At 39.4% G+C, this 144,179-nt stretch overlaps 1 protein-coding gene across 12 annotated transcripts; it reads right to left on the reverse strand.

Moving 5' to 3' along the window:
- Positions 1-9,987: 9,987 nt before the first annotated feature.
- RESF1 (retroelement silencing factor 1) lies at positions 9,988-98,097 on the reverse strand. 12 transcript variants are annotated; one of them, XM_072765617.1, is made up of 8 exons: positions 97,970-98,058; positions 96,587-96,683; positions 95,726-96,036; positions 84,172-84,237; positions 80,544-80,689; positions 74,021-79,043; positions 72,718-72,801; positions 69,514-70,220 (listed from the first exon to the last, which is right to left on the reverse strand). In XM_072765617.1, the coding sequence occupies exons 6-8, from the start codon at positions 78,984-78,986 to the stop codon at positions 70,054-70,056; spliced, it is 5,217 nt and encodes a 1,738-aa protein (XP_072621718.1). In that variant the 5' UTR covers positions 78,987-79,043; positions 80,544-80,689; positions 84,172-84,237; positions 95,726-96,036; positions 96,587-96,683; positions 97,970-98,058; the 3' UTR covers positions 69,514-70,053. The 12 variants fall into 12 exon arrangements, 10 of the variants coding, with proteins under 10 accessions (XP_072621727.1, XP_072621724.1, XP_072621718.1 ...); XM_072765615.1 differs by lacking the exon at positions 95,726-96,036 and having other exon boundaries at positions 97,970-98,097; XM_072765618.1 differs by lacking the exon at positions 80,544-80,689 and having other exon boundaries at positions 97,970-98,090.
- Positions 98,098-144,179: the final 46,082 nt, after the last annotated feature.

Genomic DNA, 144,179 nt, shown 5'->3' on the forward strand with positions numbered 1-144,179 from the left:
ACTTCCCCCAACCCAAAGGTATGCAATCAGTTGCTCTTCACAATTCCCGGGCCCAGGGAGCAGCAGGAGGCTGGAGTTCTATCCCTGTGCTTTAATAAAACCACCTTTTTGCACCAAAGGTGTCTCAAGAATTCTTTCTTGGCCATCGCTTCCAGATCCTAAACCTCACCAACATTCAAAAAAACTACATCAGGACCAGATTGAGGGATAGGTCATCCTCAAGTATTCAGTTCTTTTTGGCAAAACATTCTCTAAAAGTTAGAGGTGGGTAAGTGTTAGCCACTCACCTGCACCCTCCCTACCAGGTTATAGTGAAAGCAGGTCTGCAGCACACTGACATTCATTTACAAATAGATACAAAACAACTCAGAAACCTTGCTCTGTAGGTTCAGCAAAGATCTGCTATCTGTCATGTTAGGCTCTTGGAACACACCTAGTCTAACTTGTTCACTTAGTTAATCATGATGAGAGTCAGCCTTAGAGACTCCAAATCCTTTAAACCCAAGACAGGACACAAGTTGTTAGGGATCAAGATCTGGATGCCATTCTTAGGGCCAGCTATAGGCTTCCAGAACTCTGAATTCATTGACCCTGTTCATGCAAGAATTGAACCATTTCTAAAATCTTTCAGCCAATCCACACTTTTTGAATATCACTAATTTCATCCATACACAGCCATTTCTTTTTTTTAATATTTTATTTATTTATTCATAAGAAACACTGAGAGAGAGGCAGAGCCATAGACAGAGGGAGAAGTAGGCTCCTAGCGGGGAGCCTGATAAGGGACTCAATCCCTGGATCAGGATCACGCCCTGAGCTGAAGGCAGACACTCAACCACTGAGCCACCCAGGCATCCTCATAAACACTCATTTCTAATATTCATTTTGATAATTTGTAAAGCTTCCGGAGTTTCAGAAGTGAAGATAACACAAGCTGGTATGCCTGGATGCTGCAGTGGGTTGAGCATCAGACTCTTGGTTTCGGCTTGGGTCCTGATCTCAGGGTTGTGGGATTGAGCCCACATCAGGCTCCATTCTCAGTGCAGAGTCTGCTTAAAGATTCTCTCTCCTTCTGTCTACTCATTCTCTCTAAACTAAATAAATATTTTAAAAAATAACTCAAGCTTTGTGGTGGCTACTTCTAGACTACAGTCTTTGTAATTAATTAACTCCCTTGGTTCACCCCTGGACTATCTTGCAGGACACCTGCTTGATATCACACTGTTTACACTAATATTTTAAAATGACAATTAATTTGTAAAAGTCACAAGATACAGTAAAATTTCAAAAGTGAAAAGTGATTTTTAATAAAATTGAGGAAAGACATAACATTCACAGATTTACTAGAAAGTGAAGTATACTTTGATTTAGCCTGGAATGCTATTGTGGCTTAAGAATGACCTGGAGAATAGGATCTCTAGAAATTCTTTCAGTTTATACTGCAATAGTTCCAGCTCCTTCTCTTCTTCCCTCTGTCCTCATCCTCTCCCTTGTAAGACATCTTCTTTTAATAACTTGTGATGTATTTGTTTGTGCTATTTTTGGTATTTATCCTGAGCCAGATTGAGCCAGATAGAGTGGAGAGCCAGTTAGGCAAAGTCCCAGAGCACAAATTTGTGAGTAGGGAGGATTATCATGTAATTATCTTCCACATAGTAATATTTTGGATCAAAAGGAAGTACCAAAAGTAATCATAATTCTAGAACTTTTGATATATTTATTGACCAATAAATTAGTTTATTATTTTGGTGAATCTATAAAATAATTTAATTGCAAAACCATTTTAAAAATAATATTCTAAGAAAATAAAAATAAGATATATGTGCATATATTAAAGCAAAATTTAAAACCTTTATATCTATTGTACAAATATTTTAAAATAATATAGAAGAATAATTAATTTAGGTACATATTTACATACTTTAACTAATTTCTTTTTTTCAGCTTTATTGAAGTATAATTGACAAATTAAATTTATATTTAAAGTGTACAATGTGGGACACCTGGGTGGCTCAGTGATTAAGTATTGACCTTTGGCTCAGGATGCGACCCCAGAATCCCGGAATCGAGTCCCACATCAGGTTCCCTCCATGGAATCTGCTTCTCCTGCTGCCTATGTCTCTGCCTCTCTCTCTCATGAATAAATTAATAAAATCTTAAAAAAAAAAGTGTACAATGTGTTGATTTGATGTACATATGCTTTGTGAAACGATTACCACAATCAGGTTATTTAACACTTCCATTACCTCACATGGTTACAATACAATGTCAAATACATAAATTGTGGTGAGTAGGGGGAGAGAATAAAAATGTAGTGTTTTTAGAATATGTTCAAACTTAAGCAACCATCAACTTAACATAGACTGCTATAGGCATAAGGCTCATGTATATGAACCTCATGGTAATCACAAACCAAAAAACTATAATGGATACACAAAAAATAAAGAGAGAGGAATGTAAGTATAACACTAAAGAAAGTCATCAAATCACAAGGGAAGAGAGTGAGAGAAGAAAACAAGAGAGACCTACAAAAACAACCAAAAATAACAAAATAGCAATAAGCACATACTTATTGAAATTCCTTTAAATGTAAATGGACTCAAAAAAAAATTTAAAATAAATAAATAAATAAATAAATAAATGTAAATGGACTCAAGGCTTTACTCAAAAGACATGGGGTAACTGAATGGATAATAAAATAAGACATATCTACATGCTGCCTACAAGAGACTCACTTCACACCTAAATACACATATAGACTGCAAGTGAAAGATTAAAAAAAGATATTCCGTATGAATGGAAACAAAAAGAAAGCTGGGATAACAATACTTTCATTAGATAAAATACTTTTTTAAGATCTTATTTATTTATTCATGAGAGACACAGAGAGAGAGAGAGGTAGAGACATAGGGAAAAACAGACTCCCTGTTGGGAGCCTGATGTGGGACTTGATCCCACGACCCCAGGACCACAACTTGAGCCAAAGGCAGATGCTCAACCACTGAGCCACCCAGGTGCTCCTAGATAAAATACTTTAAAACAAAGACTATGTTAGGAAACAAAAAGGGATATTACACAGTAATAAAAGAATCAATCCAATTTGAGGATGTAGCAGTTGTAAATATTTATACACCCAACAAAGGAGCACCTAAATATATAAAGCAAATGCTAATAGACATGGAGAAATTGACAATAATACAATAAAAATGGAGAACTTTAACACCACGCTTACATTAATAGATAGATAATACAGACAGAAAATCAGTAGGAACACTGGCTTTGAATGACATGTTAGACCAGATGGACTTAACTGATTCATGCAGAATAATCCATCTAAAAATAGTGGAATATACTACTTTTTTCAAATGCACATGGAACATTCTTCAGGATAGATCAGGCAACAAAACACATCTCAATAAATTTCAGAAGAATGAAGTAGTGTCAAGCATCTTTTCTGATTACAACAATATGAAACTAGAAATTAATAACAAGGAAAAAACAAAAACACATAGAGGCTAAACAACATGCTACTAAACAGCCAATGGGTCAATGAATAAATCAAAGATGAATTCGGAAAATATCTTGAGACAAATGAAAATGGAAACACAATGTCCCCAAATCTTTGGGACACAGCAAAAGTAGTTATAAAAAGGAAATTTGTAGTATTATAAGCCTACCTCAAAACAAAAACAAAAACAAGAAAAATCTCAAATTAAAAAAAAAATCTAACCTTATATGTAAAGGAATTAGAAAAAGAACAAGTAAAGCTCAAAATTAGTAGAAGGAAGGAAATAATAAAGATCACAGTGGAATAAGTGAAATAGAGAGTGAAAAAGCAATTGAAAAAAATCAATACAACTAGGAGCTTGTTCTCTGAAAAGATTAGCAAAACTGATAAACCTTTACCTAGGCTTATTAAGAAAGAAAAAGAGGACTCAAATAAAATCAGAAATGAAAAAGGAGAAGTTATAACCAACACCACAAAAATACAAAGGATTATGAAATTATCATGAAAAATGTTATACAACTTAGAAGAAATTAGACAACCTAGAAAAAATTAATAAATTCCTAGAAACATACAACCTTCCAAGACCAATGCAGGAAGAAATAGAAAAGCTGGACAGATTACTGGCAATGATATTTAATCAGTAATCAAAAAACTCCCAATAAACAGAAGTCCAGGAACAGATGGCTTCCCAGGTGAATCCTACAAAACGTTTAAAGAAGGGTTAATACCTATCCTTCTCAAACTATTCCAAAGTTGATGAGGAAAGAAGGCTTCTAAATTTATTCTATGAGGTAGTTCATTACCTTGATACCAAAACCAGATAGAGGTGCTACAAAAAGAAAATTACAGGCCAATATCTCTGAGAAATATAGATGCAAAAATCCTGAACAAAATATTAGCAGGCTGAATTCTATAATATTTTTAAAGGGTCATTTACTATGATCAAGTAAGATATGTTCCAGAAAAGCAAGGATGGTTCAATATCTGCAACTCAATCAGTCCTATACCTCATTAACCAAATAAAAGATAAAAATCATATGATCACCTTAAGAGATAGAGAAAAAATATTAGACGAATTCAACATCCATTCATGATAAAAACTCTCAACAAAGTGGGTATGGAGGGAATATACATCAATATATAAAGGCCACATATGGCAAACCCACCCTTAGCATTATACTCAACCAAAAAGCTGAAAAACTTTCTCTAAGATCAGAAACAAAACAAGGATGCTCACTTTTATTCAATATAATACGAGATTATGGGCTACAGCAATCAGAAAAGAAAAAGAAATAAAAGACATCCAATTTTTGTAAGAAAGAAGTAAGACTGTCACTTTGCAGATGACATGATACTATACATAGAAAACCCTAAAGACTCCACCAAAAAACTATTAGAATAAATAAATTCAGTAATTGCAGAATACAAAATTAGAAATTTTATAAATTATAGAAATCTACTGTGCATCTAAACACTAATAATTAACCAGCAGAAAGAGAAATTAAAAAAAATTTCATTTACAATTGCATCAAAAGGAATAGCATATCTAGAAATAAACTTAACCAAGGAGGTGAAAGACCTGTATTTTGAAAACAGTAGGACAATAATGAAAGAAATTAAAGACACAAATAAATGGAAAGATATTATATGCTCATGGATTAGAAGAATTAATGTTAAAATGTCCGTACTACCCAAAGCAATCTACAGATTTAATGCAATCCCTATCAAAATACCATGATCATTTTTCATAAAACTAAAACAAATAATACTAGAAACAGTAGGAAACCACAAAAGACCCCAAATAGTCAAAGCAATGTTGAGAAAGAAGAATAAAGCCAGAGGTATTACACTCCCAGATTTCAAACCATATTACAAAGCTACAGTAATTAAAACAGTATGGGACTAGTACAAAAATGGATGTATAGGTCAATGGAACAGAATAAAGAAATAAACCCATGTGTATACGGTCACTTAGTCTATCAAAAAGGAAGTAAAAACATACTATGGGGAAAAGACAATAATAAATGGGACAGGAAAACCTGGAAAGCTACCTGCAAAAGAATAAAACTCAACTACTTTCTCATATCACATATCAAAATAAACTCAAAATGGATTAAAGACTTAAATGTAAGACCTGAAACCATAAAACTCTTAAAAAAAACATAGGTAATAATCTCTTAGGCATTGCTCTTCTTAGCAATATGCTTTTGGATCTGTATCCTCAGGCAAAGGCAACAAAACCAAAAATACACAATTGGGAATATACCAAAATACAAAGCTTTTACATAGTGAAGGAAACCACCAACAAAACAAATGGGTAATCTACTGAATGAAGATATTTATAAATGACATGCCTGATAAAGGGTTAATATCCAGTATATATAAAGAGCTCATACAACTCAACACCAAAAAAACCCCAATCAGATTAAAAAACAAGCAGAGAGAGTAACCTGAGTACTTGGTTAAGCATCTGCCTTCCATTCAGGTCATGATCCCAGAGTCCTAGAATTGAGCCCCATGTTGGGCTCTCTGCTCTGCGGGGAGTCTGCTTCTTCCTCTCCCTCTGCCACTCCCCCCTACTCATGCTGTCTCTCTCTCACTCTTTCATAAATAATTAGTTAATTAATTAATTAATTTTAAATGAGCAGAGGACCTGAGTAGACATGTTTCTAATTTTTTTTTTTTTTTTTGAGAGAGAGGGAGCACACATGCATGAGTATGGTGAGGGGAGGGGCAGAAGGAGAAGAAAAGAATCTTTTTTTTTTTAATTTTTTTTTTATTTATGATAGTCACACAGAGAGAGAGAGAGAGGCAGAGACACAGGCAGAGGGAGAAGCAGGCTCCATGCACCGGGAGCCTGACGTGGGACTCGATCCCAGGTCTCCAGGATTGTGCCCTGCCAAAGGCAGGCGCCAAACCGCTGCGCCACCCAGGGATCCCAGAAGAAAAGAATCTTAAGCAGACTCCAGGCTGAGTGCAGAGCTTGACATAGGACTCCATCCCATAGCCCTGAAATCATGACCCGAGCCAAAATCAAGAGACAGATGCCCAAAATAGACATTTTTCTAAAGAAGACATACAGGTGGCCAACAGGCACATGAAAAGATGCTCAACGTCACTTATCATTAGGGAAATGCATATCCAAACCACAATGAGATATCATCTTATACCTGGGAATGCTTAGTATCAAAAAGACAACAAATAACAAATGTTGGTGAGGATGTGGAGAAAAAGAAACACTTGTGAACTGCTGGTAGGAATGTAAATTGGTGCCGTGACTATGGAAAACAGTTTGGAAGTTCCTCAAAAAACTAAAAATAGAATTACCATACAATCCAGCAATTCTACTTCTAGGTATTTACCTGAAGAAAATGAAAACACTAATTCAAAGAGATATATGCACCCCTTATGTTCACTGTAGCATTATTTTTTATAATACCCAAGATAATGGAAGCAAACTAAGTGTCCATCAATGAATGAATATGTAAAGAAGATGTGATATATATATATATATATATATATATATATATATATATATATATGAATATTTCTCAGCCACAAAAAAAGAATGAGATCTTGTTATTTGTGACAATATGGAAGGACTAGAGGGTTTCACACTAAATGAAATAAGACAAAGAAAAAAATCATATGATTTCACTTTTATGTGGAATCTGAAAAACAAAACAAAACAGAAACAGACTCATAAAAACAAAATGGTGGTTGGCAGAGGAGAGGAGAATAAAGATGGGAGAAGTAGGTAAAGGAGATTAAGAGGTAAAAACTTCCATTATAAAATCAATAAGTCATAACAATGTAAACTATGGCATAGGAAATATAGTCAATAATATTGTAAGAAATTTGTACAGTGGAAAAAAGTATTTTCAGAAGTCAAGTTATTTTACCTCAAAATCATTTAATTTTGAAATTTTATGTTTCATCTCTTACTGTTAAAATTGTTCAGCTTTTCCTTTGCTTTTGTAGGAATAAATTTCGGTATCTTCCTATTTGCAAATTTTGTATTCAATAATTACAAGTTGCTAAAACCTTTGGTAGCTGAATCTTTGGGGGAACTCCATTTCTTAAATTCTTTGATTAAAGGTTTCTATTTCATTTTATACACAATACACACAAACAGGACTCCCTTACCAAACGGTTCAATGCAATTATAGGACACAGGTTTACTTAGAATAGTTCTTCTCAGGCTCAGATATTTTATAAAGATTATTTATTTTAGAGACAGAGTGCAAGTGGGATGAGAGACAGAGGAGGAAGGAGAGAGAGGAGGAGAGAAGCAGACTTCCTGCTGAGCATGAGGCTCAACACAGGTCTGTATCTCACAACCACAATATCATGACCTGAGCCAAAATCAGAGTCAGACACTTAACTGACTGAGCCACCCAGGTGCCCCAAGGCTCAGATATTTTCAAAATTTAATTAACAATAGTTCTTATTTAAATTCAAATTAGCTTTACCAAATTTTGGTACTGTAATTTGTGGATTTAAAAAATTATGAATTTTTTTGGTGCCTAGGTGGCTCAGTCAGTTGAGCGTCTGCCTTCAGCTCAAGTCATGATCTCAGAGTCCTGGGATGGAGCCCCCAACCTGGGCTCTCTGCTCAGTGGGGAGCCTGCTTGTCCCTCTCCCTCTGCCTGCCACACCCCCTGCTTGTGCTCTCACTCTGTCAAACTAACAATAATCATGCCTTAGATAAACCTCATTGGCTACAGATACTGCCACTGTGCAAAGCTCACTCTGTCAAATAAATAAATAAAATCTTTTTAAAAATTGTAAATTTTTATAATTACAGTTTTTATTTACATTGGTAGATTATTGCACTTTTTTTTTAAGATTTTATTTATTTATTCATGAGAGACACAGAAAGAGAGAGGCAGAGACACAGGCAGGGGCAGAAGTAGGCTTCATGCAGGAGCCTGATGCAGGACTGGATCCTGGTACTCCAGGATCACGCACTGAACCGAAGACAGATGCACTCAACTGCTGAGGCACCCAGGTATCCCAATTATTGCACTTTTAACAACTATGAATTATGCATGCATCTCAATCAGTTCCAAGAATATTTCTGGATCCATGGATTTTTTTTTTTAAGATTTATTTATTTATTTATGAGAGAGAGAGAGAGGCAGAGACACAGGAGGAGGGAGAAGCAGGCTCCATATCGGGAACCCGACATGGGACTCGATCCTGAGATTCCAGGATCAAGCCCTGGGCCAAAGGCAGGCGCTAAACTGCTGAGCCACCCAGGGATCCCTGGATCCATGGATTTCTTAATTTAATAAAAACATTGTTTTTCCATAAAGCTGTAATTCTTCAAAATTTACACGTACTGTTTTTAAAAACTTTACTGATTTATTTAAGTAATCCTTATACCCAACATGGGGCTCGAACCCAAACCTCAAGATCAAGAGCTGCATACTCTTCTGAGCCAGCCAGGTGCCCCAAAATTTATATTTATTATCAGTAAAAACCAAATCATTTTTATGTCAATGTTGAACTTTTTAACTGAAACTACAGCAGTATTCACAATGAAATTGATTCTTTGACATAATAATGAGCTTCTAAAAATTTAACTTGAATGAAAAAATCAAACTATTATTGTTACCAACTTATTTGATGATACCAATATAAAACAAACATTATCGAGCTGGTTGCAAAGCAAGCCAATACATTAACAGATATCATTTTGCTTTTCACACATGCACAAGAAAACTTAGACCTGAAAGTATATTAAAGTACTCAATCTAGAAAAGCCATCATTTGCTCTAAGTGATAAGTCATGTGTCACAGCCTCTGCATCTGCATGCATTTCATAGCTATCTTCAGGCAGAGTCTTTTAAAAAAATCCTAACTAATATTTGAAGTAGATGCTGATATTTTCTTCAGCAAATTTGGATTTCCTACTTTTCATTTAGTCAGTGATATTACTGACTAGCCTCCATTGATCATGGTAAATGTATGCAATTTATACATTCATCATGAACTTTACTGAGAAACCAAAATTTGGACTTAATTTTTCATTCTTTCTTTTTTTAAATATTTTATTTATTCATGAGAGACACACAGAGAGAGAGGCAGAGACATAGGCAGAGAGACAAGCAAGCTCCCTATGGGGGACTTGATCCCAGAACCCTGTGATCACAACCTGAGCCAAAGGGAGACGCTTAACCACTGAGCCACCCAGGCACCCCTTAATTTTTCATTCTATAAAAATTTTTAAAGGCTTATTCTAGCTGAAAGAGATAATGGGGGGAAATTAACCTATAATATAATAAATAGTTACTGATTCACACTATATATGTACATATAGTACAAATATCTTTACACATAGCTATTTATATAACATATAATAAAACCACTAAAGCAAGAGTAACCAGAGTATTCTCTGCCCACAGTGTGGCAGGACTGCTTGGTCTATTTTTTCCAACTATCTCATATACAACTTACCTATACTTAGGTGGCTGGAGGCTCTGTGCACTTCTTCCATGGAAGCATGAGCCCTGGCACAACTGGCAGATAGAGTAAGTGGTCAGTAGCAAGCTGCATCCAATCCTTTTTCCACCATCACTGGACCTGAGTTAATTGCCCCTGCCACCTGTGTAGGGAGCATACTTAACAGTAAGCACTCTGCCTCTGCTTGTGATCCTTGAAGAGAGGGGTATTGGTTGGAGAATGTCTGGTGAGCCCTGAAAAAAGCAAGAGAGACTGTCCCTTCCATTGAAAATGAGAGCCCTGCTTGTAGCACATGTGCCTCACACACTGCTAAATGAGATCGCAGCAGAAGCTAAAAGTGCAAAGCGCAAGTCAAACTCATCCCCAGCTTATTTTAATAAACCTATTAATAACAACATTTTGTTTAAATATATATATATATTTTTAATGGGACAAGAGTGAGCTGTGGCTGTCCCATGCAAACTTCCAGGGACTCACGGACAATTTATCAGATCTCTTAAGGATATCCTATGTGGTTAGAAATCATCTTCTCTGAACTGCTTGAGGTGGCAGGGTAATAAGGTCCCCCAAGGATCATACTCAAATGACCCTAACTAGCCTCTCAGGAGCAAAAATTTGCTATGGCTTAAATGAGCCATCTGTGTAGCTGAGTGAATTTGGGGTCCCAAGTAATACATCTCCTTCAAACAAATGTTGAACACACATTTAAACAATTTTGGTTTGATGATGGCCCAAATAACCAGAATGTTGTGTTTCTACCTCCATTCCTGGTATTAACACTAAGTGATTCTCAAAATATTCACCTCTCCCATTGGCAAATCTAATAATTTCTTCCTATAATACCTCAGTCATGAAAAGGAAGATAGCTGATTTTTAGTATTCTTTGTGTGTATTGGGGAAGGGGACTTTATGTCTATTTTATTGGGTTGCCTCAATAATGGTTTTAATTATATTTTACTCTTTTTAAAAAGATTTTATTTTTTTGACATAGAGAGAGAGTATATGCAGCAGGTAGTGGTAGGCAGAGAGAGAGGAAGAAGCAGGCTCCCCATAGGCCAGGATCTTGATGCAGGTCTTGATCCCAGGACCCTGGGATCATCAGCTGAGCTGAAGGCAGATGCTTACCTGACTGAGCCACCCAGGTGCCCTATATTTTATTCTTTGCTTCTTCCCCCACCCTAGCTTTATTGAGATATGACTGACAAATTGTATATATTTAAGCTGTACACCATAAATTTTTTTCAAGACTTTATTTATTTATTTGAGGGAGAGAGAGAGAGAGCATGAACAGGGGAGAGGCAGAGGGAGAAGCAGACAGACCCTCCACACACACACCATATATATATATATCACCACACCATGATCTCCTTGCTCTATAAAAGCTGTGAATTAAGGTCCAGACTTGGCAGAGAACAGCTGTATAGTACCTGGATTGTTGCCTCCCCAGTCCCCAATACTCCCCCTACCCCAACTGGTAAGATACCCTGAATACAACTGTAAATAGTATGGAGTGTCTTACTTCGTTTTTTTGGTCTAAAAGTGCATTCTCAGTCTGGAGGATACTTAACTATCCCTCCTCCACCTTCTAACAAGGAGACATATAATATGAGCAAAGGCAGGTAGCTCCTACAAGCCAAAGGCTGGTGTGTTTATCTGGGGAAAGTGAGAAGTTCACTATGGCTGGCACAAAGAAAATATAAGATGGGAACATAGGGTAAAAGTAAAAATAATTTAGTTTGTGGAAATAAACAGAGATGAATCAAAAGACCAACCATATGCCCCGCTGTCCAGGCTTTGGTGAGTAACTGCCAGCTTCCCCAATGTTTGCCCTCGCTTCCAACTAGGGGCCAACCAGAGAGAGCAAAATATGCTCCCCTAACCAATACCTAGCATATTCCATTTCCAGTTAGCCAACCAGCTTGCCCATGCTAACAACCTCCACTGAGCATACCTGAAGACTTCCATTTTTTCATCAAGCTTTCCCACTCTTCAGCCAGCCTGAAGCCTCTATCACAATATAAGTTATCGGGCTGACTCCCTTGCTAGAGCAAGCTCTGAATAGCCTTTGCTTGTTTTCATTCAGGTGGTCTTTGTTTAATTCCATACAATCAAGTCTAAGCTGCCATCTGGATCACCTTACGTCTTTCTCTTCCTCTCGTACCTTCTCCAATAAGACGAATCAACACCAACTACCAAAATCTTCCAAAACACACAAAATAATAAAGTGTTTATGATGGAAAGCTATGCACTGGGTTTGTAGCTGACAGTTCCAGTGCCCAACCGTGTTCCTGACTCCGTGGTAGGCTTGGCTGACTTCCAACTCTGAGGACATTCTCCAGTGGTCTGAATTGAAACACCCTCCCCCCCCCCCTTACCTCCTCCCCACCCCTGCAGTCCATAACGGATGAGACTGAAGGCAGCTGGTATATATATACACATACCCCACTTCCTTCACCTCTCTGGCCCAGCGATGGGAGGCATGTTTTCTACACTGACCCTCACAGTTCCCCAGCACGATCAAGCTACAGGTGCTAACAGTGGTGGAGTTAGGGAAACCAACCCTTGCCACAGTCAAAAATCTGCATATAACATTTTTCCTTTTTTTCTTCTTTTCAAATATGTATTTATTTATTTATTTTTGTGTATATTTTTATTGGAGTTAGATTTGTCAACATATAGTGTAACACCCAGTGCTCATCCTGTCAAGTGCCCCCCTCAGTGCCCATCACCCAGTCACCCCAACCCCCCACCCACCTCCCCTTCCACTACCCCTTGTTTGATCCCCAGAGTTAAGAGTCTCTTATGTTCTGTCGCCTCCATTGATATTTCCCACTCATTTTCTCTCCTTTCCCCTTTAATTCCTTTCACTATTTTTTAGATTGCCCAAATGAATGAAACCATATAATATTTGTCCTTCTTCAACTGACTTACTTCACTCAGCATAATTCCCTCCAGTTCTATCCATGTTGAAGCAAATGGTGGGTATTTGTCGTTTCTAATGGCTGAGTAATATTCCATTGTATACACAGACCACATCTTTATCCATTCATCTTTCGGTGGACACTGAAGTTCCTTCCACAGTTTGGCTATTGTGGACATTGCTGCTAGAAACATCGGGTGCAGGTGTCCCAGCGTTTCACTGCATCTGTATCTTTGGGGTAAATCCCCAGCAGTGCAGTTCCTGGGTCATAGGGTAGTTCTATTTTTAACTCTTTGAGGAACCTCCACGCGGTTTTCCAGAGTAGCTGTACCAGTTCACATTCCCACCAACAGTGCAGGAGGGTTCCCTTTTCTCCACATCCTCTCCAACATTTGTGGTTTCCTGTCTTGTTAATTTTCCCCATTCTCACTGGTGTGAAGTGGTATCTCATTGTGGTTTTGATTTGTATTTCCCTGATGGCAAGTGATGCAGAGCATTTTCTCATGTGCGTCTTAGCCATGTCTATGTCTTCCTCTGTGAGATTTCTGTTCATGTCTTTTGCCCATTTCATGATTGGATTGTTTGTTTCTTGAGTGTTGAGTTTAATAAGTCCTTTATAGATCTTGGAAACTAGCCCTTTATCTGATATGTCATTTGCAAATATCTTCTCCCATTCTGTAGGTTGTCTTTTAGTTTTGTTAACTGTATCCTTTGCTGTGCAAAAGCTTCTTATCTTGATGAAGTCCCAATAGTTCATTTTTGCTTTTGTTTCTTTTGCCTTCGTGGATGTATCTTGCAAGAAGTTACTGTGGCCGAGTTCAAAAAGGGTGTTGCCTGTGTTCTCCTCTAGAATTTTGATGGAATCTTGTCTCACATTTAGATCTCTCATCCATTTTGAGTTTATCTTTGTGTATGGTGAAAGAGAGTGGTCTAGTTTCATTCTTCTGCATGTGGCTGTCCAATTTTCCCAGCTCCATTTATTGAAGAGTCTGTCTGTCCTTTTTCCAGTGGATAGTCTTTCCTGCTTTGTTGAATATTAGTTGACCATAGAGTTGAGGGCCCATTTCTGGGTTCTCTATTCTGTTCCATTAATCTATGTGTCTGTTTCTGCGCCAGTACCACACTGTCTTGATGATCACAGCTTTGTAGTACAACTTGAAATCCAACATTGTGATGCCCCTGGCTCTGGTTTTCTTTTTCAATATTCCCCTGACTATTCGGGGTCTTTTCTGATTCCACACAAATCTTAAGATGATTTGTTCCAACTCTCTGAAGAAAGTCCATAGTATTTTGATGGGGATTGCATTAAATGTGTAAATTGCCCTGGGTAGCATTGACATTTTCACAATATTAATTCTTCCAAACCATGAGCATGGAATATTTTTCAATCTCTTTGTGTCTTCCTCAATTTCTTTCAGAAGTATTCTGTAGTTTTTAGGGTATAGATCCTTTACCTCTTTGGTTAACTCTATTCCTAGGTATCTTATGCTTTTGGGTGCAATTCTAAATGGGATTGACTCCTTAATTTCTCTTTCTTAGTCTCATTTTTAGTGTATAGAAATGCCACTGATTTCTGGGCATTGATTTTGTATCCTGCCACACTGCAGAATTGCTGTATGAGTTCTAGCAATCTTGGGGTGGAGGCTTTTGGGTTTTCTATGTACAGTATCATGTCATCTGCGAAGAGGGAGAGTTTGACTTCTTCTTTGCCAATCTGAATGCCTTTTATTTCTTTTTGTTGCCTGATTGCTGAGGCTAGGACTTCTAGTACTATGTTGAATAGCAGTGGTGAGAGTGGACATCCCTGTCGTGTTCCTGATCTTAGGGGAAAGGCTCCCAGTGTTTCCCCATTGAAAATGATATTTGCTGTGGGCTTTTCATAGATGACTTTTAAGATGCTGAGGAATGTTCCCTCTATCCCTACACTCTGAAGAGTTTTGATCAGGAATGGATGCTGTATTTTGTCAAATGCTTTCTCGGCATCTATTGAGAGGATCATATGGTTCTTGTTTTTTCTCTTGTTGATATGATCTATCATGTTGATTGCTTTACAAGTGTTGAACTAGCCTTGCATCCCAGGGGTAAATCCCACTTGGTCAAAGGTAATAATCTTCTTAATGTACTGTTGGATCCTATTGGCTAGTATCTTGTTGAGAATTTTTGCATCTGTGTTCATCAGGGAAATTGGTCTATAATTCTCCTTTTTGGTTGGGTCTTTGTCTGGTTTTGGAATTAAGGTAATGCTGGCCTCATAAAACAAATTTGGAAGTATTCCATCCCTTTCTGTCTTTTGGAACAGCTTTAGTAGAATAGATATTATTTCTTCTTTAAACATTTGATAGAATTCCCCTGGGAAGCCATCTGGCCCTGGGCTTTTGTGTCTTGGGAGGTTTTAATGACTGCTTCAATTTCCTCCCTGGTTATTGGCCTGTTCAGGTTTTCTATTTATTCCTGTTCCAGTTTTGGTATTTGTGGTTTTCCAGAAATGTGTCCATTCCTTCTAGATTGCCTAATTTATTGGTGTATAGCTGCTCATAATATGTTTTTAAAATATTTTGTATTTCCTTGGTATTGGTTGTGATCTCTCCTTTTTAATTTGTGATTTTATTGAGTCTTTTCTCTTTTGTTTTTAATAAGGTTGGCTAATGGTTTTTCTCTCTTATTAATTCTTTCAAAGACCAACTCCTGGTTTTGTTGATCTGTTCTACAGTTCTTCTGGTCTCTATTTCATTGAGGTCTGCTCAAATCTTTATTAATTCTCTTCTTCTGCTAGGTATAGGTTTTATTTGCTGTTCTTTCTCCAGTTCCTTTTGGTGCAAGGTTGGCTTGTGTATTTGAGTTTTTTCCAATTTTTTGAGGGATGCTTGTATTGCGATGTATTTCCCTATTGAGACTGCTTTTGCTGTATCACAAAGATTTTGAACGGTTGTATCTTCATTCTCATTAGTTTCCATGAATCTTTTTAATTCTTCTCTAATTTCCTGGTTGACCCTTTCATCCTTTAGCAGGATGCTCTTTAACCTCCATCTGTCTGAGTTTCTTCCAAATTTCTTCTTGTGATTGAGTTCAAGTTTCAAAGCACTATGGTCTGAAAATATGCAGAAAGAAGAACTCACCACAAATGAAAGAATCAGAAACAGTACTCTGTCCCACAGAGTTACAGAATTTGGATTACACTTTGATGTCAGAAAGCCAATTCAGAAGCACAATTATAAAGCTACTGGTGGCTCTGAAAAAAAGCATAAAGGATTCAAGAGACTTCATGACTGCAGAATTTAGGTGTAATCAGGCTGAAATTAAAAATCAATTAAATGGGATGCAATCCAAACTGGAGGTCCTAAAAACGAGGGGTAATGAGTAGAAGAGTGAGTGACATAGAAGACAAGTAACAATCTTCTTTCTAGTCATTTTGCTCAGTGAAGAGTGGCTAAAAATGAATTGTACTGGAAAAAGGAAGAACACAATCTTGTGATTGAGTTCAAGTTTCAAAGCATTATGGTCTGAAAATATGCAGGGGACAATCCCAATTTTTTGGTATCATTAGAGACCTGATTTGTACCCAGCATGTGGTCTATTCTGGAGAAAGTTCCATGTGCACTTGAGAAGAATGTGTATTCAGTTGCTTTTGGATGTAAAGTTCTGTAAATGTCTGTGAAATCCATCTGGTCCAATGTATCATTTAAAGCTTTTGTTTCTTTGGAGATGTTGTGCTTAGGAAATCTGTCATTTGCTGAAAGTGCCATGTTGAAGTCTCCCAGTATTAGTGTATTATTATCTAAGTATGTCTTTACTTTGGTTATTAATTGATTTATATACTAGGCAGCTCCCACATTAGGGACATAAATATTCATGATTGTTAGGTCCACTTGTGGATAGATCCTTTATTTTTTTTATTATTTATTTATTTATTATTATTATTATTTTTGATAGATCCTTTAAATGTGATATAGTATCCCTCTTCATCTCTTACTACAGTATTTGGGATAAACTTTAATTTAGCTGATATGAGGATGGCTATCCCTGCTTTCTTTTGAGGACCATTTGAATGGTAAATGGTTCTCCAACCTTTCATTTTCAGGCTGTAGGTGTCCTTAGGTCTAAAATGAGTCCCTTGTAGACAGCAAATAGATGGGTCTTGCTTTTTTATCCAGTCTGAAACCCTGCATCTTTTGATGGGATCCTTAAGCCCATTCACATTCAGAGTTACTATTGAAAGATATGAATTTAGTGTCATCATAATACTTATTCAGTCCTTGATATTGTGGATTGTTTCTTTGCACATCCTCTTTCTTTTACAGAGTCCCCCTTAATATTTCTTGCAGAGCTGATTTGGTGGTCACATATTCTTTCAGTTTCTGCTTATCTTGGAAGCTCTTTATCTCTCCTTCTATTCTGAATTAGAGCCTGGCTGGATAAAGTATTCTTGGCTGTGGGTTCTTCTAATTTGGGACCCCGAATATATCCTGCCAGCCCTTTCTGGCCTGCCAGGTCTCTGTGGAGAGGTCTGCTGTTAATCTGATATTTCTCCCCATATGATTAGGGATCTCTTGTCTCTTGCTGCTTTAAGGATTTTCTCTTTGTCTTTGGAATTTACAAGTGTCACTATTAAATGTTGAGGTGTTGAACAGTTTTTATTGATTTTAGGGGGTCCTCTCTATCTCCTGGATCTGAATGCGTTTCCCTCCCCAAATTAGGGAAGTTCTCAGCTACGATTTGTTCAAATATGCTTTCTGGTCCTCTGTCCCTTGCGGCACTCTCTGGAACCCCAATTACATGTAGATTTTTCCTTCTCAGGCTGTCATTTATTTCCCTTAACCTTTCCTCATGGTCTTTTAATTGTTTTTCTCTTTGTTCCTCAGCTTCCTTCCTTGCCATCAACTTGTCTTCTATGTCACTCACTCATTCTTCTACCTCATTAACCCTCGTCGTTAAGAACTCCAGTTTGGATTGCATCTCATTTAATTGATTTTTAATTTTGGCCTGATTAGATCTAAATTCTGTAGTCATGAAGTCTCTTGAATCCTTTATGCTTTTCTCCAGAGCCACCAGTAGCTTTATAATTGTGCTTCTGAATTGGCTTTCCGACATCAAATTGTAATCCAAATTCTGTAACTCTGTGGCAGAGACTACTGTTTCTGATCCTTTCTTTTGTGGTGAGTTCTTCTTTCTAGTCATTTTGCTCAGTGCAGAATGGCTAAAAACAAGTTGTACTGGAAAAAGGAAGAAAAAAAATAAAATAAATAGGATGGGTACCCTCTGGTTCTATATACTGTAATTCCCTTGACTTTCCCTGGAACTTTCCAGAACTGTTCGGCCACGAACTTGCTCTTCTCCTGTCCTTCCAGCTGGTCTCTGGGGGGAGGGGCCTGCTGTGCTGACTCTCAGGTTTGCACTTGGGGGAGCTGCTCCGCCCCTCCTTCCAGGTGCATGGCTCAGTGGAAGCTGTTTACCCCATGAGGCCCCTGTTCCCTGGCGGCCCCAATCCATCCCAGGCACAGGGTGACACGAGGAGAGACAACACCATTGGCAACGGCCAGCTCTCCAGCCCTGGAGTCAGCTCGCGCAGTAACTACCGCAGCTCCCAGTCCTCACTGGCCTGGATGCTCCCGGGGCAGAGGGCGCTGATCTGCCAGCTGAGGGGCGCCCAGCAGCAGAAGCATCCTCGCTGTCCTGGGCCCTCCTAGCCTCCATCTGTCCCGGGGGGAGCGCAGGATCCTGGGCTGTGTCCCCCAGCGCCCTGGGCTCCAGCCGGCGCCCCCGGAATCATGCTCCCGGGTCTGGGGCTCCGGGCTGCACAGCCCCCTCCGTGCAGAGGTGCCACCTGAGCCACTCTGGAGGCCCCACTGGGATCGCTCCAGCCCTTTACAGAGCTCGGTCCTGATGTGTGGCACGCTCACCCCCAGGCACTCCTCCTCTGCTAGTGACCTCGGGAGACTAGGGGCCCCACTGCCCCTCCTGCGGTTCTGCCCGGGTTCCCTGCAAATGCATTTCCATCCAGGAAGAATCCAGGGCGAATTTTTAAAGTTCCCGCTTCTCTGGGGCTGCGCTCTCCTGTCCTGGGGCTCTCGCTGCCCCCCCCCCTTAGCCCAGCTCCTCATGGGGCCCCTTCCCCACTGGATTCTTTTTTATTTATCTATTTTTTCTGCCTTCCTACCTTGTTAGAAGTGCAAACTCTTCTCTCTGTAGTGTTCCAGCTGTTCTCTCTTTAAATCTCAGGTCGAATTCGTAGGTTTTCAGGATAATTTGAAGGTTATCTAGGTAGGTTGGTGGGGACAGGTGACTTGGGGACCCTAGTCCTCCGCCATCTTGCCCCACCCCAAAATTTTTATTTAAATTCTAGTTAACAAATAGTGTAATATTGGTTTCAGGAGTAAAATTTATTGATTCATCATTTACATATAACACCCAGTGCTCAGCATAACAAGTGCCCCCCAATACCCATCACCCACCTAGCCCATCCCCCACCACTTCTCTCCATCAACCCTCAGTTTGTTCTCTATCATACAGCATCTCTTATGGTTTGTTTCCCTCTCTTCCACTCTCTTTTTTCCCCTTCCCATATGTTCATCAGTTTTGTTTCTTGAATTCCACATATGAATGAAATCATATGGTATTCGTCTTTCTCTCACTGACTTATCTTGCTTAGCATAATACACTCTAGCTCAATTGTTGCAAATGGTGTGCATATAACTTTTGACTCCCCCAAAACTTAACTACTAAAAGCCTACTGTTGACATTTACAGTTGATTAACATATATTTTGTATGTTATACATATTATACATACTGTATACTTAAAGTAAGCTAGGGAAGAGAAAATATTAAGAAAATCATTACGGGGGGGGGGGGGGCAAGATGGCAGAGGAGTAGGGTCCCCAAGTCACCTGTCCCCACCAAATTACCTAGATAAGCTTCAAATCATCCTGAAAATCTACGAATTCAGCCTGAGATTTAAAGAGAGACCAGCTGGAATGCTGCAGTGAGAAGAGTTCGTGCTTCTATCAAGGCAGGAAGACAGGGAAAAAGAAATAAAGAAACAAAAGGCCTCCAAGGGGGAGGGGCCCCGCGAGGAGCCGGGCTGAGGCCGGGGCGAGTGTCCCCAGGACAGGAGAGCCCCGTCCCGGAGAAGCAGGAGCTGCACCAACCTTCCCCGGGTGGAAAGGCGCCTGCAGGGAGTTGGAGCAGGACCCAGGAGGGCGGGGATGCCCTCGGGCTCCCGGGGACACTAACAGGCACCTGCACCCGGGGAGAGTGCCCCGAGCTTCCTAAGGGCTGCAGCGCGCACGGCGGGGCCCGGAGCAGCTCGGAGGGGCTTGGGCGTCGGCTCCGCAGAGGGGGCTGCAGGGCGGGAGCGAATCCAACAGCGCAGGCCCTGGAGCACAGGGCGCCTGGACACAGCCCAGAACCCGGCCTCCCCCCGGGACAGGCAGAGGCCGGGAGGGCCCAGGACAGCAAGGATGCTCCTGCCCCAGCTGAGCAGATCAGCGCCCCGCCCCAGAGCCTCCAGGCTCTGCAGATGGAGAGCCCCGGAGTTACTGCGGGGGCTGAATCCAGGTTTCCAGACCTGCCCCCGCCACTGCGGCTGTTCCTCCTGGGACCTCACGGGGTAAACAGCCCCCACTGAGCCCTGCACCAGGCAGCTCCCCCAAGTGCTAACACCTGAAAATCAGCACAGCAGGCCCCTCCCCCAGAAGACCAGCTGGACGGACCAGTTCCAGGGGAAGTCAAGGGACTTAAAGTATACAGAATCAGAAGATACTCCCCCGTGTTTTTTGTTTTTTGAGGGGGTTTTTTGTTTCGGTTTTTTTTTTCTTTCTTTTTGATTTCTGATTGCTTCCCCCACCCCCCTTTTTTTTTCACCTTTCTTTCTTTCTTTTTCTTTCTCTTTTTCTTCTCTTTTTTCCTTTTTTTTCTTCTTTTTCTTTTTTTCTCTTTTCTTTCCTTCTCTCTCTCTCTTTTTCTCCTTTTCCCAATACAACTTGTTTTTGGCCACTCTGCACTGAGCAAAATGACTAGAAGGAAAACCTCACCTCAAAAGAAAGAATCAGAAACAGCCCTCTCTCCCACAGAGTTACAAAATCTGGATTACAATTCAATGTTAGAAAGCCAATTCAGAAGAACTATTATACAGCTACTGGTGGCTCTAGAAAAAAGCATAAAGGACTCAAGAGACTTCATGACTGCAGAATTTAGATCCAATCAGGCAGAAATTAAAAATCAATGGAATGAGATGCAATCCAAACTAGAAGTCCTAACGATGAGGGTTAACAAGGTGGAAAAACGAGTGAGTGACATAGAAGACAACTTGATGGCAAAGAGGGAAACTGAGGAAAAAAGAGACAGACAATTAAAAGACCATGAAGACAGATTAAGGGAAATAGACGACAGCCTGAGGAAGAAAAACCTATGTTTAATTGGGGTTCCCGAGGGCGCCGAAAGGGACAGAGGCCAGAATATGTATTTGAACAAATCCTAGCTGAAAACTTTCCTAATCTGGGAAGGGAAACAGGCATTCAGATCCAGGAAATAGAGAGATCCCCCCCTAAAATCAACAAAAACCATTCAACACCTCGACATTTAATAGTGAAGCTTGCAAATTCCAAAGACAAGGAGAAGATCCTTAAAGCAGCAAGAGAAAAAAAGTCCCTGACTTTTATGGGGAGGAGTATTAGGGTAACAGCACACCTCTCCACAGAGACCTGGCAGGCCAGAAAGGGCTGGCAGGATATATTCAGGGTCCTAAATGAGAAGAACATGCAACCAAGAATACTTTATCCAGCAAGGCTCTCATTCAAAATGGAAGGAGAGATAAAGAGCTTCCAAGACAGGCAGGAACTGAAAGAATATGTGACCTCCAAACCAGCTCTGCAAGAAATTTTAAGGGGGACTCTTAAAATTCCCCTTTAAGAAGAAGTTCAGTGGAATAATCCACAAAAACAAGGACTGAATAGATATCATGATGACACTAAACTCCTATCTGTCAATAGTAACTCTGAACGTGAACGGGCTTAATGACCCCATCAGAAGGCGCAGGGTTTCAGACTGGATAAAAAAGCAGGACCCATCTATTTGCTGTCTACAAGAGACTCATTTTAGACAGAAGGACACCTCCAACCTGAAAATAAAAGGTTGGAGAACCATTTACCATTCAAATGGTCCTCAGAAGAAAGCAGGGGTAGCCATCCTTATATCAGATAAACTAAAATTTATCCTGAAGACTATAGTGAGAGATGAAGAGGGACACTATATCATACTTAAAGGATCGATCCAACAAGAGGACTTAACAATCCTCAATATATATGCCCCGAATGTGGGAGCTGCCAAATATTTAAACCAATTAATAACCAAACTGAAGAAATACTTAGATAATAATACACTTATACTCGGTGACTTCAATCTAGCTCTTTCTATACTCGATAGGTCTTCTAAGCACAACATCTCCAAAGAAACGAGAGCTTTAAATGATATACTGGACCAGATGGATTTCACAGATATCTACAGAACTTTACATCCAAACTCAACTGAATACACATTCTTCTCAAGTGCACATGGAACTTTCTACAGAATAGACCACATACTGGATCACAAATTGGGTCTGAACCAATACCAAAAGATCGGGATCGTCCCCTGCATATTCTCAGACCATAATGCCTTGAAATTAGAACTAAATCACAACAAGAAGTTTGGAAGGACCTCAAACACGTGGAGGTTAAGGACCATCCTTCAAAAAGATGAAAGGGTCAACGAGGAAATTAAGGAAGAATTAAAAAGATTCACAGAAACTAATGAGAATGAAGATACAACCATTCAAATCTTTGGGATGCAGCAAAAGCAGTCCTGAGGGGGAAATACATCGCAATACAAGCATCCATTCAAAAACTGGAAAGAACTCAAATACAAAAGCTAAACTTACACATAAAGGAGCTAGAGAAAAAAGAGCAAATGGACCCTACGCCCAGCAGAAGAAGAGAGTTAATTAAAATTCGAGCAGAACTCAATGAAATCGAGACCAGAAGAACTGTGGAACAGATCAACAGAACCAGGAGTTGGTTCTTTGAAAGAATTAATAAGATAGATAAACCATTAGCCAACCTTATTAAAAAGAAGAGAGAGAAGACTCAAATTAATAAAATCATGAATGAGTGAATCATGAATCACTACCAACACCAAGGAAATACAAACGATTTTAAAAACATATTATGAAAAAAAAAAAACATATTATGAACAGCTATACGCCAATAAATTAGGCAATCTAGAAGAAATGGACGCATTCCTGGAAAGCCACAAACTACCAAAACTGGAACAGGAAGAAATAGAAAACCTGAACAGGCCAATAACCAGGGAGGAAATTGAAGCAGTCATCAAAAACCTCCCAAGACACAAGAGTCCAGGGCCAGATGGCTTCCCAGGGGAATTCTATCAAACGTTTAAAGAAGAAATCATACCTATTTTACTAAAGCTGTTTGGAAAGATAGAAAGAGATGGAGTACTTCCAAATTCGTTCTATGAGGCCAGCATCACCTTAATTCCGAAACCAGACAAAGACCCCACGAAAAAGGAGAATTACAGACCAATATCCCTGATGAGCATGGATGCAAAAATTCTCAGCAAGATACTAGCCAATAGGATCCAACAACACGTTAAGAAAATTATTCACCATGACCAAGTAGGATTTATCCCCGGGACACAAGGCTTGCTCAACACTCGTAAAACCATCAATGTGATTCATCATATCAGCAAGAGAAAAACCAAGAACCATATGATCCTCTCATTAGATGCAGAGAAAGCATTTGACAAAATACAGCATCCATTCCTGATCAAAACTCTTCAGAGTGTGGGGATAGAGGGAACTTTCCTCGACATCTTAAAAGCCATCTACGAAAAGCCCACAGCAAATATAATTCTCAATGGGGAAGCACTGGGAGCCTTTCCCCTAAGATCAGGAACAAGACAGGGATGTCCACTCTCACCACTGCTATTCAACATAGTATTGGAGGTCCTAGCCTCAGCAATCAGACTACAAAAAGACATTAAAGGCATTCAAATTGGCAAAGAAGAAGTCAAACTCTCCCTCTTCGCCAATGACATGATACTCTACGTAGAAAACCCAAAAGCCTCCACCCCAAGATTGGTAGAACTCATATAGCAATTTGGTAGCGTGGCAGGATACAAAATCAATGCCCAGAAATCAATGGCATTTTTATACACTAACAATGAGACTGAAGAAAGAGAAATTAAGGAGTCAATCCCATTTACAATTGCACCCAAAAGCATAAGATACCTAGGAAGAAACCTAACCAAAGAGGTAAAGGATCTATACCCTAAAAACTATAGAACACTTCTGAAAGAAATTGAGGAAGACACAAAGAGATGGAAAAATATTCCATGCTCATGGATTGGCAGAATTAATATTGTGAAAATGTCAATGTTACCCAGGGCAATTTACACGTTTAATGCAATCCCCATCAAAATACCAGGGACTTTCTTCAGAGAGTTAGAACAAATTATTTTAAGATTTGTGTGGAATCAGAAAAGACCCCGAATAGCCAGGGGAATTTTAAAAAAGAAAACCATAACTGGGGGCATCACAATGCCAGATTTCAGGTTGTACTACAAAGCTGTGGTCATCAAGACAGTGTGGTACTGGCACAAAAACAGACACATAGATCAATGGAACAGAATAGAGAACCCAGAAGTGGACCCTGAAATGTACGGTCATCTAATATTCGATAAAGGAGGAAAGACTATCCATTGGAAGAAAGACAGTCTCTTCAATAAATGGTGGTGGGAAAATTGGACATCCACATGCAGGAGAATGAAACTAGACCACTCTCTTGCACCAGACACAAAGATAAACTCAAAATGGATGAAAGATCTAAGTGTGAGACCAGATTCCATTAAAATCCTAGAGGAGAACACAGGCAACACCCTTTTTGAACTCGGCCACAGTAACTTCTTGCAAGATACATCCTTGAAGGCAAAAGAAACAAAAGCAAAAATGAACTATTGGGACTTCATCAAGATAAGAAGCTTTTGCACAGCAAAGGATACAGTCAACAAAACTAAAAGACAACCTACAGAATGGGAGAAGATATTTGCAAATGACTTATCAGATAAAGGGCTAGTTTCCAAGATCTATAAAGAACTTATTAAACTCAACACCAAAGCAACAAACAATCCAATCATGAAATGGGCAAAAGACATGAACAGAAATCTCACAGAGGAAGACATAGACATGGCTAAGACGCACATGAGAAAATGCTCTGCATCACTTGCCATCAGGGAAATACAAATCAAAACCACAATGAGATACCACCTCACACCAGTGAGAATGGGGAAAATTAACAAGGCAGGAAACCACAAATGTTGGAGAGGATGCGGAGAAAAGGGAAGCCTCTTACACTGTTGGTGGGAATGTGAACTGGTGCAGCCACTCTGGAAAACTGTGTGGAGGTTCCTCAAAGAGTTAAAAATAGATCTGCCATACGACCCAGAAATTGCACTGTTAGGGATTTACCCCAAAGATTCAGATGCAATGAAATGCCAGGACACCTGCACCCCGATGTTTCTAGCAGCAATGGCCACAATAGACAAACTGTGGAAGGAGCCTCGGTGTCCATCGAAAGATGAATGGATAAAGAAGATGTGGTTTATGTATACAATGGAATATTACTCAGCCATTAGAAACGACAAATACCCACCATTTGCTTCAACGTGGATGGAACTGGAGGGTATTATGCTGAGTGAAGTAAGTCAATCGGAGAAGGACAAACAGTGTATGTTCTCATTCATTTGGGGGATATAAATAATAGTGAAAGGGAATATAAGGGAAGGGAGAAGAAATGTGTGGGAAATACCAGAAAGGGAGACAGAACATGAAAGACTCCTAACTCTGAGAAATGAACTAGGGGTGGTGGAAGGGGAGGGCGGGGGGTGGAGGTGAATGGGTGACGGGCACTGAGGGGGACACTTGACGGGATGAGCACTGGGTGTAATTCTGTATGTTGGTAAATTGAACACCAATAAAAATTAATTTATTAAAAAAAAAAGAAAATCATTACAAAATATATTTATAGTATTGTATTATAAAAAATTATCATACAAATGGACCCATGCAGTACAAGCCCATGTTGTTCCAGGGTCAACTGTAGTTTAATACATCAATATTTACTGCATTACAAATTAAAACTAAGCACTTAAAAATATTTATTAATCCATTTTTAAAAATAGCATAACAATAATGAATAACACATTTAAAACAAACAAAACGGGATCCCTGGGTGGCTCAGCAGTTTGGCACCTGCCTTCGGCCAAGGACGTGATCCTAGAGTCCCGGGATTGAGTCCCGCATCGGGCTCCCTGCATGGAGCCTGCTTCTCCCTCTGCCTGTGTCTCTGCCTCTCTGTGTGTGTGTGTGTCTCATGAATAAATAAATAAAATATTTTAAAAAAATAAAAAAAATAATAAAATTTTCTGCAAGAAGAGCAGCATTGTTTTACATTTTTTGTAAATCTCTTTGATATCCAGCCAACCAGAAGATAGCTGGATTCTCATATCTGCTGTAGATTCAATCTGTCATTAAATCACATGCCATGTAGTCTCTGGAAAACTCTATTTTACATTTATGAGAGAATGAAAACAAACCAAATGATGGCTTAGTATTATTTTGAAAAGTTTTGACCCTGTAGAATCCCTGAAAGGATTGTGGGCATCTCCAGGATTTTAGGACTGCACTGGAAAAATTGTTTTGTTTTTTTTTTTTGAAAAATTGTTGCATTAAAAATTACACAAGTGAGGTAGCAGAGAGTACACATTCCACTGAACATGGTTATGCCATAGGTAGATGTTGAGGCACCCAGTCTTTTTGATTTTGGCCTTTGGCATCTTTCTAACCTGGGAAGCCATGTCATGATATTCTTATATGTAAGTAACACTCTGTTGCTAGTTGACAAGTCTCCAGCACCTGTTGCTCATATTCTTCCTATTGCTATTTATTGCTGCTGTATATGCACCCTGTGCCCAAGGATAGGGACTTTCCAGCCTCTGAAACTTGGGGGAAGGGGGCTAGGGAGACATGCTAGCAATCAGCACAGACTTGACCTAGGCCTAGTCGTCGGAACATAACCAATTTTCACATGACTTAGCTGCACCTTCATCAGTCAATTGACCACAATTCTTTGTTTGGATCGCTGAAGGAGAATCAAGCTTCTTTATCAGCTCAGAGCAAGATTTTGGGCATAGCATATATGCAGAGTCATATTAAATCCAGAGAGAGTTCCTCTTTGTCAGGCACTTTATCTATTGTTCTTTTTAATCCAGGCTAGGCAATAGCGAAATGATACTGTTTATATTCCATACTTATTACAAAAGACAGATTTTTTCTTTTTTAAATAAACTTTGTATATAATTAAGGTATACAAGATGATCTGACATACATACACACAATAAAAGCACCACTACAGTCAAGCTAGTTAAAACATAATATCCCAGCAGTTCATCATTTTTGTGTGTGATGAGAGCACCTGAAAATCTACTCTCTTAGCAGCTTTCCAGTATTGAATAAATGTATTAACTATAGTCATTGCTCTAGATCCCTAGACTTATTCACTCTACATACTGCAACTTTGTACCCTTTGATCGACATCTTGCCATTTCCCCTACTTCCCTGACCCTCATAAAACTAAAAATAGAATTACCATATAATCTAGCAATCCATCTTCTGCATAGATATCTAAAGGAAATAAAATCAGTACCGTAAAGAGATAGCTGTGCGCCCATATTCATTGCAATATTATTCACAATAGCCAAGACATGGGCAGCCCCGGTGGCACAGCAGCTTAGTGCCGCCTGCAGCCCTGGGTTTGATCCTGGAAACCTGGGATCGAGTTCCACGTCAGGTTCCCGGCATGGCACCTGCTTCTCTCTCTCTGTCTGTGTCTCTGCCTCTCTCTCTTTCTATGAATAAATAAATAAATAATCTTTAAAAAAAAACACAATAGCCAAGACATGTAAAAAACTGAAGTATCTGTTGATGGATGAATGAATTAAGAACATGTGGTGTGTGTGTACAGTGGAAAATTGTTCAGCCTTAATAATGAGGAAATATGCCATTTGCAACAAAACGATGAACTTGGAGATAGTATGCTAGGTGAAAGGAGCTAGACACAGAAGGAAAAACACTTCATGATCTCACTCATACGGGGAATCTAAAAAACTCGAACAGAGAGTAAGCTGTAAGAGTAAACAAAACACAATACACCCACAATCACTAGGAAACACCCCAAATATAGAATCATGGCATCTTCAAGAAAGACTGAGGGTGGGGAAGGTACAAAAGGAATTTTAACTTCCATATTTTTCCTTTTATTAAAAAAATTTAAGGCAAACATAACTAAATGTTAATACTTATTAATTATATGTGGCAGCATTTGGGTGTGTACTGTTGTGGCCCAAGATCGCGAATCCGAGAAACCACCAAGGAGCCGACACAGATGCAATCACACGAGGGTTTATTACAAGCTAGAGCCTGGGTCCAAGTATACCCGATGCAGAGGAGCAGGGACTTGGACCCCGAGAGTAAGAGGCTTAGCAACTTTATAGGGGCCAGTGGCCAATGGGATACGCAGAAAGTTGCACAGTCATGCTGGTCCACTCGCAGGTGGCCGATTGAATTACATTTTACCCTAAAGTATCCATTTGAACTGGCCTATCACTGAGCCGTATTTCCGTTTAGGGTGTGCCTTGGTCTTTGACTAGGGCGGGGCAGTGCCCTAAGTAATAAGCAGGTCAGCACAAGGCGGATGCAGCAGAGTCAGTCCTGCTCTGCTTGTCCAGGGATAGGGGATTTTGTTAAATTTCCTGGGTCCCACATTCCCCCCTTTTTCAGAGAATCCTATGCAGGACCCAATCATGGGTCCAGGTTGCTCTCAGAGTGAGCTAGGGGAATGATTAAACCAGGATTCTCACCAACCTTGTTGCTGTTCTCGCTCTCATTTACATTTAAGGCAGCACATAACCCCCCACCCTTTGTTGTAAGACAACTAATTTTAATTTCCTTCTATTTTGAAGGACAACCTTGGACTAGGGAGTCTTGGAGGTGGGAAATAAGTGAGAATGGCACAGTCTTAGCTTTAGGGGATTGTCCTTGTCTGGTTGTCTTTTTCATTCTGTAACAAAGTCCTTGAGAACAGTGTGTGGGTCAGCTGGCCGGACGTGTGTGTAGTGGACCCAGGGAGTAATCCCGTCAACCTTGAGAGCGGTGGGAGTGGTCAGGATCACAATGTAGGGTCCCTTTCAGTGAGGTTGAAGTGTCTGGTGTTGGTATCTCTGCACGTATACCCAGTCACCTAGCCGATATTGATGGGGGTCCAGGGGTGGCCCAGTCTCATAGAGGGCCCTCAGTTTAGGCCACACCTGCTCATAGGTTCGTTGTAACATTTGGAGGGAGAAAAGAAGTTGGTGATCATCAAATTCAGCAAGCACCTCAGGTTTTAAATTGGGGATAACAGGTGGAGGAAGAGCGAACATGATTTTGTAGGGAGTCAGTCCCATCTTATATGGGGAGTTCCTCACCCTATATAGGGCAAAGGGGAGGAGAGTCACCCAGTCCCCACCAGTCTCCAGGGCTAATTTAGTTAAGGTCTCCTTTAATGTTCTATTCATCCTCTACCTGTCCTGAGCTCTGGGGCCTATATGCACAATGTAATTTCCAATCTGCCCCAAGTACTAGTGCCACTCCTTGTGTTACCTTAGAGATGAATCCTGGGCCGTTGTCTGACCCAATTCTAACGGGAAAACCATATCTCGGTACGATGTCTTCCAGCAGTTTCTTGGTCATGATCTGTGCCATTTCATGTTTGGTGGGAAATGCCTCTGTCCATCCTGAAAAAGTATCTACAAACACTAGTAAATACCTATACCCGAATTTTCCAGGTTTTACCTCAGTGAAGTCCACTTCCCAGGATGCTCCTGGGCGGTCCCCTCAGAGCCGGGTGCCCGGGGTTAGATCCATCGGTGGAGGCATTTGTTAATTGGCGTGTGCGGCAGCTTGCCACAATCTGTTCGATCTTTGCTCGAGAGTCTTTAATAGTGATCTTTGCATGTCGTATGAGGTCTTCCATCTTCCTTGTTCCCATGTGAGTACTCCGATGCATTTTGGATAGGACTCGCCATCCTAGTTCCTATGGCAAGATGATGCTGGAGTCTGTGGCCCTCCACCAACCACGCAAGCACTGGGTCATAGGCAAGCGTTTGATCCAGTGTAAGTCAGCATCAGTATAGTTGGGGGTGTCAGGCAGGGTCGGTGCCCCCGGATCAGGTAGCGTGGTAGCTAAGACCTGGGTCACCAGAAGGGCCGCCTCTTTTGCTTTTAAATCAGCTAGCTGGTATCCCCTGGCTACTTGCATGTCTGCCTTTTGGTGCCCCGGACAATGGATGATGGCTAGGGCCTTGGGCAGCCAGAGCGCCCTCAGGAGTTCAAGAATCTCTGTTTTGTTTTTAACAGTCTTTCCCTCTGTTGTCAGAAGCCCTCTCTCCCTGTAAAGGGCTCCGTGGATGTGAGCGGTGGCAAAGGTGTACCTGCTGTCGGTGTAGATGTTTATTCATTTACCTTCCCCCATGGTCAGCGCCTTGGCCAGTGCGATCAGTTCCACCCGTTGAGCCGACGTTCGGCTGCCAGTGGCTCTGCCCAGACAGTCTCCATCTCCGTGGTAATGGCTACCCCCGTATATCTGAGTCCTTCTTGGACAAAACTGCTGCTGTCCGTGTACCAGGTGACGTCCGCATTCAGCAGTGGCTGGTCCTGGAGATCAGCTCTGATTCCATGCACCTGTGCCAAAATTTCTTGACGGTCATGCAGAGGGGTGTCCCAGGCTGGGTTAGGGAGTAGCGTTGCCGGATTCAGGGTTGTTGGTGGCTTAAATAAAATTCTGGTAGGGGTTAGCAGCAGGCTCTGATAATGGGTCAGACGGGCATTGCTGATCCAGTGGTCTGGGGGCTGTTTCAGTACCCCTTCAATACCATGTGGGGTGGTAACATGCAGTTCTTGCCCCATGGCCAATTTGTCTGTGTCCTTGACCATAGTGGTCACCACAGCAATAATTTTTAAGCATGGGGGCCATCCAGCGGCCACCGTGTCCAGCTTTTTGGAGAGACAGGCTATGGGTCTCTTCCAAGGATCTAAGTACTGGACAAGGACCCCTTTTGCCACCCCGTCTTTCTCGTCCACATACAGGTAGAAGGGCTTGGCTAGATCGGGCAGACAGCAAGGCCTTTTTAAGGTCATTAAAGGCTCCGTTCATGGCCTCTGTCCATTCAAAATTTTGTTGGTGCCTGGTGGCCTCATACAGGGGTCTGGCCATCTCGGCAAAACCTGGAATCCATAAGTGACAGAACCCTGCTGACCCCAGGAATTCACGTACCTGGCAGACGGTTTGCAGTTGTGGGATTCTTAAGACAGTTTCCTTCCGTGCATTTGCCAACCATCTTTGTCCATCTTTTAATTTGTACCCAAGTTAGCTCACCTCTGTTCTGCAGATCTGGGCTTTTTTAGCTGAGGCCCGGTATCCTAGGGCCGCTATGGTCTGGAGCAAGTCCCTGGTGCCTCGCAGGCATGTGTCCTGGTCCTCTGCTGCCAACAGGATATCATCTACATATTGTAATAAAGTCAAATGAGGATTCTCGGAACGGAACCCACCCAAGTCTTCGTGTAAGGCCTCAATGAAGATAGTCGGTGAATTTTTGAATCCTTGTGATAGTCGAGTCAAGGTGAGCTGGCCATTGATGCCTTTCTCAGGGTCCATCCATTAAAAGGTGAAGAGGTCTTGGCTCTTGGGCACTAAAGGCAGGCTGAAAAAGGCATCTTTTAAATCTAATACCGTATACCAAGTTTTGTCTGGAGGCAGGGTGGAGAGGAGGGTGTATGGGTTTGGGACCATAGGTGCATATCCTCTACTCACTGGTTGACTTCCCTCAAGTCCTGGACTGGCCTGTAATCGTTAGAGTGTGGTTTCTGAACTGGCAGCAAGGGAGTGTTCCCTGCCGATTGGCAGGGCCTTAATATGCTTGAGTCCAATAGTCGCCGTATGTGGCGTGTGATTCCTTTTCATGCTACTAGAGGCATGGGGTATTGGCAGACCCTGACAGGGTCTGCCCCCGGCTTTAGTTCTATGTACATGGCTGGTTGATGCTGGGCCAGCCCAATTCTCCCAGTTTCTGCCCACGCTTGGGGAAATTCCCGCAGCCAACAGTCAATGTCAGTCATTGGGGCTGAGGGCATTGGTGGAGATGATATTCGTCTTCTAAACTCAGGACAAGCACCTGAATCGGGTGCCCTTTCTTGTTTAGGACTTTTGCCCCTTCGAGGTGGAAGCAAATTTGCGCCCCCATCTTGGTGAGCAAATCCCGACCTAACAATGGGTAGGGACACTCAGGGATGACCATGAAGGAGTGGGATACCCAGCCCATGCCGAGATCCACAGTTCTTCGGGTAGTCCATGAGTATTGTTTGGTGCCCGTGGCCCCTTGCACCCATGAAGTTTTGTTTGCCAATTTTCCTTGGGGTTGTAATAAAACTGAATGTTGTGCCCCAGTGTCCACTAGGAATTCAACAGGTTGCCCCTCCACTTTAAGAGCTACTCTGGGCTAGGGGAGGGGTGCCGAACCCTGACTCCCCTAATTGTCCAGGTCCTCCATTTCTAAGATCTTGGCAGGGACCTTAAATCTTTTGTTAGGGCAGTTTTTCACCCAATGGCCCTCCTCTTTGCAATAAGCACATTGGTTTTTGTTCAGCTTAGGGCGCTCCCAAGGGGTACCAGGGCCATCCTCCTTACCTGTCCCTGAAGCCAGCTTCTTGAGGTGCCTCGGTCTTTCCTGTGGGTCATCCATGGTTGTGGCCAGCAGGATCTTGGCCAGGCTTCAGGTCTGCCGGTCACTTAGTTTGGGTTGTTGTTCTTCCGGACTTTCTCTATTATTATAGAATCGTTCTGCCACTATCAGTAAGTCCTGCAAGCTCTTCTCTCCCAGTCGCTCTACTCTTTGCAATTTATTTTTAATATCCGGAGCAGCCTGGTTAACAAAAGCCATGATAATTGCGGCCTTTGTTTCCGGAGCTTCTGGGTTCATAGGGGTGTACTGCCTAAAAACCTCTATGACTCTCTCTAAGAAGGCTGCTGGACTCTCATCCTTACCCTGCCTCACATCATAGACCTTGGCCAGATTGATAGGCTTGTGCGCGGCAGCCTGGAGACCTGCCCTAGAGTCTGGCGGTGGACCCGGGGTCTCTTCTTACCTTCAGCCCAGTTGTGCGCTTTGGGGAGTAAAAATGGTTTTAGCCAAGGAGGGGAATTCTCAATCATGTCCTGCCAGATCAGGATGTAGGGAACCTGGTCAGAGTGGCCGTCCGGTTTGTCCCTGAAGATCACGGTCTTAACCTGTAAGATAATAGGCAGGTGAAAAGTTCCTTCCTGGGGCCATCCCACGTCAAAGGTTGGCCATTCTGATATACAATAAATTTGGAATCTCTTTCTCCGTATGTCTATGCTCAGAATACGAGCTCTTTCCCTAACATCCGAGAAGTGAGAGAGCATAAGAGATAGGGGAGTGGTTTCTGTCTCCCCCATTATGTCCCCAATCCACACCAAGACACAGACAGTAAAGACGATTAATAAGGACCCAACAACACAGACGAATGCACAGTTAACAAGGACAGAGTAACACAGACAAATGTGCAAACAGTTAACAAGAACACGGTAACAGACAAATGTTCCATGCGGCCGCAGAGACAAAACAGAGAGTAACCTGAGGGCTGGCAGCTGGCCCTCCTTACAGATGAGGACCCCGTCCTCCAGGCAGGGGCAAAGGACGTCTCAAGACCCCTGGTCGACAGCCCACCAGCATGTCTGCCTAAGCCAATGCCGACCCAATACAGATTGGAATTCCTACAGGTAAAGTACAGTTTAGAGCTCTCAGAAAATATGTGCGCAAAAGGTGGAAAAAGTTGAGTGTACTCACCACACGTGAAACCCTCTGGATGGGGGCCTGGGGGTTTCTCGGATCCCGGACAAGCCCCCAAATGTTGTGCCCCAAATCGCAAATCCGAGAAACACCAAGCTGACACCGATGCAAACACATGAGGGTTTATTTACAAGCTCGAGCCTGGGTCCAAGTATACCCGACGCAGAGGAGCAGGGACTTCGACCCGGAGACTAAGAGGCTTAGCAACTTTATAGGGGCCAGTGGCCAATGGGATACGCAGAAAGTTGCACAGTCATGCTGGTCCACTCGCAGGTGGCCAATTGAATTACATTTTACCCTAAAGTATCCATTTGAACTGGCCTATCACTGAGCTGGATTTCCGATTAGAGTGTGTCCTGGGCTTGACTAGGGTGGGGCAGTGCCCTAAGTAATAAGCAGGTCAGCACAAGGCGGGTGCAGCACAAAATAGAGTCAGTCCTGCTCTGCTTGTCCAGGGGTAGGGGATTTTGTTAAATTTCCTGGGTCCCACATGTACGGGCAAATAAAAATTAAAAATAAAAGGCTTAATTCTCCCTGTTAAAAATGAAGGAAGAGGGGAGCCTGGGTGGCTCAGTGGGTTGTCTGCCCTCAGCTCAGGTCATAATCCCAGGGTCCTGAGACTGAGCCCCATGTTGGGCTCCCTGCTCTGTGGAGATCTGCTTCTCCCTCTCTGTACCCTTCCACCCCCCTCATGCTTTCCCTTTCTCTCTCTCAAATAAATAAAATTGTTTTAAGAAAAAAATGAGATTCTCTTCTCCCTTTCCTTAGTGTGTTTTCTCTAGAAAACTTGTATGTTTGAGATATATGTAAATCTTTTTAAAGCCCACCCCCCCACCCCACCCCACCCCCCACCCCCCGATTTATAACTCAGGAATGTTTTCCTCAAGAAGCTGAGGAACATCTTCTTGAAATGTAAATGTCAGGGGAGATAGCATCCTTATTTCCCAGGTCCTGTGGGAGAAGAGGTGCCTAATTTTGGTGGGTTCCTTGCTCCCAACTGCAAAACTACTTGCTCTCATAAAGATATGAGAAGTTGGTTTTTCCTTTATTACAAAGCCAAGTAACATTCATGGCTACTCCAACTCCCAAGCAAATTTAGGATGAACTGTATGTGACAATGTTTTCAAGTCCTCCTGCTTGAGGACTAGTTTTATCGTTTATCCTGAAGATATATATGTGATAGGTTATATCTACCTGGCTATACAAAACAGTGAGATTTATTTCTCTGTAATCTGTTAGCAGATTGCCTGTGATGAATAATCACATTCTAGTTTAATGCTTATGCAAATAATAAAATTCTTCTCTTTCTCTACCTTTGTGGAGAGGTTTATTGGGTTGGGAGATTTTGTTTTTAATTTTATTTCCCCAACAGATGTTTATTCTATTACTCTTTGTACTTCCTGTGTTTTTTCAAATTAGGAAGAAAAAGATACTTTTCCTGGACAATTTCTCAAAAATGTTGACTACTTTCCTATACTTCTTTTACCTATAAGCAAACTTCATTATATTTAGCAAATAAGCCATTTATCCTAAATGTCTGGAAAACTGTATTGAGACCTTAGTATTAAATACATTTAAAAAATAAGAAGCTTCAGAAGAAGATTTTATTTTTTTAAGTAATCTCCATACCTAACATGGGACTTGAACTCGCAACCCCAAGATCAAGAGTTGCATGCTTTTCCAACTGAACCAGACAGGTGCCCCCTGAAGAAGAGTCTAAAATCTAAAACACTAAACTGTAAAAAATTAAAAAAATAAATAAATAAATAAAACACTAAACTGTGGAAGGAGCCAGGATGTCCTTTGACAGATGAATGGATAAAGAAGATGTGGTGTATGTTTACAATGGAATATTATTCAGCCATCAGAAAGGATGAATACCGGGGCACCTGGGTGGCTGAGTGGTTGAGTGTCTGCCTTTGGCTCAGGTTGTGATCCCAGGGTCCTAGAATTGAGTCTCGCATCAGGCTCTCCACAGGGAGCCTGCTTCTCCCTCTGTGTATGTCTCTGCCTCTCTCTGTGTGTCACTCAAATAAATAAATAAAATCTTAAAAAAAAAAAAAAAGAAAGGATGAATGCCTACCATTTGCTTCAACATGGTTGGAACTGGAGGGTATTAAGCTGAGTGAAATAAGTCAATCAGAGAAAGGCAATCATCATGTGGTTTCACTCATATGTGGAATATAAGAAATAGTGAAAGGAACTATAAGAGAAAGGAAGGAAACTGAGTGGGGAAAAATTAGAGAGGAAGACAAACCATGAGAGACTCCTAACTCTGGGAAACAAACAAAGCATTGCAGAAGGGGAGGTGGGTGCAGAGAGGGGGCGACTGGGTGACAGACATTAATGAGGGCACTTGATGGTTTGAGCACTGGGTGTTATACTGTATGTTGGCAAATTGAATTTAAATAAAATATTTTAAAAATAATAAGATGCAAAACACTAAAATAGAATTAATAGAGGATTTCCTATTTTCCCATAAAAAGTATTTTTAAACTATAACGTGATTTATTTTTTCCAGCTTTATTGAGGTATAATTTTTTTTAAAGATTTTATTATTCATTCATGAGAGACACACAGAGAGAGAGGCAGAGACATTGGCAGAGGGAGAAGTAGGCTCCCCGTGGGGAACCCGATGCAGGACTCGATCCCAGGACCCAGGATCATGATCTGAGCCAAAGGCAGATGCTCAACCACTGAGCCACCCAGGTGCCTCTATTGAGGTATAATTGACAAATAAAAATTGTATGTATTTAAAGCATACAATGTCATACCTTGGTATATATGTATATGAAATAATTACAATAATCAAGCTGATTAACATACCTGTCACCTCACATTGCCACCTTGTATGGGTGTGTGTGGGGGGGTGAGAATGATGTGATTTAAATTTTTTATTTTTTTAAATTTTAAAAAAACACTGCCAGTGTCTCCTGCCAACTCTCAACTTCTCTAAGACAGGAATCATTGTCTTATTTGCTGTTATACCCTAATACAGCGCTCCAAATACAGTGATTGGTACATAGAAGATGTCTAATAATTATTCCGTTGAATAAAGGAGAAGTTAAATATGTATATTCTTATAACAAAGCCAAAACATCAGCTATTGAAAGATAAACAGGACTCAGGTAGATAGATGATCTACAATCCACACATTCAATTCACATTGTATATAGACCTTTTTGTCTCCATAGTTTGTGTTTAGGTTTGTATAGGTGGCATTCACCTTTATCTCTATCTGGTTGGTTCTTCTTTACTTGGTTCTTCATTTCTCATTCTTTCTTGGTCTGCCACTATCCTCCAATGCCTCTTTTCTTCTTCTTAATGCCTTTCCTTTGGAGTACACTTTTTTTTTTTTTACTTTTTTTTTTTTTTTGAGTAGAATTACAGATTGCTTATTTCCAATTTAAAAGCAAATGAGTTAAATTGTATATTAAGGGGAACCTGGCTAAAAAAAAATAAAATAAAAAATAAGGGGAACCTGGCTGACTCAGAGCATGTGACTCTTGATCTCAGTGTTGCAGTTTCAAGCCCCACATTGGGTGTGGAGATGACTTCAAAATAAAATCTTAAAAAGAAAAATACATTAATTAAATCATGTAAAAATTTGATAATAATTTGTATCAGTGGTCATTGATAAGAAGACCTGTGCCCTTTTTGACTAAGCTTAATCAAACTCTTGATAAGGTTTTAAGTTAGAAAATAAGACTTCCAGTTTTTGGTTCTACATGTAAGGAGCCTAGAAATTTCCGCTTTGTCCTAACAACCAGTAAAAAGCTTAAGAGACTGAAAAATCAATAACTCTTCTTGGATCCAACTCTTCTTGGACAGCAAACCAATGTTCCCAAGATTGGAGAAACCTATAGGTGAATACAGGGAGTGGGTTTACCAGAGTAGAGAGTCACAAATGGAAACCACCACAGGAAACTGCCAGGTTAGGATATTTAAACTGTAATAGACAAATTGTTGGAGGCTGAATAGGGGCAAATATGAGAGTTAAAAACTCCAGGAGAGTTCAAATACACAAGAGACATTACACTTTTGTGAGTTATACATCCAGGAACGAACTCAAACAGGCTTTCACAGTAAATATCAGAGAAAAAATGGCTGGTAGAGGGAGAGGAAAAGAAACCAATTTGAAATATACCATAGCACTCTGTTCTTAACAAGGCCTGCCTTCAGGGATAACTAGTTAACCAGAGCCTAACTGAACTCGAAGAAGGAAAATATCCAACTCCAGCCCACTCTAGCCATCCTGCCCCACCTTAGCAGGGAGAAAAAACCAAAAATACTTGTGAATTTCAAAGTCCAGAGAAATAGGCTGAGATTGAGCCTAATCATAGGACTATAGAATGGACTATATAGGGCCTAATCATAGACTATAGAATGGACTATATGGGACCTAATCATAGGACTATAGAATGCTTCCCTTACTGCCATACTTTTTCACCACATTACTGAAGGTCTATTTAGAGCAGTTCTTTTTACCTGGTATATCATGTCTCTCAAGAAAAAATTATAAGGCACACTAAAAGGCAAAAAACACAATCTGAAGAGACAGAGCAGAATCAAGCATGGTAGAATGTTGAAATTATCAGACTGAAATGTAAAATAACTATGATTCTGGGACACCTGGGTTGCTCAGTGGTTGAGCATCTGCCTTTGGGTCAGGGCGTGATCCCAGTTCAGGGATCGAGTCCCACATCGGGCTCCCTGCATGGAGCCTGCTTCTCCCTCTGCCTGTGTGTCTGCCTCTCTCTCTGGGTCTCTCATGAATAAATAAATAAAATCTTTAAAAATAAAATAAAATACCTGTGATTCTTTTTTTAAGATTATTTATTTATTTATTCACGAGACACAGAGAGAGAGAGAGGCAGAGACACAGGCAGAGGGAGAAGCAGGCTCCATGCAGGGAGCCCGACGTGGGACTCGATCCGGGCTCTCCGGGATCACACCACCCTGGACCGAAGGAGGCGCTAAACCGCTGAGCCATCTGGGCTGCCCAATACCTATGATTCTATTTGCAGATAACAATACTATATACAGAAAACCTTAAAGACTCCACCATAAAACTACTAGAACTCACAAATGAATTCAGTAAAATCACAGGATTCAAAATTGATATGCAGAAATCTGTGGCATTTCTATACTCTAATACTGAAGTAGCAGAAAGAGAAAGTAAGAAAATAATCCCACTTTCAGCTACATCAAAATGAATAAAATATCTAGGATAAACTTAGTCAATGAAGTAAAAGACCTGTACTCCAAAAACTATAAGACAGTGATGAAAGAAACTGAAGATGACACAAAGAAACACAAAGATATATCATGCTCATGGATTGGGAGAACTAATATTGCTAAACGTCCAAAGCAATCTATGGATTTAATGCAATCCCTATCAAAATACCAACAGCATTTTTCACAAAACTAGAATAAATAATCCTAAAACGTGTAGAGAATCCCAAAAGACCCCAAATAGCTAAAGTTATCTTGAGAAAGAAGAACAAAGCTGAAGGTATTAAACTCCCATATTTCAAGATATACTACAAAGCTGTTGTAATCGAGGCAATATGGTCCTGGCATGAACATAGACACATAGGTCAATGGAATGGAATAAAGAGTTCACTATAAACCCTCATTTATGTGGTCAATCTGTGACAAAAGAGGCAAGAATATGCAGTAAGAAAAAGACAGTCTCTTTGGGGTGCCTGAGTGGCTCAATGGTTCAGCATCTGCCTTTGGCTCAGGTCATGATCCTGGGCGTCCAGGAATGAGTCTGGCATCAGGCTCCCTATGGGGAGCCTGCTTCTCTCTCCACCTGTGTCTCTGCCTCTCTCTCTCTGTCTCTCATGAACAAATAAATGCAATCTTTAAGAAAAAAAAAAGTCTCTTTAACAAATGGTGTTGGGAAAACTGGATGGCTACATGCAAAAGAATGAAACTGGACCACTTTCTTAAATCACACACACATACACACACACACACACACACACTCAAAATGGATTAAGGGGCTAAATGTGAGAGGTGCAATCATAAACTCTTAGAAGAAAACATAGCAGTAATTTCTTTAACATTGTCCATAGAAATATTTTTCTAGATGTGTCTCCTCAAGCAAGGGCAATAAAAGCAAAAATAAACTACTGGGGCTGCACCAAAAAAGCTTTGCAAAGCAAAGGAAACCAGAAACCACAAACAAACAGGCAATCTACTGAATGGGAGAAGATATTTGTAAATGATATATCCAATAAGGGATTGATATCCAAAATATATAAAGAACTTATACAACTCAACACTAAAAAAACAAACAATCTGAATAAAAAAATGGGCAGAGTGCCTGAATAGACATTTCTCCAAAGAAGTCATACAGATGGCCAACAGACACATGAAAAGATGCTTAACATCAATCATCATCAGGAAAATGCAAATCAAAACCACCAGGCAATATCACCTCACACCTATCAGAATGGCTAAAATCAATAATACAAGAAACAAGTATTGGTGAGGATGTGGAGAAAAAGGAACCCTCAAGCATTGTTAGTAGGAATGATGTGAATTGGTGCATCCACTGTGGAAAACTCATAAAGTTACAAAAAGAAATACCATATGATCCAGTAATTCTACTACTGAGTATTTACCCAAAGAAAACAAAACCAAAAAAAAAAAAAAAGAAGAAAGAAAGAAAACAAAACCACTAATTTGAAAACATCCATGCACCTCTATGGTAACTGCAGCATTATTTACAATAACCAAAATATGGAAGTATCAGTGTCCATCAATAGATGAATGGATAAAGATGTGAGACACACACACACACACACACACACACACACACAATGGAGACATAAAAAGATTAAGATCTTGCCATTAACAACAACATGGATGGTTTGGGGCACTCCCATCAGGTGGGGGCCAGTGCATATGATTATTTGAACAGTTAGAAAGAATTCACCCAAGGCAGAATAAGAGATAAAAGTTTATTGAACACATTGCAAGGGGGCAGTGGGCAGGACAGCAAAGGAGAGACTATCTGCCATGAGGAAGTGGCGGGTGGGGGGGAACCACAGTTATAGAGCGTCATAAGGAAGTAAGGGGACATATGGAATTATCCCTTTTTTGGTAATCTTAGGAACTGTGCCTGGTTTTGTTTTTGTTTTGTTTTGTTTTGTTTTGTTTTGTTTTGTTTTAAGATTTATTTTTTTTTAAAGATTTTATTTATGTATTCATGAGAGAGAGAGAGAGAGAGAGAGGGAGAGGCAGAGACACAGGCAGAGGGAGAAGCAGGCTCCATGCAGGGAGCCCGATGTGGGACTCGATCCCGGGTCTCCGGGATCACACCCCGGGCTGAAGGCGGTGCTAAACCGCTCAGCCACCAGGGCTGCCCTTTGCCTGGTTTTAAGTAGCCCTTTGGTCAGTTAGGGTCTATGCCATCCTGAGGTGGGTTGCCTCATGGGTCTGTTTGTATTCAGCTTGGTGGTAGCTGTGAGCCCTTTTGCCTTGCTCAGGTTTCCATTGCTCAAGCCTGTTGCCTAAAAGTGGCCCTGACAGTCCCCACTGACAGATCAATAATGACAAATCTTTGGGATTTGGGAGGAGGTCTCATCTTCAGTAGCTTCTTCCAGCTGAATGAGGGGCATAGAGATGTCCCTACCTATGAGTCAACATTGTCACCTGGGAATTTATATGTAGGAATTACAAAAGGCAGAGGCAGTTCAATCCAAGGTAGACAGCATGTATGATTCTTCGGATCATCTGTCAGCTTTACGATATGGCAGTGAAGGAATATTGGCACCAGGCAGAGAGACATTAGAAAAGACAACAAGGGGACGCTTGGGTGGCTCAGCAGTTGAGCATCTGCCTTCGGCTCAGGTCATGATCCCAGAGTCCTGGGATCAAGTCCCACATCAAGCTCCCCGCATGGAGCCTGTTTCTCAGCCTGTGTCTCTACCTCTCTCTCTGTGTCTCTTATGAATAAATAAAATCTTAGAAAGAAAAGACAACAAGATAAGGTTGTTATAATTATGAGAAAGAGAAGCCCGAATAAAAGACCTTGGATAGTTGACCAAAATCTTCCTCCAGTCCAGGAGTTTAACCAATTAAAAAAGAGAAAGATGGTTTAAAGCACCAATTCGAATATTCGTGTCTTTTAGTAACCCTGTTACATTTCTGTGGTAATCTGGAGTATATATACAACACTTAATAAAGCATAGGTTCCTCCTTAAACTGCAGTCAGGATATCAGGGCCATTCAATTTGGGAGGGCCACTTTTCAAATTTCAAATTGGCGGGTGACTACATGCCAGGTTATTTAAAGGTGGCCACTGTAATGCTTTGCTAAAGCCTCTATTTGCAATTTTACATCAAAAGAGGCAGCTCCTAGGACTAATATGGCTAAGGGGTAAAACCATCCAGAAGCCTTCTTTGATGTCTAGACTTAACAAATATCCTAATTATGAGGAATCAGGGGCAAGTGGGAGAAGACTTGCCTGGGAATATGGGTCCCCAAGCATATCTTCTATCTAATCATAAGGGAAGTGGGGCCATTTACTATTTCCATCACAAATCCATAGATAACCTGATGGAGTGGGGTATGCTTCAGCTTTTAAGGACTGATTTTGTCATCCCAGCCACACACAATTTGTCAAGGTGATGGCTGAGTTATACAATTGTTGGGGAGTCCACCCCGTTTTCTAGCTGTTCAAATAATCATATGCACATGGGATTCTGTTATTATCCCCACAGAATAACAAGCATGAAGATTGTCTATATATGGGTTATTGTGGCTAATTCTCTGACGGCTACCTCAAGTTGTCCAGCTTAAGCAAACAACCAACATTCAAAGAAAATCAGAACTAGAATTTAGCATCCACAAAGGTGTGTTATTGAATTATAATTTTTTCTTTCTAAAATCATCCTCTTTTCCAAAGACAGCCAAGTCAAGACTAATTTATTTGAAAAACAATTCCATTTTAACAAACTTGCCCTAATTATTTGCATAAGCTCAGCAATAATACTGATTGACCTTATTGATTCTTTAAAACTTGCTTGGTTGGAACTTTTTCAAAGGAATCTCTAAGGGTGCCTGGGTGGCTCAGTCTGTTAAGTGTTGGCCTTTAAGTGTCTGCCTTTGGCTCAGAACATGATCTCAGGGTCTTGGGATTGAGTCCTGCATTGAGCTCTTGGCTCAGCAGGGTGTCTGCTTCTCCCTCTGTGCTTGCACTCTTTCTTTCTTGCTCTCTCTCTCAAATAAATAAACAAAATCTTTAAAACAAAACAAAAACAAAAGGAATCTTTGGATTGAACTTTTAATAGACCCTTGAGGCCAGAAGCCAAGCCAAATATTTGCCACCAGACATGCCTGCAATACCTGGAGATTTGAGTGAATTCTTCTTGAGGTCCCAAAAATATCCTGAGTTCCTGAACCTGCCAAGAAGTGACATTATTTACTCACCCAGTAGGACTGCTGGGAACTCTGTAAGCAAGGTATCAGGCCAACACTTCCAAGGAACTCTATAAAGTCAGCCTTAATTCCTTAGAGCTGTCTGGTCATACATGAATCTATGCAGGTAACTCTCAAATATGACATTTCAGTCAAAACCTTGGTAATATAACCACTGTTTCCAATAGTATCCTGTTACAGAAAGAACACATTCTCCTTGAACTTATGCAATTAATTACACTTGCCCTGGAAGAAAGAAAACTCAATGAGAGTTTCTGAATTTCAGAGGGTTCAAGTAGAAAGAAAAGTTAAATGTTTGAATTTGTTCACAAAGGAATACTTTATCACATTTCTGTGAGTCATAGATATTTTAGGAATCTCTCAATCTGGAAAGGCAACCATTAGAGAACCAGCAATGTTTCAAACAAGAATCAAAAAACTATAATCATCTTTCTCAGTTTATTCAGTCCCATATACCAATTCTAGTTGTTTCGATGCAGATTTTTCATTAGTTTTAGAAATTCTTACCTAGATCAATTTTATGATCTTAAAGACATCAAATACCTCTATTTGTAAAAAAAAAAAAAAGTCCCTTTCATGAATCCCCTAGAAGACAAAACTCATTTTACAAGAGCATCAGAATAATTATAAATGACAAAAACCCCACAGAAATGGACAAGGTTAAAGATCTGATAGAAGAGTTCATTATAATATAGCTGACGAGGAAATCTGGTTATTTCTGTGATATATAACACTTCAATAATCAGAATATCAAGTGATAACCTCATACCAGATCATAACATACCAAATAAACAAGCTTAGTTGGTAAAAAAAAAAAAAAAAAAAAAAAAAAAAAAAAAAAAAAACAAGCCAAAAAACTTCATTTACAATCTAAATCTCTGAGAGGTTTGTTAAAAACCTTAGAAAATTTTAAAACACATGCCTAAATAGGCTAATTTATATTTAACCAAGGTGGCAATAAGGATTTTATAAGACGCTATACAGTTGTTACCAAAATTTAGCTCTTTTCACATTGAGAATTTTTGACTATTTTAGGTAATCAAAGACCTGATAAAGACAAAATGTACAGGATGCCTGGGTGGCTCAGGAGGTTGAACGTCTGCCTTTGGCTCAGGACATGATCCCAGGGTCTCAGGATCCAGTCCCACATGGGGCTTCCTGCGAGGAGCCTGCTTCTCTCTCTGCCTGTGTCTCTGTCTCTCTCTCTCCGTGTCTCAAATAAATAAATAAAATATTTTTTTAAAAAAAGAAAAGACAATATGGAGGCCAAGAAAATTAAGGCCATTCCACCTCATGTTTAGCGTTAGCACAAGTACAGCCATCTTAGCTTTGGCAGTCATCTCAGGCCCCTGTGACCAAGGGCTGAACTTTAGTTACAGGAAAAACCACAGAATGCCCTTGACAGAAAGTCCCATATTGGAATGAAGAAATTCCTCCACCCCTTCTGGAAATCCCCTAGACCAGCCCATAAAAACCCAGATGTAACCCACCTCGGGGTCTAAGTCCCTGTTCCACTGTGTCGGGTACACTTGGACTCAAGCTCGAGCTTGCTAATAAACTCTCGTGTGCTTGCATCGGTGATGGCTCCTTGGTGGTTTCTCAGGTTTGCCATCTTGGGCACAACAGACAAAATGTAGAAGCTCTGGTTTTCTAAGCAGATAAAAACAAACAAACAAACAAACAAACAAACATTTGTTCAGATTTTCTTATCAAGAGCAGACTAACAATCCAAGAAAAGTTTGTCTTTTTGCTAGAGAGTAAAGCAGAATTTCAATCTTACACCAATGTACTTTTTAAATCCATTAATTTCGATCTTAGTCCATCCTGATCACATATAAAATTATTTTCTAAAGATTTCCCTTCAAAAACCTTATACAGCTTTCTTTTGCATTCAGATTTTGCCCTAAGCCTTTTCTCTCTAAATAGCCAATCTCATTTTAGGACAAAATTACCTTCTTCTTTCCTCAACAAAAATGTATACTCATTCTTTATATCGTTCTTACACATTTTCTGCTTTCCTACATATAGATTTGCTTTCCTTTTCATTTCCATCAGTCTTAATTAAATTCAGCAGAATTTTAACTCTTAGAAACCTTAGTTTCCAGTGAGAAACTAAGTAGTAATCAACTGTGAACTATTACACCAGGATTCTTTAGACTGGTAAATTTTTAAGTACATTTCATAATTTTTAGGAACGTGCATTTTTTCATAGTACAATCTTTCAATAAGATACAAAGCGTGTTTCCCAATGGACCCAAGTATCTTTAGTTTCTCTAAAACTAAAGAAGTCAAAGCAGATAAACCTCATGTTTAGTAATTAATGTTTTAGTATTTTATCTTATTTAGAAAAGACTTAAGATATCCAATGAATTCAACCCAATTTATCATTTAACTTTGCAAAACTTCAGTTACCAAAGATTTTGAAAGCTATCTTAACAATTACCTGTGAAAATCTTAAGAGACAGACAAAATTAATCATCATTTTAAGCCATATTTTTGCTGACAAATTACAAGAGATAACATGAGCTTATTTGACCTTTAGTAAATTTTGACAGAATAAAAGTTTTATATTTAATGTTGATAACTCTAAAGACATATCTACTTGAGTTAAACCAACAAATTTGAGTTAGCTTTAATACCAACCATGTTGCGTCAGTTTGTTCCCTATTGTCAATTTTTACCTGGAGCACCTGTAGGGAAATCTAATGTGGGCAGTTTAAGTCCAGGGGAGCCCCTGGGCCTTCAGGGGGAGGGGAAAGATGATGGGGAGGAATAAAAGACAGGTCATCTAGTCTGCAGAGTCAGATGGGACATGAAAACAAACAGGACACATTTTACAGTTTTTGTGGAGGTTGGGAATTGGGAGACAATGCCAAAAAGGCCTGTATATATGGGAACTCTGACCATTTAGAGGAATTTCGGCAAAAGAGGTCAAGCTGGAAAGTAGTATTATAAGAAAGGGTTCTGGCAAGGGGCCATACCTCTTTATTGAGAGTTTGTAGTGAGGCCAGGAAACATTACATAAAAAGAGGAAACATTTTTCCTCGGGCCTTCGGAGTCAAATTTGTTCCAGTTAAGAATACAGCCCAAGGCTGAGTATGAAGGAATACAGCAGATATGGTTGTATAGCGGGAAAGACTGGCTGCTGATTTCCAATGGGGCATCCCACTAAAAGGAATGGGATGACTCGTGGTTGTGATTTCATTTAGGTCATCCCACTGACCTGAAAAAGGACTGGACCTTATATGGGATGACTGACTCTAGTGGAGTGTCCCACCAAGGAGAGGGTCATGGCAAATGGCCATAGCAATCCCTGCTGGGGTGTCCCCTGCAAAGGGAAAGCTGGACACCAGGTGGCTAAACTGGATTGGAAAAAGGAAGGGGGGGACTCTTCCTTTTTGTCTTCCAGAGACAGGTGGGAATGTGTTTTGCCTGTAGATCAAGATTGTGGACAGATACACAGGAACAAAGGGAAAAGGGGGACAGAAAGAAATAAGGCAGCTGAGAGTCAGCCAGTGTCAGGAAAGGGTCCCTACTGAGTCTATGACACGTGCATATTTGCCCTGGACGAGCTACAGACAGTGTGAAAGAGGAAGGGAAAGTGGTCCTTTGCCCTCACAGGCATGGGCAGTCCAACCTGTTCCTCAGTCCTTTAAACCAAACCTGGGAGCTGCACTGGCCAGAGACCTTCAGTTGTCTGAGGAGTATATACTAGGGTTAGACCGTGGAAAAGTCAAAATGAGAAAAGAGAAGGAGGGATGGGTCCCTCTAAAGGGTGAGAAGGGGGAATCCCTCACCTTTTCAGGCAAATGTGATCTGGCAGGTTGCCCCTGGGTCTTTGGATCCTCACTGAGGAATAATTTTGGTCAGAAGTCAATCAGATCCCCAAGGAATACGAGAGTCAGTCCCCCAAGGGAAAATCCCAAGAAATTCCTGGAGAATACGAGGAGAGTCCCAGGCCAACCAAATGTGGGGTGCTCTGATCTGGTGGGTGCTGGCAGCCCAGGTGGTGAAAGAACTCACCCAAGGCAGCACAAAAGAGATAAAAGTTTATTGAGCACATTGCAAGAGAGAGAAGACAGGGCAGCTAAGGAGAAATTGTCCGCCACAAGGAGGTGGGGAGGGGCCATAGTTATAGAGGGGAGTAAGGATACATGGGAAAATAGGGAATTATCCCTTTTATGGTAATCTTAGGAACTGTGCCTGGTCGTATGTAACCCATTGGTCAGTTAAGGCCCCATAGCTATTTTGACGTGGTCACTTAATGAACCTGTTTGCATTCAGCTTTGTGGTCACCGTGGACCCTTTTGCCTCACTCAGGTTTCCATTGCTCAAGCTTGTTGCTTAAAAGTGGCCCTGACTGGTGGACCTAGAGGGTGTATACTAAATGAAATAGTTCAGACAGAGGAAAACAAATACCATATGATTTCATTCATGTGGAATTTAAGAAACAAAGGAAAAAGAGATAAAAAACATTCTTAAATAGAGAAAACAAACTTTGGTTGCCACAGCAGTGGTGGGTGGAGGGCTGAGCGAACTAGATAAAGGGGATTAAACAAACAAACAAGTAAACAGCGAATAACATTGTAAACAGCTTTATTGAGGTACAGATCATCCAATTTACCCACTTAAAGTGCGCAATTCAATGGTTTTAGCATATTGGTTTGTGCATCCATATCACGATCAATTGTAGAACATTTTCATCATCACGTCAAATAGAAACCATGTAGTCTTTACCTATGACCCCCAGTCGCTCAACACTTTGTGGAGTACTTTGTGACTGGCTTCTTTCATTTACCTTAATGTTTTCAAGGTCTTTTTAGGTTGTATGAGCACTTCATTTCTTTTTACGGCTGAGTAACTTTCCATAGTACAAATATACCACAGTTTGTTTTCTTTTGTCTATTCATCAGTTGATGAACATTTGATTGTTTCTCCTGTTCTATCTAGTGCTTCAAAGCCTAGTCCTCCATCTGAGACTGCCTCTCAAGTCCCAGCCAGTCTTTGAGCAGAGGCATTTTTATCATAGCTCCACATTACAATCCTTGATGAAACCTTATATTCTGAATACCCGTAATAAAATTAAAGGGTTTTGTTTGGTTTCTAAAATTAGTTTATAAGATTTTCAGAAATGTTTCTGATAACACAGTTTCTCTTTTATTTTCTTCTGTGGAATTATATAAATAAAATAGTTTTAACACCAAGAGCAAACTGATTCACAAAGAGAAGGGAAAAAAAATCAACAGTTACATTCAAATGAGAAGGAATTTTTTCCCAGGAGATGTAATGACGGAGCCTATGGAACTAGAGCCTTCTTGTGTGGAGGCCGAGAAAAATTAAGGCCATCCCACCTAAACTTTAGCACTAGCACAGGTACAGCCATCTTAGGCCCCTGTGAATAAGAGCTGAACTTTATGGGAAAAACTGCAGAATGTCCTCAATGTCCTTGGCAGAGAATCCCATATCGGAAAGACAATAGAGCCCATGCCCATGGTAGAAAGTCCCATATTAGAATGAGAACAGAGCTCAATGCCCTTGAAAGCCCCATATCAGAATGTAAACAGAACTTGAGAAATTCCTCCACCCCTTCTGAAAATCCCCTAGACCAGCCTATAAAAAACCCAGCTGTAACCCACTTCGGGGTCCAAGTCCCTGCTCTGCTGTGTCGGGTATACTTGGACCCAAGCTTGAGCTTGCTAATAAACCCTCGTGCGCTTGCATCGGTGTCAGCTCCTTGGTGGTTTCTTGGATTCTCAATCTTGGGCACAACACTTGGCTCTCTTTTTTTTGATTCCTTCATCAGTGTAAGATTGCTGAAGAGTGAGTAAAAAGCTAATCAAGTCAGGAGGCAACCACTTTTACTCTTAACTCAGAAATACATAAAGTTGCAGTGTAGGGCAGGGTTTGTCCTGACGCCTGTGTTCATGTTCTGCTTCTGCCATTGCCATTCATGTTTTTTGGACAACTTAAACACCTCCTCTTCATCTCAAGAGTCCTCATCTATAAGATAGGGTTATAATACTAGCTTGCTATTAGAATCTTACTGTAAAATGGGATGTTTCACAAAATAAATATGAGGGGGAGAAGCAAGAAATCACACTGTGAGAAATAATATTTCTATTTTCTTCAACTTCATGCAATTAAATCAACAAGAGTCTTGGTTCCTGCCAGTATGGTTCTTCTTTAACACCGCTTTAAAACTTTTGCAAGACAGGGAGAGCAGGTAGTTATCTAACTAAAATTTCAAAATATGGTTGCCTTTAGCATTTAGTAATTTGAATAGACTAATTATTAATGCCATCCTCTTGAAGGGCCTAACCCTGAATTTTGTTCCACTGCCTAGACTTCAGGCTAGGCTCAAGGACAAGGAGTCACTTACAGTTTCTTTTCTATTTTCTGCCTCTTTAAAGATGGATGGAGGGGATCCCTGGGTGGCGCAGCGGTTTGGCACCTGCCTTTGGCCCAGGGCGCAATCCTGGAAACCTGGGATCGAATCCCACGTCAGGCTCCCGGTGCATGGAGCCTGCTTCTGCCTCTGCCTATGTCTCTGCCTCTCTGTCTCTCTCTCTGTGACTATCATAAATAAAAATTTAAAAAATTAAAAAAATTAAAAAAAAAAAAAGATGGATGGAATTATCCTTGGCCCCAGAGTAAACAAAACCAAGCTATAAAGTGAGCACAGCTCTCTAGCAAAAGATTCCCATTGATTTCGCAGAAAGGAAAAGAAGAGAATAGAGAAGGACACAGAATCTAAATAGTCATGTATTTTTCATTTTCCAGAAATGTGAAATCATGCACAATGCAGCAACCATTTGGTCGAGTGTTTACATTGTCTTGTTCATCGCCGCTGCTGTGGAAGCAGGAGCAAGCTAAGACTCACACTGTAACAACCCAAACTCATGGTTTTGTGGCTCCGGTTATTATTTACTGTTTCTTGCTTCCTTCCTGTCCATTCCTTATAGGTCCTCCACCTTCCAGCATTCCCAGTGAAGGAGATTCTCTCCTTAGGCTCTTACTTCTAAAAGAGTTAATGTACTTCTCTTGACTGGTGGGAGTATTGCTAATGGGGCGTACCCCAAGCAAAACGTTATTTTATATGCTCCAGTTTTATATAAAATTTCTGTGTCAATTTGCATTTTGTGCCAACATTCACTCCTGTTTGTTTTCATTTTACATTTATTTACCTTCAGGGAAAAAAAAATTTAACCTTTTAAAAAAATTGTTTTGATCTGATTTATACACTAGCAAGATGCCACCAATGGTATGTGATCCCAGACTTTAGTAGGAATCAAAGAATGCACAGGGATTGGGGGTCAGAGAGTAGTGATTTCATCTTGACTTTCCAACCAGCCGATTGTCAGGTTGTGACTATCTGAGATAGATAATGTAGGCCCTGGGACACAGAATTCAATGATGCAGTTTTTGCCTTGAAATAAAATACTTGCTTGAATCTGGACAAAGAAAGATCATAGGAAAACACTTTTTACCAACTAGTATTTATTGAGCACTTACTACAATGCCTGGCACTATTCTACACAACAGACAATCATGGTCAAAATGGAATCAGACTTACTGAGTTCAAATACCAGTTCAGCCACTGACAAGCATAAGATCTTAGATGATGTACTTGACTACTCTGTGCCTCCATTTCTTTGTCTATAAAAGGAGGATAATAAATAGTATCTACCCCAGAACACTATTATGAGGACAAAATTAGTTCATATTTTTAAAAACACTCATGGTAGTGCCCAGCACATAGGAAATGGTATATATATTTTTGTTAAATAAATAAAAATAGACACTGAGAAACAAAGCAAAGTCCTGTTCTCAGAGATTTACATTCTAGCAGGGAGAGAAATAATACACTAATATACAATAATAATAAACATAATATACAATAAAATACTGTAATAAATACTAGGAGGAAAAATAAGTCAGCCCCAGGGATGAGAGTGTAGTTTGGATAGTGTGGCCTAGGAAGCTGTCTCTGAAAAGTGACTGTATTAGGGTTCTCCAGAGAAACAGAAGCAAAATACTAGCAAGCTAGATAAATAGGTAGATAGGGAAAGAGACAGAGATGAGAGAGAGAGAGAGAATGAGAGATTTATTATAAGATATTAGCTCATTTGATTATGGAGGTTGAGAAGTCCCAAGATCTGATATCTGTAATCTGGAGATGCACAAAACCTGGTGGTATAGCTCAAAAAGCCTGAGAGTCAATAGCCAATGGTAGATTACAATCCAACTCTGAAGGCCTGAGAACCAGGAGCACCACAGGCAGAAGATCAATCTCCCAGCTCATAAAGTTGGGCAGAAAGCTAATTCAACCTTCCTTCTACTTTTTGTTGTGATAAGGCCCTCAACAGATAATACCCACCTACATTGAGGAGGGCAAACCACTTTACTCAGTTCACCAATTCAAATGCTAATCTCTCCTTGGAAACACCCTCACAGACACACCCAGAAATAATGTTTAACCAGATATCTGGGCATTCCATGATCTAGTCAACTGACACATTAATTTTAATAATCACAGTGACATTTGGGTGCCTGTATAAAGGGTGTGTGTGTGTGGGGGGGGTAGTGTACCATCTTGCTGTCTGAGCAGATACTGTTCTAGGCAGAAAGAAGAGTAAGTGCAAATGCCCTGAGGAACAGTATTTCAAACATTCAAAGAGCTGCAAAAAAGCCATTGGGGCTGGAATAAAGAAAAATTATGCAGATGTTCTTTGAATCCAAAACAGTAGGCCTCTGAAAGTGGCCTTAAACACAAGCTATTTGAAATTACCCAAGAATTAATCATTGTCACCTATAGATGGTGGGATTTGGAGTCATTTTAAATTTCTTTTAAATTTCCCAATTTTCTCCTATAAACTTAATCTCTCTAGAATTAGGGGATTAAAAAAAACTTTAAAATTCATGGAATTTATACTTTTGGGAGTCCTGGCACCAGCATGCTGAGACTGATAAGCCTCCCTCACTTCATGAAGATGATAATTGATGAAGTACCAGAACTGTCTTATCATGAACAGGCATTCAGGAGCTAGAGTACATTCGTTAGGGGAACAGGTCATCAAAAGTGATAAGCCAAGAAAGCAAGAAGCCACCCAAGAATCTCCTCACCCAAAGTGGCTTTTGGAATTTGATCTTGTATGAGAGGTCCAGAAAAGTAGAACTCCTTCAAGTTATTCAACCTAGATAGCTAAACTGTAATTGTAACTAATTTATCTAAAACTTAGCAAACAAAACAAAACAAAACAAAACAAAAGAATGTTATTTTACTTAGCATATTTTCCTATATTAAGAGGACAGTTATGGAGAAAAATGAGTTTAAAAAATTAATTCATCTGTTTCACAAATATCTAGGGTGAGCCTCCTAGGAGAAAGGCACTATGCTGTATAGTAAACAAAGTGCCTCAGAGAACTTAGAACCCAGTGGGAGAGACAGCATGGAACAATTATGCAAATAATGATATCCTTACAACCCTAGGTTTGTTCCAGGAAGGGAAAGGCAGAGTGCAAAGGAAACTATTAAAGGAGACTTAATCTAGAATGTGATGCTTGGGGAGTGCTATCTAACCTGAAAGCTAAAGGATGAGACTTAGAGGAGGAGAAGGAAATGTCAAAGAGGAGGGGAATGTTCCAGGAAACAGAACTGCAAATGTGAAGGCCTTTAATGTCAAAGGAATTTGGAGTGTTTAAAGAAAGGGAGGAAGCTTGGCAAACAGGCAAGAGCCAGAGGATACAGTGTATGAAGGACATTGAAATTACCTTTGGAGCAATGACAGATCAATGAAGATCTTATGCAGAGTGCTGACAAGATCTGTACTCTAAAGACATTCCTCTGAAGATTCAAAGTATAACAAACTCAACCATATTGTTTTCCGTAAATGACCACATTCAGCTAAGGAAACTAAGGATACTGTGGATGCAAAAGTAGAGGTAAAAGCAACTGTATGGCTTCTTCTTTTAAAAGATATGAGTCTTAATCTTGATTACAAATATTTACACTTTATATTGACAGGCTCCTAATAATTATTTGGCAAAATAAAAATCTGATCTTAACAATGTTCACAGGTTTTTATTATTTTGGTTGGCTCAAAACAAGTATTGTCATTTTAATCTAGTTTAGATAAGTGAGCAGTAGAAAAAAATGAAAGATTAGATCATGGATTCAGTGTTTGACAGAGAATTTTATTTGTACAAATTGTACACAATGCCCATTTAGCTTTCAAAATTTTGCCAACTTCCCACCACACCACCAGAGAAATCTACTCAAAGTTAACTTTATTGGGGCACCTGGGTGGCTCAGCTGGTTAAGCATGTCAGCAAAACAGGGCATGATGCTAAGATTCTCCTTAAAAAAAGGTTTTTGAGAGACTCATATAGCACAGAAATTCCCTGAACCATTGGGCCCCCTGGGCCATTAGGCCTGAGAGGCAAGGCAGCTTATACCCTAACTGAGCATGCTGTAGGGACTTCTCTTGCTTGGGGCCACAAAGAAATCTGGAGTTGTGTTCATTACTTTATAAATTACTTAGGGCAGCATATTCATATATGGTATAAGTTGCCCCACAAACCCTAGAGAGGTTCATCAAACACTGTGCCTCTTCTTTGTAGTGAGTGGTACAACTTGTGCCAGGATATAGTCATATGCCTAAAATCTGACTAATGTGGAAGTCCTTGAATTTTTTACAACATTTATTTCCATCCTCTTGCATGCATGTGTTTTATTAAATCTTATATAATGCTTATTCTTTCCTGTCAGGTCCAATTAGCATATCATCAAAGAAATGGGCCAATGTTTTCTATAAGATATCAAGATGATAAATTTCACTCTATAAAAGAAAAGAAAATGCTCGAAGGCAGATATCTAAGCTACAAGTAGGTACCTTCACACTGTCATATGTCCATGTCCTAGAGGCAGGAGGCCAGAGAGCAGTCAGGTACTGAGTCAGCCCACAGGAGATCTCTGATAAGGCCTTAGACAGGTTCTACCAGGGTCCCACTGATAACTCATAGGCACACAAGCCTATGGGGATCCCAGTGACAAAGAAATTTCCACTTGCAGAAACGTTCCACCCACTCTGTGATATCAAATTATCCAAGAAGGGACACGTGGTAAAAATAGCCACATATAGCTATTTAACTCTAAATTAATTAAAAATTCAGTTCCTCGATAGACACAGGTGGCTAGCAACTGTACTGTTAGACCATGTAGATACAGAACTATGGACAGTGCCGATATACAAAGTGCTGCTACTCCAAAGTAGGAGTAGCCAGTGACCTTTCCTTAACTAGCCAATAGACAAGGTTCCTAAAGGCCTATCAAAACAAATAGGGTAATCCCTCCACAGATTCTGCTAGTCACTTATGGTGGTTTTGCCCTATCTGACTACACCGGATTATAGCAGATACACAGGTGAATGAACCAGTGCTCTCCCTCTGCTTTAAATTTAATCATACCCAAAAACTTATGCATAAAAGAAAGGTCTGCAGGATGTTGGAGTATACTAACTCAAAGACTATATCAAAGTTATTTTCAGAGGAGCACTTGGGTGGCTTGGTTGGTTAGGCATCCAACTCTTGATCTCAGCTCAGGTCTGATCTCAGGGTCATGACTTCAAGTCCCACAGCTGGGTTCCATGCTGGGCGAGGAGCCTACTTAAAAACTTATTCTTAGGGAAAACACAGTCTCTTCAATAAATGCTGCTGGGAAGACTGGACAGCTACCTGCAGAAGAATGAAACTGGACCACTTATACCACACACAAACTCAAAATGGATTAAAGATCTAAATGTAAGAACTGAAACCACAAAAATTCTAGGAAAAAAAAAGGCAGTAATTTCTTTGACATCAGCCTTAGCAATGTTTTTGTAGATCTGTCTCCTCAGGCAGATGAAACAAAAGTAAACATAAACTATTAGGACTATCCCAAAATACAATACTTTTGACAGCAAAGCAAGCCATCAACAAAACTAAAAGGCAACCTACTGAATGGGAGATGATATTGCAAATGATATCCAAAATATATAAAGAACTTATACAACTCCTCAGGAGTTAATGGCAGAGAAGTAGGGGACCCTGGGCTTTCCTCATCCCTCAAACATAACTGTATTGAGGTCAGATCACCTGGAACACCCAGGAAATTGATCTGAGGATTGTAAGCAAGATCTCTATGGTTGAAGAGAGACAGCATGACAGGAGAGAGGTGTGTGGAAGTGAATTGGGGGAGAGAAAAACTGTTGTGCCATGGTGGGGAGGGAGCCCTTTCCAAGGGGAGAGAGAAGGGAGAGAGAGAGGGATTGAGAGTACAATGTTGGGTCTACACAAGAAAAAAACCTCTCCTGACCCGGAACCAGGAAGCAGGGGAAGTGAGGGTTACAGATTTTTGGAAACAGTGTGTGGTGCTCAAATTCTGAGGTTTTGGAAGTGCATGACTTTTGTCAGACTGGAGCTGTGGCATGCATTCCTGGGAAGAAGGGGGGCACTGGCCACAAAATCCACATAGTGGTGTAGGGATCTCCTGGGTTGTACAGGGAAAGAACATTCCCCTTCCTGGAGTACTTTTGGAAGAGGGTATATTGCCTCTTCAAGGACAAAAATCCCTGCAGATACCAGCAAATGGCCTTTCCCTTGGCAGGAGACAGAGGCACACAGAGGGTAAATAACCTGGTTGCTGCTTTTTGCGATGCTATGACAGATTCCATGCACCACACAGGTATGGACTGTTTTTTTGGACAAAGGACACTAGATACAGCATGGTGGGGAGGCCCTACTTCAGAGGAGGGAGCAGATCTGGGTGGTGCTGGGTCCTTTAAGATGTAGAGTTTTGAATCCTGGCTGTGCACCAAAGATAAAATGCAGAAGAGCTGTGGCACCTGGTGGGTGCACTGATGGCCCTTGCTTTTCTGTGAGGGCTTCCTGAACAGCAGGGATTGTGAGATCCCCCATCCAAAGATGAGAGTGAGGTAGCACCATTTTACCCTCACGATCAACATGGTCAGACTTCAGAGAACAACATAGTGCCCCCAGTGAAGGCAGAAGCTGCCTATACCATATCCTGTCCCCTGTGCCCGGCAAGTGCATATTTACTGGGGCAGCACTGCCTCCAAGGCAGTACAGCCGGCCTCTGCCCTGGAAGACCAGCACCGGCTGCACTTTACATGCACCAAGTTTACTGATCATAAGGTCCTTCAAAGTGTCACCTTCAGTTCTAGTGGAAATAGGACCAGGCTGTATTTTTCTTCTTCTTCTATTTTTACCTTTGGAATCAGGCTTATAGTGTTTTTTGTTTGATTGTTAGTTTCTTTCATTTCCTTTTTTTTTTTATTTTTAGATTAGGCTTCTTTTTTTCTTTTTCTTTTTTCCTTTCTTTTCCTTTGGAATCAGGCTTATAGTTTTTTGCTTGTTTTGTCTGTTTTTCATCCTCTTTTCTAGTGTTTGAATCAGGATTCTATTTTTTCTTTTTTCTTTTTTTCTTTTTCTTTTTTTTTTTTGTTAATATATTTTTTTAAATTTTTATTTATTTATGATAGTCACAGAGAGAGAGAGAGGCAGAGACACAGGCAGAGGGAGAAGCAGGCTCCATGCACCGGGAGCCCGATGTGGGACTCGATCCCGGGTCTCCAGGATCATGCCCTGGCCAAAGGCAGGCGCCAAACCGCTGTGCCACCCAGGGATCCCCTCTTTTTTTTTTTTTTTTATTAGGATTTTTCTTTTTTTTCCAAGCTTGTTTCAACAAACAAATCAAAGCACACCTAGTTAAAGGTCCAAACACTCCCCACCACAAACAAGGAGGAACTCTGCAGGGGCCTGACCAGTGGGAAAGAGCATCCAAAACACAACAGCAGGGTGCACACAGCATACACCAGAAACACCTCCTGAAGTGTCAAACCTTGACAGAGTATGATGCTTTTTTAATATAGCATTACTCCCAGGCCCAGGCAACATAGCTTTCATAACACACAAAAGACAGATACTTAGCCAAAATGACAAGATGGGAGAATTCCCCCAAAGAAAGGTCAAGAAGAAATCACAGCCATGGACAAGCTCAAGACAGATATAAGGAATATATCTGAACAAGAATTTAGAACAATAATTTAGTAGTCATAAGACTAGTAGATGGGCTTGAAAAAAACATAGAAGACATCAGAGAAATCCCTACTATAGAGATAAAGGACATAAAAACCAGTCAAGGTGAAATAAAAAATGTTATAACTGAGATGCAAAACCAATAGAATGTAATCACAATGAGGACTGAAGCAGCTGAAGAGAGAATGGGTGATATAGAAGATTAAATTGTGGAAAATAATGAAGTTAAAAAGAAGGAAAGAAAACTATTACATCACAAAGGTAGACTTAGGGAACTCGATGATTCCACAAAGAGAAATAACCTCCATATCACAGGAGTCCCAGAAGAAAAAGAGCAGGATAAAGGGGCAGATGGTTTATGTGAACAAATTACAGCTGAGAACTTCTCTAATTAGTGAAGGAAACAGGCATTTAGCTCCAAGAGCCACAGAGAACTCACCTCAAAATCAACAAAAACCTGTCAATACCATGACATATTATAGTGAAAGTTGCAAAATACAAAGATATAGAGAATTCTAAAAGCAGATACAGACAAAAGGTTCTTAATTTACAAAAGTAGACATATGAAGTTAGCAGCAGATCTGTCCACTGAAACTTGGCAGGCCAGAAATAAGTAGAAGGAAATATTCAATGTGCTAAATAGGAAAAATATGCAGCCAAGAATACTTTATACAGTAAGGCTGTTATTCAGAATAGAAGGAGAAATAAAGAGTTTTGGAGACAGACAAAAACTAAAGGAGTTCATGAACACTAAACCAGCTCTGCAAGAAATATTAAAGGGGATGTTTTGAGCCAGAAAGAGAAACCAAAAGCAACAAAGACTAGAAAGGACAGAGACAATCTACAGGAAGAGTGATTTTACAGATAATACAATGGCACTAAATTCGTATCTTTCAATACTTTTTCTGAAAGGAAATGGACTAAATGCTCCATCAAAAGACACAAAGTATCAAAATGGATAAAAAAAAAAAACCAAGACCCATCTATATGCTGCTTATTTATTTTTTAAAAAGATTTATTTATTTGTTTGTTTGTTTATTTATTTATTTATTTATTCATGAAAGAGAGAGAGAGAGGCAGAGACATAGGCAGAGGGAGAAGCAGGCTCCCTGACATGGGACTCGATCCCAGACCTCGGGATCATGCCCTGAGCTGAAGGCAGACACTCAACTGCTGAGCCACCCAGGCATCCCACAGGAGTCTTATTTTGGATGCGAAAACACTTCTAGGTTGAAAGTGAAAGGATAGAGAAAAATTTGTCCTGCATCAGACAAACTATATTATTCAAAAAACTGTAATAAGAGAGGAAGAAGGGCTCTATCATAAGAGGGATCTAATGATAAAGATCTAACAATTGTAAATATTTATGCCCCTAACTTGGGACCAGCCAAATATATAAATCAATTAATAACCAACTTAAAGAAACTCATTGATAATAATACACTAATAGAGGACTTTAACACCCACCTACATCAATGAACAGATCATCTAAACAGAAAATCGACAAAGAAACAAGGGCTTTTGAATGACAGACTACACCAGATCGACTTCACAGATATATTCAGACCATTTCATCCTAAAGCATCAGAATTTCAAGTGCACATGGGACATTCTCTAGAATAGATCGCATACTAGGTCACAAATCAGGCCTCGACCAGTACAGAAAGATTGAGATCATACCATGCATAGTTTCAGACCACAATGCTATGAAACTTGAAGTCAACCACAAGAAAAAATTTGGAAAGACTACAAATACATGGAGATCAAAGAACGTGCTACTGGGGCACCTGGGTGGCTCAGCTGGTTAAGTGTCTGCCTTTGGCTCACATCATGGTCCCAGGGTCTTGGGATCAAACCCATATTGGGCTCTGTGCTCAGCAGAAAGCCTGCTTCTCCCTCTCTCCTTGCCCCTACTCATGCTTGCTCTGTGCCTCTAGTGCTCTCTAATAAATAAATACAATCTTAAAAAAAAAAAAAAAAAAAAAAAGAATGTGCTACTAGAATGGACTAACCAGGAAATTAAAGAAGAAAAATACATGGAAGAAAGCAAAAATGAAAACACAACAGTCCAAAACTTTGGGACACAGCAAAAGTGATCCTAAGAGGACAGTATATAGCAACACAGGCCTTTCTCAAGAAGCAAGAAAAGTCTCAAATATACAACCTAATCTTACACCTAAAGCTGGAAAAAGAGCAGCAAATAAAGCCTAAATCCAGCAGAAGGGAAATAATAAAGATTAAATGATATAGAATAAATGATACAGAAATTTAAAAAATAGTGGAACAGATCAATGAAACTAGGAGCTGTTCTTTTTTTAAATTTATTTATTTATTTCTTTGAGAAAGAGAGAGATAGCACACAAGTCAGGATAGGGCAAAGGGAGAAGGAGAAGCAGGCTCCCCGCTGAGCAGGGAGCCTGACATGGCACCCCACCCCAGGACCCCACCATCATGACCCAAGACAAAGGCAAACACTTAATCAATTGAGCCACCCAGGTGCCCCTCAGAGGAGCAGGTTCTTTGAAAGAATTAACAAAATTGATAAACTCCTAGCCAGACTTATTGAAAATGAAAAAGGATCCAAATACATAAAATCATGAATTAAAGAGATCACAACCAACACCAAATAAATACAAACAATTATAAGAGAATATTATGAGTACTTATATGCCAACAGATTAGGCAACCTGGAAGAAATGGATATACTCCTAGAAACATACAAACTACCAAAACTGAAATATAAAGAACTAGAAAATCTGAACAGACCCATAACTAGCAAAGAAATTAAATCAGTAATCAAAAATCTCCCAAAAAACAAGAATCTAGGGCCAGATGGTTTCCCAGGGGAATACTACCAAACATTTAAAGAATTAATACCCGTTCTCAAACTTTCCAAAAAACATAAATGGAAGGAAAACTTCCAAATTTATTCTATGAGGCAAGCATTACCTTGATCCTCAAACCAAAGACCCTACTAAAAAGAATTATAGGCCAATATCCCTGACGAATATAGATGCAAAAATTCTCAAGAAGATACTAGCTAATCAAATCCAAGAGTATATTAATAGGATTATTCACCATGACCAAGTGGGATTTATTCCTGGGGTGCTAGGGTGGTTCAATATTCACAAATTAATCATCATGACGATATACCACGTTAATAAAAGAAAAGGATTAGAACCATATGATCCTCTCAATAGATGAAGAAAAAGCATTTGACAAAATACAACACACATTCATATAAAAAACCCTCAACAAATTAGGGACAGATGGAACATACATCAACATCAAAAAGGCCATATACAAAAGACCCACAGCTAAGATCATCTTCAATGGGGAAAGACTAAGAACATTTCCCCTAAGGTCAGGAACAAGACAGGGATGTCCATTCTTACCACCGTTGTTCAACATAGTACTAGAAGTCCTAGCCTCAATAATCAGATAACAAAAAGAAATAAAATGAGGCATCCAAATCATCAGGAAGAAGTCAAACCTTCATGCTTTGCAGATAACATGATACTCTATGTAGAAAACTGAAAAGATTCCACCAAAAAATAGCTAGAACTGATAAGAAATTCAGCAATTGTAAAATAGAAAACAGTGTACAAAAATTTGTTGTATTTCTATACACAAATAATGAGGCAGAAGAAAGAAAAATCAAGGAATTAATCCCCTATTTACATTTGCACCAATGACTGATCACTTGCATATAATATCTGGTGCTCAGTACAGGTGCCCTCCCTTTTTTTTTTTTTTTTTTTACATTTTTTTAATTTGAATTCAATTTGCCAACATAAGTGCTCTCCTTAATCCCCATCACCCACTTACCCCATCCCTAAACCCACTTCCCCTCCCACAACTCTGTTTGTTCCCTGTAGTTAAGAGTGTCTTATGATTTGCCTTCCTGTTTTTATCTAATGTTATTTTTCCTTCCCTTTCCCTGTGTTCATCTGTTCTGTTTCTTAAATTCCACATATGAGGGAAATCATATGGTATTTGTCTTTCTCTGACTTATTTCACTTAGCATAATATATTCTTATTCCATCCATGTCATTGCAAATGGCAAGATTTCATTATTTTCAATAGCTGAGAAATACCACATCTTCTTTATCTGTTCATCAGTTGATAGATATCTGCACTCTTTCCATATTTTGACTATCTATAGAGCATTACTCTATAAACATTAGGATGCATGTGCCCCTTCAGATCAGTATTTTTGTATCCTTTGCGGGAACACCTAGTAGGGCAATTGCTGGATTGTAGGGTGGCTCTATTTGTAACTTTTTGAGGAACCTGCATACTGTTTTCCAGAGTTGGCTGCACCAGCTTACATTCTCACCAAGACTGTCAGAGGGTCCCTCATTATCATGGGTCCCTCTTTCTCCACATCCTCACCAACATCTGTTGTTTCTTGAGTTGTTAATTTTAACCATTTTGACTGGTGTCAGGTGGTATCTCATTGTGGTTTTGATTTGTATTTCCCTGATGCCAAGAAATGTGGATTATTTTTTTAGGTGTCTGTTGACCATTTGTATGTCTTCTTTGGAGGAATGTCTGTTCATATCTTCAACCCATTCCTAGATTTTTTGTTTTTTGGGTGTTGAATTTGATAAGTTCTTTACAGATTTTAGATACTAGCCCTTTATCTGATAAGACATTTGCAAATATCCTTTCTCATTCCATAGATTGTCTTTTACTTTGTTTTACTTTGTTTTACTTTGTCTTTTACTTTGATGTGCAGGAGCTTTTTTTTATGGTTAATTTGACTAATGCAAGTTTCCATAGCCACCTGGATGCTGTTGGGATTCGGTGTCTTCACAAGAAATACACACAGTGTGGTTACAGTCCTCCCCAAATGCAGTAATTACATGGGACTGGATCATTCAAAGGGCTCATGTGATTGCACAGGATGTACTCAGGTAAGGTTTTAAAAAAAGTCAAGGAGGGATGCCTTGGTGGATCAGTGGTTGAGCATCTGCCTTTGGCTCAGGGCCTGATCCTGGGTTCCTGGGATCAAGTCCCACATCAGGCTTCCTGCAAGGAGCCTGCTTCTCCTACTTCTGCCTATGTCTCTGCCTCTTTCTGTGTGTCTCTCATGAATAAATGAATCTAAAATCTAAAAAAAAAAAAAAAAAAAAAGTCAAAGATACAGTACAGAAAACAAAGAAAGCATAGACAAGGAGAGATCAGGGGCTTCTAGGCACAGCTTCCAGGGTCCTTTGTCAATCACACGGAACATACTTGGGTCTTTCAGGTATGAATCACCAACATAGGAGCATGATAGTATAATTTCAGGGATGCCGAGACGATCATATATTCCACACCAGGGAGCTAAACCCAAGCAAGGTTAACTGTTTAATCAACTGCATCATTGTCTATCCTTATTTTTGGGCAAGAAGCCAGACTTCCAGGCTTCCTTGGAATAAGCACAGAGCTACACAGATCTAACAGAAAGGTCATGCTTCCATTCACATACAACAGAAGAATTTAGAGATTAATTTAGCAAAGACTGGTAGGCAGCAACTAGGATGGTTCCGAGTGACCCCAAACCCCTTTACCTTGAATGTGGACTGCAACTTTGTGACTCACTCCTACCAAGCACATGTAACAAAAAACGACAGGGTGTCAATTCTGAAGTTAAAAAAAGACTGTGATGTCTCTTGTCTGCTCTTTCCCACATTCATGTTCTATTGCTTTGAGGAGAATCAGCTGCCATGTTGCAGGCTGCCTTTTGGAGAGACCAGTATGGCAAGGAATTGAAGGAGGATGCCGGCCAAGACTGGTAAGGAACTGAGACACTGAGCCTTCCAACCCAAAACACCTGACAATAATCACATGCATGAGCTTGGAAGTGGGTCCTTCCTGATTCAAGCCTTCAGATGAGTCTACGATCCCAGCCAAAAACCACGATTCAACCTCGTGAGAGACCTTAAGGAGGAACCCAGCCCAGCCACACCAATTTCTGACCTTTAGGAACTGTGACATAATGTTTAAGCCTTACACAGTGACAATAACTGATGCAGGGATCTAACAATAAGCTTCATTCTGCAAAAGGATAAGCACATAGTAACAGTATGTTATAAATCCATGAAGTTGGTATATAGTATTAAATCACAAATGCAGAAAAGGGAAAAGTAGGGGAAGTTAAAGATCCCACTGACACAAAGTGGATTAATTTGGGTAAAAAGCACTAGGCCACTAGAAATTCTAAGTGCAAAGCCAAACAGACATGAAAGCCGAAGCACCATCTGTGAGTACTGTGCTGAGATTACTTAGCAGGCATAGTCAGGCAAATTGGTCCAGTACTTCTTTATTTATTCATGAGAGACACATTGAGAGAGAGAGGCAGAGACACAGGCAGAGGGAGAAGCAGGCTCCACGCAGGGAGCCCGACATGGGACTCGATCTTGGGTCTCCAGGATCACACCCTGGGCTGAAGGCAGCGCTAAACTGCTGAGCCACCAGTGCTGCCCTAGTCCAGTACTTCTAATACTATAGAAGGGACAAGTGTTCATCTCTATCATGTAATGAAATGTTCCTAGGGGAGAAACAGATTGTAATCACTGATTTTCATGTTTTGGACCAAATTAGAAGTCGTTTGATGACTATATCAATTTTTAGGTGCTCCTTTATTACATTAAAGCTGTTTGACCTTATTTCTCTGGAGCTCAGTTTTTTCATATGTATATAAGGGCAATATGACTTCCTGGTTTATTGTGAACAAGAAATAATCATTCATGATAGGCAATGAGTAAAGGTATATTAATAAAGGCCATACTTGAATCTGAGCATAAAACTTAACTACCTCTACATTGTGTTTCCTCCAAGAGTCTTTGAAGCATCCAAAAGGAATGGAGTTAATTCTCACCAAGCATAAGAAGTTAATATTTTGCTCAGCCCGTGCAGTCATAAGTAGATGATTTATATTTGATATGAGATCTTAGAAGTGGTTAAGAGTTTCTGAACCTCAGAAAATTAGAACAAGGTAGGAGTCACATTTTGGATATATAATTAAAAGCAATCAGAGCAAATTCCCAGTGATCAATGAAATATAACACATTAAAAATGTTGCCAAAGTGACAGTAGTTCTCTGATCATTGAGTCCCCATAATTACAACAGCCTGGAATCTCAAGCAAATTATCAACTTGGAGTTATAGAGAGATCAGATAATAGAAGACAGGAAGGTTTAGAAAAAGATTTAGAAAAGGCAATGCTCAATTCAGGTCAACAATCTGTTTCTTGCTATTAACAAAAATACATTATCTCATAGACAAATCCATTCTACTCAGGAAAAACAAAAGTTAGGAGATATTACAAAGATTTCAAATTAAGCCTTTATTTTATAAAATTATTTTATAAAATTTTATTTTATAAAATTTTATAAATTTATAAAATTTGTAAAATTTACCTTGAAATATCGGCTATGAAAATGGAAAAATTGTGCCCTGAGTAAGAGTCCATTCCTCAACCACTAAGAGTTGTGTGTTAATTTATTCAAGAATGTTGGAGCACTTGGGTGACTCAGTTAAGCATCTGCCTTCAGCTCAGGTCATGATTCCGGGTCCTGGGATTGAGCCCATTAGGCTCCCTGCTCAGGCGGAAGCTTGTATCTCCTCCTCTCCCTCGTTTGTGCTCTCTCTCAAATAAAATCTTTAAAAAATTTATCCAAGCTTACTGCCTTGCAGGTTAGCCTTCAGGTAAAAGCTCCATGGAAACTGGCCACATGCTTAAAGAAATCAATTCCTGGTCAGCCTTAAGACTTCCTACTCCCTAGTCACACGGGCAAGGCAGGCCTCTCTACCCATTCAGTGGCACAGTCTAGAAACAAGATTCTCCTCTTTTTCTCCCTTATCTAATCCATCATCAGGTTCTAGTAGCTCTTCCTCCAGAACATAGATCCAAACTGTCTAGCACATTTTATATTCTAGTGCTCAATACCTACACACAAGGCTAACAGCTACCATACCGAACAGCTGACTTGTTGATTACTTTCTGGTTACTAGGATTACAGAATTATCAAAATGCTATCAACTTGTATCATTTTTTTTTTTAAGATTTTATTTATCCATTCATGAAAGACACACACACACACAGAGGCAGAGACACAGGCAGAGGGAGAAGCAGGCCCCATGCAGGGAGCAGGATGCAGGACTCCATCCCGGGCCCCCAGGATCACACCTCAGGCTGAAGGCAGCGCCAAAGCACTGGGCCACCAGGACTGCCCAATTTGTATCATTCTTAAGCTTCCTTACCAATGGTTTCTTTTTAAGATTTCATTTATTTGAGAGAGCGAGCCAACAAGAGCACGAGTGGGGGTGGGGAAGGCAAAGGGAAAGAGAGAAGTAGATTCCCTGCTGAGCAGCCTGGGATCATAGATGCTTAACCAACTGGGCCACTCAGGCATCCCTCTAGTAAGGCTTCCTTATAGGTGTATTCATACACCTTCCCAATCTTGAAGTGTAATAGTTTGATGGTCAGTCTCAAGCTATCTTCAAGTGTTTCAGAGGCTTTTTGAGTCCTGATGGCCAAATGGCTATTTTGACGTGATAGTCTTCATTTATGTATATAGTTTCACTGTAATCCTGATTCACACTCCATAATCTCTGCTCTGCAGTCTAAATTTAATATAGTTAAAAGTTTCAAATACTTTTCCAAGTTCTATTTGTAAATATCTTGAGTTGGAAGAAAATGAACCTTGAATGCATTCCTAAACGTGGAAATAACCACAAATCCACATTATTTATGCTTCTATTATAATAACATGTTATTTGTGCTTCTTTCTCTGGACCCTTCCCTTGAAGACAAACTCCAATGAAAATTAGTTGGTAAGACGAGCAGTTGGTTTTGGCCACTTTCATCTAGATATAGATAGGCAAGAGAAGATTAACCTGGCTGTGGTAAGGTAATATAAGGCATTCCAAAGTCAGTAAGAAAACTTCTATCGTAATTGTTTTTTATCTCTCATTTTATCTCCCCAAATATTTATGCCTCTCACAAGTACTGACATTTGGACACTTGCCTCTTCTCATCTTCTAGATTGGAGAATCCTAAGAACTTGTTTTACTCATTTTTGCAGCTTCTATAGTAGTACCATGCTTTCCACAAAGCTTTATACATTATAGTTATTTAGAATTTGCGATTTACCTCCATCTCCAGGAAATAAGATATATGTAACACCCTAATCAGCGTTGCCATTCAGACGGATTTTTCACTTATTTTTCCTTTAAAATTAGTTTTGTGTTCTTTCTGTGATCATTCTTTAAATGAATGTCCATTTAATTTGACCTTTCACCCTTGCATCTCCCTTCTATTTTCAATTTCCTTCTTCCTGAAGGAATATCATTGGTATTTCTTTCACTGAGCATGTCTTTCATTTGTATTATGCATAAAGGAATATTTTACACACTGCTGTCCTGAACCTCAAACACCTAAAGGATTGAATTTATTTTACTAATTTTATTTTTACTTTTTAAAAAAGATTTTGACAGAAAAAGAGAGCAAGAGAGCACAAGCAGGAAGAGCAGCAGAGGGAGAGGGAAAAGCAATGCTGGACTCAACCCCAGGACCACGACCTGAGCCCAAAGGCAGATGGCCAATCTGCTGAGCCACCCAGGGACACCCCCCCTTATTTTTTTACTAATTTATTTTTTTTAAAGAAGGCTCCTTGCCCAGTGCAGAGCCCAACACAGCTTGAACTCACAACCTTGACTCAAGACTTGAGCTGACATCAAGAGTGGGCACTTAACCCACTAAGCCACTCAGGTGTCTTTTTCTTTTAATTTTTTTTTTTTTTTACTAATTTTTGTTGTATTATGGAGGTTTTTCTCATCCAGTTCTGAAATTAACCTTTGAAATTGAATGTCATAAAATAACATTCATTGGTACCTATAAGGCTTTAGCCTTAACACGTAAAAGCCACACCTAACATAAAAACGGTAACTACTAAACAATTAAGTAACAATAGCAGCCAATTGCCAATTCAACACTGTTAACTACTTTATATGCAACTCTAAGTAAATACTTTATACTACTTAAGTACTTGAAAGTTAATGCTGATTTCTCGGCAACAATGCAAGACTGAACATAGCAATCTAATTGTGCTTGCTCTTGCATCACCACTGTGACCACCCAGATTTTTAACCATCTTAAAAACTGTGAAATTGAATTATTTATCAACATTTGTTCTATGAAAAATTCAAACAACGCTTTCATTTAAAGTTAAATCATGTCATGGTTATATAAATAGAATTTTTATTAAAAATATTTACCAGAGATGCCCGGGTGGCTCAGCAGTTGAGCATATGCCTTTGGCTGGGGTGTGATCCTGGAGCCCTGAGATGGAGTCCCACGTTGGGCTCCCTCCATGGGGCCTGCTTCTTCCTCTGCTTATGTCTCTGCCTTTCTGTGTCTCTCATGAATAAAAAAAATCTTAATAAAAAATTTATCAAAAAAAATCGATGAAAGATCTTTTTTCATCTTTGCAAATCTTTTAAGGTCTGACTTCATACAACTCAGTTGAATTTCTTATCTACTTGTGCATTCAGCCTGTTGTTGAGCTACATCTTGGTTCAAGTATATCATGAAAGTCCCATCTCACACATATAGATGGCTTTTTGTGTGGACAAGAGCATTCCTCCAGCTTTTCAGATAATCTATATATTCTTTTGATACACCAAAAGCTGAGTTTCCTAAAAGTTGATTCCAACATGGAAGCCTGATATGATGGATCTTTCTGCATTCTTCTATCGAAATCCATTGGTCTACCTGTCATGAGTAATCTCTTATCAACTTGCATTGTCATCAGAAAATACTAATTCATGAAGTTATGCAGATCTTCCAAGTGTTGACATACTTTACCATACCTCAAAAATAATTACATACAGGGATGCCTAGCTGGCTGGCTGTAGAGCACATGAGTCTTGATCCCAGGGTCGTGAATTCAAGCCCCACGTTGGATGTGGAGCCTACTCTAAAAAATTTTTTTAAATTACTTTAATATCTCCAATGAGCTCAACAGAGATCTAGTAGTAGGATGCTAAAATTTGGTCTCAGATACAAGTTTTCCAAAATCCTAGTTTTTTTGGAAAGCTCAAGTTTTATCACTGACAAATATTTTATTTTCCTTGAAATGTCAGGATGACATAGTTGAGAAAAATGTCAATAATTTCTTCAAATAAAAAATTCTATTCCAAGGGACCAATTCCACAATGGCATTTGAACTATCATTGCTTGTATATTTCGGCTTCAAAATCTTCTGAAATGTTTGAGAGTTTCCAGCAGTAAAGAATAATACAATGATCAATTATAATGACCATCAGTTTGAAGCCATTGCCTTGACTGGTGCTATGGTGCCAGCTGTTTCCCCAACCATTGCTTTTATTGACATGAAACCATCAATTATGCAAGATGAGCAAAGCAGCTTAGTATTTTATGAGAAGCCCAGTCTGAAGTCTTCAAAGTTTTTAAAATTGTAACATAATATACAAAAAAGTTACTATCTTAAGCATTTTTAAGTGTACAGTTCAGTAGTGTTAATATGTACGTAATGGCAAAATTGAAACTGTATCCTCAAACTCCCTATTTCTCCCTACTCTCAGAAGTAATTTTTAAAATATGAACTATACGTATAACTTTTTGAGATTTTATGAAAATAACCAAAACTTTTCTAGTAGTCATTAAAACCCAGAAACATTTCACGTTCCATGTTTTCTTTTGCTCTTCTTCTGAGTGTAACCTGAAAATATTTACTTCTAACAGCTTCATTAAAATTTCTTTTTAAAACACCCTTCTAGGGCAGCCCCAGTGGTGCAGCGGTTTGGCACCGCCTGCAGCTTGGGGCGTGATCCTGGAGACCCGGGATCGAGTCCCACGTCGGGCTCCCTGCATGGAGCCTGCTTCTCCCTCTGCCTGTGTCTCTGCCTCTCTCTCTCTCTCTGTGTCTATGAATAAATAAGATCTTAAAAAAATAATAAAAAAATAAAAATAAAACACCCTTCTAAAATGTGCCCTGTTGTGGGGATAGAAAATCAAATACAGACCACTATGATATATTTATATATATTTTAAAAATAAATGTTTATTTCAAGTATGAAAAGTAATGTCTAAACATTATCCAAAAATTATGTCCAGCTTAACAAGTACAAAACAAGACTTCTGACAAAGTTTACAATTAGGTATAAAATACTTAAGAATATACTTTGACATTCACAGTGAGGGTTTTTAAAAAATAAGTTTTGCTAATAAGCTTTAGAAATAAACATATTTACAGTCCCAGCTAAAATAAGCAAGTACTTAACTGAGAACAGCCCTCCCTCAGGATGGATAGTTAGCATTTCAAAATATTGTTCAATAATGTCAAAATTCAATACCTTATGGTTTCCCTGACAAATACCGTCTATTTCTTATATCTGGTATGCACAGGTAAGATCCCCAAGCCCTATTAAATAACTTCAATGATTTACATAACTAAGTGGTAACTAAACTCTCGAGATTTTATCATGGCAATCCCAAGCATTTCCAGCAATATATTCTGAACAGAAAATGGCAGAAATTTTCTGGTGTCAATTATAGAACCATCAAAAAAATTAGCCTCAGAATTATTTTAAAGGACTGCTATCAAGGCTTCTGCTTCTCTTTTCCATATACATCTTTTTGTAGGTTTGAAACATTGCCTTTGAATCTTTTACTGGATTTTGAAGTGTCTCAAATCCATCTGCACCGAAGCTTCTCTTCGAGAGTCTTGAATTAGCCAAAACATTATTATCTAAGAAAACAGAAACTTTATTACTCAGTATTAGTGACTAATATATAATCAATTAAAATGAAGAAGGAAAACCTGCATTCTTTTTTGGGATACAATTTAGGACAAGGAGCTTGATAAATTATGGCTTTTAATCTTAGAATGGTAAATTATACACACAGGACATCTTGCCTCTCTTTTGGGATCTATTTTCTACTCTCATGCCATCTTCACAGTCCAGGGCTCTTCCATTCTACTTTCATTTGCAGATTATTATAAATGTGACCTTTTTAAACAGCTATTTAAACTAGCAATATAAAGAGCACAAGCACAAGCTGGTTCCACTCAGTGAATGGAAAAGACTATTTTAATATTCTGGCCTTGCTACATATTAGGTATTCTAATACATGTCTGTAGTTTTTGTTTGGTTAGACCATTTCAGTGTTGCATTAGTCTCATTATCTTTTTGATGGGTCCAATTTTCCCACTTCTTATATTTCTAGATGTACCTCTACATCGCAGTAGCCATTCCCCCTATTTACAATTCCCATGGTTTTCATTCCTGCTCTAGCCATTCCTTCCTGTATAATAATCTTGTTTTACCCTTTTCTAAGAAGTCAAGTATTCTGTCCTCTTGGTCCTTGAACTGTTTCAAATTCTTGCACGTCCTTGTTAGCATTCTTTTTGATGTCAGCAATACTGATAGCTGAGATGGGTCCCTAAGTCATTTTCCACTGAATTGTTACTTCCCTCTTCTCTGTACTTTACCCTGACTTCATATAGTTTCACATCTTGTTCCATCTACACTCCAACCTTTGCCACCAAACTTAGATGTATGATTATCTAAAAAGTTTCTTTGCATCTGTTTGGGAATTTATGACATTTGTTTTTGTTTCTCTTCACACTAATTCACATTGTCCACCCTTCATCTTGGTATTTGTTCACATTTTTCCTGAACCTTATCAGGCTTTTTTGGATTACAGGTGAACTTTATTTGCCTTTACTTTTTAATTGAAATAAAACTGACATACAGTGTTATATTAGTTTCAGGTACAACCCAGTGATTCGATCTTACACTTTTGACAGAGCTGTGACTCAGATTTTGGCTTTTCTCTACCATACATCATATCTCCTAGAGTTTGTGCCCCAACTTGTATTTTTTTTTCATCGTGATTCTGAGTATTGATGTTTATTCAACTTCAGTTTATTGCTCATCCTATTTGTGGTTATCTTTAGAATTCTCATTTAGTTCATGCTTATCTTTGGTCAATCTGTACAGGCATCCATATTTTCAGATTCAGGTCCCAACCATGCCTCTCACCTTCTCTGTGAGGTAAGGTCTACTATTTCCAAGGACCTTCCTTGTCTAATCTCCTTGACTATTTCTATCTTTCTCATTTTTTTTTTTTTAATTCCTGTGTTCCACCCTTAGACGTGTGTTCTCTACACTCAGGAGTCTTAAAATTCATTTTCCCCTCTTTCAACTGTTTTTCGGTTCTGATTAAGGATGCATTTCTTCCTTCTTTGAGTCTTCTATTGAACTTAGTTTTTTCCTATATGCACCTTTAATACATAGAACTCAATTTCTATAAGCATATGTATTTAAGCTCTCTTCTCAATTTTGTCACACTCCTCCCTTTTAAGAAATGTGCTTCTTTATTGTTGCTCATGGTAAAATTCTGCTTCCTTCCATTCTCAAGGAATTCTAAACCCTTATCTTTACATATTCAGTTCACCAAAACTAAGGTAAAACTCCTGAACTCTAGCTTCTAGTTCTCAATACGAAACCCTAAGAACAAAGTACATTCATTTCACTACTTAAATCAGATACTTGAAAGCTCTGGCTTTTCTGGTTGGCCCTTGGCCCAAAATCCTCCCCTATAAAAAGAAAGAAATTTGAACTAGGAGGCTCCATCTTTCATCATCAAAATAACTCAGATTCCACACTTAATTAACTTTGAAAAGTGGGGACCTATTTCAAGTTCCTATTCAGTTACTAGTCATGGAATTTCAATAAAATGATCTAACCTCCCAGGGATAAAATAGAAACATCCTTGCCTATCTTGTTTTGACCAAGGGCTGGCAAACAGGACATGGCCTGTAGGCCAAGCCTAGCCTCTAGCCTGAGATGGTAAGTAAAGTTTAATTGAAACATAGCCCATACTCATTCATTTATAATTATCTTCTCACTACAGTGTCAAGAGACAAGTATTTAAGAGACCTTACAATCCAAAAAACCTAATCAAGTCCTAGGGAGGGAGAAAAGTATGCCAACCCCTTACCCTACCTAACTCATGATGAGAAACATTTTCTTGTTAAGAGGAAATAGATCAGTTTCCTTCTCCACAGCATGAGAAAAAATACCCCCAAAAAATCTTCCAACCACTCATACAAACACTGAATCACTTTAAAATTATGGATAAAAACCAAACCTCACAATTGCTTAACTATAATCCAGCTTTTAAATGACCAAGTGCCCAATAGATAAAATAAAAATTTAAATAGATGAATTAAGTTTTACCTATTTCTTGTTTGGCTTCTGGCATCCTTTTCTCCTCAGTTGTACCTCTTAACCAGTCTTCTTTTGTACTTTTTATTCCTGAAACTATTTAAATATTCATTTTCAGAGCTCTAGAAATTGCTATTCATCTCTTTTAGAATTGTGAAGGAAAATCAGGTGAACGTAAAATAGACTTTGAAAGGTATTAAATATATTTATGTATAACACAAGTCTAAAAGAAGCCTGAAAAAAATGTTTTCTTCTATTTCAAGTGCCTGAGTATCTCATAAATGAAAAATAAGTTGCTTTAAAAGTTTGTTTAAAAAAAAAAAGTTTGTTTTCACCATGAAATTATGTTTCTTCCTCTTAGGTTGAATATCAACAAATGTCAAGGTACTTAAGGGCACAGGAAACAGAAAGTCACTCCCATTGCCCCCAACCCCATTTTTAATGTTCTTGTTACACCCATGCCTCAGTTTCCAAAGATCTACTTCTATGGCCAAGTAAAATCACCAATGCTTTACAAAATGAATTTTATAACCTATTTTATCATATCCCTATCTCCTTTCAAGAAAACGTACCTTATATTTACATCATAACTTTCTGTGCTCCAACAGATTCCATCTGAACAGCACAGGAGAAATTAAGATTGCTATTCAAATCCTTTAGTTTTCCAATCTCAATTTCTCAACATATTATTATATATATAACATCCACAACCCCTAAACGTTTCCTTACTATCACAAATCATTAGTCATCTATTTTCTTCTTTCTTTGCACTATGCTGAGAATTCTATCATTCAGCCAACAGTAGCGCTTTAACTTTTCTGGTAACACAGTCGCCAACTATCTCAAAGATGACAATAAGTTTTATACATTTCCATATGTATAAAAGTTTTCACTAATATATAATAATTATTTCCTCATATCTAGACTAAAATTTCAATTCACAGGGCTTTGAAATTACAAGTCCAAATGAGAATCAACAAAACACATGAAATAATGTAAAAACACTTTTCTAACTTAGCACAAAGAACGTTTTCCATAATATAGGCTTCTTGGTGAAAAAGGAAATCTTTGTATTTGGCAAATCCTACAATTTTACATACCACTTGTCATCAATACAAATGGAGTACAATTTACAGGAAGGGGGAGATAAAACAAATAGTGCCCAATGAACCATTGATTTAGAAAAACAAATACCAAGGAATGGCAAATGCATTTAAGTCTTTGCTAGCTACCCAGATGGCATAAGTAGTGCTAATCTACTGTTCACCTACAATGCTTTAGTGTTGGAGACACCATCAAAAAAATCATACTAGACCTTGCACAGGGGCTTCTTCCTTCCTAGGACAAGGCTGCAGATCCTTCCAGTCATCAACAGAATTTGTATTCTTAATCAGGCCATCTGGACATAACTTAAATTCCAGCATGTTTGGTTTTTCTGTGGTGTCTTTCAGAGGTAAGAGGCTCTGAGGTTTATTTTCTGGTCTCTCTTTATTAAACTTCCTTGGTGAACTGTCTAATTTTGTGAGACAAATGCTCTCGTGCTCAGTGCATTTAAACGCAACTCTGTTCAGATACGTTTTCTTTTGATCCTTTGACTGGGGAGGCATTTGACTGAATTCCACTTCACTGTTTGTACTGTTTAAATTTTTGTCTAACTTGGTTTTATCAATCCACATTTTCTCAGGTTGATTTCCACCAATTATTCGCTTAGCATCCCTTGAAATGTATGCTTTAGACTCCTCTGAAGAGTCAATCTTGAGGTTTTTACCATGGCTTGCACAAATATTTAATGATTCCTTAGAAGTCTGTACACTGCTATTGTGTCTCTCATTTGATTTCTCCCAACTCCCTACTTGCATGGAAAGTTTATTAGACTTCATGTATTGAGAATCACACGGGAAGTTTCTCACACAGCTTTTCTTTGATGCATTGCTACCCATTGCTTCTTTGTGTTTCTGTCTTTGCAAATATTCCTTTGGTGTTAGAATTTTATTAATTTTAGATGAGTTACCCTTAGAGGCTGCAGATTTAACATTTGACATAGTCTTTTCTTTAACCCTGGCTCTTTCATTTGGGATTGACAAAATGTTACATAATTTAAATGTTCCATCCCCATTTTTATTCTGCTCTTGTTTATCATATTTCTTCTTCTTTGAGTCAGGTATACTCCCATCATCTAACTTCCTTTTATCCGAAGCTTTTGATCTAAAGCCACCTGTTTTCAATCTTTTCTCTGAGGATACTGATTGTACCAAAGAACCATTTTTCATATGTAAATCTTTATTTTTATTTGTCAAGAAACCTGCCTTTGTTTTTAGTGGATGTGAGTTTTGTGCCATGAACTTTTGGTGCAGGCTCTCTTGAGAAAATTTTGTCATTTTATTACTGGTGTGAAAAGTTATCTCATGAAACTGCAGTTTTCCTTTTCTTTTGTGACTTTGCATGGAATCTAGTTTTTTATCACCTTTAGAAAAAAGCTGACCTGATAATTCTTGTTCTGTCCTCAATGATTTGTGTTTTGTTTTGGGCATTTCATTTATATTTTTACCTTGCTCTATTTCAGGAGAATGGTTTTTCTTATCTGGAAAAGTCAAAGGAATCTTCAGATTGTTATTTAGAGGACTCTCACATCCACGAGGGACATTTCTATCGGAAGTTCTTTCTCCTTCCTTACAACTGTTGATCTTCAAAGGTGAACACTGATTTTCCCCTTTGTCTTCTTTTGAAGCTGAGTTATTGATGCAATTATATTGACACTGGGGTACTCCTTCATAAACCATAGACAACCACCCCAATGTACAGCAACCAACATCATCTTTCTCTGAATCCATTATATTATCATCAGTCTTTCCATCTGTATCTGCTTGTGGGTCACACTGACTCCCTTTTTTTACAGGCTCTTCTTTCTGATGTTCTGTCAACTTGTCAACCTCACAGAGTGGGTCGTCATGTTCAGGAAATAATTCTTTCATTTGCTCAGAGTTTAATACTGTAATCTGTATTTGATCTGTTGAGTCCTTGGAGTCACAACCAGTTTGATCTTTTGAGATTTGGTTGGTTATCTGTTGGGCTACAGAACCTTCCTGTGCGTTCACAGCTTCAATACCATAGGGAAATTCTTTTAAAAGTTCTGACAGTTGATCGTGTAGGTATGAGAAAGATGCCTTATCAATGAGAATCTCACTTCTTGCAGGATCTTGGGCAGTATAATTGCAGGACTCATCACCTTCCTGAGGAATAGCAGACAATGAACATGTATCATTAGTTGTGCTTTCTTTTTTAGTGACGTGTTCCATGTTGCTTTCCTCTAGAATTTCACTGTTGGCTTTAACATACTTCAAAGATAACGATTCTGGATGTTGTGGGGATTCTGCTGGTCCAGTTATTTTATGTGAAATATCTGCGCACAGTGAAAAATTACCATTTTGAAAACCAAAGTCTTTATTTTCAGTGAGGCTGTCTATTTGTTCTTTTTTACTAATCACTTGATGATTGGGTAGAGAAGATTTCTGTGGCTCAACCCTTTTCAAAGGAGGCAAGTTGAATATCTCTGCTATTTGGGAATTATAAGATGTATCACCTTCAACAAGAGAACAAATATTGTCAATATGTAACATATCACCACTAACAATATCACTGTTCCTTGACTTATATGAGGCCTCCTGTTCACTCACAGAACAGTGGGGATCTGGTTCAGATTTGCTATGATCTCCTTGATGGCTATTAGGTGTACATTCTGAATTAGTCGACACATTTTGATCTTCCTTCTGAACTGATGAGAACATCTTTGTATTTGTTGTGGTATCTGCTACTGGTTCATTAACATTAGCTTTCAACGCAGCAGTAACATTGGTATTTTCTGCCAACTGATTTTGTAAGCTACAAACACTGCCTTCTTTAATAACTGGATACAGTGTTTCAGGTACTGCTTCAGGTGTTACACCTTTGGCAGACAATGTTTTGACATCTGAAAGAATTAAGGGTGACACTACAGCAACCTGAAGTTCTGTTCCCTTTGTAACAGTTGCACTGGAAGACTCATAATTCTGTACTACTGTTGACAAAGTTGTTTCTTGGGAAGTGTTTACCATCTTATTCTGAGAATTTCCTACAACTAAAAATGGACTCTTATCACAGGTTTCCACAGGCTTTGAAAATCCAACTGCTGTTCTGTTTTTTGCTTCGTTATACTGTTTTTCTTCTGTAGGTTCTTTAGGTTGCTTTTTCCACAGAGAAAGACATGTTGCTAGCAATTCCATGGAAAAGTGATGGTCACTTTTAGAAGACATTCCACTCGAGGATTTCTGCTCAAGGCAAAAGGAGTTGTCTAAAACCTTGGTATTTATATTACAAGGACTTGGAGTTTCCATGGTTTTCAAATTCGTTTGGTTACCAGTGACTTGGGTATTTGGATTAATTTCAAAACTATGTGGTTTAGAGCCCTGAATAGTTTCACTAGTATTTTTAAATAATTTCTCCTGTAGTTTATCTCTACATGTAAGTAAACTGAGAATCAGTGTATTTTTATTTGGGTATTTTGAAACATATTCCTCAAAAGATGTAGACTGAGGAACAGAAGTTGTTTCAGAATTTGTTGGCACATTTGGTTCAACATTGACATTTCCTGATGAAATCTGGGTGTTACTTAATGTTGCCTGGGTAATCTCAACAGTTGATGCCTTTAAAGAAGTCCTAACTTTCATATCACTTAACTGGTCTGGCATTGGTAACTTTTCTGAATAGACAGAATTTCCTAAAGCAGAATTCACTTGGTTACAATTTCCCCAATTGAGGTCTTGAATGTTAGAATTCATTGTAGTGTGTGTTCTACTTGTTTCTTTTGCAGATTCCATTATGGTTGGTGGTTTATTCTCTGGAGTCAGTAGGGTTACCTGTGGCCCAGACTGGATTTGGACATTTTGTTTCACAGACAATTCAGAATTTGGAGCTAATTCATTGTAAGGGGTATCAGTTGTTTTAATACAACCTGCCGCCATCAAAAGATTTTTATTAATTTTAATTTTCCTTGCAAGTTCGGAAAACTTCTTTTTTATTTCTACTAATGTTTTAATATCCCTCACTAACTTCTCTTTTGTGGCATTTGTGTCCAGTATTTGATTTGAAGATAGATCACAAGAGTCTACGCTTCTCTCTTGATTATTCTGAGCAAGGGTCTGAACACCATCCACAGAAGATCTAACAGGTTCAGTAAAAGGCTGAGTGACATTAGTATTTACTTTCAAGTTACAGGAATTTCCAACTGTGCTGACATTTTCATTAAGGTTTTGCCAATGCTGCTGGAAGTTTCTAGGAAAGTCTCTCCTCATTTCAGGTAAGTGTATTTCTTGACTCTGAGAAACACTCATAGAAGTCTGTTTAATAACATGCTGAGTACTTTGAAAAGGCTGGCTTACATATCTACAGTCATAAGGCGGAGGAGGTGGTCTTTTGTCAGTATGAGTAACTGCATATTGATAGGACTGTACACTTGCAGTCTGCTTTGACTGTAAAGTCCGTGGAGAATCTGGAGGGTGACTATTTTTCATCTGTAATGATGTAGATGGCATAGGATTTTGTTTCTGATGAGTGGGATCTTGCAAAAAGCTTTGTGATGGGTAATTGTATTGCTTTGGAAGTGATCTGTAATCTGGGTAAGTCAGTCCACTGGATGTATATTGTTGTGCCCAATCAGCCTGTCGTTCTGATAAAGATGGGTTAAGTCTTGGGGATCCTTGATAAGTTACAGGAACTCTTGCAGAATTAGGAGGGATCATTTGTAGTTGCATAGAATAGGAATCTGATGACACAAATTGATTCTGTAGTGCATGTAAATTAGGTGTATTAGTTCCAAAACCAGTTTGATGGGACACAGTTGCCCCTGTATGAGAAAGCATAGAATTCCTCATTTGAGAGTTCAACCATATATTTTGTGTAACTCCTGAAGACATTTGCAAATTGTGATTTAGTTGTTTGGATCCTTTAACATTTGCATATGTGATTCCTTCTACTGAAGTTTGTGAGGCCACAACTGTCCCATTATGCATATCAGGAATAGGGATTTGCTGAGGAGCTGGATAATTTCTGATGTTTAGCAGTGGCTGTGAAACTGTATTTGAATTACCAACAAACATACATGCTTCTTGGTTACTTCCAGGATAGTTTAAAGAACTTTGAGATGTTGTATTAAGTGTATTTATTAAAGCCTGCTCCAAAAAAGATGACTGCTTTTTAGGATACTGTGGTGGTAAGGTGACATTCTCTGGTTTTACATTCCAATTCATTGTTGATTTGATGTAGTAGCAGGGTATTAAAAGTCAGTTGTTCTGAATGTCAGGAATCTGTAGGAAATAAGCATCTTTTATTAAAAATTTATCTACATAAAACTTCCCAAGAAAATTAGTTTACCTTGATACCAATGCTATGTCTATCATAATTCCAGAAACCTCAGATCAAAGCTTCATCTTTAATTTGGGGAAGAGAAACAAAAGAGCAAAGGAGGATACAATAAATATGGCAAATATAAAAAAAAATTGGGGTGTTTTACAGGCATTCATTCTACATAATACATTTAAGTATTTTGTTTGTTACACTGAAGTGGCAACTACTTTCTGCTTTTATTTATTCTAACAGGCTCTTTATTATGAGTAACCCATGCTCACTGAAACAAAACGAACAAGTCAAACACATGGTAAAAAGTCCTTTTTGTCTATTCCCATTGCCTAACTCCCTAGGGGTGTCTACTGCTACCTTATACATAAAAAGCAAACACATGAAGAAAACCCTGTCTTTTTGTCTGATTTTCATTACTGTATCTAGGATACCTTATCATTTCACTACAAATATATTCATTGGGGATCCCTGGGTGACGCAGCGTTTTAGCGCCTGCCTTTGGCCCAGGGAGCAGTCCTGGAGACCCGGGATCGAATCCCACGTCAGGCTCCCGGTGCATGGAGCCTGCTTCTCCTTCTGCCTGTCTCTGCCTCTCTCTCTCTCTCTCTCTCTCTCTCTCTCTGTCTCTCTGCCTCTCTCTCTGTGTGACTATCATGTAAAAAAAAAAAAAAAAACACACACACACACAAATATATTCATTGTCTGTGTAACATTAGTTTTTCTGTATATCATTCAACCAGTCCTCTATTCACTTTCTTATGTTTCTTCTATTTGGTTTTCTTAAGTTTTTGTGCTTATAAACTATCCTAAACTAAGCATTCTTATATTTATGCTTTTATGTTTGTGCCTGTTTCTGGAAATTCCTAGAAATGAAATCAATGTGTCAAAGAACATTAAAATTATTTACATCAACAGTGACAAATTGCCTTCCAAAATGGTTAATTTGTACTGACCAACAGTATATTGTTAAATCTAAAAATGGTCTAATCTATAACCACAGCACATGAACACAGATTTTTTTCTTAAGTTTAGCCAGTCCAATTTATTCCAGAAAGTGCTTAATTGTCCAAACTTTGAAGGTAAGATATTATGGCACAGTCTCAGAAAATAATGGAATTTGGCACAAGATGTTTTTGCCATTTTTGGTAGGCAATTATTATTTTTTAAGATTTTATTTATTCATTCATGAACACAGATTAAAATAACAAAATTAAACAAATGTAATGTAAGCATATTAACAGTACACCCCAAATGCAGAATACACATTCTTTCCAAGCACACATGGAATTTTTACCAATGACTAGCTGAGCCATAAGTAAATCTCAATTTTCAAAGTATTAAAGTAATTCAGATTAATTTATAATGGAATCAATCTAGAAATTATAGGGAAAAAAGTAACTAGGAAATTGCCAAATAATTGAAAAATAAGGAATGTACTTTATACTTACATTACAAAGAGAAAAAGTGCTCTCTGGTGCCTCTTCCTCTACACCAGTCTTACTGGATCAAGCATCACCCTTATGACATCATTTAACTTTAATTGCCTCCCTAAAGGCCCATCTCCAAATAGTTACATTAGGGGTTAGGCTTCAACCTATGAATAGGTGAAGAGGGACATGCATTCAGTCCATAACATGCTCTTATACTCATTTTTACTTAACCTTTGAGGATAATTTGTAATATATTTTAAAAAGAAGACTAAGGGGGGATCTGGTTGATGCAGTTGGTAGAGCATATGATTCTTGATCTCAAGGTTGTGAGTCTGAACTCCACCTTGGGTGTAGAGATTACTTAAAATCTTTTAAAAATTAGTTATTGATATAAAATAAAAATTAGGGATCCCTGGGTGGCACAGCGGTTTAGCGCCTGCCTTTGGCCCAGGGCGCGATCCTGGACACCGGGATTGAATCCCACGTCGGGCTCCCTGCATGGAGCCTGCTTCTCCCTCTGCCTGTGTCTCTGCCTCTCTCTCTCTGGGACTATCATAAATAAATAAAAATTTAAAAAAATAAAATAAAATAAAAATTAGACTGGGACATGAACTCCACATTTATCATAATAAGCTAACCTAAGAAATGATGAGAGTGAAATAAAATAATGAACAAAAATGTAGAGATTCAACAAGTCACAAGGTAATTCTTTAAAAAAAGAATAAAAATCAATAAGCCTCTAACAATACTGATCATGACATTTTAAAAGTGCAATAGGGCAGCCCGGGTGGCTCAGCGGTTTAGCGCCGCCTTCAGCCCAGGGTGTGATCCTGGAGACTCGGGATTGAGTCCCACATCAGACTCCCTGCATGGAGCCTGCTTCTCCTTCTGCCTGTGTCTCTTGCCTCTGTGTGTGTGTGTGTGTGTGTGTGTGTGTGTGTGTGTGTGTCTCATGAATAAATAAATAAAATCTTTTTTAAAAATGCTTAAAAAATAAAAATAAAAGTGCAATACTGGGGGTGAGGGGGTGTGCCTGCGCGGCTCAGTTGGTTAAGTGGTAAACTCTTGTTTTTGGCTCTGAGTCAGGCTCCATGCTCAGCCAGGAAGTCTACTTGTGGAATTCTCTCTCCTTCTATGTGTATGCCTGCTTGCGTGCACACTCTCACTTTATCTCTAAAATCAATCTTTTTTTAAAAAGTGCAATATTGGCAATAGAGACTACTACTAGACCCTATAGATGTTAAAAATAGTAAGTATTTATTTTGAATAATTTTATTCCAATACATTTCAAATTTAGAAGAATGGAGAAATCCTTCGAAAAATACACCTAACCAGGATTGACATGGTAATAATACCATTTATGTACCAATTAATTGATAATCAAGTATCTTTTCACAAAGAAAATGCCAGACCAATACGGCTTTGCTGGAGTAACAATCTATGAAAGAAATAATCTAATATGAAAAAAGATAAAAAAGATAACACTTCAGAGCTCATTCATTGAGGCTGTCATCCAAAAGCCAAAAAGAAGGAAAATTAGAAGCCAATTTTTTGCAGAAACGTAAAAACAAAAATCCTAAACAAAATGTAAGCAAACCAAATGTGGTGACATGAAAATGATAACCTATCATGATCAAATTAGGATTATTTCAGAAATACAAGATTTGTCATTTGAAAATTAACCAAGTAACAATAATTTTTAAAATCCTAAATTCAACAGATGCAAGAACTTATCATAAAATTCACATTCATTAGAACATTTTTATCAAACACAAATTTCCTTAATTTTGATAAATGTTAGCTTTAAACATTTAGACTGACAATAAAACAAACACACCACTATTGTCCCTTCTATTCATCACTGTATTGGAGATCCTGGAAAGTTTAAGAATTGGGAAGGTAAACATAAAATGGACTATTCACAGATGTAATAGAGAAAATCCAAAACAATCTATAGATCTCTAAGACTTATTAAATTATGGGTCATAGTGTTCTAAGAAGAAAAACAAGATTGAAAAGATTGAAGAAGGCATATATCCATCTGAATTAAAAACAGATCCCAGAAAAACTGAGTGGGGAGAAATCAGAGAAAAATCATAAGAGACTCGTAACTATATGAAACAAACTCAGGGGTGCTGGAAGGGGGTGACAGGGGTGATGGGGTAACTGGGTGATGGGCATTAAGGAGGGCACCTGATGTGACAAGCACTAGGTGTTATATGCAACTGTGAATCACTAAACTCTACGTCTGAAACTAATGACACAGTATATGCTGGCTAAGGGAATTTTTTTTTTAAGATTTTTTATTTATTTATTCATGAGACAGAGAGAGAGAGAGGGAGGGGCAGAGATGCAGGCAGAGGGAGGAGTAGGCTCCATGCAGGGAACCCGACGTGGGACTTGATCCTCGGACTCCAGGATCACGCCCTGAGCGGAAGGCAGACGCCAAACCACTGAGCCACCCAGGGATCCCCTGGCTAACGGAATTTAAATAAGAAATTAAAAAACAAACAAAAAGGGATCCCTGGGTGGCGCAGCGGTTTAGCGCCTGCCTTTGGCCCAGGGCGCGATCCTGGAGACCCGGGATCGATTCCATGTCAGGCTCCTGGTGCATGGAGCCTGCTTCTCCCCCTGCCCCCCTGCCCGTGTCTCTGCCTCTCTCTCTCTCACTGTGTGCCTATCATAAATAAATAAAAATTAAAAAACAAACAAACAAACAAACAAACAAAAAGATCCTAGACAGAGACATCTCTGTATTCCTCACATGCCTTCTCCCAGGAAAGCTCCTTAATAATGGCTGGCTGTCAGAGCATGCAACTCCTGACCTTAGGGTCATGAGTTTGAGTCCCAGGTTGGGGACAGAGTTTACTCAAAAAAAAAAAAAAAAATACAACTGGCTGATCAGGCAGAGGTGTAATACAAAGCAGCACTTCTAGAGTTAATGATGCCTAATAAATTCCCCCTTAGTTCTTATGCATACTTAGGGTGGGAGTCTGTTATGGAGTGAATTGTGTCTTTTTACCACCAAATTCCTATGCTGAAGCCCTAACCCCCTATATTCGGGGACAGGCCCTTCAGGGAGGTAATTAAATTTAAGTGAGGTGATAAGGACAGGGCCTTAATCCAACAGGACTGGTGTCCTTTAAGAGAGACAGCAGGCATTCGCACAGAGGAAAGACCATGTGAGGTCACACAGAGAAGAAGGCTGACTACAAGCCAAGAGGCCTCAGGAGAAACCAAATACCTCGATCTGTGAGAAATACAGGTGTTATTTAAGCCACCAAGTCTGTGATTACATGAGAGCAGCCAGTAGAGGGCCAATACAGAGCATATGGGTAGGCAGACAAACGATCTGAGTAATTTGGGGTTACTTTATTCCTCTCTCTGCTTTGCTAGCACACAAGGAAACTAAAGCCTGGGAAATCATCTCTGAACTACCTATTTAGAGGGAAAGAGTCAAAAGTTATCTGACTTTTTTTGAGATTGCAGAGTCTCTACTTCTAGATACAAAGTATTAAACTTTTTGAAAATATACTATAGTGGAGAGTACAAGAGACTGGATTTCCATGGTCTATCATTTTAATTTCACTTGAAAAAAATTAACTTTTTGCCAAAATCTCCACCCAACTCCAGCCATGGCACTTACCTGACAAATCCCAAGTATGGCTGAACTTAAGAATCTCCTTCTCTGCACAGGAGTAGCTGAAGTTTTCTGGGGGGGGAAAAAAATTGACACAAGCCAGCCGACTAATTTTACTTTATGAACAAAAACATCAAACTTAACACCGCTCACAATTCTACTTCATTTATTGAATTTTTTCCCCCATGCTCTACGACTTTTTCTCTCCTCCCTGGTCCCTAGCCACTCCAACCATGCTCCCCCTGCCCTAATTCAGCTCCTTATATTTCAGAGGGGAGAAATAGCACCAATTCTCCATCCTTCCATCATCAAATCTATAAAGCCCACCCCTGTAATTGGAATATGCATCTCCAATGACAGAGCTGACCTTCCGCCTACCAAATCTCTAAATTTAAAATCCTACTCCCCTTCCCTTTATTCCTGATATCAACCTGACTCTATGAGATTAGGCCATCCACGAAGGTGCACACATATTCTAGGACTGGCAGGATTCAAAAACAAACCTCACTGGGCCCCATACTCCTCACCTCCCTACCTCTGTACTAGTGACAGCCTTTTTAGTTTGTTTTAAAATCACAAGCATTTAAAAAATATATCAGATTTTAAATGTTTAACACCTTAAAGGCAGATAAAAATGATTTTCAAAAGTAATTTGTGTTTTCACAAAATATACAGTAAAAAAAACCATTAAGGAGATTGAAATGTACATTAGAAAATATTCACTTAATGCAAAGAAATGTTAAGGGGGGGAAAGACACAAGACCTAGAAAACAAAAAGCATAAACAGCAGATGTAAATCCCCCCATATTAATAACATTAAATGTAAATGGATTCAACAATCCAAAAGATGGAGAAAGTCAAAATAGATTTTAAAAAAACTAAATGCTTGCTGTCTCCAGACACATTTTAGATCCAAAGAAACAAATACAGTGAAAATAAAATACAAAAGGTATCAGATGATGCAAACACAGCAGCTGCGAGATATGTGGAAGGTCTATGCTAATTATCAGACAAAAGAAACTAAACAGGAACACCTGGCTGGCCTCAGTGGTTGAGCAGCTGCCCTTGGCTCAAGGCATGATCCCAGGGTCCCAGGATCAAATCCCACATTAGGCTCCTTATGGGGAGCCTGCTTCTCTCTGCCTAGGTCTCTGCCTCTTTCTCTGGGTCCCTCATGAATAAATAAAATCTTCAAAAAAAAAAAAAAAAACTAAACAAATCTTACTACAGATAAAAAGAAATATTTTAAACTATAAAAGGGTCAATCCAAGAAAAAGATATAACAATTAGAAATACTTAACAGATAATTAAAATAAAAAATAAGGAATAGGCAATTCACCAAGATTTGAAAACTTCCAATTCCACATTTTCAATAATGAATAGAACTGGCAAAAAAAATCTACAAAAGAAGTACTGAACACATTATACACACCCACATTTGTTTCTAGTAGGGATTAAAACAGAGTATCTTAAGTTGTTAATAAATAATTGTCCACAGAGGCCCAGGTGGCTCAGTGGTTTAGCACTGCCTTCAGCTCAGGGCGTGATCCTGTCCTGGAGTCCCAGGATCAAGTCCCATGACAGGGTCCCTGCATGAAGCCTGCTTCTCTCTCTCATGAATAAATAAAATATTTAAAATAAACAAATAACTGTCCATTAGTTGCCTTGTAGATTTAAGGCTCTCTCTTTGGCAACAACAATTCAAATTCTTTTGTCAAGTGCTGAAAGGATCAGCAACCATCCCAGTAATGAGAGTGGATGTCACAGGGCCACAAAAGCAATGGATTTTTATATTCAATTGTAGGAAATTCTAGGAATATCCTTGCTATTAGTAGCTATAGGTAAATTAGCAAACCCTGAATAATGACTCTAGATACAGTTAGCACAAAGTCTGGCTCTACTAACCCCACCCATCTGGCAGGTTTTGCAGTATAAAGAATAGGTAATACCAATATTTTGATGCTGATAAGATGTGGTGGCCCTCACTGGGAGGCAAGCAGCCCTTGTATGTTGACCCTGATAAAGTCCTATGACCAAACTGAGGGAATTCAGAGCCATAATTCACATACTCCTACATCCATGGAGGTTTCCTTGTATGTCATCATGAAAATGGTTTTAAAATTTTTAACTAAAAGAAATAAAAAAACTTATATCCTGGACATAGACAAACTTTTTTAAGATTTGAGAGATAGAATGCTCACATACAGGAGCATACATTTATTTGAGCAGAGGGATGGAGAGAATCCTCAAGTAGAGGATCCCTGCTGAGTGTGGAACCTGACACAGGCTCCATCCCAGAACCCTGAAACCATAACCTGAGCCAAAATCAAGAGTTGGCCACTTTACTGACAGAGCCACTAGGGTGTCCCTAGATAAACTACCTTTAGGTTTAACAGTTTGGGGCTTTAAGTTTTATGATACTATTACCATTACTTCCTGCAATAAAACTGGGAAGAAAGCATGTCACTAAAAATTCAAAGTATAAAAAGCTGTGAATAGCAAGCTGTTAATTGCAAAAATAATTTGTGAAGCAGGAAAAAAAAAAGAAATGGCTGGAGACTACATGTAACAATGCATCTGATTTTCATATAATTTCATAAAGACCTCACCAAGTTTAAAAAAAGATTTGTGAATTTTTTCATTTTATTCTATATCCATAACACAAAAAATGTAGTTTAAGCAAAAAATTGTCAACCCAGAAGCTTCCTTATTTGCAATTTAGCCTTATGACAGAAATTTACAAAGCAAAAAAAACCTAAAAATCATAGTTTGGAGGGGCAGCCCTGGTAGCTCAGCAGTTTAGCGCTGCCTTCAGCCCAGGGTGTGATCCTCGAGACCCGGGATCGAGTCCCAAATCGGGCTTCCTGCATGGAGCCTGTTTCTCCCTCTGCCTGTGTCTCTGCCCTCCCCCCACCCCGTGTGTCTCTAATGAATAAGTAAATAAAATCTTAAAAAATCATAGTTTGGAGAAACAATCATATTAATATGTATCCTAAACAAATGCACAAGTGTACACCCCATGAACACAACTCTAAGAAAAAGGATCTGTTGTATTAGGGTTTGCAATGGCCAGGCCTACTATACATCAGATAAAATAGTAAGAAAGAACAGGACAAACTAAGCCACATCAAGAATTGTTCCATTTCTAGTGTGCTCCACAAACCAAAGTTCATTTGGAGTATCTATTGATGTGGTTAAACTGAGGAAAGCCAGTATTTTTCACTGAAAAATTAGCATTTTAAAAAGCTTAGAGATACTTCTATAACATCAACAAAACCACAAACACCAACACTTCAGTGGAAAAGACACTTTTCAGGAATGCCAAAGTATCGTGATTTACTTAACCTATTCTAGCTCTGGCTGTTTCTATCCTCAGTCATATGATAAATTAGGCTATTAACCCTTGAATTAGGCTTTCAAAAGTATTCTAAGTTTTGTGTTATTTATAATGTAACTCTATAAATAACAGCTAACATTTGAGAATTTACCATATGTTAAGAACTGTCTGTGCTGAATGCTTTAAATACATTATCACATTCAACTGACAGAACAAATGAATGAAGCCAGGCAGGAGTGCAGTGGCTATCAAGAATACAAGAATACAAGTCCCACTATCACTGCTGTTAACTCTCCACAGTGCCAGAGAAAGGCAACAAGACTATAATTTCATGTGCAACTTATTACTTACACAAACAGAAAAACCAAGATTAGTGTCCCTATTCCCAGAAGGTGATACCAAAGTGGTTGAGAATACAGGCTGCTGAGGAGCCAATTCAGAAACAACCATTTTATAGCCTACTGCTCTATCCCAAGGGTAAGGGAAGTGGTAAAGTCCAGTGCTCAACTGACACACTGGGGCACAGATAAAAACTATCCTTGAGGCCATTTTTCACAAGGGTTCTTATTAAGCTTTTCCCAGGAAGACAAGCAGGGTGTCCTGCCAAGGTATGGGTTAGACAGAGATTAGGTTTTGCTTGTTCAGCCCATGACAAGACAAAGGTAATCAGAGTACCATGGTAAAGCTGCCCCCCTCCACAACTCTACCCTCCACCTTTTATGCGTCCAGCTACAAATTCTATTCAGACACTCCATCAAATACCCTAACTGTACTTTCTCTCAGGCAATATTTGAAAAGTGACTTGACCCTGACCCTTGGCGGGATGATCAGGCCTTTTGTGGAGGTCAGACCACAACCAAGTTCCCCACACCGAGCCAAGCCAGTGAACTACGTCCCAGGTATCATCGAGGTTCACCAATGACAGCCACATGGCTTTCTCCCTAGAAGAACAAGGGAGTGGGAACAGCTCTACTTTTGCTGACGGATTAATCTAGGTACAGCATGGGGTGCTTGGCAGTCATATATATCCCATCATGACTGGCCAGTCCCAAGTCCAGAGCAATGCATCTGACTATCATTCAGGTTACAAAGTTTACACTTTCCTGTGTCTCTAGAGCAGAGGTCAGAGACAAATTTCAGAATTCATTTATAGTTATATTATATCCTACAGTGGGAATTAATGATTCCAGAGCATACATGAAAAAGTCAGTTATCTTTCCTTCAAGTGCTGCCTAGTAACTCATTTTAGAGTGCTCCAGGTATCCACCTCAAAGAAACAGGAATCATTAGAGGGGTAATGGTCTCAAATACCTAGAAATCCCTGACAAGTGCCTCACGTATACATGAGCAGTTTGCCAGGCAAGTATAAGGAACCTAAGATGAAACATGTGTTTGGAGTACAAAGTTTAAGTATTGCTATTACAATAGGAGTGAGCCAATTCTGTGCCTCTTGAGATAGACAAACTCTATCAAAAGAACTAAACAGTTGCCGTAAAGCAGGCTCAATTGCCCTGAAGAAAAATCTGAAAACTTTTACACCCTGTTAGTTACCTCTGTCATTATAGGCAACATTCTATTGTCTACTCTGGTTGTCTGAGGTTTAGAGTTGCAAGAACTTTTAACAGAGGCATTTTGTTGGCATGGAGTTAAGATCCAGATTTTATAAAACTAAAGGTTGAGATTAATAATGCAAGGGGATCTGAAGTACCCAAGAGACCTATTGGACAGAATCTACTTTGCTAGTGGGATCAAGGCAGGGGATGACAGATCTACTTAAATTCAGAGCCATTAACTGTAGTTTAGTTTAGACAATATATACAAGAGAACTCTGCTTTCCCTTAATCAGGGAACCAATGGAAGTCATGACTAACAGGATAAGGTATACAAGCCTTGGTCCAAAGGATACCACTCCCAAGACATTCATTCCCAAACTCAGCAACAGCTGAGTCTGTAGGGAGTCCTTAGATTAAGATCTTCTCCTGGCCAGCATTATGTTGATTGAGGGTGGTAGGTAGCAACAGCCTGGGGTAAATTAGATTACTAGTTTCTGCCTATTTCCCCAACCCTGATCCCACCTGGGTCTATTGTCTTCCTTCTCCAACTACTATAGGGGAACTATGCAGTTATGCTGGGGGAGAAGGAATGATAATCAGTCAATCCTATGCTCTAAGCCACCCAAGCCACAATCCTTTGTCCAGTAACACTATCGCATGGAAGGAAAATGTAAAAACCGATAGAAGTTGTGGCAAGGAATCTTCAGTGCTGTAATGAAGCAGTGACCTATTGAGACATCCAAAACACCCTCAACTACTTCAACTAAAAACACATGGCAAAAAATTGAATGCAGAAACAGATTTGATATAACCTACATAAACAAATATTCTTTGGGGTCCAAAAGAATTTCTAATGTATATAAATACTTCCTGAGACCACCTGTCCTTTCCATCTGTAGCTGTAGATAGCATACCCACTCAGTACTCGTGGAAGGAGAACCTGGAAGCATGCACCTCACTTCCATGGACTCTTGCCCATGCATCTCTCTCTTCTGTTTGACATATATTGTGTCCTTTGCTGTCATAAACTTTAACCATGAGAATACAAAAGTAGAGAAAAGGAACAAAACTAAAACTTGGGTCTTTGAAAAGATCAACAAAACTGACAAACCTTTATCTAGACTGACCAAGAAGAAAGTCTCAAAATTATTAAAATCAGGAAATAGAGACATTACTACCAACCCTTCACTGAAAACGAAAAGAGAATACTATGAACTGTTTGCCAATATATTTAATGATTTGGATGAAAACGACCACCGTGATATTTTATAGTAAGAAATATGTATTTGATCTTTGTCCTCACTTCCCGCACAGAGTTCCTAAAATCCTTGGGTTTTCCTAAGTGATGTGTTAAAGGTGTCTTTTGTTATGTTCCCAAAGAGGGGGCTGATTGCCAGGAAAACCAGTCCTGTGATCAGGGGATTAGAACTTTCAGTCCCACCCCACCCCACCCCACCTCCAGAGAGGGGAGATGGAAAGTGAATCAATGGCCAAGGTTTTTAATCAATCATGACTATGTAATGAAGCCTCTATGAAAACCCAAACGAGAGAGAGCTTCTAGGTATGTGAACACATGAAGATTTAGGGAGAATGGCATGCTCAGAGGAGGCAAAGAACTTTCACTCTCCTTCCCACATACCTCACCCTACGCATCTCTTCTAGGACTGTGGATTTGTATCCTTTAAAATCATTTTAAATACACCAGTAACCTAGTAAGTAACATGATTCTCTGAGTTCTGTGAACCCCTCTAGCAAATTAATAGACTCCACGGAAGGGTTTGTGGAAACCTCTGTTCTATAGCCAGTTAGTTGGAAGAACAAACAACCTGGACTTGCAATTGGCATCTGAAATCCGGGAGGGTTGGAGAAACCTCCAATCTATAGCCTTTTGGTCAGAAGCACAAGGGAAAACCTGGGCTTCAGACTGCTATCTTAAATGGGGGGGAGGGCAGTCTTCTGGGTCTGAGCCCTCAACCTACAGAATCTGATGCTACTTCCAGGTGTTAGAATAACAGTAGGATACCCACATGGTGTCCCCAGAAAATTGCTTGCTGTTGATGTGGGGAGACCCTCCCCCCACATACAGTGGAATTAAGTGCACAACCCCAGAAGACCCCAAAAGACATTGACCAAAACTAACTCAAGAAGATACAGGAAATCTAAATAGGACTACATAAAAAGATTGAATTAGTAATCAGAAAATTACCTAAAAAGAAATGGTTAGTCCCAGACAGCTTTCTGGTGAATCATACCAAAAATTTAAATATTAAAAATCAATTCTACAAACTTTTCTGAAACACAAAAGAGAGAATACTTCCCAAGTTAATTCTATGAGGCTAATAATATTGTCTGAATAGCAAAAACAGAAAAGAAATCACAATAAAACTGCAGACCAGTATCTTATGAATAGATGCAAAAATCCTCCACAAAGTATTTGCAAACCAAATAGGTCAGCATATAAAAATTATACGCCACAACCAAGTGGGACTTATCCCTGAAATGCAAGACAGGTTCAACATTAAAAAAAATATTATATAATGTATCAATAGACTAAAGGACAAAACCAAATGATCATCTCAGTAGATGCAGAAGGATCAAAGATAGAAATTAAATGCACCTTCAAATCCAACATCTTTTCATGATAAAAACAAACTATAAGTAGAAGGGAATTTCTCTGAGTTGGTAAAAGGCATCTACAAAAAACCCACAGCATATATCATAATGAACGGGGAAAGACTGAATGCTTATCCTCTACAAGATCAGGAACAAAATAGATGTCTGTACTTGCTATTTCTGTTAGGTATTATACCAGAGGGTCTAACCACGGCAGTTAAGCAAAAGAAAGAAAAAGAAATAAAAGACACCTAGATTGGAAATGAAGAAGTAAAACTATCTCTAGTTGTAGATGACATCATCTTATATATAGAAAACCAGAAGGAACCCCATAAAAAAACATAAGATAGTTTAGCTAGGCTGTGTAGTACATCCTCAATATACAAAAGCCAAATGTATTTCTAAACAACACAATCTAGAAAACAATCTCATTACGGTAACATTAAAAAGAATCAAACACTTTGGAATAAATTTAACAGAAATGAAAAATTTATACTCCATAAAACATTGCTACAAGAAATTAAAGACCAAGGGGACCTGGCTGGCTGGGTCGGTAGAGCATAAAACTCTTTTGATGATCTCAGAGTGAATTCGAGCCCTGTTGGGTACTGAGTTTACTTAAAAAAAAAAAAAAAAAAAATCAAAATATTGGCTAGCTCGGTTGGAAGAGCATGCAACGCTTGATCTTACGGCTTTGAGTTTGAGCCCCATGTTGAATGTACAGATTACTAAAAAAATTTTATTAAAAAAATTAAAGACCTATAAAAAGAAAAAGGAAAAGCACCCCATGTCCAATTAAAGATTTAATGCTATTAAGGAGGCAATACTCCCTGGATTCATCTACAGATTCAGTGCAACCCTTATCAAAATCCTAGATGTCTTTTCAGAAATTTAGAACCTAATCCTAGAATTCATTTTGAAAGGAATAAATCTGGAGGACTCACACTTCCCAACTTCAAAATTTACTACAAAACCACGTAACAAAACATGTAGTACTGAACAGAACTGACAATCCAAAAATAAACCATCATATTTACAGTCACTAGAATTAAAAAAGAATTCTTACAACTCAACAATACAAAGACAACTCAAATTGAAAGTTAACAAAAATTCTGAATAGACAATTTTCCCAAAGATATAAAAAATAGCAAATATGCACATAAAAAGATGTTTGACATCATTAACCACCAATGAAAAGCACAGTACCTATCACAAAAAGACAAGTATTTGCCGTGGATGTGGACATACTGGAACTCTTATGCATGTAGTTGAGAATATAAATGGTTCATCTACTTTGAAGAACACTCTGGCAGTTTCTCAAAAAGATCAAATATAGTTATATGATGGAGCAACTCTCTGCTCCTAGGCATATACCCAAGAGAATTAAAAATGTAGGACTACACAAATACTTGTACATCAATGCTCACAGCAGCAAATGCTAACAATGCAAGTGTCTGTTAACTGGCAGGAGAAACAAAATGTGGCATATCTATACAATGGACTATTACTTGGCAATAAAAAGCAGTGAAGTACAGACATGCTTCAACATGGATATGCCTTGAAAACATGTGAAGTGAGAGAAAAGTCACAAAGGATCACATATTATTATTAATTCATCTAAAAGAAATGTTCAGAACACACAAATCTAGAGATAAAAACTAGATTAATAGCTGCCTGGGAATGCCTGGGTTGGAGGAAAGGGAAGTTATTTGTGAAGAAGATCCCAAAATACAGGCATTATAAAGAGTCACTCTAAATAGAGTCAAAAGGATAGTGAAGAAACAGGGCCTATGCTGGTCTCCGGTTTCAATTTTTGGAACACCATGAACTTTTGACTTTTGGCAACTGCAACTAGACCACCTCCTGGAATACATCCTCCTACTTTGGACTGAAATAGAGAATGTTAATGTCTATTAACCAAATAATCAATCATGTGTTATAGTTAGTTTAAACTCTGCTAGCACCAACCATTATTCTTCCAAAACAAGTTATATAGCCTTGTGGTTTCTGCCTATATAAGCATGCACTCCCCACTCACTGGAGCATACTCTGAATTCTGGTCAACTCTGCGTGTCCCAGACTGCAGTCCCTAAGACACCAAATAAACCCTTTTGGTTGCTTTACAGCCTCATTACCATCTAGATTGACACTATTAATGAGCATGGAGATGGTTTTGGAGGTCAAGAAACTGTTCTAAAATTAACCTGCAGTGATGGCTGCATACCCCGTGAATATACTGAAAACCACCGTACTCTGTAAATGGACAAGTTCAATCATATGAATATGATATATGAATTATATCTCTGAACTGTAGTTGAAAAAAAAAAAAAGCAAACATAGCATTTCCCTGTTATTAACATAGGCACATGACCCAATGAAAGCCAATGAAATTAATTCTAGATTTTTGATAAAGCAATCATATGAAAGGCATGTCTGTTCAAGTTGAAGCTGAATGCATATTATACCTGAAGATACTGCAGCCACTCAATGAAGGGGGGAGGGTGTGCCTGAGAATTAAGTCAATGTTGAAGACAGCAAAGATAGAGTATCTCAAAAGTCTTTTAAGATTTTCTTTCCTTTGGGCAGCCCCGGTGGCTCAGCGGTTTAGTGCCGCTTTCACCCCAAGGTGTGATCCTGGAGACCCAGGATCGAGTCCCACAGTCGGGTTCCCTGCATGGAGCCTGCTTCTCCTCTGCCTGTGTCTCTGCCTGTGTGTGTGTGTGTGTGTGTGTGTGTGTGTGTGTGTATGTCTCATGAATAAATAAATAAAATCTTTAAAAAAAAATCTTCTTTCCTTAGATTCAGATGCTGAATCCAGCCAAACATGAAGATTGAGCCACTTGAACTTCTAAATGATGTGATCCAATAAATTACCTTTTGTGGCTTAAAAAAAATAATTTATGATTTGTTTCTTATAACCTACAGTGGAAAATACATCCTATAACACACTTTGCAACCTTAACCATAAATTAAAGATTTTATCTACAAATGAAGTGTTGTAATTTAATACATCTCAAGAGAATCTTAGTGATTATCATTAAATCTTTGCAGTAATTACAACAATGAGCAATGTCTCACTTGAGGCACTTACCTCAACAGGCCAGCCTCCAATACTGCCATTCAATTTACAAGCACATTTAAGATCTCAAGAATATACACACTACAATGATGGCTCTAAAAAAAAGCATTCAGAATTCCTCAAAGTCCACAAGATTACTTCTTTCTTTACAAGGCTTATTACAAAGTAAATTTTAACTTGCATTTCTGGAGACAGAGTTGGTAAACTGTTATCTCTTTACCTAAAACTGAAGAGTATGCCTTACATGGTGGGGATGGGACAGGACAGAGGAGAAAGCCTGGTTACAACAAAAAAATCTGGAAATCCAACTTTATAAATACCTATTTACTTATTTTTAAAGATTTTACTATATACTTATTTGAGAGTGAGCAAGCACAGGCATATGTACGGAAAGGGGAGGGGCAGAGGGAGAAGAACAAGCATCCCTCCCAGCCCAACACAAAGCCAAGCTGGATGCAGAGCTCGACGTGGGGCTCAATCCCAGGACTCCAAAACCATGAACCTAGCCCAAGTCAGATGTGTAACTGACTGAGCCACCATGGTGCCCTTATAAATACCTTTTAAAACAGCAAGATCAATTCGCTAAATATCTGTGCTTCTATTTGTACAAGATACCCATAATCTAAACGGGAAGAGGTTCCTATACATCACACAATAATGTGGAAAAACAGGGCTGTGGGGCAAATATGCCCTCAATAAAGAATTTAATGCAGGTGTCCCTGATTTCAAATTAAACCTGCAGATAAAAACTATAGACTTGCGTTCTGGTACTTCCTTGCAAAAACTGAACCTACAACAGGTTCTATAATGAAAGGTTTAATCAACACAAAGCTGTTAAATTGACTTAGAGTTGATAAACTTAGAGCTTAAAGCAAACTGAATTTCCTATTAGACATAATACATCTTTCCTTATATAAAATACAAGCCATAAAATCTTTCCTGTAACAGGACAACAGCTAAAATTTATTGAGCACTTACCACTTACAGCCAGCAGCTGTTCCAAGTAGGTCATATGAATAAAAAATCATGTAACTTATCCCACCAATGCTATGAAGCAGGTGCTACTGTTATCCTCATTTTACAAATGAGAAAACAGAGGCAAAAGGTTAAATAATTTTGGGCAGCCCAGGTGGCTTAGCACCACCATGAGTCCGGGGTGTGATCCTGGAGACCCGGGATCGAGTCCCACATCCGCTCCCTGCATGGAGCCTGCTTCTCCCTCTGCCTGGGTTCTGCCCCTCTCTCTGTCTCTCTTCTCTCTGTGTCTCTCATGAATGAATAAATGAAATCTTAAAAAAAAAAAAAAAAAAAGGTTAGATAATTTTCCCAAGGTTGTGGTACAGCCAAGACCTGAAACTCAGCAAAGGATGCAAGGCCACGGTCTTAATCATTACAGGATATTTCCTGACACAACTTGGGTGTTTACAGGATGGAAGCCCTGGAGATGATCACTCTGGTTTTAGAGGTTGTCCTCTCACAGAATGGTTCTCCTAGAGTTGAGCTCTGTGCTGCCTTACCCCAACCCCTTGCCAGAAATAATAAAAACAAATTTAAAAAAGGAAGAAACCATCTTAAGTAGACCTCTGCCTGAGTAACTTGACCCAGTCACCTCACCATGATCTACTCTTCCTTATTCACAAAAGATTAACAACTGAATTCTCTAGGCTAGGTCACCCATTGTCAGGTGTCCTCAAGCTCTGTCATTGAATCCATTGTATCCTGCCATTTAATTGTCTAACTGATGATTTCTTAATTGTCTAACTGATGATTTCGTTTAATTAATAATTTCATTCCACAACAGAAAAATCAGAGGAGGCTACTTGGAGGTAACATACTTACTTGTGAAGTATAATCTTACTCTTTTACCATTGTGTACGTTCCCATTTCCCTCCAAACACGTGCTCCCCCTTCACACACTGTTTTTACTTCTTTGGTCCTAGGAAGAGCAAGAAACATTCTGCAGTTAGCGGTTTAATATAAAGCGTATATATATATATATATATATATATTTTAATTTATAATGAAGTTTAAAGTCACAATAAAAGCACACGTTTAATCTGTTTACCCTGATAAGACAACTGCTGGGCTCTGCAGAGTGTGTTCCTGTAAGGTTGCTCCAAAAAAACGCACTAAGTCTGCAAAATTTTTACTAGGTGTGCAACCTGACAGAAACAGAAACTAGGTGTGGCCTCGAATACCCTTCACTGCTTAAAATAAGAATTCATGTGGGGGGTGGGGGGGGGTCCTCCAGGTTCACTCCTGTCCGACCGTTCTAGAACAAATACTTCAATTGCACTGCAATTTCCCCTCACTGGAAGAGTTCAGAGAATCCGACTGCACAGAAAAAAAAATTAATAATAATAATAATAATAATAAAAGAATGTGAAGTAAAACCTTAACATTCCTGCATGTTCACGCTGAATAAAACGTACCATTTACAGCCAACGTCAAACAGAAAAATCCCCAAACAAGCTCCCTCCTGAAATGCGCCCCGAGCCCTCTTTTCTTCTCAAGCTGGGCTCTTGAGAAGTATCACAGATGAATTGTCTTCACGGAAACGATCCCCCCCCCCCAAAGGTCGCCGCTGAGGTCGAGACCGGAGTCCCCCGAGGACACCCAGAGCGCCAGACGCCTGGAGGAAGCGACCACGGCCGAGCGCGGGGAGCGTCCGCCGGCCCCTGGGAGACGCTCGCCGGGCGATCCCGCTTCGGGAGGGTCAGCAGGAGGGAGCCGCGGAGGAAGGAGACGCTCGAGAAACAGTAAATGCAAAAACAAAGATTTTTTTTTTTTTCCCACAACCACGACCCAGGAAATAATTAACAACAGAAGCTTCTCTCACACCCACCGCCTCAACAATCGCCTCGCGGCGCCACAAAACGCGCACCCGCCACCTCCACCGCGGACCGAGGCGACTGAAAGCGAACAGCCCGCGAGGCGCCGCCCTGGGGCGCGGGCTCCGAGTCTGGCGGCGGCCGCGGGGCCCCGAGCGACGCTGCCCGCCCAGCCGCGGGCGGCCGCGCGCCCGAGCCTCCCCGCCCGAGGCCCGGAGCCGCCCGAGCGCCCGCGACCCCGCGCCTCCGTCCGCGCCTCAGAACAAAAGCGGCCGCCGCCGCCGCCCGTCCGCCCGCCCGCGGGCGCCTGGGCTGGGGGCGCCTGGGCTCGGGGCGCCGCGGACCCGCGGAGGCGAGCGAGGGGCCGCGGGCCGCCGGGCCGCACACTTACCGACGGGCCCAGAGCCCAGCGCGGGCCAGCGGGGAGGACGCTCCGGCCTCCCGGGCCCCTGAGTTTAAGTCAGCTCGGGCCGCCTCCGGGGGCGGGTCGAGCGGCGAGGCCCCGGCTCCTCCCGCGGCTGGGCCCCGCCCCCGGCTGTGGGCGGCCGCCCGGAGGCCGGCGGCGCCCGGGTCCTAGTGCCCCGCGGGTAAGCTAGGCGGCGGCCGGTCGGGCCTTCCAGACCCGGGCGGCGAGATTTGCAAAAGCGCGCTCCCGTGTCTGATAGGAATAAAGGGGAAAGGAGAGAAAATGAGTGGGAAGTATCAGTGAGCGTGACGGATCATGAGAGACTCCTAACTCTGGGCAATGAACAAGGGGTGGTGGAAGCGGAGGTGGGCGGGGGGATGGAGGGACTGGGGGGGGCACTTGACGGGATGAGCACTGGGTGTTATGCTCTATGTTGGCAAATCGGATCCAATAAAAAAATATATACAAGGGATCCCTGGGTGGTTCAGCGGTTTAACGCCGCCTTCAGCCCAGGGCGTGATCCTGGGGTCTCAGGATCGAGTCCCAAGTCGGGCTCCCTGCATGGAGCCTGCTTCTCCCTCTGCCTGTGTCTCTGCTCCCCCTCAATCTCTCTCTCTCTCTCTGTGTGTGTGTCTCTCATGAATAAATAAATATTTAAAGATATATATATATTAAGTAAGACATTTAAAAGTATATATACAAAAAAGTTAAATTTGAATGAATAAAAATTAAATATGCAAAAAAAAAAAAAGTCTCTATCAGTGGTTCTCTGCCTTTCACTTACATCAGAAGCATCCAGAGAGCTCCTTAAAAAGGATTGAAGCGCACCACCTTGCAAAATTGCCAATTCAGTGGGCTAAAGTAAGGCTGAAAACGCAGATTTTTTTTAAGATTGGTTTGAGAGAGAGAGAGAGAGTCAGGCAGAGACACAGGCAGTGGGAGAAGCAGGCTCCATGCAGGGAGCCCCATGGGGTCTCAAGCCCTTAACTGGGATCACGCCCTGAGCTGAAGGCAGATGCTCAACCCCTGAGCCACTTAGATGTTCCTGAAAGGGTAGATTTCTAACAAGCTCCCGGGATAGGCTGTTGCTGCTGGTCTCAGAGCCAATGATACAGGGTATGGGGTCAGCAAACTTAATATAAAACAAGTGAAAGAGAAAGCGCACCAAGTGAGGCGCACCAAGTAAATAATTTTTTTTTCAGGTCATTGAAATAGGGAGAATGACAATTAATGCAGAGGAAACTTCTCAAAGATAGGCCTTTCTTATATGAGGGGTTTTATAGGAAGAAGTAAATGAGAGAATACTGTCTGAGTGGTTAAACGTAAGAAAAGGCAGAGGTGGTTAGTTCTTGGCCTAGGGAAGGCAGGGTATTCCTTCACCCCCAGGTCTGGATCTTGACTCTGCCACTCACTAGACATACAACTTTGGGAAAATCACTTAATCTGTTTCTGCTATTTTCCTGCCTGTAAAAGAAGAATAACAGGAATGCAGGTTTCTCCTGCTGTCTGAAAGCAGAGAATTCATATGAAAAGCCAAAGCGGTGTAAAGTGAGGAAGCAATTACCATTAATTTATGTGGAAACATTTTTGAGCATTCCCAGACCCAAAGAACAACTCCTTTTAGGCTTTCCTTAGGACACATCTTGCTAACAGATGCACAGAATAAGTTGGGATAAAGCACAGATGATCACAGACATACTTAAAAGCTATAGCAGCTCAATGCTGAGATACCGAGTGTAGTTCCCAAGGAAGGTGAATTGGCGATGCCACTCTGGCTGCTCTGGGTACACTCCGCATCACAAACGCTGAATGCTAGTCTCACTTATCATCTTTCTGCAGGAAAGCAAACATCTGGGATCCCTGGGTGGCACAGCGGTTTGGCGCCTGCCTTTGGCCCAGGGCGCGATCCTGGAGACCCGGGATCAAATCCCATGTCGGGCTCCCGGTGCATGGAGCCTGCCTCTCCCTCTGCCTGTGTCTCTGCCTCTCTCTCTCTCTCTCTCTCTCTCTCTGTGACTATCATAAATTTTTAAAAAAAAATAAAAAAAAAATAAAAAAAAAAAAGGAAAGCAAACATCTTCAGATTTCTTTGGGTTAGCACAAACAAGTACTAATGTAAGTCTTTCGTAAAAGCAAAGTAGCATAAGGAGACCTTTCAAAAAGCGAAAAGCAGTGGATACTTGTACTTACTTTCTAGGATTATTGAGACCATTACATAAATTAACGCATTAACTTAGGACATCTCCTGGAGCATGGAGTGGTATACTTGGCTCAGAAAAGGGGTTTTCCAGAGCCTAAGCCATACAGATAGACTATGAGAAATCAACCCAAGGGAGAGGGAGTTCTATTGCCAGAAAGTCTGATGCAGACCCCACTCCTATACAGCCTAAGGAAGGCTTAATGCCCAGCAAGATTTAATGCCCAGGAAGCTACAACTTTATTTGAGATGAAGTCACTGATCTCTCTGCCATGTATCCTTGTCTGTGTTTATGCTGACTTTCTCCTTTCTCCTTTAGATAAGTAAAGCTTGTCTGACTTCCAAAAAGTGTTTGGTCTTTCCACAAATCCTAAAGTACAACTGGCATTCATCAGTTTAGCAGCCTTGAAGGATCACCAGCAAGGAGACTTGCAAAGGGAAGACACAATCTCTAGGACTATTAAATATAAGTATATTTAATACAGGGCTGGATCTTACATTGACTTCTCCTTACGGTACTTATGGCACAGTGTTCCAAAGAACCATATTATCCAGATGGTCAGGCTTGTGGGACCCAGGAAATTTAACAAAATCCCCTATCCCTGGACAAGCAGAGCAGGACTGACTCTATTTTGTGCTGTACCTGTCTCGTGCTGACCTGCTTATTGCTCAGGGTACTGCCCCACCCTAGTCATGCCCAGGGCACACCCTTACCGGAAATCCGGCTCAGTGACAGGCCAGTTCAAATAGATACTGTAGGGTAAAATGTAATTCAATCGGCCACCTGCGAGTGGACCAGCATGACTGTGCAAATTTCTGTGTATCCCATTGGCCACTGGCCCCTATAAAGTTGCTAAGCCTCTTAGTCTCGGGGTCAAGTCCCTGCTCCACTGTGTCGGGTACACTTGGACCCAGGCTTGAGCCTGTAAATAAACCCTCATGTGTTTGCATCGGTGTCGCCTCCTCCGTGGTTTCTCAGATTCCCGATCTTGGGCACAACAGGCTGAGGAAAGATTTCCCCAAAAGATTAGGTTGCTGTATGCTATGTCTACTATCATAAATTACACATCCTCTTCCTATGTTTCCCAACATTCAAAAGCAAAAACTCAAAAATCAATTCAACTATAGATATGATCTGAATCTTTTAAAAGCATAATACTTAGCCTCAAGGTTTGTTAACTTCTAAATTTATAAGACATGTTTTAGAAAAGTGCATGACATGGGGCTCTGCGGTGGTTCAGTTGGTTAAGCATCTGGTTCAGGTCACAGTCTCAGGGTCATGAGATCAAGTCCCATGACAGGCCCATGACAGGCTCTATGCTCAATGGGGAGTCTACTTGGAATTTGCTTTCTCCTTCTGCCCCTCCCCACTGTGTGCACTCTCACTTTCTAAAATAAATAAATAACTCTTGTAAAAAAAAAGTGCATGACATCATTAGCATGTCTATAGTAAGAAATTATAATGGTGTACAAAAGATGATTATTATACATTTAAGTGGCAAATTAGGTCATTGGTTTCCTTTTTCTTTTCTTGGCTGTCCCCTGTGTTCTGCTTCCCCTTCCTGTTAGTATTATTTAACTGGATACAGGGTCACATAACTGGATACAACATTCCCCAAGCCTCCCTTGTAGCTAAGTATTGCCACATTTTAATTCTCATAATGAAGTATGAGCACAAATGTTGTATGTAGCTTCTTCCTAAGGGAATGCTTTACCTGAAATTCCTCTATCATTCTCATTTGTTTGGACTGCAACATAGAAAAAGCAACAACTAAAGTTCAACCATACAAAGGAAAATAATTCCTGAGGACAGGTATTCTTTTCCTTTTTGGGGCCATAAACCTCTTTGGTTAGCTTAGTAAAACCCATAGACTCCTACCCATAGACTCCTAATTAGAATAATGTTTGGGAATGCTTAAAATAAAGTACATAAGATTACAAAGGAAATTAATTCAATATGAAAGTTCTCAAAATACGTATTTTTTAAGATTTTATTTATTTATTCATGAGAGACACAGAGAGAGAGAGAGGCAGAAACATAGGCAGAGGGAGAAGCAGGCTTCATGCCGGGAGCCTGATGCAGGACTCGATCTCAGGAGCCCAGGATCATGACCTGAGCCAGACAGACACTCAACCACTGAGCCACCCAGGTGCCCCTTCTCAAAATATTTTTAAAAACAAATTGTGACATGATAATATGTATTTCTGTATTAACAAGATCTAGTAGCAGATCCAAAACAACTATGATTTTTAACCAATGAACTTAAATGATATTTCAAGATCATCTGCGTTAACTCTAATAATATGAAAATGAAGGATAGTTGGAAGGCAGGCAGGCAGGGACAAGCACCCCTCCCCCACCACAGCCCTAATGGGAGACCATCCTTAAAAGCATTTTTTTACCACCCTGGATGGAGCCCTCCATCCTTTCCCATGTGATAGGTGACAAAAACCTGATTGGATGAGGTTAATTGGATGAGGGACAGTTAATCAGATTAAAACAGCCCATAGAAACCCCAAGACTTAGAAACTCTGAGGGCAACCGCCTAGGGTCCCTTCCCTCCTTGGGAGCTTTGTACTATTGCTATCATTCAATACCCCTTGCTTTGCTGCCTACTACTCTGTCAGGTCTACCATTTTGTTCTTCGAAGTGACATGTCCAAAAACCACATGCACGAACGGAGAAAGAGTTCCTATAACAAAAATACCTGTGATTTTTTTATGGTGACAAATTTACTGTTAATACTGCTGTGTTACTGTGGATTTTTTTTTTTTTTTTTTTTTTTTTTTTGCCAACATTCATAATTGAAGGTTGGAAAGAAGATTCAAGATGAAGTAACCATTGCTAAGATAGTCATTCAAAATAGAGTTAGAAGGATATTGAGGAAGTAAGTCCTGTGTACATCTCCTGTTTCAATTCTCAGAACACCATGAACTTTTGACTTTTGTCAGTTGCAACAGGACCACCTCCTGGGACACATCCTTCTACTTTGGCATGAAGTAGAGAATAAACTTAAACTTGTTAGCTAAATAACCAATCATGTATTAATCAGTTTGGGGATCCCTGGGTGGTTCAGGGGTTCAGCGGCTGCCTTTGGCCCAGGGCATGATCCTGGAGTCCCGGGATCAAGTCCCGCATCAGGCTCCGGCATGGAGCCTGCTTCTCCCTCTGCCCGTGTCTCTGCCTTTCTCTCTCTCTCTCTCTGTCTATCATGAACAAATAAATAAAATCTTTAAAAATAAAAAAAATGAAAAATAATAATAAACTCTGACTGCAATTCTGCTCATAATTTGTAAATTCCCAATTCAAGCATACTTTGGATTTCAGTGGACTCTGCATCTTCCAGATTGCAACCCCTAAGACCCCAAATAAAGACTTTGGTTGATTCACAGCCTTTTCTTGATTGATCAAAAAAACGATATGGTACATTTCATTAAAATGTTAATGAAAATAGTTAATTGTTTTGCCATTACCAGGGAGTAGATATTCCTTCAAGGGTCCTTCTAGCTGGATTGAGAATCAAATTGACATGAGACAGATTAACTGGAGAAAATAAAATTTAATAGCATATGTATGTGGATTCCTCAATCCACATAGACATGGAAATTCCAAAAACAGGCAAAATAAGGTACGTGTGTTATGCTAAACTAAGGAGAATGGGATAAGGGTCTGGGACTTCATAAGAAAGGAATGTAATCCACAGGGTAATAAGAATAGAGCAGATGTTTGGTAATTAGATATTTGCCCTGCCATACAGATGGTTCACTCAGATAAAATTTATCCTTATTCTGGAAAGATCCTTCAATTTAGATTCTTCTATGTAGTAAAGGGAGGGGCAAAAGTTTCTCCTAAACCTACAAGATCTTGATTGCCTTCAGATCAAAATAGTCCACATGCCAAATTGGCACATTGGATGAGAGGGGCGTAGAACTGTCTTACCGTCTTCAACTCCTTCACCATCCAAATTCATGGTATTACTAAATTCTATCCATGAATGTAGTAGGCAAAATTTTGGCCCTTGTAATCTTGACCTCCTGATGTTACTCCATGGTTATGTTACTTACATACAAAAGAGATTTTGCAGATAATTAAGATTTCTAATCAGCTGACCTTAAAATAATCAAATGAGTATGGATTATCTGGGTGGATCCAGCCCAGTGTAATCACATGAGGCCTTAAAAGCAGAAGAGGAAAATGCGTGGAGACTAGAGAAATGTGGCAGAGGTGGAGTCCTGAAACTGAAAGTGTGAGAGAGGCTCAACTCATTGGAAGCAGCTATGCTTACTTTTATACCACCAATGCTGCACAGCAAGGCTCAACTCATTGTTGCCGGCTTGAATGGAGGGGACCACAAGGAAAACATGAAAAGGAAGTAAATTCTGCCAACAACCTGAATGGGCTTAGAAGTGAACTCTGTGAGATATAATAAGTAGGTGTTGTTTAAGCAGCTCAGTTTGTGGTAATTTATTATGGCAATAATAAAGAAGTAATGTAATGGACTCCAGGTTATAACCCCTACCCAAGGCAATATTTAGGGAACAAAGTGGAAGGAAAATAGATACTGAAAGGTCTGTAAAAAACTCGCCACCAGCCTGGAACAGCTAGATTATTTAACTGAGAGAGAAGTAAATTTCAAACTTTTAGAAGTTTATTAAAACTCTGGATATAAATATATTACCTTATATAAAATGAAAAATGAGAAATGAGAAATGAGATGAGAACCAAGCCTCAAAAAACTCTAATACTTAATGGCAAGAGAGAAGGATAAGCCTTAAAGAGACAAAGGATAGCCAGAAAGAAAGAAAGAAGTTACAACCAGGAGAATGTTGTATTTTTATTCAACAAGCCATAGCAATGCCTCCAGATCATGGAAATTGCCATAAGTCATTTTTTAATAATTAGTTAAAATGTATCATTATCCAATTGAGATTTACATTGTTTCCAATTTTTGCTGCGCTGCAACTCATAAGTATTGGAAGGATTCCCAGGAGGAGGACTATTGGGTTGAATTGTAATTTTAACTTAACAGGTATTGCCAGATTATTTCCTTTTAAGACTATAAGAATCTCCATTAACACCCAGAAAGTTATCCTTTCCTCATCATTAACAATGGCTATTAACTTCTCAATTTATGTAAAGTGATCAGTGATCTCCTTGTTTTGTTTATTCAAACAGTCAAAAAAAATCTGGTGCATTGAATTACCAACTAAAAAACAAAATTCAAGGCCAATTTTGAAAACAAAAAGCAAAAAGGGTAGGTAGTGGCCATAGGGCTCAGAGTCAAAAAGGAAAATAGTCCAGCAATTCAGATGCTAAGAGCTTTGAGTTTGGGAGACTGAATGTAAGATGCTAATAGCCAATCACTATTCTGTTCTGATTCATGGTCAAGTGGCATAAATTCCACCCCTCTAGGGAACCAGTTTTTAAAGACTGATTTTCAGCCCAGTTTTGTTAGGTTAATTCACTCTCAATAGTGATATCCCAAGTAACACTGAATGTTGTTAGAGACACTGAGAATTGTCAGCAATTGGCCTCCAGCACGTTATTAAATGCAGGAGAACACACCTAGTAAAAATACAAAAGGAACTTTTGTATTTGACTTTTGTATTTTGTATTTGTATTTGACTATAAAAGTTCCCTCCCTATTATGGTTACTATAAACCTGGACCCCATAAGACCATTGACCCCATCCAACTTTTGGATGCATATGGTTCTAAATATTATGAATCAATTTCAATTTTGTGTTGCTCATGGTAACTCCCCACAAAGCTTGCTTTTTGATAGCCTGGTGGGTGTAGGGGCCACCCAGGCCAAAGTTTTACAATTCACTAGTCTTGCCACTCAGTTCAGAAAACTTCCCTACAATTCAGGCCCCCAATACATCTACAGCATATAATCAGAGCCAACTGCATATGCATAGCCTGTAATGAGCCCACTACTCAATGCAACTTTACCTTACACTTTCCATCCCCAACTAGTAACTTACTCCTACCTAGAGGATGGGATCTGTTTTGTACTGGTATGGCCTATTATTACATCATCCCTAAATGATTCTTGGGGCTGTGTTCTATAGGCAAACTAGGATTATTATTGATCATGTCATATCCAGTGACATATTATCTTTTTTTTTTTAAGATTTTATTTATTTATTCATGATAGTCACACAGAGAGAGACAGAGAGGCAGAGACACAGGCAGAGGGAGAAGCAGGCTCCATGCAGGGAGCCTGATGTGGGATTCGATCCCAGGTCTCCAGGATCATGCCCCGGGCCAATGGCAGGCGCCAAACTGCTGCACCACCCAGGGATCCCCAGTGATATATTATCAATGAGAGTTGACTCCTCTACCCCCCACCTCCCATTGGGACAATAATGTGGCTCTCATATCAGACAGGGAAACAGCAACCTTGGCCCTCTTCCTGGTGGGACTCCCAGCATCTGGAAAAATCTTACACCATGAGATAAAACAAACTCTCCACCGACATAGTAGAACCTTTTATTTTTTTTTTAAACGATTTTATTTCTTTATTCATGAGAGACCCGGGGAGGGGGGGGGCAGAGACATAGGCGGAGGGAGAAGCAGGCTCCATGCAGGGAACCCAGTGTGGGACTCGATCCCCAGACTTGGAATCATGCTCTGAGCCAAAGGCAGATGCTCAACTGCTGAGCCACCCAGGCATCCCAACACAGTAGAACCTTAAATGACATGTCCCAAGAGTTAGATGCTCTAAATCAAGAACTGAGAAAAGTTAGGGCAGGACTTCTGGAGAATCAGGCAACCATTGATTCCTTACTACCTCTACATCACTTAGGTTGTAAAGACTTTTCACACATGTGCTATTTTAATATAACTGACAATTCTCATAAAGTCTCACAATTAATAAATAACATTCAAGGCCAAACGGACAAAGTCAGGATCTCTCCTGGCTTGTTCAATTGGCTCAGAGAATGGGGTCATTATTTCAGGGATGCCATTTTGCTGACGGAAATAATTGTTGGTTTATGTTTTTCTCTCTGTTTGCCAGAGCTTTTGTCTTCTTATGCCTTTCAACATCTTCCTGGAGCCATACTGTGAACCTCTTGACCAATCTCTGGGTAGATCCTGACTGCCCTACCCTCACCTCATACCATCCCTTTCTCGCATGAAGTCAGAGATATCATTGCCCTTACCTCCTACTAACAGTTAGGGATCCTATCCTAGGGGGGAGGAATGAATAGGGAAAGGACAGGACTTTAGGTAGGGAAAGAATAGGTACCCCAACTAGGCTCTGTGGGTATTTCAGGTATGCGGACACTGAAACAGAACAAAAACAAAAATCAGGAAGAAAAATCAGACCACCCTGCCCCAATTGGTAGGATTGAAATGTTTGGTGATAATTACATTGTGACCACAGAAAATATAAAATGACCACAAAAAGAAATGACCAGTCCTCAAAGGAAAAGTTAACCATTAAAGATGTTATCATAAATCCTTGCTCAACAAAAGACGTCATAGGAATTTCAAGGCCACAGGTTTCCTGGTCAGTTTTAAATAAAAGAATGCCAATAAAAGCCTTCATTGGCAACCCAGTCAGGACCCCTTTCGCTGTGGAGAGTTTCCTTTGTATCTTTGCTTAATAAAACTATCACTTTGCTCACTCTTATTTGTCCACACGATTCATTCTTAGACTCTGTGAGATAAGAACTTCACCTCCTGCTTTACTCTCGACCAAACAATGATTACCAATCCACAAGAATTATTCCTCTTTCCCAAGGACTCATTTTTGACATTCTGTTCCCCAAATTTGCCGAACTTCAACAGACCCCTCCTGCTAAGATGCCATCCTTTTACAAGTGAGACTGCTCATTTGGAGCCTTCTCATACCTGGCATTCTCCAATAAATGTTGATTCTATAAGGGCAAGAAATGTTACCTTGGTTGCGACCATGTCTATTGGACCATGTCCATTATTGCACAAAATGGAGAGTTTCTTTCTCACAGAGTGGAAGCTCTTCATGACTTTACCTTACTAATCACCAAAGCATAATGTGGAAGACTTCTTGGACTCCTGGGATATTATAGATATCACATTCCTGACTTTTTGTATTGGCTGCCCTTTATATGATCTTTAGTTGACACATGTCAAGGATCAGGAATTTCTTTTTCCCCTTCAGGGTCCTTCTAGCCAGACTAAGAATAAAATTGATATGAAGCAGATTAACAGGAAAAAATCAATTTAATTTTGTATGTACAGGGAACCCATATGGACATGGAAATTCCACAGATGATCAGGCAAAAATGAGGTTATGTTGCTCCGAACTAAGGAGAAGGGGGTAGGGCTCTGGGACCTCAGAGGGAAGGAATGCAATTCCCAGGAAGTTGAAAAAAAGTAAATGTTTGGTAAACATATGTTTGTTGGGTCACTCAGAAATAATGAGACACAGAGGACTTTGCTCAAACCGGCCTTGCTAGGTTCCTCCCTGGTTACCATACCTAGTTCCTCTCCAAATGTGGTTATAACAACTATCTTCCTGGAACAGGTTGCCTATCTAAATTCTTTTTAGAGAGTTGAGAGGCAAGTAAAGAGCTTTTCCTGAATCTACTGCGTTTTGATTGCATTTTAATTTGAAGTAATCTTCATGCCAAAGTGGTGCATTTTAGGACAGCGAGCGCTTGGCCTCTACAGACAGCTGAGTCTTTGCCTTAAGTAGACTTACCACCCTTGGGTTCTCTAACTGTCACAACCCTTTCTTCCTATTTGTATATAAAAAATCAGGACATACTCTAGGGGTCTTAACAGCATAATGGACATCAGAGATCCATTGATTATGTCCCCTTATTTGACCCCATTGCAAAAGGACACCCACCTTGTTTGAATGTGATGACAGCAGCTGCCACAGTCTGGTGACTTAGCCTTATTACCTGCATTTAACCTCATGGTCCTTGAGGCTTCTCAGACATTTATTCTTAAATGAAAGTAGCTAGCATTTTTCTTCTTCTAGATTGGCTTCCTAAAAAATCATCTCCTTTCCCCTATACCTATTTATTCATTGCAGGAACTCTAGAACCCACCACTGTTCTTCCTTATTCAAAAGAAGGCAAACCTCATGACTGTCATGGGCTTATTTGGGAATTGTACCTACCACAATCTCATTTCTTTGAAACTCCTTTAGTGATCCATATCTAGGGGTGCCAGGGTGGCTCAGTTGGTTAAGCTTCTGACTTCAACTCAGGTCATGATCTCAGCGTCCTGAGATTGAGTCCCCATTGAGTTCCCTGCTGAGCAGGGAGTCTACTTCTCCCTCTCCCTCTGTCCCCTCCCCGTGCTAGTGCTCTCTCTATAAATAAAATCTCAAATAAATAAAATCTTTTAAATCAGTCAATCAATTAATCAATCAATCAGTTCTTCGTGGATGGGCACTGTTTGAGAACCAAACAAGAAAGCTATCGTGCTGGATACGATTCAGATTTCCTTGGATTCTAATCCTCTCCCACAGGCCAATTCTGCACAAGACTTTGACAGCCCTTTGCTAAACAAGCTTCTGTATGCTATGATGCATGATTCACCTGAAATTACATGTTCTGAAATAAATGATATTTGTTTTCTTCATTACAAATTCATCAAATAGAATAGAGAAAGTAAATTGTGGTGAATAGAAGTCCCCAAATCTCAAAATACAAGTTAGGCTTAAAATATCTGAATGGTATGGTGCTTTTTCAGTTTCAGAGTGAAGTAGATGGGATTACAAACAAGGAGTATCATGACTTTGTACTATGTCAACTTAGCTAACTTCAAACTAACTTTCCTAGAATTTCTTTCCTTGCATGATTGAGTTACACTTGGCCACAGGAGAAATAGGAGTGTGTTTTAGAAGGCATAAGTGAGTCTACAGCCATACCACCCTGAACATGCCCGATCTCACCTAGAAGGCATAAGTGAAGCAGTTGTCATTTTTTTCCATACTAAAAGTCAAGTAGTGGTGCCAGTATTGTGGTAGTGAGCACATGTTGATGATGTCCTAGCTCACCTAGTGGTAAATGGAAATATTCAGTTCATAGTTCTCCAAGTACATACCATACACCTCCTTCACCTTTTCCTAATCCTGGGCCAGGTGTGTGGAGAGTTCCATGATGAAGAGCATCAGCTTCTATCACAAGTCACCCAACATCACACGTCCTTGTGGTATCTAATTTCTCTCTATGGAATCCACTTCTTTCTCTTCCCTACTTGACATTCAGCTCCCAGATTGCCAGCCTGCATGACCTCAGGCTCATTACAACAGCCTCTTAACCAGCTACCATAATTATCTAAGTTCCAACGCCTACAATAAACTCCTTTTTCTATTATTAATAGTTTCTCAAATCTAACACTTTTGGTGCACTTATGAAACAAATATCTTCTAGAGAGAAACATAAAGTGGCATTGGTAGCATTTATTGTTTGCTACGTGCCAGACATTTAGCTAACTATGACTTATCTTACTTGATCTTTACCACAATAATATCCTATAGGTGAAGAAATTGAGCTTAAAGAGATTAATAATTTTGCTGAATGGTATACTACTAGAATATGAAAAGCTAAGCAATCAAGAGTTTCTGGTCAGGGGTACCTAGTTGGCTCAGTCAGGAGAACATGGAACTCTTGATCTCTGGGTCATGAGTTTGAGCCCCATGTTGGGTGTGGAGATTACTTAAATATATAATTAATTAATTAACCTAAAAAAATACTTTTTGCTCATAACCATTGTGGTTTCCTGCCTCCCCTAAAAACATAATTCTGCACAGCAATGAAAGCTGTACACAGGGGCAGCCCCGGTGGCGCAGCGGTTTGGCGCCGCCTGCAGCCCAGGGCGTAATCCTGGAGACCCTGGATCGAGTCCCACGTCAGGCTCTCTGTATTATGCCTGCTTCTCCCTCTGCCTGTGTCTCTGCCTCTCTCTATCTCTCTGTGTCTCTCATGAATGAATAAATAAAATCTTTAAAAAAATAAAAAATAAAAAAATTCTGTACACAGAATGGTGAATTAAAAAAAAAAAAAAAAGAATGGTGAATTTTTACCCAGTAGGCATTTTGGTTTTTTTTTTGTGTGTGTGTGTGTGTCAATTTTTTTTTTGTGTCAATTCAGTAGGCATTTTGACTTTATTGATTTTTGTTTGAAAGGGATCTAAATATGCCACCTCAAAATATGCATTTTGGCGTAAGGATTATTTTTGTGGTGAAGACATTAAGAATCATACCTCAACCCGCAACCACCACCACCAAAGACAAGGGTGACTCTTATTGTCCAAGCCAAGGAACCATCACCAGGATTAGTTTGCATAAACAAAACCTTATTAAAATAGCCCTTATCTTCCATCAGTTTCACTTCCCCAGCATTTATTGTCCTTTGAAGCCCAAACTCCCTTTCTTTTGTTAAAAGAGTATATAAGCAGTGCTTCTTTGAGTTTCACTTCTTTTTTATGAACTCCTATACACAGAGCACTTAAGACAGACACTTAAGCACTAAGACAGAGCACTTAAAAAAAAAAAGTGCCTTTTCTCCTGTTGTTATTTAATTTATATACCCCCAGGCATTAAACCTAAAGAGATAGAGCTTTTTCCCTTCCCATATCTATTAAAAATATTTTTTCCAAATAGGTAAACCATCTAAAGAAGTTCCTTTAACAACACGGTATGGAAATGTTGTCTTCTTAGTCAAAACTTGCAAGACTTTAATTCAATCAGTTTAAAATGTTAACTTGCACTCCTTTAAAAAAAGTCACCTATCAAATATCCATTATGTGGGGTAAGATTTTTAGTTGTGGGAGGGAACACAAACTATAAGTTTTTGTAAAAGTCACAAAAGATCAAACTATTGCATCACACATCCTCAAAAGAGTCAGGGATGGGCTGAAACATGCTGTTTTGTTTGTATCAACATTTTCCTCATTCTTAAAGTAATATGTGCTCATTAGACAATGAAGAAAAATACTGAAAAATAAAATAAAAATATTAATAGCCCATTACCTAAAGATAACTATCATTAATATATTGGTTTCTTCCTCCCATGATTTCTTTTCTATGCATAGGAGTTTTTTTTTATAATAGTTTTACATATTAAAATGTAATCTTTGGGGGATGCCTGGGTGGCTCAGTGGTTGGGCATCTGGCTTTGGCTGGGGGCATGATCCCAGAGTCCCAGGATGGAGTCCCATATGGGGCTCCTTGCATGAAGCCTGCTTCTCCTGTCTCTGCCTCTCTCTCTGCCTCTCTCATGAATAAGTAAATAAAATCTTTAAAAAATTAAATAGATAAATAAACAAACAAAATGTAATCTTTGGGGAAACTGGCTAGCTCTATAGGTAGAGCGTGTAACTCTGACCCCCACATTGGATATATCAATTACTTAAAAATAAACACTTTAGGGGCACTTGGGTCGCTCAGTCAGTTAAGTGTCTGCCTTCAGCTCAGGTCATGATCCCAGGGTCCTAGGATAGAGCTCTCTGCTCAGTGGGGAGTCTGCTTCTCCCTCTTCCTTTGCCCCTCCCCCCTATTTGTACTCTCTTGCTCTCAAGGAAATAAATAAAATCTTTTAAAAATAAATAAAAGAGGGATCCCTGGGTGGCGCAGCGGTTTGGCGCCTGCCTTTGGCCCGGGGCGCGATCCTGGGGACCCGGGATCGAATCCCACATCGGGCTCCCAGTGCGTGGAGCCTGCTTCTCCCTCTGCCTGTGTCTCTGCCTCTCTCTCTCTCTGTGTGTGACTATCATAAATAAAAAAATTTAAAAAAAAAATAAATAAATAAATAAAAGATAAAATCTTTAAAATAAAATCTTCACAAATATAATTTTAATAGTTTGCTAAATCATTTCTTTAGTGAACACAGAGTTCATGAAAACATTCTGTTTTCTTTGCTTTTACTTAGACACAATAACATTTTTGTGTTTCCCAATTAAGGGATGTTTAAAATACAAAGGCAATAAAATACAAAAGTAATAAAGAAATAATAAAGAAATATAAAAATTCAACTTCCTACTTGCATCCCCAGAAGTAAAACCACCGTCTAATTTTCTTTTGTGCATTCCTTCCAAAGCTTTGTCTGTGTTGTCTGTGAATATACAATTATATTGTAAGGCAGAATTCTTAGATAAATCTGTAGGTGCATGCAAAGCTTTTTTTTTTCTTTTTAAGATTTTTAAAAATTTATTTGAGACAGAGCACAAGCATGAGGGCAGAAGGGCAGAGGGAGAGGGAGAAGCAGACTCTTTGCTGAGCAGGTAGCCTGACATAGGGCTCCATCCCAGGACCCTGGGATCATGACCTGAGCTGAAGGCAGATGTTTAACCAACTGAGCCACCAGGTGCCCCAGTACTTGCCAAGCTTTTATTAAATTGTGAAGGAACCAGCATGTAAGAAAAGAGCTAGTGTAAGCTTTTGAAGAGCAGAGTTTTATTTATATAGTCGGAGGAGAAAAAACATGCCAAGTAAGATTGCAAAATTACTTATAAATGTGGTTAACTTTCTCAAAGCAATAAAGGCCTATCACGTTTGGGGTTAACATCTCTAGCAGGTAGTAAGTATCTTAACAACTTACTAGGTTTACATGTTGACTTCCAATCTTATAGAGCAGTTGTCTTTCTGCACCTTTATCAGATGTTGATTTTTGTCAAATATATAGTGCCATATTCCATATCCCATTAGTGTAGAGTTGGGGGGGGGGGGGGGCTCAGAAAAGAAAGATGAGATATCACTTTCTTGACATAAGAAAAGTCATTGTAGAGCCTGGCCATCTTGTGATCTCTGCTTGATCAGCAATGCTTGTCCACAGCACATTTTTTGCAGAACTTCCTGGGATATTAAAATGGCAGAAGAATAGACCTCAGTAGTTAATGATTTTAAGAGAACAAAAGAATGTAAGAACAAACAGCCATTATCAGGCCAGGAGATAGCCTATCGTATCAGAGACAATAAATCAGTAGTAAAACTCCCAGTGCTGGTTCAAAAGTAAAGATTGACCTTATGCACATTCTTGAGTTATCTTTGCAGGATTTAAACCTCTTTGAGCATTCAAATACCAGACCTGCTGGAGCCAGAGAATTGACGATTCTGACCCTTTCGGGCCCTCATAACTTCAATCAACTAAGACCTAGACTCTGTCACCTTAAGATGACTTTTGCCCCAATTCCATGCTAAATTCCTCATTGCACAAGCCCTTTCATGAATATGTATGCACCCTTAGCTTAAAGTTTCCCCAGATTTGTTCATTTGGGAAATAGCTTATGTTCTTCACTTGTTGCAAGTAAAACCCTTCTTTTCTGGTTCTTTGGCTCCATTGTATCTTTTTGGCTCAACAGCCACCAAGAGGTGAATCCAGTTTCAGGTAACATCAGGGCAAGCAGACTGACTGCGTATTAAAAAAATCAACTAATTATGATTTTACCTCTTTCCAAGTTTGAGATTAATTTTCCTTAAATAAATATACAATGTATATACAATGTATATTTAAGGTACACACACATACATCCCTTGTCATTTCAAAATTATAAAGATATTCTAAAAATGTTTTAATGATAAACTTCTCTTTGTTTACTTTTGAAGTCGCCCCCTAATATTTATTATTATTTTAAGTTTTAATTTATTTAAGTAATCTCTGCATCCAAAATGGGGCTTGAACTCGCAACCCTGAGATCGAGAGTCATATGCTCTTTTGACAGAACCATGTAGGTGCCCCTCAAAACATTTATTATTTTTGACATGATGTATGAATCTTTGTTTCATCAGAACAGACAAAACACCACTTCATGAAGAGTTCATCTTTCCCCACTGGTTTGAGATGAAACTTTAGGTAACTATACAATATAAATATATATCCCTAATGTAACTACATGGTATAAACATATGTCCTTAAGGTAACTACACAATATAAACATATGTCCTTAACTGTTTCTGAAATTTCTACCCTTTCAGTGGTCAATTTGTTTATAATTGCTTCACTATGACAAGGTTTTAATAACTTTATATTTTGATTATCTAGGAGAGCATGTCCCCTATGTTTATTCTTCTATTCAAAATATTTATATGAACCTACCCTCCAGAAGATTTTTTTATTAATAAATTATATTCTTTTAAATTGATATCAGTGGAATTTTGGAGTTGTTGGATATGTTTAATGTCAAACTTTCTCAAAATTGTCCCACTTTACACTCCCAACAGTGGGGCACAAAGGTTTGCATTGCTCACTTTCTCACCAATACATGGTTTATTAACCTTTTTAAACTCAGTCATTCTGGTGGGTATATAGACATAACTTACCGTGGATATAGATACATCCTATGCTTTTACTGATTATTATGGGACCTAGCACATTTACCTATTTGCCATTTGGAATTTCTGCTTTATGTAATGTCTATTGAAGACTTCAGTATATTTGGGAAAGAGAAGTCTATCGTTTCTTTGTTTCCATTACAGCTTTAAGTTTACATTTTTAATCCATCTGCAATTAATTTTGGTGTATGGTGAGCTGTAGGAGTTCAGCTATCACTTTCTATTTGGCTAATTACTTGTCATAAAACTACTTATTGAATAATCCATTTCAGATTATTGATAATTATAGAATCAGATTTTGTACATGTGTATGTGTGTCTATCTACCTATATTATATATGTATATAAATTCTATAAAGACTTTTCTTTGTATTGCATGGAACGCATAGATAAGTTAGAGGAGAACTTTCTTGTGCTTTTGTTGGTTTTTTTTTTTACATTGAGTCCTCCAATCCAGGAGCACAGTATATTTCTCCATTTATCCAGGTGTTCTTTTATGCCTTTTTATATGATGCTATAATTTTCTTCCTAGATAGTCTAGTTTCTTTTACTGTTATAAAGATCTTTGCATTATGTTTTCTAATTTCTTTTTTTATATATATACTTTTTTAAATTGTGGTAAGATATATATAACATTAAATTAACCATTTTAACCTTTGTTTTGTTTTGTTTTGTTTAAAGGTTTATTTATTTATTTGAGAGAGAGAATGAGTGTATGCATGAGTAGGGAGGGGCAAAAGGAGAGCATCTTCAAGCAGACTCCCTGCTGAGCAGGAAGCCCAACATAGGGCTCCATTTCTTGACCCATGAAATCATGACCTGAGTCAAAACCAAGAATCAGATGCTTAACTGAATGAGCTCCCCGTTTTAACCATTTTTAAGTATATAGTTCAGTGGCATTAAGTGCATTCACAAAGTTATACAACCATCACACTATCCTCTAAGTTATTCCTATATTTATCTTACTTGTGGCTACTTACCAAGTCTGTCCATTCTGAGAGCTCCTGGTTGACAACTTTAATTGCAAAAACACTAGTAACTAAAAGTTTGAAAGCATTCACAAGAAACTGTTATATTTTCCATAAATTAATTTTGTAACAGCTTTCCAAGACTAGACCAAGATAATGGAAGATCTGGCTAATTTAGGAACCTACTAGTTCAATCAAGAAATGACAATGATTCAGGGACACCTGGGTGGCTCAGTTGGTGAAGTGTCCAAGTCTTGGTTTTGTCTCAGGTCATGATCTCAGAGTTGTGAGGCTGAGTCCCATGTCTAGCTCTGCACTTGAAGTCTACTTGGAAATTCTCTCCTCCTCTTCCTCCCTCTTCTTTTGCTCCCCAAGTCCCCCACCCCCACCAGCCCCCAACCACCACTTGCATTCTCTCTCTAAAAAAATAAAATCTTTTAAAAGAAAATAAAATCCTTTAAAAAAGAAAGAAAGAAAGAAAGAAAGAAAGAAAGAAAGAAAGAAAGAAAAAAGAACAAGTGATTCTATAATTGTTGATTAGGTAAAGGCTGTGACGAGGCCAAACACATACTTTTTCCCTTTGCCTGAACCTGCTTTCTACTTCACCAACTTTCCATTCTTTGTCTCCTGAGATTAGAACTATTTGTCTTCTTGGAACTAGCTAACTAGAGAGAAAAATATTTGTTCCAATAACTGACTGAGACATCCCCTGATTACAAAACAACCTCCACTGTAAATCACCCCAACTGTGGCTTGTTTACCCTGTTTATAAAAGTCAAAGGCAATACAACCGTGATGAGATACTCTGATCTGAATAAAATAAATCTTCTTATGTGTGTGGTTTTATTACTGCAAATGAATAGTATGTCCTACCAGGAAAAAATCACACTTAACCAAGATAAGGCAATTTTTCCTTAAAAACTTATTTTTCATACCCATTAATTATTTTGCAAGATGTAGGAAGCAAAGACTATATTTATCAGAGACACCATAAATGACTTATCTTCCTCACAGGGCCTAACAAACCTAGAACAAGTGAGGTGCATAAGGAATTGAAAAATTGACTTTAGTACTCCTGGGAAATATTAATTACATCCTCAGGAATTCATCCAGAGATATCATCTTATCCAGAATCATTAAAAGGTAGCTAAACTCTTTGTTTAGATGAGTTTGCTCTCTCACCTATTAGCTGCTGAACTAAGAGAGAGGGGTTGGGGTGTGTAACAAAGCATCTTACAAACTACACACCATTAGTTTATGAATCAGAAGATCTGAATTATAGTTATAATCCTGGTACTAGCTAACTTTAGCAAGTAATTTAACCTTTAAGCATTTGATTTTTTTTCTTTAAAAAGTCAAAGAGTTGAACTAGGCTGCTTCTAGATCTCTTTGCATCTCCAAACTATGGCATTATACAATTAGCCCATAACTGGCAGAGCACTTTTTTCCAAGGAAACCTAGACTACAGGCTTTATTCTTTCACATCTGTGAGGACACAAAGTATGGCTTTTCATTTCTTTCCTTTTCTTTTTTCTTTTCTTTTTTTTTTTTTTTTAAGATTTATTCATGAGAGACACACAAAGAGAGGCAGAAACATAGGCAGATGGAGAAGCAGAACCCCGGGATCATGACCTGAGCCAAAGGCAGATGCTCAACCATGAGCCACGCAGGTGCCCCTGTCTTTTAATTTCTAGGCTACTTGCTTTTTCCTTTTTTATTCTGTTTTCTTTCTTCCCTCATTCTTTCCTGCCTTCATTCCTTCCTTCCCTTTCTTTTCTTCTCTTATCCTTTCCTCTCCTTTCTTTCACCATCATGAGGAAATTCATGATGTCACTTAAGAGGAAGCACAGATGCAGAATGTTCTGTCTTTTAACCTAATACAAGTACAAAAATTTTTGAGACTCTTTTGGGAAAACTTGATCTTTATTACCCTTAGGATGGCCTCAGTATGGCTTGGGGATTTAGACACCTGTAGGGACCACCTGAGGGTAAACACACTAATAATGGTTACTTTTGTCCGCTACGTTTAGAAGTAGCCATTTAAATAAAGATGCCACCTGAGTCCTCAGTCTTCTAATCCTCCTGTGGGATTTATTAAGCTCAGTTGTTAGGGATGCTTTTTACAAGACAAGAATTTATATTTAACCATCTTACCTTACTAAGATCCCACAAGAGAACTCCACTATTTCCAGTCCACAGAATTTATAACAAACAAAAAAAGAGTAGAATTATTTTTAAAAATATGATAGAGGGAGGCCTGGGTGGCTCAGCCGTTAAATGCCTGCCTTCCGCCCGGGGCATGATCCTGGAGTCCTGGGATCAAGTCCTGCATTGGGCTCCCTGCATGGAGCCTGCTTCTCCCTCTGCCTGAGTCTTTGCCTCTCTCTCTCTCTGTGTCTCTCATGAATAAATAAATAAAATCTTTAAAAAAATAAAAATATGATAGAAATTTTTTCTACCCAAGAAAATTAGTTTTTGTGAAAAATTTAAGTTCTATCAAATTTAGATCCTCATTTACCTCTTATCAAATCTTTTCCCATATCCAACTTGTCTTTGGTTTACATTAATCATTACTAACTCTTATCCCAATAGATAGTCTACAGTGTAATCCTATTCCAATCCAGGCTTCAAACTGCCAACTCACATACCATATATACACCATAATATGTGCTGTGGGAGGGAAAAAAAAGATTAACCTTGATTTCATGAAGCTTGGAATTTAAATTATATAGATATGAAACTATTATAAATCAGTATAAAGAGTCATCTTGAACATGAAAATTAATGATAAAAAATGGAAATATCCCATCCATCATATACCATGAGCACTGAAAGATTTTAAACTGAAAGGATAGGCAGCATAAAGATAAGGAAATTTGACAAACTGTAGATTTTTACATTTGAAGAATCTCCAAATTGAAAGACAAACTAAAAACAAAAATTAATATGACAAAAGCTTAATATCCTTAATATAAAAAACTGAGTATTAGAAAGTTTTTAGGCTCCTTGAAGAAAGGTTGACAGTTCTATTGCCATGATAACAAGCAACTCTGTTAATCAATTTGCTTTTGTAAAAATACCTCTGAAAACCAATCAATTAGAGACAGCCCAATATTCCTGAAAGCCAGCTAGTCAGCAAGGTGTTGGGGAGGAAAATTTTTCCCTACCCTTCAAGATTCTCTGGCTGGTCTAAGAATTAAATTGATATGAGACAGAGTAACAGAATAAAAGCAAACAAACAAAGCTTCATTAGATGCACATGGAGGCCCAATGATCAAGAGAAGCAGTTGTTTTATATACATATATATGTTAGTTTTTATATATTTTAGACAAAGACACTGAAATCTGTGAGGAATTGATAGAACAAAGAAAACTGTGACCTTTAATAATTCTAAACAGAATTTGGGCTGAGATAGTAAATTAGTAGAAGTAATAAGGTTTGTCTATATAGGTCTCTTCAACCCTGAATTCCCAAATCTTGTGATGTGGATACTTCTCTCAGTCTCCAGGTAAAGGTGGGGGTGCCCTTCCCATGGGAGATTTATTTCCTGCATTTAGAGAGACAAAGGGTCAAGATGCATTCCTTGCACTGGCTGCTTTTCAAGTAATTCAGAATAATCATTATGCCATTGTGGCATATTTTGGGGTGGCATGCCAAAGTAACCCACTCTTTTCTCTGTAACTAGGAGAATCCATGATTCTAGGGCTGATGTAAACCCACTCTTACCTCTATAATCAATACAATTACTAGACAAATGTTTCCCAAGAACCCCATAAGACAGAGAGTTTGCTTCTTCAAGGACACTATGCTTGATCATACAATTTTCCCTTACTTAAGTAAGCCATACATTTCTCTTTAGTTACAGATGTTGATACTCTCCTTTGATGGAGCTAGATATAAACTATGCAAAAATGCCATTAAATGTGCAAAGGACATAAGAAAATAACTCATAAAGGAGGAAATCCAAATGCCCTTCTCTAAAAAATTCAACTTTACAGATAATCACAGAAATTCTAAATAAAACATTATACTCCCCCTCCCCACCCTGAAAGATTAATGCTGGTAGGGGTTTACTAAACTAAACAAATTTATTTTTTTTTAAAGTAATCTCTACACACAACCTGAGGCTCAAACTCATGACCCTGAGATCAAGAGTTGGATGCTTCACTAACTGAGCCAGCCAGGTGCCCTTGAAATTAGTTTAACACCTTGAAATCTTTATATTATCCTAACTCAGGGGCCTTATTTCCACCCCCCTTCCAGTGAGAGAAAGAAAGGGAAAAAGGAGAGAGGTAGAGGATGTGAGGAGAGAGGAAAGAGGAGGAAGAAGGAGAGGATGGGGTGAAGGAGAGAAAGGAGAAGAAGAAAGTTGAAGGTAGAAAGAAAAACGATATTTTATGAATAAATCTTTGCTGTGACAATAGAAAATATAAGAGATACAACCATATTTTGATGGTCAAATTATATAATCACAAGGATGAATGAGGCATGGACAGTCTTATACCTTATCTTTTTTTTAATGATTTATTTGTTGGTGAGAGAGTGAGAGAGGAAGGAGGAAGGGCAGAGGGAGACACAGAATCCTAAGCAGACTCCATGCTAAGTGGAGCTTGATCCTATATGACCCTGAGATCATGAGCAGAGCTGAAATCAAGAGTTAGACTCTTACCTGACTGAGCCACCCAGGTGCCCCTTATATCCTTATGTTGATCACTGCTAGCACCATGCCTTGTTTATTTCTAATAATGGTATTTGTATTGAACTCTATTGTTATTTTCTCATTTTGATGTAGCTATGCTGGTTTTCTTATTGCCTACATCTTTTCCATCTATTCACTTCTATCTGTTCTATTACCATTTACTTTCAACCCTTCTAAAGTCTTGCATGAAACCTATAAATAAAATTTTTAAATTCAATCTTCTTTTAACTATTGAGGCATCAAGTTCATCTATCTTTACTTTATGAAATTAGTTACATAAAAATCTACCATCCTAGTTTATGCTATCATTTACTTCCTATTCTTTTTTGCCTCCTTTTGGATTAATTTTACTATTTTTTTCTACTACTTTGGAAGTTAGCTGTTCTATTTGGTTTGGGATGTAGTTTTCATTTTTGTTTTTTGTTAGTGGTCACCCTATATGTTGCCATGTGATCATTTAAATTACAATGGCTGAGGTTAATAAATATCCTTATCTCCTCCAGAAGATGAACCTACACATCTAATATTCTTTTAGATTTTTTCTTTTAATTATACAATCATTAAATATTGTCATTGTTTTATAATTGATATGTGTTTAGATTTATTCAAATATTTACTACTTTTTCTGTACCCTTTGTTTCTTCTTGTATCTTAGAACTTTCATTTGGGATTACTTTCCTTCTGGATAAGTTTTCCCTATCTTGGAGACTCCCTTTTATGTGTCTGAAAATGATTTAATTTTGTTCTCATTTTTGAAAGATACTTTCACTGGGTTTAGAATTCCAGGTTGTTAGTTACTTACTCTCATCACATTGAAGAGAACACTTCATTGTTTTGTAGATTATAGTGCCCCTAAACCAGGTGTGACTAACTTGGATTCTTTGAAGATTACTTCTTTTCCCTCATATTCCCACTGATAGCCTCTTGCCATTGTTGTGAAATTTCACTATTTTGGACATAGGTAGGAATTTCTTTTATAGGTACCTAAAATCAAAGCCTGAAAAATACATAAAGCATAGACTGAAAGAATCACAGAAGAAACAGATAAATCTATAATTATAGTGAAGGAATTTATCATATTTCTGTAGTAACTAACAAAAAATGTTTGACAACATAGAAGATTTGATATACATAACTTACAAAATTTGAAATAATGGAAACATGGAACTCTTGCACTGACAACTGCAAAAAAACTCATTCTCTTTCAACACACATGAAACTTATGAAGTGAATATGTATTTAGCCATAAGGCAAATCTCAACAAAATTCCCAGAATTGAAGTCACATAGCTGATATTTTCTGACTATAATGCTATTGAGTTATAAGTAAACAACAAAATGGTAACTAGAAAATCTCCATGTGCTAGGAAATTAAGAAAGACACAAATTAAGAATTCAGAATGGAAATTATAATATGTTGAACCAAGTTATTTTTTTCTTTTCAAAATTTTATTTAAACTCTAGTTAATAGATAGTGTAATATTGATTTCAGGAGTAAAATTTAGTGATTCATCACTTACATATAACACCCAGTGCTCATCATAACAAGTACCCTCCTTAATACCTATCACCCATTTAACCTATCCCCTACCTACCTACCTCCATCAGCCCACAGTTTATTCTCTATCCTGAACAGTCTCTAATGGTTTGCCTCCCTCTTTCTTTTTTTTTCCTTCCCCTATGTTTATCTGTTTTGTTTCTTCACTTCCACATATGAGTGAAACCTTATGCTATTTGTCTTTGACTGACTTATTTCACTCTGTATAATACACTCTAGCTCCATCCACATCATTTCAAATGACAAGATTTTGTTCTTTCTGATGGCTGAGTAATATTCCATTGTTTATATATACCACACCTTCTTTATCTATTCATCAATCAATGGATATTTGGGCTCTCTCCATAGTTTGGCTATTGTTGATAATGCTGCTATAATCATTGGGGTGCATGTATCCCTTCAAATCAGTATTTTTATATCCCTTGGTTAAATACCTAGTAATGAAATTGCTAGGTCATAGAGTAGTTCTATTTGTACCTTTTTGAGGAACCTCCATACTGTTTTCCAGAGTGCCTGCTCCAGTTTGCATTCCCACCAACAGCATAAGAGTGAATATAAAAATGAATATAAAAATATTACAGATGGCAAATGCAGGATGCAGGTAAGAAATAGAAATGTATAAACTTAAAAAGCTTGATTAGAAAAATAAAAGAAAATAAATAAACATCTACAATCAATCAATGTAGGGGACAATAGTTTTCCTTGATCTTTTTAGAGTCCCCAGTTGGGTCTGAAAATTAAACAAAGACAGATTAACAAACGAAAAGCATACACATTTATTTGCTATATCTTTTTGTGTGACATTGAAACCTCCATTAGGGAACATAGATCCAAAGAAATAGAGCTGAGTATTTTATGATAGGTTCAGTGAAGAGTGGGTAATCCTTTAGAAATATAATAGTAAATTGGGAGAAACATAGCAAGGCTTGTTTATTTTTATTCCTCTCCCTGTTTCTCTGTCCTTGGAGATAAGGACACTCCTTTCCTTCAGCATAAGGAGGCCACCTCTTTTATGACCTGTTTCAGAGGAAGAGGACAGGTGAAAGGTCAAAATGACCTTCCTTCTTCTCAAACCCCTTCATGTTAAAATGTTCCATATACCAAGGTGTCATATTTAGGGACACTAAATATGTGTCCCTTTTTTTTTTTTTAAGATTTTATTTATTTATTCACGAGAGACACAGAGAGAGAGAGGCAGAGACCCAGGCAGAGGGAGGAGTAGGCTCCACGCAGGGAGCCCGATGTGGGACTCGATCCCAGGTCTCCAGGATCAGGCCCTGGGCCGAAGGCAGTGCTAAACCACTGAGCCACCCAGGCTGCCCAGGGCAGGATGTCCTGAACCCCATCATCTCAAAACCAAAAATAAATCCAAGTAGAAAAGAACACTTATTTTAAAAGAATACACAAATCTGGCAAGAGTAATAAAAAACAAGACAGAAGTGTGAAAACACACTTTACCGAAGAAGTTATATGAATGACAAATAAGAACATCATTTAGTCATTGGGGAAATGCAAATTAAAACCATGAAATGCCACTTCACACCCACCTGAGTGTCTCAAATTAAAAAGACTAACAATAGCAAGTATTGTTGAGAATGTGGAGCATTTGGAACTTCAATTAATTACTAATAAAAATTAAAAATGGTACAAATACTTTGAAAATAGTTTGTTAGTTTCTTTCCTTTTTTAAAATGTTGTATTTAAATTCCAGTTACTTCACATACAGTGTAACATTAGTTTCATGTGCACAATATAGTGCTTCAACACTTCCATACATCACCTGGTGCTCAGCACAAGTGCCCTCTTTCATCCCCATCACCATTTCACCCACCCCCCATCCAGCTCCCCTTGGTAACCATCAAATTGACATCTGTTTCTTGGTTTGCCCTCCCCTTTTTTTCCCCTTTGCTCATTTGTTTTGTTTCTTAAACTCCACATATGAATGAAATCATATGGTATTTGTCTCTCTCTGACCTATTCACTTAGCATAATACTCTCTAGCTCCCTCCATGTTGTTGCGAATGACAAGATCTCATTCTTTGTTATGGTTGAGTAATATTACATTATATATACATATACAACCTGTTCTTTATCTCCATCAATCAGTGGATGCTTAGGCTGTTTCCTTAATTGGGCTATTTAAATAATGCTATAAACATCGGGGTACATATATCCCTCTGAATTGGTGTTTTGTAACCTTAGGGTAAATTCCTAGTAGTGCAACTGCTGGGTAGTAGAGTAGTTCTATTTTCAACTTTTTGAGGAACCTCCATACTGTTCTCCAGAGTGAGGGCACCAGTTTGGATTCCCACCAACAGTGCAAAAGGGTTCCCCATTCTCAGTTTCTTTCTTTCTTTCTTTCTTTCTTTCTTTCTTTCTTTCTTTCTTTCTTTCTTTCTTTCTTTCTTTCTTCTTCTTCTTCTTCTTCTTCTTCTTCTTCTTCTTCTTCTTCTTCTTCCTTTTGGTAGTTTTTATTGAGCAAAAATACACTTACCACATGACCCAACAATTTAACTCTCAGATATTTATCCAAAATAAATGAAAATATCCAAATGAACATATATGTCTTTGTGAAAATACTATGACTTGTATACAACTGTTCATTGTAGTTTTATTCATAATATCAAAAAATGGGGAAAACAACCAACTGATGAATAAACTGCAGCACAATACTACTCACCAACAAAAAAGGAACTACCAGTATATATCACTACATATATGAATCTCAAAAGTATTATGCTGGATATGGAGTCAGATAGAAAAGACTATACTTTATGATTCCACTTATATGAGATTCCAGAAAAGGTAAGCTGTATAGTGACAGAAAACAGATCCACAGTTGCCAGAGACAAGAGTAAGACTGACTGCAGGGGTGCCTGGCTGGCTCAGTATGTAGAATGTGACTCTTGATCTTAGGGTTGTGAGATTGAGCCCCACATTGGGTGTAGAGATTACTTAAAAAAAATCTTAAAAAAAAAAAAAGATTGACTGCAAAGGGGCATGATGAACATTTTGGGGCATAAAAACATCTTTTCTTATCCAACTGTAACCAAAACAATGTGAATTCAGTGCTTGGTGAGTCACAGATAGAAACTATACCAGGTTGAGTTGTTGCACAAAGTAATCTTAATTTGTACCAAATAAGGAGCTGTGACTCTTCAAGCAAGGGTGGATAGATTCCTTTTATTTAGGATGAGGATGAAAATTTTAAAAGGGGATCCTTGTCACCATATGTAGAGGCTGGGCATAAGGTCATACATATGCCTTAAGGAAACATGCCTAGACATACATGGTATGTTATGTAAATGAGGCCTGTACTTCTCTTGGGGGTAAAATTTTGTATTATAATGAAGCAAAGGTCATTGTGAGGTACCCTACAGGTTACTCCAGGTCAGAGGTTATGCTTAAACTGTCTGGGTAGTCTGGGCCACTGGAGGTCTTGTCAGGGCAGTTGCTATTGCTTGAGGAGTGCTTTCGCTTTCCATTTACCTGAGTTAAGAGATATAAGATGGGGCACTTGCCTGTGAGTTTCAGCCCCATGTTGGTGTGGAGATTATTTTGAAAAAAGAGAGAGAGACAAGGTAGAAAGAAGAGCTTAAGGAAAAATGGGCTAGAATATAATAGAAAAAAGTAGAATATGTAATGCCAGAGTGCACTGCAAGATTACTTTCAATTATCCTGTGAAACTTTTGTTTCAATTATATACACATCTATGTCTATACTGGGTGGTGATATAAAATTGAACTTTAATGGGGTTTCAAAACAAAGTTCAAAAAACTTGACTAAACAACAAAACGAAACCCCACACTGACTTAGGGGGTTAATGTAGGAAGAGGTCTTGGCAACACTGATCCTAAAATGAAGAACTTGCTGAGAATATGACCCATCTGTATATTTGTTGTTTTTTTTTTTTCCATCTGTATATTTGACAGAAGAAGCAATAACAAAGGTAAAGTCAGACAATGAGAGGAAAAAAATGGGATGAAACATAAAATTGCAAAATCATTAGCAATTATTGGTGTCCTATGCTGGAATTGGTTAAATCACAAGATCTTCATAAATGATCATTCAAACCAGGTTACCATGAAGAGTGAAAGCAGAAGCTAAGATAACACGTAAAAACAGATCTTGCCAGGCATTTAACAATATATGTAAAACTGCATTCTCAACAATTAGCAGCTATTTTGAACTAGAGTGAATAAGTGTTAAAACTGATCATCTAACTACAACGTTTCATCATCACCAGTGAATTATTAAGGCTTCTGAGTACCTGCCTTCATTACCATAGCCTTGACTGACTGCCTCCACTAAACCTAGCCTTGTTACAATCAGGATGATTCATCTAGTCTAGATTCTAAGCTACAAATCTGATAGTGCCAGTGTGATATTGTAATTTATACAAGAAAGACATATACGGTTTCTGTCTACTGTTCCTGTCAAAACCCTTGTAATTTTCAATATTTTGAAAGTTTTAGGGGCATCTTTTATTTACAATAGTGATTTTTATTTCCAGTTCCTGAAGTACCTGCAGAGCAACGAGTGTCTTTTGTTATTCATGTGATAAGCTCCTTTCAGCCACACCCGAGTTTATGTTAATAAGGAAACTTTTGGAATGCATCTAAGGAGGGGGGCTGATTCCCGGGGAACAAACCATATGATTAGGGGACTGGAAATTTCAGTCTCTCCTCACTACCTTCCATCTCAGGGGAGTGGGGGGAGAGGGACTGAAGGTCAAATCAAGCACCGATAGCCAATGATTTAACCAGTCATGCTGGTGTGATGAATTCTGAACTGTTGGGATAGGTAGAGGTGCTGAGAGAGTGGCATTCCTGGAGAAGACTTAGAAGCTCTGCATACTTTCCCACCTTTTCCACATACTTTGCCCTATGAAGCTCTGCATCTGACTGTTCCTCTGTATCCTTTAATGCCTTTGTAATAAGCTGGTAATCTGTAAATGTTAAAGAACAAAAATTCAACTGAGCAAAGTTCAATATCTACTTGGCTTTATTTATTCATGAATTGGGCAGCAGCCCTTCTAGCAAACAGATAGGCTTTTTGAGAAATTGTACCAAACAAAAGTTTTTTATAGGCAAAAGGAGAGTGGGGTTGTGGGACCCAAGAAATTCAGAAAATGTCCCCCACCCCTGGCCCCTAGATGAGTAACAACTGCGGCCTCTAGCCCTAGTCCCTGAAAAACCCGCAGAGCACGCCCCATATGGGAATGAGGAACTAAGAATTTGAGAAACTCCTCCACCCCTTCTGGAAATCCCCTAGACCAGGCCATAAAAGCCCAGCTGTAACCCACCTCAGGCCCAAGTCCCTGCTCCGCTGTGTCGGGTATACTTGGACCCAAGCTCGAGCTTGCTAATAAACCCTCGTGTGCTTGCATAGGTGTAGGCTCCTTGGTGGTTGCTTGGATTTGCCATCTTGGGCACAACAGGGTGAGGAAGTTATTAGTGAAGAAACCCGCCCCCCCTTGTGAGTAAAACCAGGCCTGACCCGGAGACAGCCCATCCAGGCACCTTCTTGGAATCTAAAAAACATTCTGTTTTTCCGAGATAAGAACCCCCCCCCCCCCATCCTGACTAGAAAGTCCCTGAACATGTTCGCGCTGACCTTCAAAGGGATCAATCATGTCATAAACCCGAATGCTATGCTACTCCCGCGTTTTCTTTGCCTTTAAAAGATGCCTGTAATTGCCAATCGGGGCTCTTCCACCTCGGAGGCGGAGAGCCCGTTCGCGCAAACGTCCAATAAACCCTCTTGCTAGTTGCATCTGCCTGTCTGGGGTCTGAGTCTCTGGGGCGTCCACCGGGACACGTGGGCACCCGTGAGCAAGGGTCCAACAGGAACTTGTGATGGAGATTATCTCACCAGCGCTGATCAGGAAATTTCAGATCCACCCTTTAAAGGTCAAATTTTGGGATCCCTGGGTGGCGCAGCGGTTTGGCACCTGCCTTTGGCCCAGGGCGCGATCCTGGAGACCCGGGATCGAATCCCACGTTGGGCTCCTGGTGCATGGAGCCTTTAAAAAAAAAAAATAAATAAAAAAAAAATAAAGGTCAAATTTCTGGGAGAGGTTGAAATAGCAGTTAAGTCTTAGTTTGCTGTGGTGGGGGCAAGTGACCCCATTTTGGGCCCGTTGTTTCTTTATCAACATAAATTAAGTGTTTTCCTGAGTTCTATGAGCTGCTCTAGAAAATTAATTGGAGGATGGGGTAAACCTCCAATTTATAGCCTGTTGTAAGAAGCACAGGTGACAACCTGCACTTGAGACTGGAGCCTGGGGACACCTGGATGGCTCAGCGGTTTAGCGCCACCTTCAGCCCAGGGTGTGATCCTGGAGTCCCGGGATGGAGTCCCACGTCGGGCTCCCTCCGTGGAGCTTGCTTCTCCCTCTGCCTGTGTCTCTGTCTCTCTGTCTCTCTCTCTCAGTGTTTCTCATGAATAAACCAATAAAAAAAAGAGAGTGATTAGAGTCTGAAATGGAAATGAGGGAATAGTCTTAAAGGCCTGAGCTCAACCTATGGGACCTGATGCTATCTCCAGGTAGATACCATCAGAATTGAGTCAGTGGTACTGAGGTGGTTCGGTTGCTTAAGCATCCAACTTTTGATTTTGGCTCAGGTTCTGATCTCAGGTTCCAGCCTGCTTGAATTATATCTCACCCTTTCCCTCCACCCCACCCCCTGCACTCTTCCACCCACCCTCAAATAAATAAATAAACAAATAAATAAATCTTAAAAAACAAAAAAAGAATAAAAGAATTGAGTTAAATGGTAGGTGTTGCAGAATTGCAGGATGCGTGAAAAACCCACATGTGGTGTTCTAAGTGATATAAAGTGGAGTGATCTGAATCCACTTTATAGCTTGTGTAAAATGAAGACAGTACTTTTCCTTTACAACCAGACACAGCTTTAAAACTTTTCATCACAAACAGGATTGGATATTCTTTTTTTTAACAAAAATAGATTTTATTTATTTATTCATGAGAGACACACACAGAGAGAGGCAGAGACACAGGCAGAGGGAGAAGCAGGCTCCACACAGGGAGCCCGACATGGGACTCAAACCCCTGTCTCCTGAATCAGGCTCCAGCGAGCCATCGGGGCTTGCCCAAGGATTGGATATTCTTTCCTGCTTTGTCAAAGATTAGCTGACCATACAGTTGTGGGCCCATTTTGGGTCTTCTATTCTGTTCCATTAATCTATATGTCTGTTTTTGTGCCAGTACCATACTAGCTTGCTGACTACCGCTTTGTAATATAGCTTGAAGGATGGAATTGTGATGCCTCCAGCTTTGCCTTTCTTTGTTTTGTTTTTTTAAGTTGTGGTTGCACCACTTAACTTGTGGTTCCATTTCTCTCTCTGCTGCTTTGTTATTGGTGTACAGAAATGCAACAGATTTCTGTATACTGATTTTGTATCCTGAAACTTTGCTGAATTCATATATCAGTTCTAGGAATATTTTGGTGGAGTCTTCCAGGTTTCCTACTGAGAGTATCATGTCATTTAGGAACAATGAAACTTTTGACTTCTTCCTTGCTGATTTGGATGGCCTTTATTTCTTTCTGTTGTCTGACTGCTGAGGCTGGGACTTCCAGTACTAGGTTGAACAACAGGGGAGAATGAACATCCCTGTCTTGTTCCTGACCTTAGCGGAAAAGCTCTCACTTTTTCCCCATTCCGGATGATCTTAGCTGTGGGTCTTTCAGACATGGCCTTTATGATGTTGAGCTATGTACCATCTATCCCTACTTTGTTGAGAGGTTTTTTTTTTTTTTTTTTTTTTTTTATCAAGAATGGATGCTGTACTTTGTCAAATGCTTTTTCTGTATCTATTGAGAGGATCAGATGGTTCTTATCCTTTCTTTTATTAACGTGTTGGATCATCACCTTGATTGATTTGTGAATACTGAACCACCCACACAGCCCAGGAAAAAATCCACTTGATCGTGGCAAATAATGTTCTTAGTATACTGTTGGATTTGATTTGCTAGTGTCTTCTTCTTTTTTTTTTTTTTTTTAAGATTTATTTATTTATTCATGATAGACATAGAGAGAGAGAGAGAGGCAGAGGAGGGAGAAGCAGGCTCCATGCCGGGATCCAGATGCGGGACTCGATCCCGGGACTCCAGGATCGCACCCTGGGCCAAAGGCAGGCGCTAAACCGCTGAGCCACCCAGGGATCCCTGCTAGTGTCTTCTTGAGAATTTCTTTGCATCCGTGTTCATCAGGGATATTGGCCTGTAATTCTTCTTTTTAATGGGGTCTTTGTCTAGTTTTAGAATCAAGGTAATGCTGGCCTGGTAGAATGAGTTTGAAGTTTTCCTTCCATTTCTAGTTTTTGGAACAGCTTGAGAAGTAGAGGTATTAACTCTTTCTTAAATGTCTGGTAGGATTCCCCTGGGAAGCCATGTGGTCTTGAACTTTTGCTTGTGGGGAGATTTTTGATTACTGATTCAATTTCTTTGCTGGTTATCAGTTTGTTCAAGTTTCCTATTTCTTCCTGTTTCAGTTTCAGTAGATTGTATGTTTCTAGGAATTTGTCTATTTCTTCCAGATTTCCCAGTTTGTTGGTGTGTAATTTTTCATAATATTCTCTTATAATTGTTTATATTTCTGTGGTGTTGGTTGTGATCTCTCCTTCTTCATTCATGATTTAATTTATTTGGGTCCTTTCTCTTTTCTTTTTAATGAGTCTGGATAGGGGTTTGTCAATATTATTAATTCTTTCAAAGGACCAGCTTTGAAAGCTGGTCCTTTGAAAGAATCATTTTCAATGATCTCTTCAACTATTTTTTTTGTGTTTATTTGTTTCTCTATTATTTATTTCTGCTTTAATCTTTATTATTTCCCTTCTTCTGCTGACTTTGGTTTCATTTGTTGTTCTTATTCTACCTTCTTCAGGTATAACATTAGATTGTTTATTTGAGATTGTTCTTGTCTCTTGAAGTAGGTCTGTATTGCTATATACTTCCCTATTCTGACTGCTTTGCTGCATCACAAAGGTTTTGGACCACCATGTTTTCATTTTCATTTGTTTCCATGTATTTTTAAATTTCTTCCCTAATTTTCTGGTAACCCATTTATTTTTTCATAGGATGTTATTTAACCTCCATGTATTTGTGGTCTTTCCAAGGTTTTTCTTGTGGTTGACTTCAAGTTTCATAGCACTGTGGTGTGAAAATATCTGTGGTATGATCTCTATCTTTTCATACATGTTGATGGCTTGAGGGCTGATGTGATCTATTCTGGAGAATGTCCCATGTGCACTTGAAAAGGATGTGTATTCTGTTGCTTTAGGATAAAATGTTCTGAATATATCTAATAGGTCCATTTGGTCCAGTGTGTCATTGAAACCCAGTGTTTCCTTGTTGATCTTCTGCTGAAATAATCTGTCCATTGCTGTAAGTGGGGTGTTGAAGTCCTCTGCTATTACTGAATTGTTATTCAGTGAGTTACTTTATGTTTGTTATTAACTGATTTATATAATAACTGCTCCCAAATGGGGGCATAAATATTTACAGTTGAGGGGTGCCTGGGTGGCTCAGTTGGTTAGCATCTGACTCTTGATTTCAGCTCAGGTCATGGTCTCAGGGTCATGAAATCAAGCTCTGAGTCTTGTTCCATGCTTAGTGGGGAGTCTGCTTGAAAGTCTCTCCCTCTGCCCCTTTCCCCACTTCGGCTCTCTCTCTCTCTCTTAAATGAATAAATAAGGTAATTTTTAAAATATTTGCAGTTGTTAGATCTTTTTGGATAATCCCCTTTTCTATGCTTTGTGGCCCTTCATTTCTTGTTACGGTCTGGTTTAAAATCTATTTGTCTGACAGTATAGTTATCAGTATGACTGACAAGGCTACTCCAGTTTTCTTTTTATCTATTAGCATGATAAATGGTTCTCCATTCTCTCACTTTAGGTGTCTTTAGGTAAAAAATGAGTCTCTTGTAGGCAACATATAGATGGATCTTGTTTTTTCATCCATTCTGTTACACTATGTGCTTTGATTAGAGCATTTAGTCTATTTATGTTCAGAGTGACTATTATTAGATATCAATTTAGTGCCATTTTATTATCTGTAAAGTTGTTTCTGGAGATTTTCTCTGTGCTTTTCTAGTCTTTGATGCTTTGGTTCTTTCTTTCCCACTCAATGAATACCCTTTAATATTTCTTGCAGAGCTGATTTAGTGGTCATGAACTCCTTTAGTTTCTCTTTGTCTGGGAAACTCTTTTTATCTCCTTCTATTCTAAATAACAGCCTTGCTGGATAGAGTATTCTTGGCTGCATATTTTTCCCATTCAGTATGTTGATATCATGGCATTCTCTTCTGGCCTGTCAGGTTTCTGAGGATAAGTCTGCTACCAACCTTATTTGTCTTCTAAGTTAGGAATTTCTTTTCCTTTGCAGCTCTCAGGATTTTCCTTATCTTTGTAATTCACAAATTTTACTAAGATATGTCTTGGTATTGGTCTGCTTTTGTTGTATTGAATGGGAATTCTCTGTGCCTCCTGAATTTTGGTGTTTGTTTCCTTCCCCATATTAGGGAACTTTTCCATTGTAATTTGCTGAAATAAACCTTTTGCCCCTTTTTTCTCTCTCCTTCTCCTGGGACTCCTATGATATGAATGTTATTATGCTTCATGGAGTTGCTGAATTTCCTGTCTACTCTTTTGATCCAGTATTTTTCTTTCTCTCTTCTTTTCAGTTTCATTATTTTTGATAATTGTATCTTCTATGCACTTATTCATTCCTCTGCTTCTTCCATCCTTGTGGTGATTACATCCAGTTGGTTTCACATCTCAGTTATAGAATTTTTCATTTGGGCCTGACTAGTTTTTAGGTATTTTATCTCTGCAGTAAGAGACTCCCTGATGTCTTCTATGCTTTTCTCAAGCCCAGCTAGAATCGTTATGATTGCTGTTTTAAATTCTGGTTCAGGCATATTACTTATATCTGTTTCAATTAGATCCCCAGCCATGACCCTTTTTTGTTCTTTCTTTTGGTATGAATTCTTCCAACTTGGCATTTTGTCTAGGTCTCCGTTTTCTTCTCTGTGTTAGGAAAGCCTATTATATTTCCTGCTCCTGAGAGTAAATGTCTTTATTAAGAGGTCATACGCTTTCCAGTGCCTGTAGCTTCAGGAAGTGTTTCTGGTGTATGTTGTGTCTACCCTGCTGTTGTGTTTTGGATGCTTTTTCCCTTAGTAAGTCCTATGCAGTTTTTTTCTTGCCTGCAGTAGGTAGTGTTTGTTCCTTTCTCAGTGTGTGGCAAGTTTTGATTAGGATCACTTTAGTCTGCTTGTTAAAATAAGCCCAACCCTATTTCCACTAGAGCTGAAGCTTTTCAACATTATATGGTCAGTAGACTTGATGTGTGTGTTGGGTGGGGGGGATTGTGCTGGTCTTCTGGGGGAGGGCCTGCTGCTGCTCTGGTTCTCAGGCACACTGCCCTAGTATAAAGCACCTTCAGAGTGCAGGAGGTGGGGCTTAGTGTAAGCACCTCAAGCCTCCACTGTGGACACTGCTTCTTATTGAAGTTCATCTGTACTGATAGGTGGGGGATAAAAAAAAAAAATGGCATTAGCCCATGTTTCATCCCAAGATAGAGTAGTTCTCACCCACTGATATCCAGGAAGCCCTCAGAAAAGAGCAAAAAAAACTCCTATCCTTTGTCTCAGGCATCCCTCAAATCCCTGCCTTCACCCTCTCTGTGTCCAGGTCATCTGCCCACCCATGGTGTAGTGCTCTTGTATTTTATCTCAAGCACACTGGCTGAGTTTCAAAACTCCAAATTTTAAAGGCCTGGCACAGCATAAAGCTGTAATGATCCTCTGGGGGCAGGACTCACCACATTGTGGTTGGTTTGTCCCAGGAGGGCAGTCACACAAATATGCAGGGGCTTAGAGTTTAGAGTTAAAAAGCCAGTGTCCAGGTTTGCTACCCTCAGCAGGTATCTCTGCCCCTCCACTAATGAAGGGGACAGTGCAATGTTGCCCACCAGCTCTTTTGTCCCCTGAGAGGCTGGAACCCCTCCCAAATGCATTCCAAGAAGGGGCACTATCTCTCCTAGTGCAATCCAGGGGATCCTCAGACCACGCTGTTCCACTTGCAGGCCTCTGTCCTCCTTCTCCACAGAAGGACTTCTACACCCATTAGCCTCTACACCTGCCATGGTGTGGGGTTCTAAGACTTCCATCTTTGAGCTCTACTGCTTGTAAAAACTCACAGTAAGTAGCCCCCCCCCTTTTTTTCCTGGTTAATGGTTTTGGGGAAATGGTGTTCTTGTGCAATCCCCTGTGTACTGTTCTCTCTTTCTCTCTCTCTTTCCTCTTTCTGTGATCAGGGCTCCCTCCCTTCCACAGCACCCGATGATTCTTCTCTCCTAAATCATGCCTCTGCACCTCCTACCTTCCACAATGTGGCCTCTTCTCTCCCTCTAGTTGTGCATTTGTTCTCTCAGTCCTCAGATAAATTTATTGGGGAAAAATGAAAATAAACATTATTATATTGCAGAATCCCTCACAGACTCAAATCCTCTTCCCTTGTTTCTCCCTAAATCCATAGTATTGGATGACTACTTCTCCATAACTCCAGTGGAAAGTGGGAATCTCTGGAAAGGATAAAAATGAGTCTCTGTACTGAGGAATGTAGGTAAAATTGAGGTCACTGGTGCCATGCAAAGATAGAGGTTTACATTGTAGAGGCCAAAGGCAGGCTGCCTCAAGATGGCCCACTTTGGCATAAAGATTATTTCAAGTTAACTGTAATCCAAACCTGGCAGATGCAGGAAAACTGTCAACTGCCTTAACTTACAAGGGAAAGAAGAGCCTACAAGAGAAAGAGAGCTATTAACAGAGATTCCCCTTTACCTAAGGAACTTATCTGGTTTTTTTGTTTGTTTGTTTTTGTTTTACTATTTCAATGCTTTATTAACAGTTGGAAACAAACCCAATATACTGGAGGTGATGACATCCCAGAAGCCCAAAAGGCAAGGGGAATAGGTTTGCATTTTGTTTTTTGTGTATTTTTTAAAAATGCATTTTAGCAAAAGTAGATTTAAAAAGAAAGAGTCAAAGCCCCAGATGTCAGCAAGGAGGAGGAGCAGACTCAGGGAGGTAGCCTCCCCCCACCCCCACCCTCCAGGGAAGAGCTCAAGGGAGCTGTTGTTGGGCCTTCACACACAGGCCTGAAGGCCAAGCCAGTACCCAGGTTCCTGACCTGAAGGCCTCCCTGCAGGGATGCTTAGTTGCCTAAGTTCCCCCTTTGCTCCACAGACATTTCCTTTCACCCTCCTGCTAATGACTTTCCTCCCCTTTGTATCCTATGCCCCTACTCCTTTCCATAACTTATATAAGCTTCATGTTGCTGCATTGTCTCTAGCATTTTGTGTCTGTGGATTCCCCTATGTATACCTATTAAATTTTATTTTCTCCTGTTAATAGGTCCCTTGTCAATTTGATTCTAAGTCCAGCTAGATAGACCATAGGGCAGAGGGAGATCTTCCTCTCTGGCAACATAATCACATGCATTGTGCATGCTAAGACTCTACCTTCTGCTCCATAGTCCTTATTAACTATTCAGCCCCCAAACCATGGCAGTTGTATCTTTACCCTCTAGGCAGGATATTGGCACACCTTTCTCTGAAGGAATACGTGCAACCTAAAAGAGAAGAAATAGGGTAACTGACATTTGGGATTACCCAACCAAAAAATGGCCCTAGAGTAAATTCAAAGTATATAAGAGCTCTCCATGTACTCAGGGCTTCTAATCAGCTCTTTAGTTTTGTTTTCAGCCATGAGCAGAAAGATAAAGATTACCAGCACTCTAAAGAAAGTCTCTATCATGAAAGATAAAGAGCAAACAAGCAGAAAAAGCACCTGTTGAGGGAACAGAATATGTAGGAGGAAGAGAATGTTACATAATTTCTTTTCAAAGCTTCTCAGAAGAGACCACCAAAGAACTCTACTATGATTACAACAATAAATACCAAGCATAGTTTATTAGAAATGTGCCAGAAAAGAAAAACACTGGCCAAATGAAATCAGTCAGATGGACTATGAGAAGCTTTGACACTTGAATTTTATAAAGTTTTGTTGGGGAGGAGTTGGTCAAAGGATAGTTTTAGGCGGAAGTTAGCAAGAATGGGGGAGGAGCAGGAAGGAAGGGTAGGGCTATGACAGGAAAGAATTGGTCAGAATTTGCAAGTCACTTGAGTCTCTGACTGCTTTGATAGGCTAGGCAAGGCTGTTTGTGAAAGAGTCTGTGGTTTTATCTTTCCTGAACACATGAGCTGTTGCTGAAATTGTCTATCTTGCAAATTGTGGTTTCTCTCCTTTTTTTTGTTTTGTTTTTTAAGTGTGGTTGCAGTTGTTTTCCATTTTTCAGTCCTGAAAGAAGTAAGAGAAGATATTTTATTCTTAAAATAAGAAAAGGACGTTATTTTTAAAAAGAGGAACATTCACTGAACAAAGAGAAGCTTTTGGAAGTTAAAAATATGATAAGTGAAAACTTAATAAAGAATTAAGATATAAAATTGAAAAAATCACATAGAAAGAACAGCAAAAAAGACAACGGATATAAAATAGGAGAAAAAAGGTAAAAAAATTAAATCAGTCTATGAATTTCAGCAGCTAAACAATGGGATTTCCAGGAAAGGAAAAACAGAGGGCAAGGAATCAACAATGAAATAATTCAAGGAAAATTTCCAGAGCTGAAGGACACAAATTTCCAAATTAAAAGAGCCCATTTTAACAGATTAAAATTGTCTTACACCAAAGCATATAATTGTGAAATTTAGAACAAAAGATGAGACTCTCAGGCTTCCAAAAAAGAGACAGAAGGAGATAGGGGACAAAAAGGAGAAATAGGAATCAGAATTGCTTTGGGCTTCTTAGCAGAAATGTGGTGTAGGGGAAGAAAAAGTTTTCTTTAACCCTGTTAAGGTTCCTGGCTGGATCTGAATATTAAACTGACAAAGGCAGATTAACAGAAGAAAGTCACACAAATTTTATAGAATTTTTACATGTGCACAAGAGCTTTCACAAGAGAATGAACACCAGAAGTGACCAGAGCAGGAAGCTTTTAAACCTTTTAGACAATGGGACGATACATTTGTAAGGAATTGATGAGACAAAGAGATTTGGGTTAGGGGCAGTAAATGGTAAACAGGTAACAAGGTTGGTTTACTTTTTTTAAAAGATTTTATTTATTTATTTATGAAAGACACACACACACAGAGAGAGAGAGAGGCAGAGACACAGGCAGAGGGAGAAGCAGGCTCCATGCAAGGAGCCGGACGTGGGACTCGATCCCAGGTCCCCAGGTTCACACCCTGGGCCAAAGGCGGCGCTAAACCTCTGAGCCACCCAGGCTGCCACCAGGTTGGTTTATACAGGCTTCTGGGCTCTAAATTCCTTGTATCTGGATATAAGAACACCCTCTTCCTCTTGGTATAGGGAGGTTATCTTTCAGATAGAAGACTTATCTCCTTTTTGGGGAAGAAGAGGGCATAGCAAAGAGTTCAGAGTGACTTTCCTGTTTCTAGTGTTTTCTCAAACTCCAAATTAACATATGTAGTATGCCAAGGTACCATATGTTGAGGTTGTGTGTCTGGAGCCCCATCATTGGGATGCTAGAAAATAGTACAGAAATGCTGTAAAAATTCTGAAGGAAAATTTATTTGAAAACAGAGAACTCTATTCATCCAAATTATCAAACAGTTGCTGGTGTATATGAAAACTTGCACAGACTTTTTTTAAAAAGGAAAAACTTCCAAAGACTATTACCTCCATATATCCTTCCTCAAGGAACTACTGGGGGAGGGGCACCTGGATGGCTCAGTGGTTGAGCATCTGCCTTTGGCTCAGGTTGTGATCCCAGAGTTCTGGGATTGAGTCCTGCATCAGGCTCCCCAGGGAAGCCTACTTTTCCCTCTGCCTATGTCTCTGCCTCTCTCTGTATGTCTCTCATGAATAAATAAATTAAATTAAAAAAAAAAAACTACTGGAGCATATGTGCCACCAAAATGAGAAAACTAAGAAAGAATAAGGGTATGAAATATAGGAAATGGGCAAAAGGAATGCTTGAGATGACAGTGAAAGGAAATCACAAATAAATAGTAGGCACCAAGGGTAGACAACAACTGGTCCAGATTGGGTAGATAAAACTGTAGGCACATTAGAATGTTATCCCCAAGATGCCCACTGCCATGTTTTTGTTTTTGTTTTTTTTAATTTTTATTTATTTATGATAGTCACACAGAGAGAGAGAGAGAGAGAGGCAGAGACACAGGCAGAGGGAGAAGCAGGCTCCATGCACTGGGAGCCCGATGTGGGATTTGATCTCGGGTCTCCAGGATGGTGCCCTGGGCCAAAGGCAGGCGCTAAACCGCTGCGCCACCCAGGGATCCCCCCACTGCCATGTTTAACCTGAGGTTAGAATCTTGTCTGCGTTTGCCTTATTTGTATTGCTACCCCTTCTCCCTTGCTGCGTGGATTATCTGAGAATCTTCATTTTACCTCACACAAGTGTTCTTTTTTTTTTTTTTTTTTCACACAAGTGTTCTTGATCTACTCCTGAGATTTAGGATGTAGGCCACAGTTAGCAGAAATTCCCCACTCCTTGACCATATTCCTTCTGTTTATTCCTAGGCTTCCCCACTACAACCCTGTGTATGTTTTACAGGACCCTGATGTCAGATGAGGTTCTTAGAAACTCTCAGAAGATAGTTCTACTTTGTGAGCTGTCATTAACAGTGGCAATGTTGCATTTTTCTTAGACAGTTTTTGTTCTTGCTGTATTCAGTGTTTCACAACTCAAAATGACACAGTAAATTATTTCTTAATGTATGACAAATGGTACCCCAACATTGAGTTGCATAAGATTTGAGGTCTTGTTATTGCCAGAAAAATGAAATGACCAGATGAATCTCTAGTTAACTTGCTGAGAATTCTGGGGAGCAGGGAACCAATTCCAATTACTTTATGGCATGATTCCCATTAAAAGGTTTGGTTTTTTTTTTTTTCCTTCTCTATTTATTGAGAGATAGGAAGAAAGTAAGTTGTAAAAGTTGTAAAGAAAGGCAAGGGCATGATTAACATGAAAATCAGGAGAGTGTTTCCTTTGGGAGGAAGCAGGGAGATTTAGGCAAATTACCTTGGTAAAATCAGGACTTTCCTTTAATTTGTAAATCTACTTCATAAAAGCTCAGCTAAAAGCCCCATAGATCAAGCAGAACTAAGTTTGTTAGGTTTATTGCAATAAGGAAAAACATCACATTGACAGAATCTTAAGAACATCCTGAATGGGAAAAGTCAGGAGACAATATTTATAAGGTTTTAGGGCAGGGCAGGGAGATTTTTATGGTGGGTCTGGCAAAGCAGGAATTTGAGTGATTAAATAAAGTGTGCCCCCTTATAGTTTTGAATTGTATAGGAGAGGCAGATAAGGCTCTTGAAAAAGTACTGACAAGTAAACTTGATGAATAAGCCTTTTTAGTTGGTTCATAGTTTTATTTTCTATGAATAAGTGTTTCTTAAGAGAGAAGTAGCTAAGGTATTGTTGCTTGATCTTAGTATTGATAACACAAAAGCAGGAAAGAATTATTTCTTCCAGAATTGTTTTACATACAGACAGAAATGTATGTTGGATTCAGTTATCAGAACTACTATCTAAGATCCAAATAAGATAGAAACTGGACAATATTAGAATATTTTTATTAGGGGATCCCTGGGTGGCTCAGTGGTTTAGCACCTGCCTATGGCCCAAGGCGTGATCCTGGATACCCATGATCGAGTCCCATGTTGGGCTCCCTGCATGGAGCCTGCTTCTCCCTCTGCCTGTGTCTCTGTCTCTCTCTCTCTCTCTCTCTCTGTGTCTCTCATGAATAAATAAATAAAATCTTTTTTTAAAAAAAGAATATTTTTATTAAAGTGTAAGTCCCACTGGCATCATGGGGAGGGACTCAAGTCTGACTTAAAGTTGGAAACACAAATATTTTTCTAGATGAGTCTCTGAATATATTACATTAACTTCTACAATATCCTCGGTTCCAATTTAGGCAAACCTCTCCTTGATCTTAATAGCCAGCATACAATGACAGACTTTGTCCAGGATCTTAGAGTAAGACAGTAAGAATATAGGTGAGAAAAGAGAACACTGAATTTGCTGGCAACTAGAAGGTGAAGGGGCATGTGTTAGGTTTTTTAGTAACTAAATGGAAATGAGACTGCCAAGGCAAGCGAGGGTCCAAGAACAGATTTTATTGCAGGCACCCTCGGGCGAGGTTCCACGACTCATGGGGGGGAAAGAATGAGTCGGGGAAGTCGCGCCAAGACAAGGTGGTAGGGGGTTTACATAACGTTGTAAGGCAGAACGGTTTCCTATTGGTTGGCTCATATGCAAAGGAAGGATTGCAATTCGGCCAGTCAAAGGTGACTTTCTCCTCTGGGGTTTGAAGGGCATTGGGTTCCGTTGGGGAAGTCCAAAGGAGAGGTCTAAGGGTCTGCGTCAAGCTGTCAGCAGGTCATTGGTCCATTGACGTCCCAAGTGGAGGTGGTGACAGGAACCTCAGCCATTTTGGGGTATCCGCCATCTTGAGGAGTTTCCCTTCCCGCCTGGCCCCAACAGCATGCACCGCTTTGGAGTGTGGATTTCTTTGAGCTGAAATCAATCAAGGCCCAAAAGACTGTTTTTTGGGGCCTTTTCTGCGTGTGTGTGGGTGGGTGGGTGTGTTTAAGAAACCTGCATATTTATTTGGATTTACAGTAATTGGCAAAATTCAGTCTTCTTAGAAGCAAAAGTACCTCTCCCAGTTATGGGCAAACTGAAGAAAGGGCCTCACCTAGAAACTGCAGGAATTTCACATTGTGGATGCTGTCTGCTAAATGAGCACCATTATAAACCATGTCTAGCTTCAGCTTTCCTGGAGAAACAGCAGATCTCAGGCAGCTCCTCGGCTGACAAGCCCATGCAGTGCTCCCAAAGGAGGTTCAGGCCAGCAAGGTGGTATCTCCCCCCTACCTGCTTAAAAGAATTTAGATAGGGGATCCTTGGGTGGCTCAGTGGTTTAGCGTCTGCCTTTGACCCAGGGCACGATCCTGGAGTTCCGTGTTGGTCTTCTGGCATGGAGCCTGCTTCTCCCTCTGCTTGTGTCTCTGTCTCTGTCTCTCTCTCTCTCTCTCTCTCTCTATATATATATATATTTGTCATGAATAAATAGATAAAATCTTAAAAAAAAAAAGAATTTAGATAGAGGTCATGGTCCAGGAAGACAATTATCAACAGAGATAACTCTAAAAAATATGGGCTAAATGTGGTAAGGGGAGGGGAGGGGAATTAGATTCCTCTCCATGTCCATTATCTGTGTGGCAAGGCAAACATTTGTTTCTCCCATCTTCCTGTGAATTTTTTTCCTTCTTTTTGAAGCCTCAGAGCCTGACCTCCTTCTTCCTAGCTCAAGATGGCATATAAATCTCAAATGCCTGACTGTCTGTGGGTCTCACATTCTTACGGGGCCCCATACTACATAATTAAACTTGTTTCTCTCCTGTTAATCTCTTATGTTAATTTAATTAATAGACCAGCCGAAAGAATCTAGAAGGGTAGAGGAAAAGTTTTCCTCCCCTACAAAGGTCAGTTATAAATTGACTCCCCTCCCTCCCCTTTCTGGTGGTAATTAGCAGAAATTTAATGGGTCATAAAGGAAAAAAATGTAATGTGTAAGGTGAGGCAGATGTTCTGTTTCTAATTATCCAAGGTAGATGGCTTAAGAGTTAATTAGGTTCGAGTTTAGCAAGGAACCTACAATTTAAGCTAGTCTGGGAGAATATATTCTTTGGTTTCCATACTACCTAGAAAAATGAGTACTTTAATCTGAGGCCTGCAATTCTGCTAGATGAAAGCTGTAAGAGATTTTAACACAAGCTGAAGAGCAGCAAGAATAGTAACAAAAATACATTTTACTCTTTGTTCTGGAAGCCCATATTCTTGCCATTTGGTGATCTTACACAGAGTCAAGCTTCTGAGTGTCCATTAGGACATCCTAGGACATGCAGGAGTCTTGCATTGTTTATCCTGATTTGATACTAGAAAAAGACATGGACATTAACTCCCTGAAGTTTATGCTTTTGATCTAAGAGTTAATTCTGGACTTTGAGACCAGCCTGCTCTCTTAAAAATCCAAAATTATGACCCAGAAGAATTGCGAATTGCTTAAAGGAATTTATGATGAATTTTTCACACTTAGGAATGTTAATCTAAAGATTTCAAGTGTCTACTGTACTTTAAATAAATATTCTCCCAGAAAGAATCCTAGAAGAGGAATTTATGGGAGTAAACTTGGAGCTACCCAGTCCTTTATACTGAAGATTGACCCTTGAAGTCACTTAAAACACTAATGTTTATTTCCCTTCTATTTTGAAGTCCTCAAACCTTGACTATTTAAAAGTGGAACTCTTTTGGATAGGGCTTGATGAAGGAGTAAGTGAAAGGCAAAAACTAGATGGGATATTTACCATCTTTGAAATTATCTTTAAAGGGCAGGATGGAAACAAATTTTGTGAAATATAATTTGCCCATATTTGGCATTTGTATTATTCTTTACATATGTTTCCTCAAGTAGATTCAATTCAAATGCAAAGGGTTTTGTGTGTTGTTTTCAAGAGGAGGTTGGGTTCAGAATGACTCCTCCAAGTCTAACTTGAAAATCAAAGCAGTCTCAAAAAAAAAAAAAGAAGAAGAAGAAGAAGAAGAAAATCAAAGCAGAAAGAATCAGTGACTGCTGTTTGGGTGACTTTCCTTCAAAATATATGGGCTTGGTATTATTACACAGTGCTTCTATTGAATATTTATGGGGTTAGAAAGACTTTAGTTCAAATCCATGTTCTGCCATTTGTTGCTCCCTGGTCTTGGAACAATTACTTAACCACTCTAAGCCTTAGTTTTTGCATCTGACAAATGCGGTTAATAATAGTGTCTATTTACTGTGTCACTGAATACATTAAATGACTTAAAGAATGTAAAACAGTACCCTGCTCAATAAATGTTAGTGGTCATTTCAATGACTCCCCGGCATTATCCTAAAAATGTTAAAGATGAAACCTTACTCTGGCCCATGCTTATCACCCCAGGGTACCATACATTCCACCATAAACTATAATGTCCTTTGGTCTCTGCCTTGTTCATGTCTTCACCTCCTCTACTCCCAGCAGTCTTTATTTTCTCAGATTTGTTATCCATTTCTTGAAGCTTAGCCCTGGCATTCCATTTCTGAAGTCTCCATTGATTAGGTTAAGGCACTCCTCGTGTGTCCTTGTCATAAGTCCTATCTATATCTTTGTATTCACAACTTTGAGTGTTGTGTGCTCCCTAAGGGCAGAGATTATGTCTTATTCATATTTGAACACCAGAAGCCAGTGCAGTGATTTGCATATGGTAAATATTCAGTAAGAATTGGGTAAATAAATAATAAATAATACTCAGACAAATTATTTCT

Source organism: Vulpes vulpes, chromosome 8 (genome assembly GCF_048418805.1).
Source record: "Vulpes vulpes isolate BD-2025 chromosome 8, VulVul3, whole genome shotgun sequence".
Classification (NCBI taxonomy): Eukaryota; Metazoa; Chordata; class Mammalia; order Carnivora; family Canidae; genus Vulpes; species Vulpes vulpes.

What these genes read in the sequence shown, in the direction of transcription:
- RESF1 (XM_072765615.1), bottom strand. Translation starts at nt 78,986, where the DNA reads ATGAATTGGAATGTAAAACCAGAGAATGTCACCTTACCACCACAGTAT. An exon ending in GGAAGAAGCCCCTGTGCAAG is followed by an intron (nt 72,802 to 74,020) that starts GTCTAGTATGAT and finishes ATATTTAAATAG; the next exon opens with TTTCAGGAATAAAAAGTACA. An exon ending in AGAAGCCAAACAAGAAATAG is followed by an intron (nt 70,221 to 72,717) that starts GTAAAACTTAAT and finishes CTGTTTTCTTAG; the next exon opens with ATAATAATGTTTTGGCTAAT.